The sequence below is a fragment of the Salvelinus namaycush genome, chromosome 13 (genome assembly GCF_016432855.1).
Source record: "Salvelinus namaycush isolate Seneca chromosome 13, SaNama_1.0, whole genome shotgun sequence".
Classification (NCBI taxonomy): Eukaryota; Metazoa; Chordata; class Actinopteri; order Salmoniformes; family Salmonidae; genus Salvelinus; species Salvelinus namaycush.
Genome location: NC_052319.1, coordinates 11704427 through 11848605, shown reverse-complemented (window position 1 = coordinate 11848605; position 144179 = coordinate 11704427). Strand labels below are relative to the sequence as shown.

Sequence of the window (144179 nt, the reverse complement as noted above, 5' to 3'; positions counted from 1 at the left end):
AATGATCAATTAGCCTTTTAAAATGATCAACTTGGATTAGCTAACACAACGTGCCATTGGAACACAGGAGTGATGGTTCCTGATAATGGGCCACTGTACGCCTATGTAGATATTCCATAAAATAATCTGCCGTTTCCAGCTACAATAGTCATTTACAACATTAACAATGTCTACACTGTATTTCTGATCAATGTTATTGATGATGTTATTGTAATGGACAAAAAATGTGCTTTTCTTTCAAAAACAGGGACATTTCTAAGTGACCCCACACTTTTGAATGGTAGTATATATATATATATATATATATATATATATATATATATATATATATATATATGCGTGTGTATGCAGTTATGTATGTCTGCATGCGTGCCTGTGTGTGTGTGCCTGTGTGTGTGTGTGTGTGTGTGTGTGTGTGTGTGTGTGTGTGTGTGTGTGTGTGTGTGTGTGTGTGTGTGTGTGTGTGTGTGTGTGTGTGTGTGTGTGTGCGCGCGTGTGCGTGTGCGTGTATGGCATGTGTGAATGTTCATTTTTGCGCTCTCCTGCACCCCCTCTAGTTGGGTATGGGACCACAAGGTTTAAATAAATTACGGTTATTGTAGTTTTTTACACTACATTCAGTTCTGGGATTATCCCTCAGATTTTCCTACAAACGTTTATACATGAAAGACATAGAAAGTGATACGGTCAACATGAAAAAGAAAATCTTATGTATTATTACTACATACGAGACATTACATCACATTAACAAACAGTTCTGTGAGAGAATACAGTACTGAGGGCAATGCTGATATTTCCTCATGAAGAGCAGACTATCATTGGAGTGTGTACAGTATGAGTATATTGCGCTTTTGTTTCCATGAGTGAGAGAGTAAGAGAGAGAGAAAGAGAGAAAGAGAAAGAGAGAAAGAGAGAGAGAGAGAGAGAGAGAGAGAGAGAGAGAGAGAGAGAGAGAGAGAGAGAGAGAGAGAGAGAGAGAGAGAGAGAGAAGGAGAGGGAGAATTAAAGCGCTAGATAGAAAAATGGGGGGTGGAGGGCCTCTGGAGGCCCCTGGACCAGCATTCACCCTGCTGCCAGGCACGCTACGCACACCAGAGACCTTGTTTACTCAGCAGCCCTGGAGAGGACTGGGCCTGAGATCTTATTTACTCAGAGCCTGGCCAGCCATCAGGTGCTGAGGGGATCTGGCCAGCAGCAAAAGCAAATACCACAGATCAAAACCAACCATGGAGGAAGAGAGGAGCGCACAGCCAAAGTCATGGTCAAGCGCTAATGTTTACTCTTTGGTTTGGAGGGCTTTTGGATGGACTCCATTTTGAAGAGCTCACATCAAATTGACTCAAGCCCTTCCGCTGCTAGCTAGCTACCACCGCTAGCCACTCTTTATTGTTCATCTACCTGCAGTAATGTGGACCTCTCCTGTCTTTTAAACCTGCCACTGCCACTGGTCTCCGGGATCAGACATGGTGTCGGGGGAGAGAGATGAAGACAGGAAAAAAAGGCTCAGCTAATGACTAGCTCTTATGCATCAGTACACTTACTAATGAGCTTCCAGGGAGAGGCTGAAGGAGCTGGAGCGAAGGCTGAGTTGGGATGTGAGAGGCCTGGACCATCACTTCCCCGCTGTGATCCCTGCCTTCCCACTCACAGGGAGCCCGGGCTCCCAGCCACTAATGAGTGTTAGAGGGAAAGTCCAAGCCCGCGTCCACCTGCCAGCCTTCAGAGCCCAGCCCGGTGCAAGACAGTGGGGGTCAGACGCATTCCTGAGCTCTTAATAATTTACATCATATTGATTTCCTTACTGTTAGACACTCTCACCTGGATGGGCTCGCTCTTTCACAAAGAAGCACATTCCAACCAGAGAGAGGAATTATAACGATACAATAGAATCCATGTCTCTCTGCCCAGGTTCCAAGTGAGTTAAATGTAACATTCAATTGAACCGTCTTTGATGTAGTCAGACTACTGTACTCTGTACATGTCAACTAGGGGTCATATACAGGTACACAGTTTACATATTTTTGCTCATCTAAAGCCCTTACAGCTAAATATTAAATGTACTAATAACAGTGGTTCAATTGGTATGTTTAAAACGTGTGCACGGTAAAGATGTGAGTAGTCCTTCTATGTAATGTCGAAACACAGACATCACCTATGTACTCTCTCATTTGCATGCACCGTCTTCCTATACATTCATTTTTTCACTGAAAATATTTCATTTTTTTGACAGGAAATAAAAAACAGAGAAGTTATTCAACCCTCACAAAAAAATCGATCAAAGGTAAGAAAATGCAAAAACGAAACTGAATTATGCAGTTAGCATTCTGTTTAACCTCTCATCAGAAGCAGAGATGAGAAAATTAGTATTCTCCCATTGTCAATATGCTGATATGTATATGCTCAATCCATTAAATATTAATCAACTCAGAACATAGACTTTTCCTCGTTCTGATTTATAATTCAAATGATATGAATGTTACATAGGTATGGTGGCATTTTGCCCCTCAATGGTGCCACTTCCTTCACAATATTATCATAGTCAGGCTTCTGAATAACTCTCTCCGTCTTCCTGCTAACTACATGGGGAGAGAGAGAACTTAAAAGTTGAGTCTGTCTGCCTCTTGGTTAAAAAAATACCCAGACAGTGAGCGTCACACAGGCATAATTGGTGTATTTATTTCCACTAATAATCTGTCTTTTTGGCTGTACCCTTCAGTGCCACCCTGTGGTCAGCTGAAACAGCCATTGGGGCCATAATGTGTTCAGGAGGGATGCTATGCTATGCTAACGTGTTCAGGGGAGATTCTATGATATGCTATGCTCTACTCTCCTTTCCTCTCGTCTCCTCTCCTCTCCCTGGCTCAATTACAAGAGCCCATATGGCAGGCTTTTACCCCAGCTCTGCTTGTCTGACTACAGTGTGGTAATCTGACACTGTCACGCATGGCCAGAGCACCACTGTTTCATATCACCAGTCACACAGGTATGTCTGCCTGTCCCACAGAGGTCACCATAGGAGCATCGGTCTGAAAATATCAAGTTGTTTTCCTCTGCTTGAGAACGGATAATTAACACAGGTCGGGACAAGTACAGTACTACAGTATACCTGTGATCAGTAACGTCTCAAGTTTAGTTCATACACTGAGTGTACAAAACATTAGGAACACCTTCCTAATATTGAGTTGCACTCCCTTTTGCCCTCAGAATAGCCTCAATTCGTCAGGAGCATGGACTCTACAAGGTGTCGAAAGCATTCCACAGGGATGCTGGACCATGTTGACTCCAATGTTTCCCACAGTTGTGTCAAGTTGGCTGGATGTACTTTGGGTGGTGGACCATTCTTGTTACACACAGGAAACTGTTGAGCATTAAAAAAAACAGCAGCGTTGCAGTTCTTGACACAAACCGGTGCGCCTGTCACCTACTACCATATCCCGTTCAAAGGCACTTAAATGACCCTCTGAATGGCACACATTCAGATGTAGGATCGTCATTTGAGCCAGTTTGAGCCAGGTTGCTACAACCAGAAAAGAATCCAGCAGCAACAGGAAATTTGATTTTATTTTTTATAGGGGTTGATACATTTTTCATCAGGGCAAATCAAGTCTGACATTTTAAAGTGGAAATTACAAACTTCAGAACCATTTTTAGACCTTGACTATACTATACATTTGCATTTCCTGCTGTACAGGAATAATCAGCAACAAAAGAGTGATCAAATTAAGATCCTATATCTGTACACAATCCATGTCTCAAGGCTTAAAAATCATTCTTTAACCTGTCTCCTCGCCTTCATCTACACTGATTGAAGTGGATTTAACAAGTGACATCAATAAGTGATCAATGCTTTCACCTGGATTCACCTGGTCAGTCTATGTCATGGAAAGAGAAGGTGTCCCCACTGTTTTGTACAATCAGTGTGCAATTTAGTGTTCAAGTTGGGAAGCAACCACACGTTGAATTTTGACAACTACCTGTAACTACCTTTTTGCTGGCCATTGATGCTATGAGAAAACAGTCATGTAATTTGCTTTATAAATGACCATTTCAAAACAACTCTAATAATAACATTCTCAGTGTTCAATATTTTGGATCACCATCAATTATACGTCTTCTTTGGAGGGTAATATAAACTGTTCTGCGCTTGATACACATATAATGGTCAACCCTGCCCTCTACTGGTAAGACAACTGTTATATGTCCTACTGGCACAGGTCAAAGAGCAAGTTTATAATGATATTGTGAATATAGGGGTGCAGTTCTAAAACATTGTGTACAAGGAAATAAACATATAGGATGCTGTACTACTGCATTATCCCAAACAGACATAAGTCTGAAGTTTGGTGTAAGAAAGTGAAATAGTTTTCCAGCTGTGGCTGCATCATAAATGCAGAGTAAAGCTGACCAAAACACCCTTAATAACTGATGTGGATGGAGGATGATTGAGTAGAACATGAGACACATCCCCATCAGGAAAAGTGACAATGTGATACTTACTCAAAGTGCATAACGCTTCCACTCCTTCCACTATAAGGTTTCAAAATGTCTTTGACTTTGACCTACCTCAATATTTGATGTAGTGTTGGTCAATGTTTCCGTTGCTGTTAAGCAATCTATTCAAATGTAAAAGTACATTGAAGTTCACAATAACGGCGTTATCTACTGTACGCATTATTAAGTATTTAACCATATAACAACCAATCTTTCTCTCAGAAACATAAGCCTGATAAAGTGTGTCTCGAGTGATGTGAAGCATTTGTAAGGAGTGCAAACATGAACCCATTGTTAAACAATGGGGTTTCCAGACAGCTTTTACCCCAGAGCCGAAACCTCCTTCTGCTGAAGTAATGACCTTGCATCTGCTTTCTGCTTCATTGGGTCTCAGTTTTAATTTTGGATGCACAATGTCCTTAGAACAACCTGGTAAATTGCCCAGGCATGACTGTAATTGTTTATGAGGCTGTAAATTGCTTTGCAGTGGCTGACACTAATAGCTCGTGCACATGGAAATTCATCATGCAGGCTATTTTTCTTACAACTACAATGTGTCCTATTTAAAGTGAACTAGTTCTATTTCCCGTATAACTACTTTCTACTCACACAATGGTTATATAGCCTGCCTCTTTCCATGCAATTCCTCAGAGCATTTACAGACTATCTGCCTATAAGACATTAGACCCGATGGGCTTTAGTGGTGGGGGAAAGACAGTGTAGTTACAGTGTGAAACCCAGACGGGTTGTGTTCACTTCGCAAGTCAGTGAGTAATCGATAGTGTGAAGGGCATTGCTTACGTTTCTGCAAAGTCACATTTCCCCAAATAACATTGTTTACAAGCCATGAGCGCAATGTCCCACTTTTCCAGACACCCCATGGCATTGCTCATCATGAAATCAGATGACCTACTTCTTATTCATGATTGTGATCACAGAGGATAAGAGCACCCACACAGTCCACCACTAGTTAGACATGTTGTCATTCGAATACTGCACCAAAGCACCTGCGGAAGCACATGAGCAACTACGACATGGTCTTGACAGCTTGACGAGGACCTGTGAGAAGAGATTCTGGTATTTTGCTACATACGGACAAGCCACTTTAGAACAGTTAGTTAAGGACCTAAGGCAGTGGAGAAGGTGTCCACTTGCTGATGAGTGTGATTGATTGAAGTGTTCTTTGCCGCTGACTAAATTTACCCCAGCTCAATTACTTACTTTTCCATAGCCTTATTGCTTTCTCCAATCAGCAATTAGAAGCAAGTTAGTAAAGCCATGTCTAAAGTATAAATCTGGGACCGATATGAACTTTAACCTTTCTACAACTGAACTCTGAACTAATCAATCTTATGTATCTTTTTAAGAAAAATGGTCAGCTGGTCAATTTCCTAACAACTAATATGTCGATCACAAGCATCTTTGTATTTGGATATACAAGTTAGTTATAAACTAGAACGTGTCAAAGCTTCACTACGTGAAAACATACATATTGTTATCAATCCACCACACAAGCATTTTTTTTTGTTGCTAGTGTCTAGAGTTCATTGTCACACATCAGGAGGTGTGTCTGAGGCTAGATTTGTCCTTTACAAATAGTTTACCTGATTGATTCTTACATTTTGAGAGGAGTAGTCCGTGTAATTAATTACAATTAAGTTTGAATGACTCCTTTAAGGTTAATGGACAATAGACAGGTTTCATGCCCCTTAGAGTCGATGCCCATGCCCCTACCGACATCTAATTAGAGGGGGGGTTGCATCCGGGGGGGGGGGGTTCCATGGGCTGCGTCTCTCAATCCACCACATCCGCCTACAGTATGTCGGCCTCCTGCAGTGAAGGCAGTATGTCGGCCTCCTGCAAGCTACAGCGGTGCTTGTCAGACCACGAGGCATCCCGAAAAACGTCTGTAGCCGAACGGTTTGGCCTGCAAATTAATACCGCCTACATACCACTCTATGGAAAGAGGAGGCTCTCATGAACATGATGGTGTTCTCTCCATTTGCTCTAGGATGCCCACCAGCCTCACAAGACTCGTCTGAAGGTTGCTAAAAAAAATGCATGTAAGTATATGGAAGTAGTTTACCCCCCCAAAAAAATAGGTTAAACATGGGTAAAAAAAATCCTGATCTTTCTTATATCTCTCAGATATAGGACAGACACTTTAAACACTTTAAAACAAACATCCTTTTCATTTATTTTGTTTTTCCATGTAAGAATCTGTTATTCAATGTAAGAATCTGTTATTCAATGTAAGAATCTGTTATTCAATGTAAGAAGCTGTTATTCAATGTGTTCCTATGGGCTAATAGCAGCAAAGTCAAATTAATCAAATACGTGTCTTTATTTTTATACCAAAAGGGGTCCTAAAATTAAAAATCAAATAGCTAAATGCTCCTTGCTATGACCATCTTCAAACAATTCCATATGTTGGCTTGGACTCTTAATAAGGATTAAGCTCGTTTTACAAAGGTATCAGGTGGTGAACCAGTCAGGATTCAGTGCCGGTTCAAGGAATACACTCTGAACAAGTCTTTGTGAGACTTGAGATTGCTCAAATGTCTTATAGATCTCACATCTCAAAGTGATTTCTGTTCTGTGTCAATTTAGTCTGGATTTTAAATAGTCGTTGTCGCAATGGGAATAAGGTTAATGAACCTGATCTACGGTGAATAATTCTAAATGTACATGATCATAATTTCCACAAGAGGGCGGCATAAAGCTTTTCATGAATCAATTCATTCAACAGTGATAGCCTACAGTACGTTCTCCAAAAGAGTAGTACTTGTTACGTGAAAAAATATAACATTTGAACATTTTAGCTTCCTAATCCATTCTAACCTCAGTGTTCAGAAATGCAGAAGACATTGTTATAGATGAAGGTTGTTGAACAAAGCAACCCAAATAAGTACATTAAGATTAGGCTTTATGGAGCAACTAGATATAAATAAACTGAATTGCAGTACCGTACATCATGCTGCCTCATGCTACAGAAACAGGAGATAGGCTCATGCCCTTTGGGTCATTCTGGCTCGGATACGGCTTACTTAATAACTTACTTACGTTTATCAAGTAACTAGATCTAAATAAACTAAATGAAACAAAAACAAGCATGTATTTACATAGTATAGGAACATTTAACTTGCACAAATGATGCATTTGGGCTATTCAACGGGATGAGGAGCACATTGAAGGTGCGTGAGGCAACATTCTGTTGAAGATCATTCTAATAGGTTCTCTAAGGCAATAGCCATTTTTTTTACAACATGAAGGCAGGTTTAATTACAATTTCATCACTGTGCTGGGAGTGATAGGATATGAGGTAGCTCAAATTAAAACAATAACTGAGCTTCAGATGAGCTGTTCCAAACAAATTACGTCTGGATAGGGGCTGTGTAGATTTAATAAACTGATCTTTTGCCTGGTTTTGGAATATTAGTCATTCATTAATTCCGCAGCTCATTTTCATGCAATAGAGGGCAACTAGTGAATTAGATTGCATCAAATGAGAGTTCCTCGTTATTTCTGGAAAACCTTGAATTAAGCATCTTGAATTTCCAATCTGTATGGATGACCTTTCCAAAACTGATGCCATGCTGAGGTCTGATATTTCAAGGGACAATTTACAGTAGTGGAAAACTGAACGTGAATCCAGGTTTCAAGGGGACTCTTGATTAAAGACACTTACTGTAGGAAAGCCATACTACTGTATAATATTTTTTACCCCTTGTAATGGAATGTCCTTCACTGGGATATATTTTCACATAAATTCTCAACTACTGTTATTTGGGGTATTTTATTGTAGATTATCTCACAGGTATAGCAGTCCCCCCTGTATATACAGTTGAAGTCAGAAGTTTACATACACTTAGGTTGGAGTCATTAAAACTTGTTTTTCAACCACTCCACAAATTTCTTGTGAACAAACTATAGTTTTGGCAAGTCGGTTAGGACATCTACTTTGTGCATGACACAAGTAATTTTTCCAACAATTGTTTACAGACAGATTATTTCACTTATAATTTACTGTATCACAATTCCAGTGGGTCAGGAGTTTACATACACTAAGTTGACTGTGCCTGTAAACAGCTTGGAAAATTCCAGAAAATTATGAACGTGGTACCTTCAGGCGTTTGGAAATTGCTCCCAAGGATGAACCAGACTTGTGGAGGTCTGCAATTTTTTTTCTGAGGTCTTGGCTGATTTCTTTTGATTTTCCCATGATGTCAAGCAAAGAGACACTGAGTTTGAAGGTAGGCCTTGAAATACATCCACAGGTATCTCCAATTGACTCAAATGATGTCAATTAGCCTATCAGAAGCTTCTAAAGCCATGACATAATTTTCTGGAATTTTCCAAGCTGTTTACAAACGCCTGAAGGTACCACGTTCATCTGTGCAAACAATAGTACGCAAGTATAAACACCATGGGACCACGCAGCCGTCATACCGCTCAGGAAGGAGACGCGTTCTGTCTCCTAGAGATGAACGTACTTTGGTGCGAAAACTGCAAATTAATCCCAGAAAAACAGCAAAGGACCTTGTGAAGATGCTGGAGGAAACAGGTACAAAAGTATATATATCCTCAGTAAAACAAGTCCTACATTGACATAACCTGATAGGCCGCTCAGCAAGGAAGAAGCCACTGCTCCAAAACCGCCATAAAAAAGCCAGACTACAGTTTGCAACTGCACATGGGGACAAATATCGTACTTTTTGGAGAAATGTCCTCTGGTCTGATGAAACAAAAATAGAACTGTTTGACCATAATGACCATCGTTATGTTTGGAGAAAAAAGGGGGAGGCCTGCAAGCCGAAGAACACCATCCCAACCGTGAAGCACGGGGGTGGCAACATCATGTTGTGGGGGTGCTGTGCTGCAAGAGGGACTGGTGCACTTCACGAAATAGATGGCATCATGAGATAGGAAAACTATGTGGATATATTGAAGCAACATCTCAAGACATCAGTCAGGAAGTTAAAGCTTGGTCGCAAATGGGTCTTCCAAATGGACAATGACCCCAAGCATACTTCCAAAGTTGTGGAAAAATGGCTTAAGGACAACAAAGTCAAGGTATTGGAGGGGCCATCACAAAGCCCTGACCTCAATCCTATAGAACATTTGTGGGCAGAACTGAAAAAGCGTGTGCGAGCAAGGAGGCCTACAAACCTGACTCAGTTACACCAGCTCTGTCAGGAGGAATGGGCCAAAATTCACCCAACTTATTGTGGGAAGCTTGTGGAAGGCTACCCAAAACGTTTGACCCAAGGTAAACAATTTAAAGGCAATGCTACCAAATACTAATTGAGTGTATGTAAACTTCTGACCCACTGGGAATGTGATGAAAGAAATAAAAGCTGAAATAAATCATTCTCTCTACTATTTTATGACATTTCACATTCTTAAAACAAAGTGGTGATCCTAACTGACCTAAGACGGGGAATTTTTACTAGGATTAAATGTCAGGAATTGTGAAAAATCGAGTTTAAATTTAAATGTATTTGACTAAGGTGTATGTAAACGTCCGACTTCAACTGTAAGTCGTTTCTCCTTAACATATTTTACTCAAGTGCCAGATAATGTCAGTATAACGACAGGTTTCACATAATATATTTTGGGCTGAATGTGAATGTGGAAAGATAGCCTTAGGAAAGAGACTGAAGGAAATGTGGCTGCTTATTTGAAGTGTAACATAATTTGAGAGTGTAGATTTAGGTGTGGAGAAGGGGTTTTCTGTTGGCAGTCCTCCAAAGGACCTCTGCTGTGCAGACAGACTACCCACGAAGAGAGTCCCTGGTGTGGGATGTGCCAAGCAGGCAGAGCTGAAAGAGAGGTGCTTGTCTGTGCCTGCAGAATACAATGTAATCCACTTCCATGTGGTAAAGACACAAAGAGAGAGCTCTACGATGTAAGGGGATACGCTTTCGCCAGGTTGTTGCTTTCTATTGTAAGAAACTGCATTAGCAAGCTACATTTGAATACTGCCAGTAGCTGAGTTTACAAACAGTCCACATGACTAGAAAATGGTTCACATTACAGTGGTTTTGTACTGATCCTAAGCCACCAAGATAAAATGTGAAGCTTGTCGATGGGAAGCTGGCCGATGGGTTATGAAGAGATCACAGCCTTAGAACTATGGGAAGTCAATTTACATTAAGGAAAAGCAGGCGGGATCCATTGGGGCACAGCAGTTTCCATGGAAACGTCTGATCAAGCAGACCAATGAATCTGGCAGCAATGAGGAAATCACTCCATTGAGACCTGCCAGCAGTTTGACAAGAGTAGTAATGAACTGGCTCCTTTCTAAACTACCCAAGAGGACACTAATAGTTTTGAGCTAGTCCATATCCTGTAACAGCCCTATCAAGGAATCTCCCTAAGAGAAAAAGAAAACTCTATCATCCTCAATTAATATTTCCGGCTGGTTTGATAATGGCTGTTAGTTTCTGTGAATGGCATAATGAAATAATAATCAGAAAGTGTCTGCGTATCAATATATTACATTATATTCCCCATGGATATGCAAATAATCAATCTGTTTTATGTGCTGTGTTCTAATGCTACTGCAGATACAGTAAATGCATGTCCCTTGACTGTATAGAGCAGGTGTGGGCAACATGCGTGCCAGATCCGGCCCAAGAGCCTATTCAATCTGGGGGGGAATTAATATTTTGGTTAAAAAAAACATTCCAGGCCACTCTTGAACACCTAAAACTAGATAGAAAGTACGTAGAAAATATAAAGGACCTATATGTTTTCAAATAACTTCCTGTTTTCTAGACCACAAATTGATTTTCACAAAAAATAGTTCCATAAAAAAAATCTGTGTGGCCCTCCGCTGAGTTTTTAAATCCAATGTGGCCCTTGAGACAGTTATTGCCCACCCCTGGGGCCTCAGTAATAGAGAGTGGACCATGTCATGCAAATGTACTGTAATTAGTGATGAAATTAGCTGACTCATCAGCTTCCTATATAGAGCCCCACAGTGGAGGTGTCATAATACCGATAAAACCTAGGGGTCAAACAAGGAAATGATTCCAATCGTTTTTCCACCAATCATTTTTTCCATTGGGGATTTTAAAAATACTTAAAATACGGGCTGTTTTTCGTCTAGGCTTACCCTGGCGTGACGTTTTGATAACCAAAAATCTATTTCGGACACGGTGACTTTTATCAATATATTCAGCTCTATTTACTTCAGCATATTTTCCATATGAAACACTTCCTGCTCCGCCTCTCTTTCTCTCTGATCATGTGCCCTTTTATCTTTTCTTTGTCTGCTGCGTAATGGTTTTGAGGCAATATTTTATTGTGTAAAACAAATCAATTATTTATGATGGAAAATTGGTACTTTGGAAAAGAGCTCAAGGATGATACCTTTAGCATGCCGTTGAAAATGGCAGGGCTATGTCCCTGGGTAAACGATCAACACTCAGGTGTTGTTGGAGACTTGGAAAGCCATTTCCATTGGAGAAATAAGGGCACTTACAGCTCAGCTCAGTGGGAAATTATTACAAGACCATTTGGAAATTATGAAAGGTTTTAAAGTGAATTCTCAAACTATATGGTTTTATATCTGTGCCCTGATTATTTGATAGACGCCGAATAAGCCAGTAATGCTGACTCCAATGTGATGTCCTACTTAGGTACAGTGGGGTCCGTAATTATTGGCACGCTTAATAAAGATGAGCAAGAAATACTGTATAAAATAAATAATATAAATATTCTATGTATGTATGCTCAATTTGGAAATTATATTATTTTCAACTAATACAATTGCTCAGAGAAATAAATATTGTTTAACAAGTAATATATAAAAAATGAAAAAAGATAGGGGTCAAAATTATTGCCAACCCTATTTTCAATACTCAAGCACCCTCCCCTTGCAAGGATAACGACACTGAGCCGTTTAAGTCCAGAGACTGAGACTGCCATTGCAAAATGTTGATTTTGTGGTCAATTAAGCATTTGTTTGTGGATTTTGATTAGTGCTGGGGGTTATTGTCTTGCTGGAAGATTCACTTGCAGTGTCATCCTCCTAGCAGAGGCAACCAGGTTTTTGGCTAAAATGTCCTGGCACTTGGTAAAGATCATGATGCCGTTGACCTTTCTGGACTACCCATCCCGGATCCGGGATCATCCTCATCAAAAAAGCTGACTAGCATAGCCTAGCCTAGCGCCACAGGGTTTTAACAGGTGCCCCGGGATCAGTGGAAATAAAATAGCCCAATAACACCAAAGATCCACCACCATATTTTACCATATAGGTATGAGGTACTTTTCTGCATATGGTTGTGTTTTTCAACACCAAACTCACTACTGGTGTGAGTGGCTAAAGAGCTCTATTTTCATGTTATCTGACCATACCACCAGTTCTAATCCAAGTGCCAATGCCTTTTATCAAACGCCAGGCGGTGCTATGGTCTGGCGGTGCTATGGTCAAATATTACAAAGATGAATAGTGGGCACCACCAGCCCATTAGTACTGTTACCCAGCATTACACTGAAGATAATAAGAGGAGCTGAGGACGACACGTAGATTAGAGATGAGCCTGCAGTCTCAGCTCAGACAGTGACTGTAACAGTAGACAATGCAAGCGGTTCACCGTGGGGCACTGCCCTATTTGTGGGTGAACGATCACCCTATCAGGGTGAACGATCAGTCCTTGCCTACAATGTGTCGTGCCTGCCTGTCTACTGCTGTATTCTCACAGGACTAGTGCTGAGTGATTAACCAAATTATACATTGTTTTATTATTATTTAACAACTAATTGTCCAATGTCGGTTCAATTACATTAATTCCATTTAGTTTGTTTTTCTTATGAGCTCAACCCACCGTTTCTAGAGAGAAATCATATCAATCATGAGAGACATCAAATCAATAATGAACTGAGGGACGCTGTAAGGAGTTGTAGTTTTCAATAGGCAAATATTAAACCTAGATTCGGCACAGAAAACGTGACAATTATAAAAAATGACCAGAATCCATTGCGCCTACTCTATTCCATTGCACCCGCACATAGACCTCAGGAGAGAGGAATGTACACAACACAGCAACGAGAGTGATAGAGACGACTAAAATAGTGATTGTGTCAGACAGCTGTACAGCATGGCCAGCTGTGGCAACCCAATGATCACTGGCTACCCTTTCGCTAGCCAAGGGGAGCACAGAAATAACGCTAGATGGCTGGCTGGCTGCTACAGCCTGAGCAGAGATGAGATGATGACTGTAAGACATTAAATAATCAAGTCATCAAAAAAATAATCATCTATACACAACTGAAATATTTTATTTGGGTAAAGTAATGTGAATAAATGATAGTTAATAAGTGATAAGCAGTAATGGGCAGTCATTCTGTGTTCTTAGAGCCAATGGAATATTTTGTATGTTTTACAATTGAACGTTCTCAATTTGTGGCTTTGGAATTTAAATTAAAAGGCTCTAAAAATCATTTCAAGGTCATATTTCATCATGCATTTCATGTAAACAAAAGAAGATTTTTTTTTTAAACCGACCTCCAAGTGCACTAATTGCTCAGCCCTACACGGGACTCAGCAGCACCTCCCTATAGATAGAGACACTGGAGACACATGGTTCCACACTGCAAATGAACGGAAAAATATGAGGTAAGGCGAGGTATCGAAGGAAGCTGTGGACTGAGCAGGATAATTGGGAGTTTTTCAACACAGCATGCATGGGTTGGCGCCCCCCCTTGGTTTGTGCTGTGGTGGAGATCTTTGTGGGCTATACTCGGCCTTGTCTCAGGATTGTAAGTTACTGGCTGAAGATATCCCTCTAGTGGTGCGGGGGCTGTGCTTTGGCAAAGTGGGTGGGGTTATATCCTTCCTGTTTGGCCCTGTCCGGGGGTATCATCGGATGGGGCCACAGTGTCTCCTGACCCCTCCTGTCTCAGCCTCCAGTATTTATGCTGCAGTAGTTTGTGTCGGGGGGCTAGGGCCAGTTGGTTATATCTGGAGTACTTCTCCTGTCTTATCCAGTGTCCTGTGTGAATTTAAGTATGCTCTCTCTAACTCTCTCCTTCTCTCTTTCTTTCTCTCTCTCGGAGGACCTGAGCCCTAGGACCATACGTCAGGACTACTGGGCATGATGACTCCTTGCTGTCCCCAGTCCACCTGGCCTTGCTGCTGTTCCAGTTTCAACTGTTCTGCCTGCAGTTATGGAACGCCTACCTGTCCCAGACCTGCTGTTTTCAACTCTTAATGATCGGCTATGAAAAGCCAACTGACATTTATTCCTGATTATTATTTGACCATGCTTGTCATTTATGAACATTTTGAACATCTTGGCTCTCTCTAATTCTCTCCTTCTCTCTTTCTTTCTCTCTCTCGGAGGACCTGAGCCCTAGGACCATACGTCAGGACTACTGGGCATGATGACTCCTTGCTGTCCCCAGTCCACCTGGCCTTGCTGCTGTTCCAGTTTCAACTGTTCTGCCTGCAGTTATGGAACCCCTACCTGTCCCAGACCTGCTGTTTTCAACTCTTAATGATCGGCTATGAAAAGCCAACTGACATTTATTCCTGATTATTATTTGACCATGCTTGTCATTTATGAACATTTTGAACATCTTGGCTCTCTCTAACTCTCTCTTTCTCTCTTTCTTTCTCTCTCTCGGAGGACCTGAGCCCTAGGACCATACGTCAGGACTACCGGGCATGATGACTCCTTGCTGTCCCCAGTCCACCTGGCCTTGCTGCTGTCCCAGTTTCAACTGTTCTGCCTGCGGTTATGGAACCCCTACCTGTCCCAGACCTGCTGTTTTCAACTCTTAATTATCGGCTATGAAAAGCCAACTGACATTTATTCCTGATTATTATTTGACCATGCTTGTCATTTATGAACATTTTGAACATCTTGGCCATGTTCTGTTATAATCTCCACCCGGCACAGCCAGAAGAGGACTGGCCACCCCTCATAGCCTGGTTCCTCTCTAGGTTTCTTCCTAGGTTTTGGCCTTTCTAGGGAGTTTTTCCTAGCCACCGTGCTTCTACACCTGCATTGCTTGCTGTTTGGGGTTTTAGGCTGGGTTTCTGTACAGCACTTCGAGATATTAGCTGATGTACGAAGGGCTATATAAAATAAACTTGATTGATTGATTGAACTTGATTATCATTACGCCTTAGTGACGATCAACTCAACAGAACCTCCTTTAACTCCATTAGGCTGTGACAATCAATGAGCTCATTGTTCTCTTTTTGCAACCACACAACAGCCTGTCCTTAAAACTCAGTTCACACAGTGTGCAGGCTTTCAAATAACAACTGATAAGTCTACAACTTTAAAAGGTTGCCGACAACCCTAAACCTTAACCTCTAGTATATTGCAGTGGTTCAAATCAAATCAAATCAAATATATTTATTTATATAGCCCTTCTTACATCAGCTGATATCTCAAAGTGCTGTACAGAAACGCAGCCTAAAACCCCAAACAGCAAGAAATGCAGGTGTAGAAGCACGGTGGCTCGGAAAAACTCCCTAGAAAGGCCAAAACCTAGGAAGAAACCTAGAGAGGAACCAGGCTATGAGGGGTGGCCAGTCCTCTTCTGGCTGTGCCGGGTGGAGATTATAACAGAACATGGCCAAGATGTTCAAATGTTCATAAATGACCAGCATGGTCAAATAATAATAATCACAGTAGTTGTCGAGGGTGCAGCAAGTCAGCACCTCAGGAGTAAATGTCAGTTGGCTTTTCATAGCCGATCATTAAGAGTATCTCTACCGCTCCTGCTGTCTCTAGAGAGTTGAAAACAGCAGGTCTGGGACAGGTAGCACGTCCGGTGAACAGGTCAGGGTTCCATAGCCGCAGGCAGAACAGTTGAAACTGGAGCAGCAGCACGGCCAGGTGGACTGGGGACAGCAGGAGTCATCATGCCAGGTTGTCCTGAGGCATGGTCCTAGGGCTCAGGTCCTCAAACATCTCCTCGGGGAACCCCAGCCGTTACCTGTATTTGATATATTCTAGAGCTAGCACACCCGATTCATGTAATCATCAAGGCCCAGGTGAGCATCTTCAGAGCACCAACATTGTGAAAGGTCTGGGGGTCTCCGAGGAGAGGATGGACAACCACTGGATTAGTTAAAGCCACATGAAGTGGCCAGAGGTTCAAGTCAGCTGTTTGTTCATTCAGTTGTTCCTTTTGTCTCATTCATGGCAGATGGTTTTGACTGCGTGTGGGATGTGGGGTATAAGCGCAGCACTCTATTTTATGTGGTGGATTATTCTCTAAGATGGGACAGTAATAGTTTATATGGACAATGAGTAAGCTCTCTGTTGTGCTGTGTTACCAGGGTGGCCCTAATCAATGGCATTGTGGGAGGGAGGGAGGGAGGGAGGGAGGGAGGGAGGGAGGGAGGGAGGGAGGGAGGGAGGGAGGGAGGGAGGGAGGGAGGGAGGGAGGGAGGGAGGGAGGGGCGAGAGATAGGTGAGGGGAGAGAGGCAGAGAGAGAGAGAGAGAGTGAGAGAGAGAGAGAGAGCGCGCAGGGGTGGGCACTGCAGGGGACAGAGAGATGGAGTCTCTGCCTGCCTCCATGTATGCCTGGCCTACTGTGAGACCTGGATTAGGCACTGTACTGCTGTTTTCAAATTGCTCTAAATTCCCAGAGATTAAGGGGGAAATGAATGAACAGTGACAATCTGTCATGGGGGGAATGCTTAATGTCCAAACAGCCATGCAATATCGAAAAGAATTCCTAAAAAGCAATGTGCAGTGTGCAGAGTCATGTTTCAAGATCTATTACTGCTCATTGTATACCTGGCTAAAAAGTGGTAAATATCTTTTCTACAACAAGCATGAACAGTACTGGGTATGTTAACTGTTTTATAAGGATGTTTACATTGCTTTGCTCATTTTCAAGGTTTAAAGAGCACCCTTTGGGCTAACGATCAATGTCCTTAGCTGAATAATGTTGGCAATCATAATTATATGAAGCTCTCCACTGTTAGTGGGGCTTTTAACGCCAGTCCTTAAGAGATACACCGGTACTTTTGTATACTTTTTAGCCAGTAGTTCTGAAAGTAGCGCTCACAATTGAGAACCATATCAGCAGATATGTGCGCCACGTCATTGCTCTCTCTCTATCTCTCTCCGCTGTGTATCCATGTGCATGGGGTTATCCACTGAGCTGATTTCCACTGAGCATTTTGTTTCCATTATTTTGGCAAGACAGCTGTGTGTACGGCTGCATTCACATAGGCTGTTTGTAATAGGTGAATTGCCCTATCTATCAAGTAGCATATATTCATTACCAAAATGGCCTAGCTGTAGGGCGCTGTCCATAGTGCTGATACAGCGCAGCAGAGATAAGCTACAGATTTCAAAAGCACTCAATGATCTCGGAGTCTCTGAATTTGAACTTCATGTTTAATGTGGTATAGCGCGATTACATGAGCAGAACTCAATATAATTCCAATGCAAGAACCACGCAAAATGTTTCCCCCTCACCGATTTCAACTGCCCACTTAGTCATCTTATCCTGGCGCCAGGTCTGGGTGGCTGCATCATGTTATGGGCATGCTTGTAATCGTTAAGAACTGGGAAGTTTTTCATTATGAAAAAGAAACGGAATGGCACAAAGCACAGGCAAAATCCTAGAAGATGTCCATTGCTCATGATTTTTGGCCCAAGCAAGTCTCTTATTGTTATTGGTATACTTCAGTAGTGTTTTTTTTGCAGCAATTCGACCATGAAGGCCTGATTCACTCAGTCTCCTCTGAACAGTTGATGTTGAGATGTGTCTGTTACTTGAACTCATTGAAGCATTTCTTTGGGCTGAAATCTGAGGTGCAGTTAACTCTAATCAACTTTGCAGCAGTGGTAACTCTGGGTCTTCCTTTCCTGTGGCGGTCCTCATGAGAGCTAGTTTCATCATAGTACTTGATGGTTTTTGCGACTGCACTTGAAGAAAGTTCTTGACATTTTACGTATTGACTGACCTTCATGTCTTAAAGTCATGATGGACTGTCGTTTCTCTTTACTTATTTCAGCTGTTCTTGCTATAAAATGGACTTGGTCTTTTACCAAATAGGGCTATCTTCTGTATACCACCCCTACAGTACCTTGTCACAACACAACTGATTGGCTTAAATGCATTAAGAAGGAAAGAAATTCCACAAATTAACTTTTGACAAGGCACACCTGTTGAAATGCATTCCAGGTGACTACCTCATGAAGCTGGTTGAGAGAGTGCCAAGAGTGTGCAAAGTTGTCATCAAGGCAAAGATTGGCTACTTTGAAGAATCTCAAAAATAAAATATTTTTTGTTTACTACACAATTCCATATCGTGTTATTTCATAGTTTTGATGTTTTCACTATTATTCTACAATGTAGAAAATAGTAAAAATAAAGAAAAACCCTGTAATGAGTACAGCAGGTGTCCAAACTTTTGACTGCTGCTGTATGTGAAAATATACTGTCAAACATTTAGTTCTGTATAATGCTTTTACATGAATTTGGCTACTCACTTTAGTTACATGCTTCAGGAGTACCCATATAATAATGCATATGATTCATAGACCCTTTCAAAGGTTCCATACGTTGTACAGTTATACAGGTGCAACAGGATGGGCTATTGTGCTAGAAAATGTTTCATAGCCTACTGGAATGATATTGAATAATGATATCATTCATGATATCGAATATCCCTACATTACAGTGGGCACGAGAGTTATGCATTTTATAAAAAATTAGGCCTATGATATATCTATTGACTTGTTGCCATGCTGAGCGCAAATGCAAATGCACATCCTACTGTGGCCCCCATCTGTAGCTTTTGGTTTTTTCCTTTCTATTTCTTTTCAAATAATCTAGAGCCTTATTCTGATAATATAGCTAGCTAACTGGCTAGAGAGCCATGTATCTTGTGCTTCTAATTCTGGCTCTATATACAGTGCATTTGGAAAGAATTCAGACCTCTGACTATTTCCACAGTTTATGTTACAGCCCTATTCTAAAATCAATCTACACACAACACCCCATAATAACAAAGCCACAACAGATTTTAAGACACTTTAGCTAATACATATTTTTGGAGAAAAAAAATGAAATATCACATTTACATAAGTATTCAGACCCTTTACTCGGTACTTTGTTGAAGCACCTTTGGCAGCGATTACAGCCTCAAGTCTTGTTGGGTATGACGCTACAAGCTTGGCACACCTGTATTTGGGGAGTTTCTCACATTCGTCTCTGCAGATCCTCTCAACCTCTGTCAGGTTGGATGGGGAGTGTTGCTGAACAGCTATTTTCAGGTCGCTCCAGAGATGTTCGATCGGGTTCAAGTCCAGGCTCTGGCTGGGCCACTCAAGGACATTCAGAGACTTATCCCGAAGCCACATTGTCTTGGCTGTGTGCTTAGAGTCGTTGTCCTGTTGGAAGGTGAACCTTCGCCCCCAGCCTGAGGTCCTGAGCAAAATGTGTGTAAATGGATGAGGGGGAAAAAACTATTTAATCAATTTTAGAACATGGCAGTAATGTAGCAAAATGTGGAAAAATTCAAGGGGTCTGAATACTTTCCGAATGCACTGTATATGGCTCTGGCTATAGCTAGCCTAGCTCGACTAACAAACAGCCATGTTTTTGTTGTTGTTATTGTTGTTGTTGTTTTTTAGGGGATAGATCAGCTACCAAATTAGCAGATATAATTGAAGTCTATCAAATAACACTACTTGTATAATTTCTATTCCCCTTTTTAATATATTTTTATTACGCCCCTACCCCCCAGGTGTATAAAACACATCAGTTCATAAATCCGTGTTGATAAAAACACGATCATAGCTTGTATACCTTACCCCTTTGGACGACATTTTGAAAGTAATAGCAATTGTTTACCCAATCCATGCAACGACTCTGTTAGCTAGCTGCAGTCTCGTCAGTCTTGTGCCAACTCATGCATCTAGCTAGCTGTCACTCAAATGGTGAGGGGCTGAAACTCATTGCCTGGAACTCAAATTGCTAGGGGGCAGGACCATGTGGGCCAAGCTTGCAGTACGTCACTAAAATGTGTGTAGAAATTCCCTAAATAGGGAAAATGCCACCGCACAGCTTCCAAAAAACTGTTGCTTTCAAACTAGGGATTTCATGGCTAATTGAGGTAACACAGTAATTCTGCTCAGAGATTATGCATGTATGAACTACACATTGACACATCCAGCCCAAAGGGAGGTTTTAACAATAACGACGAGGTTTCAAGGTTCCAATTCGCCAAAGTCTCGGAGAATGTCTTTAATGTCAGACTACTCCAGACTCTGCATAGGGAACAATAGATCAGAGTAACTGCTCCCTTCAATGTAATAGAGGAGGACCTGGGGATATGTGTCCAGCATCACTCAAGGGAGATCATTCATGTCATTTAACCTACTGGCACTATCTGTTTGCCAATGTTATAAGCCTCATAACTTCTACTTCTATAGTTCTGTGAGTCTCTGACATCTCTCCAGCAGTACAGATACAGTAGTACAAACAGTATATTGTATTCTACAATGCATCATATGCTTTTAATGGCTGTTAGTTAAAGGGACTGCTCACCCAAATTACAAAATTATATATTGGTTTATTTACCCTGTAAGATGTGTATGGACAAGGTAAGACAGCAATCCATGCTTTGGTTTTTGTTTACCTGGCCAGTCTCCAAATGATAACTTTTTTGTATTTTTGTCCAAACAAGCCAATGTCAATATCCCCTATATAAGCATTTTGTGGTTAGGATTCGGCACTCTCACCACCGCGGCCCGGGTTTGATTCCCAGTCAGGGAACTATTCTTTAAGGCTCCCGAGTGGTACAGCGGTCTGAAGCACTGCATCTCAGTGCAAGAGGTGTCGCTACAGTTCCTGGTTCAAATCCAGGCTGTATCACATCTGGCCGTGATTGGGATTCCCATAGTGCACAATTGCAGCCCACAATTGGCCCAACATTATCTGGGTTTGGCTGGGGTAGGCCGTCATTGCAAATAAGAACTTGTTCTTAACTGACTTGCCTACTTAAATAAAGGTTCAATTAAAATAGTATTTAAAAAAAAAATCAATATGCGTCTAACTAGGACATCAGTAACAGGCAGCCATTAGAGAGATCAAACCACTGCTGGTAAGTAGGTGCCCTCACAATGTCATGGTTCGCAATCAAAGTGAGCGCCAGCCATCATAGTTCCAGCTGTGCCAGCTAGTTCTATTTCCAGTCTTTCACACCCAGGATGCTGGCTGCTGAGAGATGAGGGACAGATTGGAGCATCTGTAATGTCCATACCCAAGGGCACTAAGGGCTCGGTGGGGGACTATTTGCCTTGTGTGGAACACTCAAATGAGGTCAGTAGATATAGCCCCTCACCCACCCGAAGCTTCTCCTCTGCCGTAAACACTCAGCATATTTTATCACATAAATCAAACACACTCATGTGACTATGATGCATTAGTCAAGTCTTGCACTCTTCCAGGCATGTATCTATTTCCACATAAGAAATTCAGCTTTAATTGTACTGTATGGATGACATGAAAAAGCATGCCAAGATTTTCCCCATAACCCATAACTTGATTTTGGGTGAATGATGACCGCCCTGGTACATATCTGCAAGGTCCCAGTGTAACTGGTATAACTGTAGAATGAGTAATGAGGGAGGCCTACTGATTCCCTTCGTGCAACTGTGATTGAATAAAAGCCCACAGATAAAGCTCTGAGGCCAGAGGAGGGCTGTGTTTCCCTGTAAGCCACACCAACAGCACTGCTAATACACAGTGGCACCACCACGCCTTGCAGAGATCACGACACACCAGCTGAGGGCTAAAATACACTCACATTCACTCTGGGTCTACAAATACACTACATGACCGAAATTATGCAGACACCTGCTCGTTTGAACATCTCATTCCAAATCATGGGCATTAATATGGAGTGGGTCCCCCCCTTTTCAATATAACAGCCTCCACTCTTTTGGGAAGGCTTTAGATGTTGGAACATTTCTGCGGGGACTTGCTTCCATTCAGCTACAAGAGCAGTGAGGTCGGACACTGATATTGGGCGATTAGGCCTGGCTCACTGTCGCCGTTCCAATTCATCCTAAAGGTGTTCGATGGGGTTGAGGTTAGGCCTCTGTGCAGGCCAGTCAAGTTCTTCCATACCGATCTCGACAAACCATTTCTGTATGGACCTCACTTTGTGCACGTGGGCATTGTCATGCTGAAACAGGAAAGGACCTTTTCCAAACTGTTGCCACAAAGTTGGAAGCACAGAAACGTCTAGAATGTCATTTTATGCTGTAGCGTTAAGATTTCCATTCACTGGAACTAAGGGGCCTAGCCCGAACAATTAAAAACAATTCATTCAAAAAAAATCTTCCTCCACCAAACTTTACATTTGGCACTTTGCATTGGGGCAGGTAGCATTCTCCTGGCATCCACCAAACCCAGATTAATCCGTTGGACAGGTGAAGCGTGATTCATCACCGCAGAGAATGCACTTCCACTGCTCCAGAGTCCAATGGTGGCAAGCTTTACACCACTCCAGCCAACACTTGGGATTGCGCATAGTGATCTTAGGCTTGTGTGCGGCTGCTTGGCCATGTGTCACGAACGTTGTTGTAAGAACCGGACCAAAATGCAGCGTTGTTTGGGTTCATCATCTTTTATTATGAGAACCGGCACAAAAACAATAACGAGCAAAGTAACGAACGTGCAGCTTTGTTGTGCTCAAAGGCAACAATACAAATACAAGATCCCACAACAAACAGGTGGGAAAAGGCTGCCTAAATATGATCCCCAATCAGAGACAACGATAGACAGCTGCCTCTGATTGGGAACCATACCAGGCCAACATAGAAATAACAAAACTAGAGTACCCACCCTAGTCACACCCCGACCTAACCCAATTTGAGAATAAAAGGCTCTCTAAGGTCAGGGCGTGACACCATGGAAACCCATTTCATGAAGCTCCCAATAAACATTTATTGTGCTGTCTTTGCTTGGAAATTGGTATTGAGTGTTGCAACCAAGGACAGATGATTTTTACGCGCTACGCGCTTCAGCACTAGGCGGTCCCGTTCTGTGAACTTGTGTGGCCTACCAATTCGCGGCTGAGCTGTTGTTGCTCCTATAAGTTTCCACTTCACAATAACAGCACTTACAGTTGACTGGGGCAGCTCTAGCAGGACAGAAATTTTTATGAACTGACTTGTTGGAAAGGAGGCATCCTATGACGGTGCCATATTGAAAGTCACTGAGTTCTTCAGTAAGGCCATTCTACTGCCAATGTTTGTCTATGGAGATTGCATGGCTACAGTTGAAGTCGAAAGTTTACATACACTTAGGTTGAAGTCATTAAAACTAGTTTTTCAACCACTCCACACATTTCTTGTTAACAAACTATAGTTTTGGCAAGTCGGTCTGGACATCTACTTTGTGCATGACACCAGTCATTTTCCCAACAATTGTTTACAGACAGATCATTTCACTTGTAATTCACCGTATCACAATTCTAGTGGGTCAGAAGTTTACATAAGTTGACTGTGCCTTTAAACAGCTTGGAAAATTCCAGAAAATTATTTCATGGCTTTAGAAGCTTCTGATAGGCTAATTGACATAATTTGAGTCAATTGGAGGTGTACCTGTGGATGTATTTCAAGGCCAACCTTGAAACTCAGTGCCCCTTTGCTTGACATCATGGGAAAATCAAAAGAAATCAGCCAAGACCTCAGAAAATAAATTGTAGACCTCCACAAGTCTGGTTCATCCTTATTAGCAATTTCCAAACGCCCGAAGGCACCACGTTCATCTGTACAAACAATAGTACGCAAGTATAAACACCATGGGACCACGCAGCCGTCAGACCGCTCAAGAAGGAGACGTTCTGTCTCCTAGAGATGAACGTACTTTGGTGCGAAAAGTGCAAATCAATCCCAGAACAACAGCAAAGGACCTTGTGAAGATGCTGGAGGAAACAGGTACAAAAGTATCTATATCCACAGTAAAACGAGTCCTATATCGACATAACCTGAAAGGCCGCTCAGCAAGGAAGAAGCCACTGCTCCAAAACCGCCATAAAAAAGCCAGACTACGGTTTGCAACTGCACATGGGGACAAATATTGTACTTTTTGGAGAAATGTCCTCTGGTCTGATGAAACAAAAATAGAACTGTTTGGCCATAATGACCATCGTTATGTTTGGAGGAAAAAGGGGGAGGCCTGCAAGCCGAAGAACACCATCAGGGACTGGTGCACTTCACAAAATAGATGGCTTCAATTATGTGGATACATTGAAGCAACATCTCAAGACATCAGTCAGTTAAAGCTTGGTCACAAATGGGTCTTCCAAGCATACTTCCAACGTTGTGGCAAAATGGCTTAAGGACAACAAAGTCAAGGTATTGGAGTGGCCATCACAAAGCCCTGACTTCAATCCTATAGAAAATATGTGGGCAGAACTGAAAAAGCGTGTGCGAGCAAGGAGGATAACAAAAATGACTCCGTTACACCAGCTCTGTCAGGCGGAATGGGCCAAAATTCACCCAACTTATTGTGGGAAGCTTGTGGAAGTCTACCCGAAACGTTTGACACAAGTTAAACAATTTAAAAGCAATGCTAACAATTTTTAATTGAGTGTATGTAAACTTCTGACCCACTGGGAATGTGATGAAAGAAATAAAAGCTGAAATAAATCATTCTCTCTACAATTATTCTTACATTTCACATTCTTAAAATAAAGTGGTGATCCTAACTGACCTAAGACAGGGCATTTTTACTAGGATCAAATGTCAGGAATTGTGAAAATTCTACTTTAAATGTATTTGGCTAAGGTGTATGTAAACTTCCGACTTCAACTGTAGGCTCTTTTCAAAGGGATTAGTTGGTTTTTAGGGGCAGTGGAAACAAGCAGAACTTCAGAAGTCTTCCCTCTTCCGCCTACTTCCCTCAGGCATCTAATATGATTGTAAATGGAGACACCTACAATATAGACACTGAGTCATGTATCACTATGTAAATTGCAGACCTCCTGCCATTAGGGGCTATTTCAGAGGCCTGTCCAGGAGCCCTGTTGAGTGTGATGGCTTTATTGTGTGTTAGGGTTGTTGTAACATCAGCGCATGTGGCCCGGAGAATGGAAACAGATGGCAGTAACATTATGTACGGAGGGTGCTGAATGATGGCTGCCTCATATTGATTTTATACACCTGTCAGAAACGGGTGTGGCTGAAATAGCGAATCCACTAATGTTAAGGTGTGTCCACATACTTTTGTATATATAGTTTATGTATTGCCAGATGCCAAAATATGGCTAAATTGAGATTAGAGTATATATTTATTGTGTTGTACATTTGCTTGCAGTTCAAAAGTGCTGATATAAATATCAGATAGATTAAAATAGCAGTGCTGGGAAAAAAAGAATGCTGGAAGACAAAATATTATGTAAGACTTTGTAATAGCTGACAGTGAAATGAGAAGAGAAGGGGACACGTGCAGCACACATGCCAAGGCTCTCTATTATACATATTGTTGTGTTTGTCAGTCATGCCTTCATTCAACCCGTTTTCTTAATGGAGCAGATAGGCGATGAGCTCCTATACTGAAATACATGGACAGATGTTGCAGGACAGTATGAAGGGCTTTTCATTCTGCCCTCATTTGCATATTTGTATGGAGATTATCTGAGCTGTGTATTAGACAGGTATGGGTTTCATATAAATTGGAATACAACACCTACTGAGTCAATTTAAATGATGTTTTGCTACACAACAAGGTAGAACTATACAAATAATTAAAAACTGTCAATAGGCTATATAATCAATGCTAAACAATATTTTATAAGGAAATCAAGAGGTCTCAATTCCGCCCATGTGTCATCGCTGAAACTTCAGCACCATGGACAAGTCCTCGTGCGCTATTACTAGGCTACAGCATACAGTAGGCTACTCACAATTTGTTACAGAACGCGTTCATGTTATCAGTTTGAAATGGTAACGCTCAAGCTGTATATTAATGACATAACAAATACGATGGATGAAGTACATATTTCATTTATCGTGTACTTTGTACTTTATTTGTACTATGAACTCAAAGCTTTTTCATGAATATTCTGTCCATGGATGCTATACTGTACGTAAATAAAAACCACGTGGCTCCAACTCAAAGATGCAACTCATTGAGCACGTATTACATGCGCACTGAAGAGGACATACTGTACAGGTTTTTGAGATTGCCTGACTGATGTATGCTTTCTCAGCACTAAGAATGAACCTTACCCGAGGTGGCAGCGCTGTTCACTAAGCCCCTAGGGGTAACGTCACTCCCCTGGCATATCAGCCCCTGTCCTCTAGTCGTCCACCACATCACCACAGAGAACGTCAAGATCGCATCCATCTTCAACTAGAAATGGTTTACAAACTACATCTGACCCAGGCAATCCTCCCCGATTCCGTGCGTATCGGCAAGGAGTCATTCAAATGCTCCGGTATGCATGCAGGCTAAAGCGTATTCTTGTGAATTTGGGAAAGGTAATTTAAAGTGGAAAGTGCGTGTGCGTCGAGTAGGCTATGATTTGTGACAAAGGACATATAAAGAAGAGGAAGCTACAACAGTAACTTCAGGTGTCATTGCGAAAGCGCCTTTATACAAGACCACGGAATAATCATGCCTGTTCGGAGAGGTCACGTTGCGCCACAAAATACATTTCTTGGAATAATAATACGAAAATTCGAGGGACAGAGTAAGTATACCATCCCAAGTGTCATCATTTTAATCTAAAGTGTTATTCTTGGCATTGTGGCAGTCGTGTATATCAGTCTGTTTGGAAATGAAGTTACGTTTTAAAAACAGTTTGAACTTGTCCAATTGAGAATGGGGTTTGTTAATTGAAAGCAGGGTTGTTAGTGACAAATCAAGTGTCAATAATGTACTTTGTTGAGCTTTACTATATCTTTATTATCTATTACTATCTATTTACTATCTATTTAGTATCATTAGTGGTGGATGATTTGAGCCTCCCCCTTACTATGTAAAGCGCTTTGGGTGTCTAGAAAATAAATATATTAGTCCAATCAATTATTATTTAAAATGTTTTATCTCCTATGCTCCTGTATGCTTCAAGTCAATCAAGAGTTGTTTCAAAAAGTCTAAAAAATGATAAAAAAATATATATCACCTTTGTAATAATAAAATCCAGTATTGGACTGTCTTCAGTTTACAAATACAGCAATGTTCAAAAACTCTCAAATTGTAATGTATTACCTCTAGACTGCTGTACATAAAGATTGGTTTGATAGCATTGTGTATTGTTTTTGTGTTCTTACAGATAGGAAATTTGTTATAGCCAATGCCCGGGTACAGAACTGTGCAATCATCTACTGTAACGACGGCTTCTGTGAGATGACCGGCTATTCCAGACCGGATGTCATGCAGAAGCCGTGCACCTGTGACTTCCTCCACGGCGAGCACACGGACACACATGCCATCAGCCAGGTGGACCAGGCTCTGATGGGCTCAGAGGAGCGCAAGGTGGAAATCACATATCACCGCAAAGATGGTGAGTCAGTCAACCAGGCCAGCAACAGACAGGAGAGGTGGTAGTATGCACTAGGTGTGACAGGCTGCCTCTGAGAAACCATAAACTACAGTCCCACCACAAGACAGCCCCCTTAATCATTTCAAATGTGTCCCAAATGGCATCCTATTCTCTATGTAGTGCACTACTTTTGTACTTTTGACCAGAGACCTGTGGATTCTAGTGCGCCATATAGGGAATAGGCTGTCATTTGGGATGCTACCTGGTTTTGGTTAGCTGAGCTCTTAAATGTGGCTTTATCCTATTAGAGACACAGTCAGTGAACACAGTAGAGATGAGGTGACACAGTCTTGACAGGGCACTTGACAACGAGAAGTAATGAGAGCCTTTCTTTCCATCAAGTGTTTGTCTCCATTGACCTGCGTAATAAATGTCGCTATTCGTGCAGATGCTACTTTTCTGATCTTCTGTACAGTGGACCACTGTGCAGTAAACTGTGGCTGTTATGTGAGTATTTCGTCTATGACAAGATAATTATAATAATCCACAAGCCAATTCAAGGGTTGGGTATTTTTTTCTTGGAAAACAACATTTATAGGAAAGAACAAAAACAATCTATCCATAACAAATTGTGGAAAAACATTTCCTATCCATGTATGATGTGAATCTTCCCTTGCATTTACTGAAATATGCTATGTCTGGAAAATATTATATGTAGCTACCATCAGTTACAATTCCTGTCTTAAAACCATAACTGATATCATCGTTCTGATTATGAGGTACGATGTCATGAGAGAGTTTCAGGGAATGTTATTATACTCTAAGCGAGGAAGCAAGCTAGACTAGGACAATGATCTCTGGCTTGATAAAAAGCATTTGCCATTGCATAATGGAGGTGTAATCAGTGGCTTGGCAGACAATACCAGAAGTCTGAACATGACAATGTATTAAGACCATGGCATATGAGAGGTATTAAAGTGACATTCAGCATCTAGCAGTATGAACCAGCAGATCATGTCAATTTCAGATGTATTTTATGTATGGCAGGTGTAAAATGGTAGTTTACTTCATCTTAGTCCTAGTTGTGACAAAGATACACGCAGCAGAGAGAGTGAATTTTGACTCTGACAAGGTTAACAGGGCTTGGTCAGCTGCCATGACACAATAGGGAGTAGTGTGTTATTTCTGACAGAGGAATGGAAAGTGCTGTCTCAGTTCCCTCTGGTCTAGCGCACAGTTTGCTTAGACTCACCTTCCTGCCTCCAAGGCTGTTCTAGACTATTTTAATGAGGATACAAATAGCTCATAGCGATTCAATGCACAGTCTTGTTTCACAGTGAAAATAAATCAATGAATGTCTGCAGTATGTGAATACCATCCCACAAAATCTCTCAACAGTGGAGAGACAGCCAAGTCCAGCCACAATATGAACAAAACAATTAATTTAGTACTCAATGTACCATCATCAGACTGGAACTGTAAACATGTCACAGACCAGTGTTGTTTCCAAAGAGTACCCTATTCCCTACACAGTGCACAAAATGTATGCACTATATTTCCAAAAGTGTGGCATTTGGGATGCACACCAGCTTCACAGGTGGGCTTTTCTGTTTTCCTCTCAATTTGTTTCCTACACAAATTGGATTTAACTGTCGGTTCAGAGTTTTTCTCACAGAGATCCTATTAAATTACTGTTCTATTTCCTAATTTTATGTTTTTTCCTGACCACATGAACTGACCTGAAAAAACTATGGGCTTTACTCATTACCACACAAATACAAGGACAAGGAGTTGCCGTAACTGTACAGTATGTCTATGAGGCATTGTTATTCCGTCATATGCTCCAGGTCCTTGACTCCTCTGGCAAAACAAAACCAAAATACATCTCATTTTTCACTCCAAAAGCAGATGTTGTTTTTCCTCTTCTAGCCCTGTTTGACTGTTCTCGTGAGGACCTTCAGTCCTCTTTGGCTTCCATTTCCTTGGGCCACTGTGTTCCACATGGGTGGAGTGCTTTTTTAGCTAAACTCTAGACATGATATGAACTGTTTTCAGTACAGGCAGCAGTACTGCCGCCCTCTGTGAAGTCGCAGTGAATTAAAATGATGTTGATGCTCAATGACACATCTACACATGTAATGCCACTAATATCATCTTTAGGCAGAGTGTTTTTTGGTCAGTATAACACCCATCCAAGTCAATGTGATGTCGCTCCCCTTTTCGGGGTATAGTATATGACGACAGGAAGTCAGGTTTAATTTTTGTTGTGCCTTGGCTCACGGCAGGTAGCCTAGCAGTTGAGTGTTGGGCCAGTAAACAAAAAATTGCTGGTTCCAATCCCCGAGCCGTCTAGGTGAAAAAATTGTCGATGTGCCCTTGAGCAAGGCACTTAACCCTAATTGCTACTGTAAGTCGCTCTGGATTTATGTTCTGCTAAATGACTCAAATGTGAATGTAATCTTCTTCTCTTATGTGGTTAACTATACTGTGTACATAATGAAACATTTGCCTTGGCGCTTTGCAGCTCCCTAAACTGACTGTAGATGTACAGATAGTTCCATTTTGAATCTTCCTGAAGCAGCAGTCATCAGCCTAGACAGATTTCTGCTAATCACGTGGAAATCAGAGCCAGATGCTCCTCTAGTAAGTTGAAAATATATTTTTTGAATCCTGGAGAAAGAAAATGACACAAAATACTCTAGGGGGCTCTTTGAAAATGTACCACTATGAAGAGCAGGGTTTTAAAGGCACTTTAGTCACTGTGTGGTTCTGTATAAACTCAATGTGTCGATCATGGTTAATAAGGAATGGGAGCAGAGTAAAAGCCATAAGACACATTCAAATGGAATCATTACACTTGCTCTCCCGCCCCCCTTCCTGTGCCTCGAGACATGACTCTTAATACTCCTCTGAGGAGTCTAGAGTGAGTCGCGGAGCTCATGAATAAACATGTCAAGGATGGCACTGCAGTGAATAGGAGTGAGCAGCGTACAGCGTAAATGCATTATAGCGCTGTGGAAGGACACAATCCACAGGCTCCTGTAGATGGGAACGCATATGCAAGCGTCATGACATCCTTGAGAGCAATGGCCCTATCGACACAAGCTCACTTCCTACAAATGAAAGCTGATGGACTGGAAAGTGGCTGTGTTTGTTGTCTCCTTGTTTGACCCCATTCTGAGCTATCAGAACCCCTGCAAACCAATAATAGTTTTTTGATTCTCAGTGGGTCATTTTGTAAAAGCCTATCCCATTTCACCTCGTGTAAATTACATTAGACACAAGAGGGGTGAGACAGTGTTGACAGCATACAAAAATAGTTGAGCATAAGGATGAATAAGCGATAGGTCCCGGCAGAGGAAATAGAGGATGTGTGTGTCTAATCAATATTAAATCATATGACTCACAACTCGGTGGTGTTAGACCTCAGGGGCTCTCTCCCTCGCTCTTACGCACCCTTACTGTCTAACGGGAAGCACTATCAAATGAATCATTGTCATGCAGAATTGTTAACATAAAACTGTAGATGGGAATAGTCGCGCTTATTAGCATCTCTTTTGGTTGTCATACTGTCATGTTCCCACTCCGGCGGATCTTGAAATGCACCGTCAAGTGATTAAGAAAGCCCAGTGACATCATCATCAGCCACACATCTCCAGCTTTTTGACCTGAAGGAAGCAGAAAAGTTAAGCTGCTTATGCGTGTGCTTAGAAATTAAGGCAGAAGGACAATGAAGACCACAGTGAGGTACACGGCCAAAACCTTCGCCACAGGGCAATTGTATCTATTATCTAGGTGTTGAATAGTAAATGATTGCGAGAGGAGATAAATCCACAATCACAATGTCTTCGCTCTCAATGAAGATTCCCTAATCAATAAGGTAAATGCCTTCCTTTGCGGGGGCTTTGCAAAAACGATCCTATTCCGAGGGGTGTAATAATACTTAGTAACTGAATGAGTGTGAACAAAGGGAAGCTGACACTGAGCAGTGTGGTGGAGTTAAATGGGTAATGGGAACAGTCCCAGCTTAGCTAGCCGTGCTGCTGAGGTATGTGTGTGGGTGCCTGATTTCAAAGGTGACTCCCCTTTGAGGAGCTGAAGGGATGTCTCCCCCCAAGGGCGGACTGGGACAATAATTCGCCACCGGCATTTTATCCACATCAGCCCACATCCTGACCCTACATACCTTACTTAGACACTGCTGTCACTGTGCTTCTTTTGGTTTCTGTCTGCCTGTCTGCTTAAGCCTTATACGTTATAAAAGCCAAGCAATTAGTTCTTGGCATATGTGTTCCCCTGAATCAACACCTAACCTAAGTGTTAATTACTATTTCAGGGCTTCAGATTAACATTTCCCCTTGGTATCCTTGCTGCCACTAACTTTTACAGTTGGTGGCACCAGCCCATGATTTGGTCAGACTCCACATCCTGAATAATCATCTTATAAAGTCATTTATAGTGATTTATTAAGAAGTGTAATACATAGAATATGGAGGCATTCATGAAATAAGTTGTTTCATCTAGCACATCCAATGAGGAATGCATGACTCAAGATATTTTGTGCAACCTAATCCAGTGATTGTCATGAATTTTGTGTTGCCAATTAGACTACAGTTGCTATATTTGACTTAATAGTTGTTTCGTTCAATAGAGATGAATTATGCAGCACAACGCCGGCCAGAGGGACGGCCCCAAAGGACCAGGAACGGGCTGGTCGCTTCTGCTAAGGCGTGGAAACCTGACGAGCCGGCTGAGGCGCGGGAGCCTCGTAAGGCTCCCATGCCTCAGCAGAAGCGACCGGCTGTACGCTTTTCGTGTTTCTTGTTTCTTGTTTTGTTCCAAGTTTTTTTATTTATTACATTTGCACTCCCTGTACTTGCTTCCCGACTCCCAGCGTACACGTTACAGATACCTACAGAAAGCTGAGGCCCTCCTCTCTTCGACAAGGACAAGGGGATGAAACTTCCAAAGCTTTGATTTTCCCGCAATTGCATTTTGAAGTGTTATATGATCAGAACAACATTTTATTGCCAGCGCATGGGGGGGAGAGAAGAGTGGATCGCTCATACAGCAGCAAGCTACATCAAAACAGGCACAGGGGCAGGGCACACACTTTTATTACAGGAATCATAAGGATAATGCACTTTACTGTTTGACCAAATCATGGTTTTGTCCGCCCCCCAAAAATAGGAAGTTTGAGTGAGGTGACAATGTAGAATAGAATGTGCTCTTTCTACGTTTAAAGTCACCCTTTTCATTGTTAGCAGAGTCAGAGCAGGTCTCTAGGCTGATGCAGCGTTTGACTTTGAATGGGAGTTTGCGTGACCTCAGCTCAGCCTATCAGAAAACCTGTAAAGCCCATCTTGGTAGGGGGACGACCATTGCCCACCCAGGCTCGTTATAGATTAGTATAACAGAGAAATTGAGCAAAAATCTTAACAGGCTCATGGGCTGCCGGACATGTCACCTTATTTTATATTAAAACAAATATTTGTGTGTGTGTCAATTTCGACCAGCCCACCCAACTAAAAAATGGTCCAGCCCATCTGGCATTTGCTAGAATTGCCAGATGCGGGGGGTACCACATTCGGCTGCTGCAGGAGACCAGGATGGCTGCGGTCAAAAGGAGGCGCATGCATTTTTCATTGATCTTTGCCTCTTTGGTTTCTCCCAGTATGTCTCAAAATGCATTGAGTGTTTTCCCCTCGTCAGAGTCAGGCGTTTAGCAGATGGAAGCCAGTCTATCAGAGTAATGATTAAAACATGAAATGAAAACAGATCAGGTTTTAATGTGAGATCAGGTAACAGTAGTGCAGCTTCCTCCAGTCTGTTGTAGTCGCATCTCCAGGCAACTACATAAAGACTTCTCTGTGAGAACAAACTAGAAATGGAACTCTAATAGAATGTTTTAAAAAAAACCATTGAATTCATTTTGTGGTAGATGTCTTCAATAAATCAACCTTGGTTTATTCTCCAAAGATATAAATCCTGTTCTAGACCGGCTTGATGTAATTATCATCTGACAAAAAAGCCGATCAACACTGAATTGGTGGAGTATTGGACAGCACATCAAGGACAAAATCCTTGCCTAGTCACCCTACATATCCACATATGAATTCCTATCTACATCTCAAGGGGGCATTGTTGAATCCAATCCAATGGTCACCAAATCATCTGTTTTAGCTTCCAATGAGCTTTTGCCAGCTGACTAGCCATTCCAGCCCACTGGATGACAAATATCAGCTATCTAGCTAGCAAAATACTTACAGTATTGGAAGACACTGATGAAAGATGAAAGTAAGCTACGATGACTAGCTTGGAGCAGTCTCACTGAGGCGAGATATGGCCACATGGCCAAGAGACTCCAAACAAAGGGTTAGCATGCCTTCCCTCTCCTCCCCTTACATATTCCCCTCTTAATTGGCTATGCGTCAGTGCAGTTGTGTATGGCCTCAGCAACACAGCCCTGTAACAACCATGTCACAGTGTATTAGCAAGATAACCATGGAGAGTGTCACGTATAGCTTACACCATCTAGAACGGTTGTTTTTATGTCTAAATGTTGTGATTCATAACATTTTTGAAGATCAGTGTTAAAAATATGTAATATGAGAATGCTTCTCCCTCATTGGACAAGCTACCATGCCAATTTAACCTTAAGAAGAGTCTGCTGAGCAAAATAACAAAACGTGTACGCCTATATCAATTTTGTTTTCATTATAACGTAGCATAAACACCCTATCTAGTGGGAGCACTAAAGATAATTCATTTAAGAGATGGACATGAAGTTCTACATATAACACTGTCCTAACCTCACTCTTCTGGATGCTTTCAGACTTCTCTTGCTCATAAAAATGCTTCTTTACAGAGATGTACTTCAAGGCTGCCTGGACTATTGTTGACCAATTCCATGAGCAACAGCACTTAAGAAGAGCACTGTATGTGAACAGTTTAGTTTTTTGTTGTTGATTGCTGTGTTCTGCACATCTAGAGGAATTGGAAGATGCATTTCTTTTGTGGAATTAGTTTTGAGAGATTGATCGGGGGTCATCTGCTGAATCGTCAGGCAACGCAAGGAAGGAATGGTAACGGGGTGGACTATAAACCCAACAAGGACAACAAGAAGAGTTAGGACATAGACAAACAAACACAAAACCAACACAGGGCAAAAGAGTAAGGATTTCTGAGGGATTTCTGGAGGACATTTCAGGCCTTGATAAGAAAACAAGCATTCAGACGAGCAAACAAACAAGCAAAAGAACACTTGAAAATGAGGTGGGAAGATCCTAAACATCGAGAGAGTATCTTAATTTATGTGTAACGTGTTGTTTCATTGAAAAACACATTTAACATCTTTATTTGTATTATTCATAAAAGTGCATTGTTTGAACAGTGCATGTATCTCTATAGGTGCATTATTTAAATAAGTGCTTTCATCAAGAGGCACAAGCACCTCATTCTAGAGCAGAGTGCATTGTTTAAAGAGGTCACAAGGGGGATGAAGATTGACTCATTCTCTAAGCATTGTTTCAGAGACCTTGCCATCACGTGTCCTGAAAATGGGTCGTGGACATTCTAATCAATAATGAGGAGAGACAAGGTCAATCACCAATCAGGATATTACTTTTGTTCAAAATGTATTAATATGGAAGGGATAGAGTAATAACGATGGCCGGTTGACCCAACATGGTGACTGTTGGATTGAGAGCCCCGACACAAAGGATACAAAGATATTTTATAGAAAAGATACACCAGAGAGTCCACATGACAAACAACAGATGTGTGGAATTGGTCACAAGGTTAGGAATCGTATAAAATAAATGAATAATTCACAGCAGACAGTATCTGCTGTAAAGACTGTTCTCATTGTGTGGAAACCACGGTCTGGGCCCCCAAAACAAGGTTCCCCTCATCATTATCCATACCCGAGTCACCTCCATCCTGGTACCTCCCAGTACACAAACACCAACTCATTCTCTGGAATGCGGGCTCCGAGAGACAACAAGACCATTATCAATCAGTTGCTAGAGTTAAATCTCAGAAGCTCCTCTCAGTTCACACAGACACAATAGAGTTCTAAGAACCCGATTCTGTTGCATAAAACAACCATTTGATGCAATAACAGTATTATAACATAATCTTGTAATTTCTCCACGAAAATGTTACAAAAAATAAATGAAAAAATAAATTTCTAAGAGAATCCCCAGAGACTCAGAGGGACTCAGAGGGAAGAAAATAGAAGACCTTCTGTTCACCAGTACACAGATGATCCTAATGCTTGGCACACAGCTCTCCAAAATACCAATAATTAACTTAAAATGTCAGAAAACAGAACAATAAACAACTCTACATTGATTCCACCCCCAAATGTAACATTAATATTTATTATAACGGCACTGTGATGTTCAAGGTTCAGAGGCCAGCCTGGATCAATTTGTCCGCTACTTTGACCAAATACAAAACCTCTTGTTGCCGAACTTAAAACCTCTTCACTGCCACTACCTACAACATGCTCCACTCCATCTGTGCCCCAGTATGTAGTCCCTAGGGTCCCTCTCCCTCCCTCGCCTGCAGCAGACACAGCCCTGAGTATGCCTCTCACACGTGACACCTGCAGTACCACAGCATCTATTAGAGGATATCAGCCTGGTGTGTCAGCATAGGGAGGAGATCAGGGAACTGCAGAACCTGCAGAAGGAGCTACATGAGCTAAGGCAGGAATTTCCGAGCCACTACCATCCACTCTACAAAGTCCCACAAAAACCTAGAACCAAGCCAACAGCTGAATCGGAACCCACCAACCAACGCAACCAACCATTGCACCAACCCAGCTGACCTCCTCCATCCCCATCTCATGGCCTGTAATTACTCCCATCACTCCTGCCATCCTCCACAGACCTGATGAGAAACCAGACATTATATTAATGATGGACTCCAATGGAAGGTTTTAATTAGAGAGCTTTGGAGCTCTTGACTGTGGCCCAGCTTGGCTCCCCCAGCCATATCATCATTCACACAGGGACCAATGACATGCGTGCCCAACAAGAGAGGGTGGCATCACCCAGGGGACTGATAGAGAGAGCCATCTTCCCCCTTGCGGAGATTGTAATATATCCCTGCTCCAGAGGAGAGATTTCCATCCTGCCATCCTCCAAAAGGTAAATGCCAGCCTCTGTCAGGAATGTGTGGTATAGCCCAACGTACACCTGGCCCACCATCCCACCCTCAGCTTAGACTGTCTTTACGACAATGCACACCTGTTCCCATCTTTCGCAAGGACGTTAAAGGATTCTGCTCTGGGTGGCCAGTCCACCTCACCCACAGGAGCCACAGACCAGCCACCAACTCCCTGAGACAAATCAGACACTCCTTTAGACCTGGATCCGGTGGTGCCATACAGAATGGAGAACAGCCAGCAATACTGTCCCCCACACCACCCTCCACCACTTCTCCTCCAGGAGACGCAGTCAAAGAGGCCACATGCAGAGTTAAGAACATCGCCAGCCACACTGCCCTCCACACTGCCCTCCACACCACCCTCTTCAATTCCCCCTACAACCTCCCTCCCATGCTACTAGACCAGGCTTGCCTCAGCACAGCTCTACCAGACCAGGCCCGCCTCAACACAGCTCTACCAGACACAGCCCATCACAGCATAGCTCTACCAGACCCGGCCCATCACAGCAGAGCTCTACCAGAACAGGCCCGCATCATCACAGCTTTACCACACCCGGCCCACCTCAGTACAGCTCTACCAGAACAGGCCCGCCTCAGAACAGCTCAACCAGTCCCGGCCTGCCTCAGCACAAATCTACCAGACCAGGCCGCCTCAGCACGGCTCAACCAGACCAGGCCCGCCTCAGCACAGCTTTACTACACCCGACCCACCTCAGTACAGCTCTACCAGACCAGGCCCACCTCAGCACAGCTCAACCAGAACAGGCCCGCCTCAGCACAGCTTTACTACACCCGACCCACCTCAGTACAGCTCTACCAGACCAGGCCCGCCTCAGCACAGCTCAACCAGAACAGACCCGCCTCAGCACAGCTTCACCACACCCGGCCCACCTCAGTACAGCTCTACCAGACCAGGCCAGCCTCAGCACAGCTCAACCAGAACACGCCCGCTTCAGCACAGCTCAACCAGACCCAGCCCATTCACATCGTCAGCCTAAATATGCTGAGAGTTTGCCATACTGCGTTCCACCCTCTTCAATTCACCCCACAACCTCCCTCCCAGGCTAGTTTTGGTTACTCTCCCTACTCCCATCCTCAGGACAAGCCTGGAACACTCCTATCCCCAATGGCAGCCCCAACCCTGCAACAGGAGCCACACCAAGGTTTCCTGTCCACACCCAGAACAGGGTATTGGCAGCCCCACCGGTCACCTGCAGCAGCTCCACTCCTTTGGATGGAGCTTCATCCAGGTGTACTGCTCTGCTCTTCCAGTTCCCGCCCCAGCTAAATACCCCCTCTGACTTTAAATATTGTAGGAGGCTTGGCCTAATGCACCTAAATGTGCGAAGTATGATAAAAAGAATGGACACAATTGACATTTGGGTACAGGACTCGTGTCCTGACATCATGGCTCTCTCAGAAACATGGTTAAATGGTTCTCTCTCTGATAAAGAAATTGAAGTAAATTATTATAATGTATTTAGATGTGACAGGTTATAAAACTAGGGAGGAGGGGCCATATACAGTACCAGTCATAGGTTAGTACATACCTACTCATTCAAGGGTTTTTCTTGATTTTTACTATTTTATACATAGTAGAATAATAGTGAAGACATCAACACTATGAAATAACACATATGGAATCATGTAGTAACCAAAAAAGTGTGAAACAAATCAAAATATATTTTCTATTCTTCAAAGTAGCCACTTTTTTGCCTTGATGACAGCTTTGCATATGCTTGGCATTCTCTCAATCAGCTTCACCTGGAATTATTTTCCAACAGTCTTGAAGGAGTTCCCACATATGCTGAGCACTTGTTGGCTGCTTTTCCTTCACTCTGCGGTCCAACTCATCCAAAACCATCTCAATGGGGTTTTGGTCGGGTGATTGTGGAGGCCAGGTCATCTGTATTTTTGACTGTTTATATACAAAATATTGACTTGTCTGTAAAAAATTGTAACATGCACTTGTATGCCGATGATGCTGTTGTGTATGCTATTGCCCCCACGGTTGACAAGGCTCTATCTGAACTACAGTCTGCCTTTATTGTATTACAGAAAAACTTTATTTGCCTGAAATGAGTATTGAACGCAGGTAAAACTAAGCATATGTTGTTCTCTAGAGCGCATAAAAATAATTCTGATGATTTAAGCTTATGTACTTTGGATGGTGTCCATATTGATCATGTCCCTGCTTACAAGTATCAGGGCATCTGGATAGATGAAAACTGTTTTTTTAAAGTATATTGATGAGTTAGTAGAGAAGCTGAGAATAGAAATGGGCTTCTTCTGTAGAAGTAGATCCTGCCTCTCGCTAAATAGTAGAAAGCAGATAAATCATTCGACGTTCCTATCAGTCCTAGACTATGGCAACATCATCTATATGAACGTAGCTGCCACTTCATTAAATCTGTTAAATGCAGTTTATCATAGTGCACCCCGCTTTGTTACGGGCGACAATTGTAGTACACATCACTGCATTCTCAATCAGAAAGTTGGTTGGCCCTCTTTGATGTCACATAGGTTGATACATTGTTATTTTTTCATTTATAAAGAAAGCTCTTTTACAAAAAGTCAGACTGTACCTAACATCATTACTAAACTTTAGACATTTGAGTTACCACACCTGGTCTCAGGGATGGCTAACTCTGGAAATTCCTTTGTTCTCTAGTTCTCTATCGTTTCGGTTTTTTGCACTTTATTTGTGGAACAATCTTCAAAATGTTCTTAAATGTAATGTTTTGGTGCCTCTCTGCCAATTTACAAAGCTGATTGAAGATCTTTTTACTAAAGATGACTTTCTGCTTGCATTTTGTATTCTGCTTGCATTTTGTATTTTCTGTCACTTATGTAATTCAGGGCTCATCTGTAAAAGAGACCTTGGTCTCAGTATGACTCCCTGATAAAATAAAGGTAAAATAAATAAATTAAATTAAAGACTAAGAGCACCACCACACAGCGGTAGACCTTTGGCAATAATGGCTCAATTAGCATATATGTTTTGAATTATTGATGGTGGAAATATAATCTAGTTAAAATGCCTATTTACTCTGTTCCATCTGACTGCTCAATCCACTGTCTCATCAGCCCAGCCAGGCCCCCTTTATAAACTTGATCTCCACTATAAAAAGCATCTAGACATTATCTCACATTTCTTTTAGACTAACATTTAGTTTTCAACAGCAGAGATAAAATGGTTATGTAATTCAGATAGTTCTAGCCTCTATCAATTTAGACGTCACTTATTATTGTCAACAAGTTGAATATAAAGAAAATTAAGACGTGATATCCCTTCTCAACTTGTCCCTTTGCTGACTATTGGGAAAATGTAAAATTATAAGACTGTCAAATCTTTCAGTTACAACATTATTTTCCTCAACCTCAAATACCTGTACATCTTCTAAATTACACAATTGCTTTGCCCGCTGACCTTATGCATTCATAGTCAGCTTGATAAAAGCTTTTTCCATGATGGATGCATTATCCTGAAAGGCCACAGCATCAAAGATCTGCATTCCTCTGTGGCCTGGTATCTGACATTCAATAGGACTACGGTAAAGAGCTGGAAATCTCAATTTGACCATCTGTGAGTGTGGGGTCTGAAGACGGGGATCATGCTGGGGTGCTGAGAGAGCCCCTTAGGCGGTGAGGGCGATGCTAGATCTCATAGTGACTCTTGAAGGGAAACTTGAACCCACCGCCACCGAATTGATAATGATAGACATCCAATCACTGGTAGAAACACTGATGTACACTATCAGCACTTTGTATTCTCCTGGACCTGCCAGTTTCAACCTACCTGTGAATGATCTACAACTCATAGAAGGCGAGGGGGTAACTCGGTCATATTCAGTAGTGCACACAATAGCAAAACGTTTCGCAATGGAAAATGAAAACCACTGTTTCTTATTAGACAAGTTCAGTTAGACCCTCCTCCTTTTTAATTTCACCTTTATTTAACCAGGTAGGCCAGTTGACAACAAGTTCTCATTTACAACTGCGACCTGCCCAAGATAAAGCAAAGCAGTGTGACACAAACAACACAGAGTTACACATGGGATAAACAAACATACAGTCAATAACACAATAGAAAAGTCTATATACAGTGTGTGCAAATGTAGTAAGATTAGGGAGGGAAGGCAATAAATAGCCCATAATGGCAAAATAATTACAATTTAGCAATTAAACACTGGAGTGATAGATGTGCAGAAGATGAATGTGCAACTAGAGATACTGGGGTGCAAAGGAGAAAAAAAAGTTATAACAACATGGGGATGAGGTATTTGGGTGGGGTATTTACAGATGGGCTATGTACAGGTGCTTTAAGCATCAGCTGCTCTGACAGCTGATGCTTAAAGTTAGTGAGGGAGATATAAGTCTCCAGCTTAAGTGATTTTTGCAATTCGTTCCAGTCATTGGCAGCAGAGAACTGGAAGGAAAGGCGGCCAAAGGAGAAGTTGGCTTTGGGGGTGACCAGTGAAATATACCTGCTGGAGCACGTGCTACGGGTGGGTGCTGCTATGGTGACCAGTGAGCTGAGATAAGGCGGGGCTTTACCTAGCAAAGACTTATAGATGACCTGGAGCCAGTAGTTTTGGCGACGAATATGAAGCGAGGGCCAGCCAACAAGAGCATACAGGTCGCAGTGGTGGGTAGTATATAGGGCTTTGGTGACAAAGTGGATGGCACTGTGATAGACTACATCCAATTTGCTGAGTAGAGTGTTGGAGGCTATTTTGTAAATGACATCGCCGAAGTCAAGGATCGGTAGAATAGTCAGTTTTACGAGGGCATGTTGTGTTTGGCAACATGAGTGAAGGAGGCTTTGTTTGCGAAATAGGAAGCTGATTCTAGATTTAGTTTTGGATTGGAGATGCTTAAAATTACTGTGAGTCTAGAAGGAGAGTTTACAGTCTAACCAGACACCTAGGTATTTGTAGTTGTCCCCATATTCTAAGTCAGAACCGTCCAGAGTAGTGATGCTAGACGGACAGGTGGGTGCAGGCAGCGATCGGTTGAAGAGCATGCATTTAGTTTTGTTTGCATTTAAGCACAGTTGGAGGCCACAGAAGGAGTGTTGTTTGGCATTGAAGCTCCTCTGGAGGTTTGTTAACACAGTGTCCAAAGATGGGACAGAAGTATACAGAATGGTGTCGTCTGTGTAAAGGTGGATCAGAGAATCACCAGCAGCAAGAGCGAAATCATTGATGTATACAGAGAAAAGAGTCGGCCTGAGAATTGAACCCTGTGGCACCCCCATAGAGACTGCCAGAGGTCCGGACAACAGGCCCTTCGATTTGACACACTGAACTCTATCAGAGAAGTAGTTGGAGAACTAGGCGAGGCAGTCATTTGAGAAACTAATGCTGTTGAGTCTGCCGATGAGAATGCAGTGATTGACAGAGTCGAAAGCCTTGGCCAGGTCGATAAATACGGCTGCACAGTATTGTCTTTTATCGATGGCGGTTATGATATCATTTAGGACTTTAAGTGTGGCTGAGGTGCACCCATGACATGCTCGGAAACCAGATTGTATAGCGGAGAAGGTACGGTGGGATTCGAAATGGTCGGTGATCTGTTTGTTAACTTGACTTTCGAAGACTTTAGAAAGGCAGGGTAGGATAGATATAGGTCTTTAACAGTTTGGGTCTAGAGTGTCACCCCCTTTGAAAAGGGGGATGACCACGGCAGCTTTCCAATCTTTAGGGATCTCAAACGATACGAAAGAGAGGTTGAACAGGCTAGTAATAAGCGTTGCAACAATTTCGGCGGATAATTTTAGAAAGAGATGGTCCACATTGTCTAGCCCAGCAGATTTGTAGGGGTCCAGATTTTGCAGATCTTTCAGAACATCAGCTATCTGGATTTGGGTGAAGGAGAAATGGGGGAGGCTTGGGGAAGTTGTTGTGGGGGGGTGCAGAGCTGTTGACCGGGGTAGGGGTAGCCAGGTGGAAAGCATGGCCAGCCATAGAAAAATTCTTATTGAAATTCTCGATTATCGTATATTTATCGGTGGTGACAGTGTTTCCTAGCCTCAGTGCAGTAGGCAGCTGGGAGGAGGGGCTCTTATTCTCCATGGACTTTACAGTGTCCCAGAACTTTTTGGATTTTGAGCTACAGGATTCAAATTTCTGTTTGAAAAACTTAGCCTTATCTTTCCTAACTGCCTGTTTATATTTGTTCCTAACTTCCCTGAAAAGTTACATATAGCGGGGGCGAATGAGGTCAATGGAATGAGGTCAATATCCTTCCAGGATACCCGGGCCAGGTCGCTTAGAAAGGCCTGCTCGCTGATGTGTTTTAGGGAGCGTTTGACAGTGATGAGTGGTGGTCGTTTGACCATGGACCCATTACGGACGCAGGCAATGAGGCAGTGATCGCTGAGATCCTGGTTGAAGACAGAGGAGGTGTATTTAGAGGGCAGGTTGGTCAGGATGATATCTATGATGGTGCCCGTGTTTACTGATTGAGGGTTGTACCTGGTGGGTTCCATGATAATTTGTGAGAGATTGAGGGCATCTAGCTTAGATTGTAGGACGGCCGCAGTGTTAAGCATATCCCAGGTTAGGTCACCTAACAGTACAAACTCTGAAGATAAATGGGGGGCAATTAATTCACATATGGTGTACAGGGCACAGCTGGGGGCTGAGCGGGGTCTTTAACAAGTGGCAACAGTGGGAGACTTATTTCTGGAAAGGTGGATTTTTAAAAGTAGAAGCTTGAACTGTTTGGGCACAGACCTGGATAGCATGGCAGAACTCTGCAGGCTGTCTCTGCAGTAGATTGCAACTCCACCCCCTTTGGCAGTTCTATCTTGGCGGAAAATGTTGTAGTTGGGAATGGAAATTTCAGAATTTTTGGTGGTCTTCCACGGCTAGGACATCAGGCTTGGCAGAGTGTGCTAAAGCAGTGAATAAAACAAACTTAGGGAGGAGGCTTCTGATGTTAACATGCATGAAACCAAGGCTTTTGTGGTTACAGAAGTCAACAGATGAGAGCGCCTAGGGAATAGGAGTGGAACTAGGGGCTACAGGGCCTGGGTTAACCTCTGCATCACCAGAGGAACAGAGGAGGAGTTGGATAAGGGTACGGCTAAAGGCTATAAAAAGAACTGGTCATCTAGTGCGTTGGGGACAGAATAAAATGAGCAGATTTCTGGGCATGGTAGAATAGATTCAAGGCATAATGTACAGACAAGGGTATGTTAGGATGTGAGTGCAGTGGAGGTAAACCTAGGTGTTTAGGAGTGTGTTTAGGAGTGACGATGAGAGAGGTTTCGTCTCCGTAGGGACAAGTTAAGCCAGGTGAGGTCTCCGCATGTGTGTGGGGTGGGACGAAAGAGCTATCTAAGGCATGTTGAGCGGGACTGAAGGCTCTACAGTGAAGTAAAACAATAAAAACTAGCCAAGACAGCAGTAGACAAGGCATATTGACATTAGAGAGAGGCCTAAAGCAATCACAGGTGTTGATCAGGAGAGCTAAGACAGCAACGGGAAAATGGTGATGAATGGGCAGAGCGGGTCAGTTAGGTACATGCAGGACCTGAGTTCCAGGCTGGGGCCGACAGGTAAACAAAATTAGGTACCGTGTTATTGAAACAGTCAAGGGGGCATCAGCTGTGTAGCCGAGGGATCATAGGGTCAGAAGAGCAGCAATAGATGAGTCAGGGTGCTGTTCGGTAGTCACTACTATGCTAGGCGAGCAGGGGGCACAGCGTTCTGAAAAGCTAGCGGGCCGGGGCTAGTAGCTGGTTCTTCGGCGACATCGTAACAGAATAGCCTGTTGAGACCACATCGGGCGATCACATCGGCAGTCCAGTCGTGATGGATCGGCGGGGCACCGTGTCGACAATAAAGGGTCCAGGCCAATTGGCAAAGGAGGTATTGTAGCCCTAGAATTAGCTGGTATATGGGCCTAGCTCAAGGCTAGCTGGTGCTTGCTTCGGGACAGAGGCGTTAGCTAACAGTAGCCACTCGTTTGCAGCTAGTTAGCTGCGATGATCTGGATTAATGATCTGGTGTAATGATCCGGAGCGGCAGGAATCCGGTGATATGGTAGAGAGAAGCAGTCCGATATGCTCTGGGTTTCAGTCCATTCTCTTCCATTTGCTGCCTTGTGAATACAACCGTGTACACACCTAATGACACAATTGTTTAGGAATATGTATAGCACTGAATAACACCTCTCAAACCGTAAGCCAAATGTTCCTGTACTTTTTAGGGAGATTTACCACCAACCCGAGAGGCACACATACATACTACTCTATATCCTGGCCACTTTCCACAATCATGCATGTAGTCTGATTTGATCTGTGTACTGGCAGAGGGAATTAACTGGAGAATTCTCTATTCAATCAACACACCAGAGTCTGTCTGCCTTCCTAATGGCTATGAAAAGGTGTGAATAGTTTCCTGACCAAAAGTAGGAAATGATTGGCCTTATTTACTTTATTTCCCCCAGTGGAATGAATTATTATACACCTGACATTCAGCAGGTGATAGGATGAGGAGGGACCCCCATAGCTCACCCTTTTAGAAGGGTGTTGTTTTCTAGTAAATCAATTCCCAAACATATTTCCGCTGACTTTGCCATTCTGGCCCCCTCTTGGGTCCGCATGGGTCTCCTCTTTCCTGCAGCATATTCTGTACTCACACATAGTAGCTCGTTTTTTTGCACAGATTTCAAATGTGACGCAATGTGCAACATTAATGTATGCCAACTAACAGATACAAGATCCGTGTACACACTGAATAATTTATTGCTGAGAAAGACGAAGATGAATAGGTGTTATTTTCGTCATGTAATTGCGGGTAATCCTAAATGCTGTTAACTAAAAGCGATGAATGTTTAATACCTGCGAATCCTCCTTTGGCATCTTCCTTTATAAGGAGAATCTTAAAGCGCTGACAATGAACAGTATCGATATCAGAGGAGGTGAGTGAGGCGTTTTATACACCGGATTTGGTTATAACCGATAGCAGATTAAATATCTGAAGGCTTTACTTATAACCAATTCAGCACAATTACAATGATTGTGATAGGTGGTTGTCTTACCTACAGTAGCTACCTTAAGCTGAATAGCCTGACCGTAAGATCCTTTGGATAAGTGTCAGCTAAATGTCTCCTTTTTTTTCATCCAATAAAAACATGAATGTAATTCACAGTTTAGGAAATAAAATGTTGTTTAAGAAGGGTTGTTCCATGGGGGCTGCTGATGCACGGAAGCATCCTAAGCCTGACATGTAAAGGCAGTCCAACACAAGATCGATATATTTAGTCAGACAGACAGCTACTGCTAATGAATGCGACTGGCAGCGTGGTGTGAGATCCAGCTCTGAGACGATTCCTGTGAACGCGTAATGTGTGTTCTTTGTGAGCCTGGCTGGTAGACAGAGGGAGACAGAGACATTTGCATAGGGAAGGGTGGGCATTTTGTATGGCTTATTATTGCACATCAGGTGTTCTTCCTAGAAGGGCAGTGGATATGTGGCTTGTTTTATGAGGGCAGCGAGACTTTGGAAGAAATGGAGTCCCACTGAGGAAAGGATTTATTTCTGTCTACTCTGAATGACATTGAATGAATCTGAACCTGCTTTTTACACTTCAATGGTAATGCTGATAGCATTATATTCTAGTGGAGGATATAGGATTGTGGTCCTAGGAGATTAGAGAGAATAAATTATGAGTTGAACATGATCTAATGAGTGGATAGATTTAGCAGCCAGATAAATCTGCATCATCAGTGACAGTGTATATCTACCTCTACCACTCCAGTATCCCTGCACATTGTAAATATGCTATTAGATCTGACCCTGTATATAGCTGACTTATTTTTTTATATATTTTTTTCTTGTTTGTTTTTGTTCTACTTTATGTTATTTTTAGTACTGCATTGATATTGATTCCTGTATTGTTGGGTTTAGAGCGTACAAGAAAGGAACTCAGTGTACTTGTTCACGTGAAATAAAAACTTGAAACAAGGCTGGATACATTTTGAAACCCTGCAAATAGGCACCAGGAAACCACCCTCAACGTCCTGGCCATCCACTTTCTAACAACAATGTGAACTTGTGAGAAAAAAAAAATATATATATAATAAGGAATGCCTCCTATTCAAATTATATAGCCGTACAAATGAATATAATAGTGTATACTTGTCTATATGGAAGGACGCTTAACATTTCAGTATGTATTTTTGTTTACGATGCCATTCTGATAAGCTTGTTTGGTATCCTTTGAAGCAAGTAATAACATTTTCCTAACATTGATGCCCTACCAAGGCCCCGGGATGCTCCGCCTAACATTGTACTGGCTCTAAATAGATTGGAGGACCCTAAGGAACCAACTCAAAATGTTCCCGTATCATCATTTTTGTTGGTGGTAATTAGGTAGCAGTGCAGCTTACGCATATGTGTTATAACTAAACACAGTAGAATTCAGTTGAGTTTTGAGGTAACTGGAAGAGCACAGTCAATCTCTCGAAAACGGCCTATGTGGCATCGATATGACTCGGAAACGTTTATTCTAGTGACATACATTTACTATAAAGTGTGCATAGGATAATAGTATTGTCCAAAATGTTACGGAATGAATGGTACCGTAACAGTTTTTCTTGGGTTGTGTACTGTTTTGGCAGAGGGAATGTACAAACGCTTGCCACGTGCGAACAGACACACAAGAGACACCCACATTAAACCTCCCCCCGAGACAACTCTCGTTTGGTTTCAGTCATGGCCGCTGCATGACTTTAAGACCAAGTCGAAAAACGAGGCCAAATCAGGGAGTTCAGCGCCCCTTTAAAAGGTCTTTATGGGGTTGTCAACCTTTTCCTCCTCTATTATTACAGCATGGCTCAGCCATAGCATGCATGTGAAACATTCAGACTTGCAGATTATTGTTGTATTGTTGTCGTGTCTCCAGCAGCGCTGAAATAATTAGCAATCTGTTAACATTCTCTTAACTGATTAAGTTCTGGTAAGGATATTTTGAGCATTGTTAGCGGTTTGCGTGACATTTCAAAGATTCAAACAATCACTGTCATGTACAAAATATTAGTAACTATCACTTTATGTAATACTGATTTGGCGCTGAGACTATTAAACTTGGATGAAATGTTGCATTCAATGTTTTGCATATACTACATTGTATTGTAGCCTAACTGATTCAGTTTCTGTAAAACACACATTTACTGGCTTGTGGTCAGTTGTTACTCTTCTCCATTCTGCCTGGAGAAAGTCAACCCCTGTGTCTGAAATGGCATCACAGGAGGTTGGTGGCACCTTAATTGGGGATGATGGGCACATGGTAATGGCTGGAGCAGAACAGGTGGAACTCTATCAACAACATCAAACATACAGTATGGTTTCCATGTGTTTGATGCCATTCTATTCGCTGCATTCTAGCCATCATTACGAGCTGTCCTCCCCTCAGCAGCCTCCACTGAATTGCACCCTATTCCCCCGGATTGAACACCTCCCTCTGCAACTGGCTCCTGAACTTCCTGACGGGCCGACCCCAGGTGGTGAGGGTAGGCAGCATCACCTCCGTCATGCTGACCCTCAACACGGGGGTCCCACAGGACTGTGTGCTTAGTCCCCTCCTGTACTCCCTGTTCAGAGTCCAAATCACTAAGGACTTAAAATGGTCCACATGCCGCACAGTCGTGAAGTCGTGAAGAAGGCGCGAAAGCTCCTCTTCCCCCTCAGGAAGTTGAAAAGGTCTGGCATGGGCCCTCAAATCCTCAAAAGGTTCTACAGCTGCACTATTGAGAACATTTTGGCTGCATCACTGCTTGGTACTGGAACAGTACCACCCTCAATCGCATGGCGTTACAGAGGGAGGTGTTTGCTTCTTCATATTTCTTATTATGTTTTTGTTCTACCCTACATTATTTTTAGTGCTACATTGATATTGCTTACTGCATTGTTGGGTTTGGAGCTTGCAAGAAAGGTGTTTCACTGTACTTGTGCACATGACATTAAAACTTTAAACTATTCCCTATATAGTGCAGTGCTTTGACCAGGGCCCTGACTCTTGTGAAGGAGGGATTATTATATGGCTCTGGTCAAAAGTAGCACACTATTTAGGGAATTAGGTGCAATTCAGTACCCAGATGAGGTCTCGATAATGGATTCTTCCTTCAATTAAGGAGGCAGCTCAGCAGCACTAGGTCTGGTATGACTCTGTTCTAAGAGTAGTCCTTGCAGTCTTATGTTTGCGTCCCAAATTACACCCTATTCCCTAGTGCACTGCTTTTTATCAGAACCCTATGAGCCCTGTGTCACGATCGTTTGTAGAATTAACGGACCAAGGCGCAGAAACTCACCAAAACAATACAGACCACAAACAAAACGTGAAGTCAAATGCAGTGCACACTGGCAACTACACACAAACAAACAAGATCCCACAAAAACCCAGTGGGAAAAGGCTGCCTAAATATGATCCCCAATCAGAGACAACGATAAACAGCTGCCTCTGATTGGGAACCATACCAGGCCAACATAGACGTATAATCACCTAGATAACCCACCCTAGTCACACCCCGACCTAACCAACATAGATAATAAAAGGCTCTCTATGGTCAGGGCGTGACACCCTGGCCAAAAGCAGTGCACTGTAAAGGGAATAAGGTTCCATTTGGGCACATTCTATGTGTACACTGTGAAGCCCTGGCCTGGCTTGTGTGCTGTAGTCTGCAGCTCCCACGTGCCTCAGACGTCTGCATTCTAGGCCAATGTTTTGCAAATGCAGGATAGTCTGAGGGCAACATGTTTCACCACTGGGCCTTTAATCGCATAAAGCACGCTACTTATCTAGTGCCATCTTGGCCAATCAGTGACCCTGTCGAATCAGCGAACTGCCTTACTATCATATAGCTAGGGAATTCATGATGAACACTTAGTCCTAAGAGGTGATAGCAACATCTTATTACATTATCAATTGCACTAACAGCATAGTTGGAATAATATGGTTGGAATAATAATAATAATAATACATTATTATTATTCCAATAATCATGGTTGTAATAATAATAATGTCGAAGTAATTGTTTCTCTCCTCGGCGGCTTTAGAAAGAATCCAACCCTCAGCACTATATTATTATTAAAAAGGTGCCTGCTCAGTGCCTGCTTCAGTAGCAGGCATATGCAAGAAAATGGATTAGAAGTTATACTGTAGTAGAGCTCAACTATGGAAGGAGAGCATAAGGTACGTCAGCTTTTAGACATGGCAGGTTTATTATTTCTCTTCCAGGGTCAGACTTCCAGTGCTACACTCACATAATCCCGGTGAAGAACGAGGAAGGCGTAGTGATGCTGTTCATCCTAAACTTTGATTACGTCCTTGAGGAAGGAAGCAGCGACTCGACAGAGAAACTGAACCACACATCCCCGGAAAGAACTGATTCCAGTGAGTATTGTACCCTATGCACTGCACTGTACTGTATACTGGTAATGTGGGTATGAAATATTACAGTTGTTTTGACTCTTCCCAATACAGAATGGATGTGCATCAAATGGCTCTCTATTCCCTACGTAGTGCATTACTCAAAAGTAGTGCACTACATAGGGAACGGGTTGCCATTTAGGACACAACCTATGTAATGATGTAGGACTGCAGCTAGATCAAGAAGCCCATCCCATAGGAAGCCCGAATTGACTTCCTTCCAGTTCCCAAAGACACACTCCTCTTCAATAGAAGGGCAATTATACAAGTGGATACCACTAATTGCTATTATTCATGCTCATCCTCATCTACATCTGCAAGAGGCTAATTAAGCAAGTTGGAACAAAGCTTCAAGTGGAACAAAGCTTAAAGTAACTGTCCAGTGTTTCATTAATGATATTACCTACAATTAATAATAATATGATTGAAACAGTTTTCCTTCCAGAAAAAAAATATTTAAATATGTTGAAAAGCTGCTTTTCTGTGTTGGAATGATGTGGGCTTACCCCAACAACAGAACAGTGTGGGCCATGTATGTGTATGCCGGTCATAAAGATATTAATGCGAGTAGACCGCTGATTGGCCAGCTCAGCCAATGAGCTAACCTGACATCATGTTCTATGAGGAAATAGCAAGCATTTTTTAAACCAAAGCAAGTAAATGCTTTGGCCACAAATACCAAGCAATCCCAGTTGAATGAAAACAAAGGGTTTAGAGCTTGGTGTCATTTTCAAACAGATTAAAGAGATGTTTTGGAACTTTGGCGAATTTGTCAGTATTTTTTAAACCTCCCATTTTGGCCTGGATGTGTCCATGTGTAGTTCATACATGCATCATCTATTAGCAGAATTACTGTTTTACCTCAATTAACCATGACATTTTCTGCAAGCTGTAAAGTGCCATTTTCCCTATTTAGGGAATACACAACACCATTTGGGTATGAGTTAACAGAATATGAACTTATAAAGTTATATTTTCTCTGGACAGTTATTTTAACGTCTGAAAGACAGATCACTAGATTGTGTTTCTTTTCACAAGGAAAAGAGGAAGGATTATCTATTAGTTTGAGTAGAAATCTCAAACTAATAGATAATGGGCTTTATCTATCGACTAGCTGCTTCCATAGGATAAATGGGCACAGATGCCTTTTTAGCGGCAGGAGAGCTTTTGCATGGCCATTTTATTTCACAATTTATTTGGCCTCCACGATTGTGGAATATTGCCGGCTCTGCTCTTATTTTTAAATAGAGATAACAGAGCAGTGGTGTTTGAACTGGGAGCCGTGTCTCTTTACCACCTCCTCCACTGCTGTGTGTCAGAGGGTGTAAATGTCAACAAGACATCTCTGCTTGCTCCTGATTGAAGGTGCCGAGCATCTCCTCTCACTGAGCAAGGCAGAGCCCTCCGCTTGGTTCCGCATGAATCCTGAACACTGCACCCAAGGCGGTGGGGGTTGTGTTTCCTCTGTGTTTGTCGTGTGTCAGGTTGCAAAATTCTGGGAACTTTCAATAAATACCCTGGTTTTCTGGAGAAAAAAAATGAGAATTTATTGAAAGTTCCTGGAATCTTGCAACCCTAGTTGTGTGTGTGTGTGTGTGTGTGTGTGTGCGTGCGTGCGTGCGTGCGTGCGTGCGTGCGTGCGTGCGTGCGTGCGTGCGTGCGTGCGTGCGTGCGTGTGTGAGCGTGTGTATGTGCGTGTGTGTGTGTGTGCGTGTGTGTGCACATGTGTGTACGTATGTGTGTTTGTTTTTAACATGACTAATCAGAGCTGATTGCTTCTTCCGTACTAGAGGTCTTCACTGAGGGGAAAAAGCGCCACAGAAGGAAGGGACAGATACGCAGGTGGTGTGACAGATCAGCAGACAGACACCACAGGCACACTTATGCTTTATCCATTTTATGGACATAAATGCATAGTCCCGCTGTTATTGGCCTCATACAAATATGCTTTCCTTGCAAATTGATTTTCGGGACCATGGGGAGCTAATTATGATCCCATACATACTGTACGATCTCCAGGTATCATAGCAACTAGCACAATAGTACGTGCAAGTGAGAGCATAATCCCTCCTTCACAAAGTCTGCACACAGAACCCACTTCTCAGGATTTTTTCCAAGATGTCACCAAGACCTGAGCAAATAGAACAGCTACACATTACCAGGAAAAGAGATGCATTGCACCGTATGAAAATGTATCTTTCCGCTATGCTATTTGTGGGAAAATTACAGTGGTATAGATTCACATAAAATACTATCAATTATTTTAATTTAGGATTCTATTGTCAACTAGATTCACTGGGTGCAACCAAAGAGCTTTCCTCTCATTATGTCTTCCTCTTTGAACCATTTAATTGTAATTTCATACTGAGTTATTGCGACGGATTAATAGCTGCTGTATGAAATGGAAAATGTATGTGTTTAGAGTAAATGACCCGTAGAAGGCTTAATGGTATAAAGCAGAGAGGCAGCCACATGCACTCTCTTCTTTCCCAAAGGAAATAAATACTGTAGAGTAATGGGGCTGAATCTAAAAGCACATTCAAAATTCAATTCCCTTTCTTATTGCTTCTCAAATATTCTGCTCTTTTGACGTTTCCACAAAACACACAGGAACTGTGTTTTCCCCAAAAAAGCTGGGAACATTGTATTTTGACATTAGCACAAGTAATACACTTAAACAGGCACATAAATCCAATAATTCCTACCATTCATAAATCAACAGCTTCTATCTGCAAGTGACCATTCATACCAAGCAGTCCCAGTTGAATGAAAACGAAACATGTGCCGGAGCACGTGAAGCAGGAGGCCATGCCTGGTGATGCTGGATTTAGATCTTGTGGAAATTTTCACGCAGATTAAAGAGACGTTTTGGAAGTTTGGCGAATTTTACGTCTTTTTTTAACTTCCCGCTTTGGGCTGCACGTGTCTCGGCGTAGTTAATGCATGCAAAATCTATTAGCAGAATTACTGTCTTTCCTCAATTAACCATGAAATCCGGAGTTTGAAAGCAACTGTTTTCTGGAAGCTGTGTGGCGCCATTTTCCCTATTCAAGGAATCTACACACATTTTGTTGACACACTGCAAGCTTGGCCCACTTGGGCCAGCCCCCTAGCAATACTGTATTTAGAAACATGAAATACATGGCTCTGACTATTGCTAGCTAGCGTATAAAAATAGATGAATCAAAAAGAAAATACTTCACATAGTAGCTACAGTATGTACCTAATGCAAATATTAAACTGATAAAGCTACAGGATTAGCGGTACCAGTACTTTCTATTACTTACAATTTACTTATGAAATCAAAAAATCATAAGTCTATTAGCAGTTAGCTTCCAATATTGAAAATCAACTTATACAATGTGTTGCTCGTCCTTAGACTAGCCGAGGGAGAGGACGTGTGGTCCACAGATGAGTCGAGCAGCAAGGGCTGGAGTAGAAGCTCCGAGTTTAGGGTCACCGTATGAGAAAAAAGCGAGCGCAGATGATGATACAGCAGGATGTGCATTTGCAGCCAGCATGGCAAAATGTCAATGGAAATATCATAGGCCTCATTTACTATGAAATGCATAACTTCTCAACATAACTCCTACTCACTGTAATGCAGGGATATTCGATATCATGAATAATATCGTTATTCAATATCATTCCAGTAGGCTATGAAACGTTTTCTAGCACAATAGCCCATCCTGTTACACCTGTATAAAAGTACAACGTATGGAACCTTTGAAAGGGTCTCTATGAATCACATGTCTTATATGAAGTACACCACATTCATACACAAGCATTATACAGAACTAAACGTCTGACAGTATATATTGTCACATATGTGAGAAACACAGGAATTGTATAAGAATCATATGTGTTGTGTGCTTCCTTATAGGAATTAGGCCATCATCATATAAGATTGGTCTTTAAAAATGTGTGTAAATCATTTTCATTTTGGAACATTACAAGGTGAGAGTTTACTGCAGCCGTAGCTTTATAAAAGTCTAGGTGTCTTATGAAAGCCCATGTTGACATACAGTACAGTGCATTCGGAAAGTTTTGAAACCCCTTGACTTTACACCACGGCTGAAGTGGTGTAAAGCTTCGCCTCAGCCTGAGATCCTGAACGCTCTGGAGCAGGTTTTCAGGATCTCTCTGTACTTTGCTCAGTTCATCTTTCCCTCGATCCTGACTAGTCTCCCAGTCCCTGCAGCTGAAAAACATCCCCACAGCATGATGCTGCCACCACCATGCTTCACCGTAGCGATGGTGCCAGGTTTCCTCCAGACCTGACGCTTGGCATTCAGGCCAAAGAGTTCAATCTCGGTTTCATCAGACCTGGGAGAATATTGTTTCTCATGGTCTGAGAGTCCTTTAGGTGCCTTTTGGCAAACTCCAAGTGGGCTTTCGTGTGCCTTTTACTGAGGAGTGGCATCCGTCTGGCAACTCTACCATAAAGGCCTGATTTGTGGAGTGCTGCAGAAATGGTTGTCCTTCTGGAAGGTACTCCCATCTCCACAGAGGAACTTTGGAGCTCTGTCAGAATGACCATCAGGTTCTTGGTCACCTCCCTGACCAAGGCCCTTCTCCCCCGATTGCTCAGTTTGGCTGGGCGGCCAGCTCTAGGAAGAGTCTGGTGGTTCCAAACTTCTTCCATTTAAGAATGATTGAGGCCACTGTGTTCTTTGGAACCTACAATGCTGCAATGTTTTGGTACCCTTCCCTAGATCTGTGCCTCGACACAATCCTGTCTCTGCACTCTACAGACAAAATTCTAAAAAGCTGCTTTGTCAAATATGGGGTATTGTGTGTAGATGTATTTATTTTTATTTATTCAATTTTAGAATAAGGCTGTAACGAAACAAAATGTAGAAAAAGTCAAGAGGTCTGAATACTTTCCGAATGCACTGTGTATGTGAATGCATTTGTTATAGGTAAAGTCCACTGATTGTTTTATGAAAAAATGTACTTTGTCTCTTTGAATAGTATTTACATTTATACATCTTTACATAATGTGCTTCTAGCTCGATGATTGTCACTCCAATATGGTAAGGGGATTGCCAGGCCCCAGGAAGCCCAAAGGAAGGTCAAGGTGTGGTGGATGCGGGATTCATGACTGCTGATGTCCATCTCCTGTGGATAGAGAGCATATACAAAATGTCTTTAGCATACACAAAAGTGTTACATCTATTTCATTTGACCTTTATTATTTGACCTTTATTTAACTAGGCAAATCAGTTAAGTACACATTCTTATTCACAATGACGGCCTACCAAAAGGCAAAAGGCCTCCTGCAATATAACTATAGGACCAAACACACATCACAACAAGAGAGACAACACTACATAAAGAGAGACCAAAGACAACAACATAACAAGGCAGCAACACATGACAACACAGCATTGTAGCAACACAACATAACAACAACATGGATGCAACACATGGTAGCAGCACAAAACATGGTACAAACATTATTGGGCACAGACAACAGCACAAAGGGTAAGAAGGTAGAGACAACAATACATCACGCAAAGCAGCCACAACTGTCAGTAAGAGTGTCCATGATTGAGTCCTTGAATGAAGAGATTGGGATAAAACTGTCCAGTTTGAGTGTTTGTTGCAGCTCGTTCCAGTCGCTAGCTGCAGCGAACTGAAAAGAGGAGCGACCCAGGGATGTGTGTGCTTTGTGGACCTTTAACAGAATGTGACTGTCAGAACGGGTGTTGTATGTGGAGAATGAGGGCTGCAGTAGATATCTCAGGTAGGGGGGAGTGAGGCCTAAGAGGGTTTTATAAATAAGCATCAACCAGTGGGTCTTGCAATGGGTATACAGAGATGACCAGTTTACACAGGAGTATAGAGTGCAGTGACGTGTCCTATAAGGAGCATTGGTGGCAAATCTGATGGCCGAATGGTAAAGAACATCTAGCCGCTCAAGAGCACCCTTACCTGCCGATCTATAAATTATGTCTCCGTAATCATGATGATCATCTGAATCAGGGTTAGTTTGGCAGCTGGGGTGAAAGAGGAGCGATTACGATAGAGGAATGTCAAACACAAATATATATATATATTTTTTTATTTCACCTTTATTTAACCAGGTAGGCCAGTTGACAACAAGTTCTCATTTACAACTGCGACCTGGCCAAGATAAAGCAAAGCAGTGCGACACAAACAACACAGAGTTACACATGGGATATACAAACATACAGTCAATAACACAATAGAAAAATCTATATACAGTGTGTGCAAATGTAGTAAGATTAGGGAGGTAAGGCAATAAATAGGCCATAATGGTGAAATAATTACAATTTAGCAATTAAACACTGGAGTGATAGATGTGCAGAAGATGAATGTGCAAGTAGAGATACTGAGGTGCAAAGGAGCAAAAAAATAAATAACAATATGGGGATGAGGTAGTTGGGTGGACTATTTACCGATGTGCTGTGTACAGGTGCAATGATCAGTAAGCTGCTCTGACAGCTGATGCTTAAAGTTAGTGAGGGAGATATAAGTGTCCAGCTTCAGTGATTTTTGCAATTCGTTCCAGTCATTGGCAGCAGAGAACTGGAAGGAAAGGCGGCAAAAGTTGGCTTTGGGGATGACCAGTGAAATATACCTGCTGGAGTGAGTGCTACGGGTGGGTGCTGCTATGATGACCAGTGAGCTGAGATAAGGCGGGGCTTTACCTAGCAAAGACTTATAGATGACCTGGAGCCAGATAAATGCAGAGCCTTTCAAAACTTTATCAAAAATAAGAGTGGGAATTTGCACATAAGGCTGTGCACCTGGTTTACCATCATGTAAACAACTAGATATTCAGGATCAATATTCTGTATCTATTCTCAAACCTAGTACTTTGCTCATTTGAACCCTACAGAAGATTTGGCTATGATTGTGTTCGTGGATTTGACATTTCTGTGATATGATCAATCAATTTAAAACCACTAGCAATCTCAGCATCATCTTCAATTTCTCCTCAGAGTTGTCATCAGCCCATACAATGCTGAAGACATAGATGAATCAAGTAAACTCTATGCTGCTGCCGCTTCTATAGAATCACTGATGAACCATCACATAACCTCAATTAGAGACAGCTGTTGTTTAAAACTGACTGAGCATCAGCTGACAAAAGGCTACACTGTATTGTAATGTGTACAAGCGCAAATTGTCGGTGTGGAACAACAGGCAGGTAGATGGCCATCTGGGGAGATGGTTCCAGCCATTTACGAACAACATGTTTGGCCCAACAGGTACACTCAATGATGGGTTGGACCTATTGTTTGTAAACCGCTGGAACCATCGTCCTTGTCACCTACCTACTTGTTATTCCACAGGTCAGAAACCAGAGAGACATCTTCCTTACAGACCGTAAGAGTGATGATGCCAATCTATTACATGACATACATTACATGGCCAAAAGTATGTGGTCATCCCTTCAAATTAGTGTATTCGGCTATTTCAGCCACACCCGTTGCTGACAGGTATATAAAATCAAGCACACAGCCATGTAATCTCCATAGACAAACATTGGCAGTAGAATGGCCCATACTGAAGAGCTCAGTGACTTTCAACATTGCATCGTCATAGGATGCCACCTTTCCAACAAGTCAGTTCATCAAATTTCTGTCTTGCTTGAGCTGCCCAGGTCAACTGTAAGTGCTGTTATTCTGAAATGGAAACATCTAGGAGCAACAACGGCCGCGAAGTGGTAGGCCACACAAGCTCACAGAACAGGACCGCCAAGTGCTGAAGGGCGTATCATGTAAAAATGTGTCCTCGGTTGCAATACTCACCACTGAGTTTCAAACTGCCTCTCACAATAACTTTTTGTCGGGAGCTTCATGAAATGGGTTTCCATGGCCAAGCAGCCACACACAAGCCTAAAATCACCAATGCCAAGCGTCGACTGGAGTGGTGTAAAGCTCGCCGCCATTGGACTCTGGAGCAGTGGAAACGCATTCTCTGGAGTGATGAATCACGCTTCACCATCTGGCAGTCCGACGGACAAATCTGGGTATGGTGGATGCCAGGAGAACGCTACCTGCCCCAATGCACAGTGCCAAATGTACCGTTTGGTGGAGGAGGAATAATGGTCTGGGTCTGTTTTTCATGGTTCGGGCTAGGCCCCTTATTTCCAGTGAAGATGATTCTGTACTTCCAACTTTGTGGCAACTGTTTGGAGAAGGCCCCTTCCTGTTTCAGCATGACAACGCTCCCGTGCACAAAGTGCGGTCCATACAGAAATGGTTTGTCGAGATCGGTGTGGAAGCAGCAATGAGTCCATTTGATCTCATCATAATGATCTGTATGATCCATGATATTAAAGCAATTCTCTGGTATATTTCTATGCTTTCTAGCCAGAAGTTCAGAAAGTTGCACTCACAAGCCAAAAGTGGTACCTGTAAATTGCGTACTATATCACATGTCGTTTTTCCCTCTCTCACTCTGCAGTGGGTGCATTGTGCTAGCTGTCACTCATATAGCGAGGGGCTGAAGCTCATTGGCTGAAATCGAATTGCTCGGTGGATGGCCCACGTGGGGGAAAATATAGTGACAGCTTCCAGCAAAGAAGTTGCTTCTAAACTAGTTATTTTGTGGCTAATTGAGGTAAGACAGTAATTCTGCTCATAGATACTTAGTAGTCACCAAAGTTCCAGAGCATGTCTTTAACCAGTACTATACATCTTACAGGGGCATAGCTGGGCTAGGCTACTACCAAAAAAGCTATATGTAAGGGTATGGATGCAAAATTACAGTAACTTTCCCAAAAGTTAGCACTGATTACATGATCAATGGTGGTTATGATTAGCCTGGTGGAACCAACCTGATCTCACATGTCATAAAATGTGAAGTGAAATAAAATGGTGAACACAGCGATCAGGCTGGTTTCACCAGGCTATGTTATGCCTTGGATAAATCAAATCAAATTTGATTGGTCACATTCACGTGTTTTGCAGATGTTATTGCGGGTGTAGCGAAATGCTTGTAAATGGTTTTACATTATACACATCTAAGAATAATATCAGTTTACATCAATTATGTTTCACAATTGGGTTATCAAATGCATCAAAGTAATGAAGAGGGTTACTTTCGGTATTTGTACAAATGATGAGCCTGTGAAATCTGTTGCAGAGGGAGACTGGCAACAACGGAGGAGGTGTCACAAGGGTGTCGCATAACACTTTTATTCTGAGGTCTTGCCTGACAAGCTGTGAAAATAGCAAGTGAACGGTGAATGAAATGATTTTAAGGTCACTAAACCATTGCAATGACATTGCTGGACATGTTATGATACCCACCTTTGCTCCTTCTGGTAGGTCCCGGCATCCGTTTATGGGAACCAGGGGATCAGTCTGGCACCCAGCTGTGCACTTTGTCTAACAGAACAACGGGGTCAACGATTGTCATCATCCTTCAATTATTAACATGGCTTGAGAAATAACGTAATATCCTTTGGAAGCTAATTCTATTCTTTACAGATGTAGACTGACTGGATCCAGATTGGATTAGCTTCAGGCAGTTGCTATGGCCCTGGGTTGGTTTGATGTTTGTTGCTGCTAGTTAGTACACTGTTTTAGTCAGATATGAGTTAGCTAGTACCACAATAGCTGCATCCAATATTTATTTGTGACCTAGACATGGTTTACACCTTGGAGGCCAATGTGACTGTTTCGTTTAAATGACACTAACTTAGAGTGCCATGGAAATACGATGGCATTGCTAAAGTAGGCAAGTAATTAGTAGGAAACAAATTTGCCATATTATGACGTCGTCAAATTTCCTTTAGAGAGATGGCAATGTTGCCATTACTGTTACAGGCAAAGTTTGTCAAAAATAGCCGGCAATGCTAATGTTAGCTAGCTAAAATATTAGTGGTCCCCTCAATCTTAGTTAGCTGGCTAAAGTTATACTGCATCTAAATTCAATCTGGTGACATCAAAATCATGACAAATGGTTTTCTTACTAATTATCTCCACAGAGGAACTCCGGAGCTATGTCAGAGTGACCATCGGGTTCTTGGTGACCTCCCTAACCAAGTCCCTTCTCCCCCTGATTGCTCAGTTTGGCTGGGCGGCCAGCTCTAGGAACAGTCTGGTGGTTCCAAACTTCTTCCATTTAAGAATGATGGAGGCCACTGTGTTCTTGGGGACCTTCAATGCTATACCCTTCCCCAGATCTGTGCCTCGACACAATCCTGTCTCAGAGCTCTACAGACAATTCCTTCGACTTCATCGCTTGGTTTTTGCTCTGACATACAGTGTCAACTGTGGGACCTTATATTGACAGGTGTGTGCCTTTCCAAATCATGTCCAATCAATTGAATTTACCACAGCTGGATTCCAATTAAGTTATAGGAACTTTCAAGGATGATCAATGGAAACAGGATGCAGCTGAGCTCAATTTCGAGTCTCATAGCATAGGGGCTGAAAACCGATGAACAAAATCTACTCACCAGTTATTGTGGCCACTTTTTCAGGATCCAATCCTTCTTTTTTCTCTGCATCTTCTACCCTTTTAGCTTTTCCACCTAGAATTTTATTTATAGGTGGCAAATCCAAAGAACACCATCCCAACCGTGAAGCACGGAGGTGGCAGCATCATGTTGTGGGGGTGCTTTGCTGCAGGAGGGACTGGTGCACTTCACAAAATATATGGCTTCATGAGAAAGGAAAATTATATGGATATATTGAAGCAACATCTTCAGACATCAGTCAGAAAGTTAATGCTTGGTTGCAAATGGGTCTTCCAAATGGACAATGACCCCAAGCATACTTCCAAAGTTGTGGCAAATGGCTTAAGGACAACAAAGTCAAGGTATTGGAGTGGCCATCACAAAGCCCTGACCTCAATCCCATAGAAAATTTGTGGGCTGAACTGAAAAAGTGTGTGAGAGCAAGTAGGCCTACAAACCTGACTCAGTTACACCAGCTCTGTCAGGAGGAATGGGCCAAAATTCACCCAACTTATTGTGGGAAGCTTGTGGAAGGCTACCCGAAACGTTTGACACTGTCACGATCGTCTTCGTGAGAGAGAGAGGACCAAGGCGCAGCGCGTGAAAAATACATCTTCTTTAATGAAGGAAAAAACAACCACTTACAAAATGAACAAAACAAACGTGAAGCTAAACAGAACTAAGTGCACACATGCAACATAGAACATAGACATAGACAACACCCCACAAAAGCCTACTGCCTATGGCTACCTTAAATATGGCTCCCAATCAGAGACAATGAATGACAGCTGTCTCTGATTGAGAACCAATCCAGGCAGCCATAGACATAACTAGACAACATTACTCTACTCTGCCCCATACACATACAACACCCCTAGACACTACAAAACACATACATTCCCCATGTCACACCCTGACCTAACTAAAAAACATAAAGAAAACAAAGAATACTAAGGCCAGGGTGTGACAGACACAAGTTAAACAATTTAAAGGCAATGCTACCAAATACTAATTGAGTGTATGTAAACTTCTGACCCACTGGGAATGTGATGAAAGAAATTAAAGCTGAAATAAATCATTCTTTCTACTATTAATATGACATTTCACGTTCTTAAAATAAAGTGGTGATCCTAACTGACCTAAGACAGGGCATTTTTACTAGGATCAAATGTCAGGAATTGTGAAAAACCGAGTTTAAATGTATTTGGCTAAGGTGTATGTAAACTTCCGACTTCAACTGTAGGCTCTTTTCAAAGGGATTAGTTGGTTTTTAGGGGCAGTCGAAACAAGCAGAACTTCAGAAGTCTTCCCTCTTCCGCCTACTTCCCTCAGGCATCTAATATGATTGTAAACGGAGACACCTACAATATAGACACTGAGTCATGTATCACTATGTAAATTGCAGACCTCCTGCCATTAGGGGCTATTTCAGAGGCCTGTCCAGGAGCCCTGTTGAGTGTGATGGCTTTATTGTGTGTTAGGGTTGTTGTAACATCAGCTCATGTGGCCCGGAGAATGGAAACAGATGGCAGTAACATTATGTAAGGAGGGTGCTGAATGATGGCTGCCTCATATTTATGAGTGAGCCTGGGGCTCACTTTCAACCCTTCTTCTATTGCTAATGATCCCAAACTACAGTTCCCTCCCAAGGTGGCGTCTATAATGTGCCTGTGTGTCCTCTCTGAAGATCTTACTGGACAGTGGGCACACATGAGATGGGATACTGGACAGGACACACCATCTCTCTCAGTTAAATTAAGGAAGGAGAATCCTTTTCCGTTAAGTGTTTCGACTTGAACGTGGTATGATGGATAATGATACCCTGCGGTGTACAAAGTTGATCAAAGTTGAATTAATGAATCATCAAAGAAGACAGAACACTACATATATGATAGGCATAACTGCAGTATGCACACTATGCACCGAGGGGTAATGAGCCAACCAAGGTGATTCAGTTACGTACCACTGAATGCCATTGGATTAAAAGGTTGATTCTCCTGCTTACCTTCCCCTGTTTGATCATGCACACATATAAGGTCATCTGATTATAGAATTCCACACAGTCAGAGAAATGAAAGTGCACCTTCCAACTCAAAGAACGGTAATGAGTTTTGCATGAATTGAAAATGTGACTGAATTGACTGAAGAGTTGTTGCCATTGCTTGTGATTTAGATCCTTGACATTTTGTTTTCAAGTCAAAAATCATACTTATGTCACTTCTTCAGTTGATTGTTTACTGCAGGAATAAACACGTCCAACATTTTCTGTTGTTTAGGAAAGGGACGATTCTTCCGATTCCGCCAGGCTGCCTTGAGTCTGGTCTCCAACAAACAGTCTCTTCCACAAGAGGACCCAGATGCCGTCATGGTGGACTCACCCTCCTCCTCGGTGGCTCTAACCAATTTCCAGTCGCCTCCGACCAAGGAAAACTGCAGCCCCACCAATGCCAAAGACACACGGGCCCTCATCAGCTCCAGCCACCACTCCTCCCAGGCCAGTTTGCATGGACCGGGACCCCTGAGCCACTCCTCTCCCAAGCAGTACCCCTGGGAAAGGCTGTACCAGACGGAGGCGCACCAGTCCACCACCTGCCTGGCACACACCATCTCCAGAGGCAGCATCAGCGGGAGCAGCATGAGGCGAGCATCCTCCGTCCACGACATAGAAGGCTTCAGCAACTCCAAGAGCATGTTCAGGGACCGACACGCAAGTGAAGGTAAAGTAGGATAATGAAATGTCTAATGAAAGCCTTGTGGTACCTAGATTTAGAATGGGGACAGAGCTATTGTCATCTTTGTGAATTGAGAGTGCTCCTTGCTCAATAATTGTGTATGATAGTATGCTATTACAGATTTATGTCAGCATTATCTGCATCCACAGTACTATGTATTTCTCTCTTCCTCTCACCTATATAATGCTGCTTTTAGACAATGGTCGCTATATCAGAGGTAACGATGTGTTCTCTGACCATGCTTGATGTGCACTGGACTGTTTGAAGCATGTATCCTAATCAAGGCAATTGCCCTCAATTATGATTATTTCGCCCCGAAATTCTACTCTCAATGGAAGTGCTGCACTTGAGAATGTGTTGTGACTTAGACATTTAGGTGTGGTGACGTTTTTGTCATGTCAGCTTATTTTAAATGTCTTTTGATGATTGATCAACACCCCCTGAATGGAAGCCTGCTGCCTCAACTGATTGCTAATATTGCCATCCCCACCCAACACCTGCATGAAAGACAGCCATGTTGTTTATTGGGGGGGGGGGGGGGGGGGGTCAGCTCTGTCCGCTTCCCATGAATACTACTGCATGCTCTTCACTAGAGCTGTGCTATACTGTATTACCACCTCTCTCTCCATAGTCAATTCCTTTGGGTTTTCTTCACGTTCCAGGTCCGTTCAATCATTTCAAGTCCAGTTTGCTGGGCTCCACCTCGGAGTCCAACATCAACAAGTACAGCACCATCAACAAGATCCCGCTGATTGCGCTCAACTTCGCAGAGCGGAATAACGAAAATAAGGCACAATCTCCTCCATCGTCAGAAAACACTATCATAGCACCCAAGGTCAAGGACAGAACGCACAACGTCACTGAAAAAGTCACACAGGTGAGACAGTTGACGCCATTTGTATGGAAAGCCACATTTGACTGTTGTAACATTTGTTGGTATGATCACATTAAAATATATTTTAAATTTTTTCGTACAACTTTCCTGTTACATCATGCAGAAAATAAGACATGTACCTAATGAATGCCTGACACATATGATAATTTTTTTGCGCTAATGGCTGCTTGGGCATCCTCAATGAATTGAGGTTTGTGCTCTGTGGAAAAACAAGTCCAGCAGTGTAGTGTGTAGCAGAAACTCTTCTGCTTGTGCCTAGGACAACTAACCGCTGTACAGTGACTGTCGTCTCATTAATGTCAGTGTCAAACCTCAGCACAGTCTGTAGGATAGAAAACCAAGCTTTCCCGTAAACTCAGACCTTCTTTGACAGGTGAAAACAAAGCACTCCTGACAATGACAATCTATAGAAGGGACAAGCCATTCTCACTCATAAATACAGCCATCATCCTACTGAACTCTCTATTTCTGTGTTGCTGTACCTTGAGTTGGCCATTCAATGGGTTTTTCACATCAGTAGCTGTCAGGGTGCAATGAAGAATCCATAATTCTTCTTGTGGATGTGCTGAGACAACATAAAACAAACCCTCTGGCCTCATAATTTATCCTGCACTATTTATCAGCAGATAGGTCTTTCCTAGATAGCCTGTCAGAGCTCATTAAGATCCAGAGGAGAGGAAAGCCACGTACTCACTGGCTGTTAGATTACAAGATTGCTTGAATAACCATAATAAGCCATAGAGTCCAACCATGGAGAAAAGCTTACAGAGATGTTAACCAAGCTGTTGAACGTTGGACACTGTCTGTTGTATCTATCCCATCATTATGAATCGAGCACTACAAATGTCTAAAAAAGAGCATAAAGTAGTCTTATCAAAAGATGTACCGCTAGGACACGTTACCGGATTATCCTCCTTCAATACTATCATATCAAATTAATCAAAATCAATAGATGAATTTACTACTACTTACTGCCAGAATGTGAGACGGTAAGGCAGTGATGCTGTGGAACACATCTACATTGGAAGTCACGTGATTCACATCCCAAGACAGGGGCAATTGTCATGTCTGTCAATTGAGAGGAGAGGACTGTGCAGCATTTACTCTCAGGTTAGTTGAGTCAAGTGAGTTAAAAGCAGACTCTTGTAAAACTGTCAGATAGATTCATATTTTGCCATTCCGACAAAAGTTTGACACTCATATCTACAGAGTAAAACTTGATTTCTATCAGAAACCTAGTTAATTAGTGCTCTTAGTGGTTGCTGTCCCCTCTTCTCGCTCTGCTACTACAGGTACTGTCACTTGGCGCTGATGTCCTTCCAGAATACAAGCTCCAGACTCCACGCATGGACAGATTCACCATCCTCCACTACAGTCCCTTCAAAGCTATGTGGGACTGGCTCATCCTGCTGCTGGTCATCTATACAGCCATCCTTACCCCCTACTCTGCTGCTTTCCTACTCAATGACCGCGAGGAGCAAATGAGGCGCGAGTGTGGATACTCCTGCAATCCCCTGAACGTGGTGGATTTCATGGTGGACATCATGTTCATCGTTGACATTGTTATCAACTTCCGGACCACCTACGTGAACCTGAACGAGGAAGTGGTCAGCCAACCAGGGAAAATCGCCATTCAATACTTCAAAGGCTGGTTCCTTATAGACATGGTGGCTGCGATCCCCTTTGACCTGCTTATCTTCGGTTCAGGATCAGATGAAGTAAGTCATCCCTAATGCATGTCTTTCCCTGTGTTTTTCTCTCTGGGTGGTTTATTGCATATCACTTTAGCAGTGCTCCCATTCTTTTCCCATTTACTAAGCTCAGTTTTACGGGCCACTACTTAAAGCCTGTATTTCTCTGTCTCATCTCTGAAAGGATTACTGTATTAAATTGCATGTTGCCTTTTTTTTCTTCTGAATGGCCGTCATTCAAAATCCATTTACGTGGATTAATGGCATACAAATGGCAATCAATGATGCATTTAAATGAAGGGAGAGTCAGCAGCGCTGTGTGCACAGCTTACATGCAGATGTGAAAGGCCCATTGGGAGGCAGGCTGGCTTGTTTATTTATGAGGGAATATCCCTTCAGGGTCTGGAGCCACTTCAGCGCTTTATCATGCTTTGTTGGCACACCAGAACATGAGAGACAGCTTGTGCTTATAAAGCATAATCACCGATTCTACTGCTGCTGAGTCAGACTGAGTATTGACAACAAACCAAAATAAAAACCAGTGTAATAAACCAAAACCGTTCAATGTTAAATTTACCCCCATTGTCTTCTATCTATGCCACCAAGGTTTGCCACCAAGGTTTGTCTCTAATTTTTTACCTTCAAATTAAAAAAATTATGTATGTTTTGGATTAAATTAAAACAGGATCTTTAGTACTGTAGAGCTACAGCTTATTTAAGGGTAATTGTTGACCATTTATATTAGTTTACTTTATTGACCAACCGCAACCAGGTGTAGGGGGCTATTTTGTCACAACCTGCAAGTGTTAATGGATTCACATATTTGCCCTTTCAAAGCACGGTTTTTGTCTAAGACAATAATGATCAGGGAGGTTTGTAACCAAGCCAGCAGGCACCTGCGCTGTGTTTAAGTTCTCCGCCATGCTTCAGTTGCTTATACCCTGCTGGCACAACACACTATACATAACATAGTATTGTTTTTATTCCACTGTAGGTATTCCAGTAATATTTTTTGTAGACTTGAGACTATGCAATGTACAGTCGTGGCCAAAAGTTTTGAGAATGACACAAATATTAATTTCCACAAAGTTTGCTGCTTCAGTGTCTTTAGATATTTTTGTCAGATGTTACTATGGAATAGTGAAGTATAATTACAAGCATTTCACAAGTGTCAAAGGCTTTTATTGACAATTACATGAAGTTGATGCAAAGAGTCAATATTTTCAGTGTTGACCCTTCTTTTTTCAAGACCTCTGCAATCCGCCCTGGCATGCTGTCAATTAACTTCTGGGCCACATCCTGACCGATGGCAGCCCATTCTTGCATAATCAATGCTGGGAGTTTGTCAGAATTTGTGGGTTTTTGTTTGTCCACCCGCCTCTTGAGGATTGACCACAAGTTCTCAATGGGATTAAGGTCTGGGGTGTTTCCTGGCAATGGACCCAAAATATCGATGTTTTGTTCCCCGAGACACATAGTTATCACTTTTGCCTTATGGCAAGGTGCTCCATCATGCTAGAAAAGGCATTGTTCGTCACCAAACTGTTCCTGGATGTGTTGGTAGCATTCTTTATTCATGGCTGTGTTCTTAGGCAAAATTGTGAGTGAGCACACTCCCTTGGCTGAGAAGCAACCCCACACATGAATGGTCTCAGGATGCAGAGACTAAAACAGGAAGCTCCCGCGCTCAGGTCTGTTCAACGCTGGTCCGACCAATCTGATTCCACGCTTCAAGATTGCTTCGATCACGTGGATTGGGATATGTTCCGCATTGCGTCAAACAACAACATTGACGAATACACTGATTCGGTGAGCGAGTTTATTAGCAAGTGCATCAGCGATGTCGTACCCACAGCAACTATTAAAACATTCCCAAACCAGAAACCGTGGATTGATGGCAGCATTCGCGCGAAACTGAAAGTGCGAACCACCGCTTTTAACCAGGGCAAGGTGACCGGAAACATGACCGAATACAAACAGTGTAGCTATTCCCTCCACAAGGCAATCAAACAAGCTAAGCGTCAGTATAGAAACAAAGTAGAGTCGCAATTCAACGGCTCAGACACAAGAGGTATGTGGCAGGGTCTACAGTCAATCACGGATTACAAAAAGAAAACCAGCCCCGTCACGGACCTGGATGTCTTGCTCCCAGACAGACTAAACAACTTCTTTGCTCGCTTTGAGGACAATATCGCTTTGACACTGACTCACTGCAGCCGACGTGAGTAAAACATTTAAACGTGTTAACCCTCACAAGGCTGCAGGCCCAGACGGCATCCCCAGCCGCGTCCTCAAAATATGCGCAGACCAGCTGGCTGGTGTGTTTACGGACATATTCAATCAATCCTTATCCCAGTCTGCTGTTCCCACATGCTGCAAGAGGGCCACCATTGTTCCTGTTCCCAAGAAAGCTAAGGTAACTGAGCTAAACGACTACCGCCCCGTAGCACTCACTTCCGTCATCATGAAGTGCGTTGAGAGACTAGTCAAGGACCATATCACCTCCACCCTACCTGACACCCTAGACCCACTCCAATTTGCTTACCGTCCCAGACAACGCAATCGCAACCACAATGCACACTGCCCTAACCCATCTGGACAAGAGGAATACCTATGTGAGAATGCTGTTCATCGACTACAGCTCAGCATTTAACACCATAGTACCCTCCAAACTCGTCATCAAGCTCGAGACCCTGGGTCTCGACCCCGCCCTGTGCAACTGGATACTGGACTTCCTGACGGGCCACCCCCAGGTGGTGAGGGTAGGTAACAACATCTCCACCCCGCTTATCCTCAACACTGGGCCCCCACAAGGGTGCGTTCTGAGCCCTCTCCTGTACTCCCTGTTCACCCACGACTGCGTTGCCATGCACGGCTCCAACTCAATCATCAAGTTTGCAGACGACACTAAAGTGGTAGGCTTGATTACCAACAACGACGAGACGGCCTACAGGGAGGAGGTGAGGGTCCTCGGAGTGTGGTGTCAGGAAAATAACCTCAGACTCAACGTCAACAAAACAAAGGAGATAATCGTAGACTTCAGGAAACAGCAGAGGGAGCCCCCCCCTATCCACATCGACGGGACAGTAGTCGGGACACATTGCTAACCATGTGTATGTGACAAATAAAATTTGATTTGATTTGATGCTTTACTGTTGGCATGACACAGGACTGATGGTAGCGCTCACCTTGACTTCTCCGGACAAGCTTTTTTCCGGATGCCCCAAACAATCGGAAAGGGGATTCATCAGAGAAAATTACTTTACCCCAGTCCTCAGCAGTCCAATCCCTGTACCTTTTGCAGAATATCAGTCTGTCCCTGATGTTTTTCCTAGAGAGAAGTGGCTTCTTTGCTGCCCTTCTTGATACCAGGCCATCCTCCAAAAGTCTTCGCCTCACTGTGCGTGCAGATGCACTCACACCTGCCTGCTGCCATTCCTGAGCAAGCTCTGTACTGGTGGTGCCCCGATCCCGCAGCTGAATCAACTTTAGGAGACGGTCCTGGCGCTTGCTGGACTTTCTTGGGCACCCTGAAGCCTTCTTCACAACATTTGAATCGCTCTCCTTGGAGTTCTTGATGATCTGATAAATGGTTGATTTAGGTGCAATCTTACTGGCAGCAATATCCTTGCCCGTGAAGCCCTTTTCGTGCAAAGCCATGATGACGGCACGTGTTTCCTTGCAGGTAACCATGGTTGACAGAGGAAGAACAATGATTCCAAGCACCACCCTCCTTTTGAAGCTTCCAGTCTGTTATTCAAACTCAATCAGCATGACAGAGTGATCTCCAACCTTGTCCTCGTCAACACTCACACCTGTGTTAACGAGAGAATCACTGACATGATGTCACCTGGTCCTTTTGTGGCAGGCTGAAATGCAGTGGAAATGTTTTGGGTGATTCAGTTAATTTGCATGGCAAAGAGGGACTTTGCAATTATTTGCAATTCATCTGATCACTCTTCATAACATTCTGGAGTATATGCAAATTGGCATCACACAAACTGAGGCAGCAGACTTTGTGAAAATTAATATTTGAGTCATTCTCAAAACTTTTGGACAAGACTGTATTTTTACATGTATTATTGTGTAGGGAAATGTGGTAGTATGCTCTGCAAAAAAAAAAAAAAAAAACACTGACCGTTGTTTCCTTTTAACTAAATTAGTAATTCATTTTTTATTAATATTACGTACATATATTTGTACTTGTACTTAGTAACAAGCTTTTGCTCAATGGGAATAGCTTGAAAGAAAGTTGTGTGTTTCTGCCTGTCTTGTATCCCCTGAATAGTTCTTTGAGGAGGCTATTTTCTATTGGTAAAGGACCTGTAATGCTATTATAAGCCCTAGCTATGCGGAGCTAGATCAAACAGCTAAATGGGGCCAGGCAGGGATATGTACATGAGCACAGTGCTAGAAAGACATGCTGTACATGTACTATATGTTCCTCAGCCGAGAACTGCTACAGAAAGCATCAAAGAATGTCCAGACTTAACAGCTGCTCATTCAATGTTTCAATTTGATCTGTTTCACATAATTGCAGCATCAACAATGACATTTCTACCCATTCAACAAACATACATTCCCACAGCCACACACCAAAGTCTCATCTACACATACAGTGGGGTCCATAATTATTGGCACACTTGATAAAGATTAGGAAAGAATACTATAAAATCCAAATCAAATACTGAGCTATGTTGTATTCTAAAATATATATATTGTTTAAAACCTCTTATGGCTGTAAGCCCGAGGTCGGTACACCTATGACAACATCCCCCACCCCCCCCACACTGATTAGCATCGCTAGCATAGCGTCACAATTAAATAGTAGCATCTAAATATCATTAAATCACAAGTCCAAGACACCAAATGAAAGATACAGATCTTGTGAATAAAGCCACCATTTCAGATTTTTAAAATGTTTTACAGGGAAGACAAAATATGTAAATCTATTAGCTAACCACGTTAGCAAAAGACACCATTTTTCTTTGTCCACCATTTTTTCACTCCACCAGTAGCTATCACCAATTCGGCCAAATAAAGATATTGATAGCCACTAACCAAGAAAAAACCTCATCAGATGACAGTCTGATAACATATTTATTGTATAGGATAGGTTTTGTTAGAAAAATGTGCATATTTCAGGTATAAATCATAGTTTACAATTGCACCCACCATCACAACTCGACTAGAATAAATACACAGAGCAACGTGTATTACCTAATTACTAATCATAAAACATTTCTTAAAAATACACAGCTCACAGCAATGGAAAGACACAGATCTTGTGAATTCAGACAATATTTCAGATGTTCTAAGTGTTTTACAGCGAAAACACAATAAATCGTTATATTAGCATATCACATGTGCAAACGTTACCAGAGCATTGATTCTAGCCAAAGAGAGCGATAACGTAATCATCGCCAAAATATATTAATTTTTTCACTAACCTTCTCAGAATTCTTCCGATGACACTCCTGTAACATCATATTACAACATACATATAGAGTTTGTTCGAAAATGTGCATATTTAGCCACAAAAAACCGTGGTTATACAATGACAAAACTAGCAAAACTAGCCTGAAAATGTCGGGCGCCATATTTGACAGTGATCTTGTCTCATGATTAACTATTCATAAACTTGACTAAAAAAATATAAGTTGGACAGCTATCGAAAGACAAATTAGTTCTTAATGCAATCGCTGAATTACATTTCTAAAATTATCCTTACTGTGCAATACAGGGTTCGCCAAGCGAAGCTATACCAAAGAAAATGGTGGAATATGCGTTTAAAATTTTTCGACAGAACAACGATTTATCATCTTAAATATTTCTTACTATGAGGTGATCTTCCATCAGAATCTTGGGCAATGTATCCTTTCTTGGGTCTAATCTTCTTTTGGTCGAAAGATGTCCTCTTGTCCGTCGAAATGCCCACTAACGTTCGACCGGTACTGGAAACGTGCCCAAAGCTTCAAAGTGCATCACTAAGAATTGCCTCAAAATCTCACTAAACGGATATAAATTGCTATAAAACGGTTTAAATTAACTACCTTATGATGTCTTTAACACCTATAACGAGTAAAAACATGACCGGCGAAATATTACTGGCTAAACCCAAGCTTGGAAAGAGAGCAGGTCCAACGTCCATCGTGCGTCAGGCGCAGCAGGAAAAGAACGGTACATCCGGTCTTTGGCGTTTTATACAGGCCCTGATTGCGCAATCGACTCCATTCAAATTGTCACCTCTTACTGACATCTAGAGGAAGGCGTGGGCAGTGTTTGTATCCTCATAGGATTTACAGGGACATTAAAACTGACCTGGGACCAGAGGCCAACATTTCTGAAATCTCACTCCATATCAGGAAAAGTGCTGTAGAATGAGTTCTGTTCCACTCAGAGACATAATTCAAACGGCTATAGAAACTAGAGAGTGTTTTCTATCCAATAATAACAATAATATGCATATTGTACGAGCAAGAATTGAGTACGAGGCCGTTTGAAATGGGCACCTTAAACAGAGCTACTCAATACTGCCCCTGCAGCCATAAAAAGTTAACTTTTACCGCCTCTCAACCCCGGATCCGGGATCACCCCCCACCCCCCCCACACTGATTAGCATCGCTAGCATAGCGTCACAATTAAATAGTAGCATCTAAATATCATTAAATCACAAGTCCAAGACACCAAATGAAAGATACAGATCTTGTGAATAAAGCCACCATTTCAGATTTTTAAAATGTTTTACAGGGAAGACAAAATATGTAAATCTATTAGCTAACCACGTTAGCAAAAGACACCACTTTCCTAACTCCATCAGTTTCTTACTCCATCAGGTGCTATCACCAATTCGGCCAAATAAAGATATTGATAGCCACTAACCAAGAAAAAACCTCATCAGATGACAGTCTGATAACATATTTATTGTATAGGATAGGTTTTGTTAGAAAAATGTGCATATTTCAGGTATAAATCATAGTTTACAATTGCACCCACCATCACAACTCGACTAGAATAAATACACAGAGCAACGTGTATTACCTAATTACTAATCATAAAACATTTCTTAAAAATACACAACTCACAGCAATGGAAAGACACAGATCTTGTGAATTCAGACAATTTTTCAGATGTTCTAAGTGTTTTACAGCGAAAACACAATAAATCGTTATATTAGCATACCACATATGCAAACGTTACCCGACCATTGATTCAAGCCAAAGAGAGCGATATCGTTATCATCGCCAAAATATATTAATTTTTTCACTAACCTTCTCAGAATTCTTCCGATGACACTCCTGTAACATCATATTACAACATACATATAGAGTTTGTTCGAAAATGTGCATATTTAGCCACAAACAACCGTGGTTATACAATGACAATACTAGCAAAACTAGCCTGAAAATGTCGGACGCCATCTTTCACAGTGATCTTGTCTCATGGATAACTATTCATAAACTTGACTAAAAAAATATAAGTTGGACAGCTATCGAAAGACAAATTAGTTCTTAATGCAATCGCTGAATTACATTTCTAAAATTATCCTTACTGTGCAATACAGGGTTCGCCAAGCGAAGCTATACCAAACAAAATGGCGGAATATGCGTTTAAAATTTTTCGACAGAACAACGATTTACCATCTTAAATATTTCTTACTATGAGGTGATCTTCCATCAGAATCTTGGGCAATGTATCCTTTCTTGGGTCTAATCTTCTTTTGGTCGAAAGATGTCCTCTGTCCGTCGAAATGCCCACTAACGTTCGACCGGGACCCCGAAACGTGCCCAAAGCTTCAAAGAGCATCACATAGAAATGCCTCAAAATCGCACTAAACGGATATAAATTGCTATAAAACGGTTTAAATTAACTACCTTATGATGTTTTTAACACCTATAACGAGTAAAAACATGACCGGCGCTATATTACTGGCTAAACCAAGGCTTGGAAAAAGCCCAGTCCGACGTCCTTCTTGCGTTGAGCGCAGGGTCCAAAAGAACGCTACTTCCGGTATTTGGTGATTTATAGAGGCACTGATTGCGCAATCGACTCCATTCAAATTGTCACCACTTACTGACATCTAGAGGAAGGCGTGGGCAGTGTTTGTATCCTCATAGGATTTACAGGGACTTTAAAACTGATCTGGAACCAGAGGCCAAGATTTCTGAAATCTCACACACTGGGAGGAAAAGTGCTGTAGAATGAGTTCTGTTTCACTCAGAGACATAATTCAAACGGCTATAGAAACTAGAGAGTGTTTTCTATCCAATAATAACAATAATATGCATATTGTACGAGCAAGAATTGAGTACTAGGCAGTTTAATCTGTAGAGCAAATTATGCTAATGCGAAACAGCACCCCCTATAGTGGCAAGAAGTTCAAGTACTGTAGGCATGAGGTACTTTTCTGCATATGCTTTTGTTTTTCAACACCAAACCCACCACTGGTGTGCTTGGCCAAAGAGCTCTATTTGCATGTCATCTGACCATCGCACCGGGTCCAATCAAAGTGCCAATGCCGCTTATCAAGCTCCAGGCATTGCTACTGTATGGTCAGATAACATGAAAATACAGCTCTTTTGGTGTTGAAAAACAAGCATATGCAGAAAAGTACCTCATACCTATGGTAAAAAATGATGGTCGATTTTTGATGTGATAAGGCTATTTTGCGTCGACTGGTCCTGGGGCCGTTGTTAAAAGACAATTTAGCTTTTTTACAACCAAATCTAATTTTTTATATATAAATGGCATATTCTAGAAAGGTCCAGACACCTTTTTTCTCAATTTCACTTGTGTCTGAGAAACTTACCCCAACAAGCGTTTCACTTCCTCATCTTTGTTGCGCAGCATGTACTGTACATGTACATGTACTCTTCCATTTAAAAAAAAATATTTTGGGCCTTCCTGTGACATCGGGTGCTGTAGGTGTCATAGAGGGCAGGTAGTTTGCCACACCACACCACCCTCTGGAGAGCCTTGCGGTTGAGGGTGGTGCAGTTGCCGTACCAGGCTGTGATACAGCCCGACAGGATGCTCTCGATTGTGCATCTGTAAAAGTGTGCCAGGGTTTTGGGTGACAAGGCAAATTTCTTCAGCCTCCTGAGGTTGAAGAGGCGCTGTTGCGCCTTCTTCACCACACTGTCTGTGTGTGTGAACCATTTCAGTTTGTCTGTGATGTGTACGCCCAACTTTCCACCTTCTACACTGCTGTCCCTTCGATGTGGATAGGGAGGTGCTCCTTCTGCTGTTTCCTGAAGTCCACGATCATCTCCTTTGTTTTGTTAATGCTGAGTGAGAGGTTGTTTTCCTGACATCACACTCCGAGTGCCCTCACCTGCTCCTTGTAGGCTGTCTCATCATTGTTGGTGATCAGGCCCACTACTGTTGTGTCGTCTGCAAACTTGATGATTGAGTTGGAGGCGTGCATGGCCACGCAGTCATGGGTGAGGGCTGAGTACACACCATCATTACGTTTGCCGATGACACAACAGTGGTAGGCCTGATCACCTACAACGATAAGACAGCCTATAGGGAGGAGGTCAGAGACCTGGCCGTGTGGTGCCAGGACAACAACCTCTCCCTCAATTGTGGACTACAGGAAAAGGAGGAGCGAGCAAGCCCCCATTCTCATCGACGGGGCTGTAGTGGAGCAGGTTGAGAGCTTCAAGCTCCTTGGTGTCCACATCACCAACAAACTAACATGGTCCAAGCACACCAAGACAGTCGTGAAGAGGGCAAAACAAAACCTATTCACCCTCAGGAGACTGAAAAGATTTGGCATGGGTCCTCAGATTCTTAAAATGTTCACAGCTGCACCATCGAGATCATCCTGACTGGTTGCATCACTGCCTGATATGGCAACAGCTTGGCCTCCGACTGCAAGGCACTACAGAGGGTAGTGCGTACGGCCCAGTACATCGCTGGGGCCAAGCTTCCTGCCATGCAGGACCTCTATACCAGGCGGTGTCAGAAGAAGGCCCATACAATTGTCAAAGACTCCAGCCACCCTAGTCAGAAACTGATCTCTCTGCTACCGCATAGCAAGCGGTCCAAGAGGCTTCTAAACAGCTTCTACCCCCAAGCCATAAGACTCCTGAATGTCTAATCAAATGGCTACCCAGACTATTTGCATTGCCCCCCCCCCCCCCGCACCCCTTTTTACGCTGCTGCTACTCTCTGTTATTATCTATGCAAAGTCACTTTAATAACTCTACCTACATGTACTTATTACCTCAATTACCTCAACTTACCAGTGCCCCCGCACATTGACTCTGCACCGGTACCCCATGTATATTGCCATGCTATTGTTATTTTACTGCTGCTCTTTAATTATTTGTTACTTTTACTTCTTATTCTTATTTTTTTGCTTTGTTGGTTAAGGGCTTGTAGTAAGCATTTCACTGTACGGTCTACACCTGTTTTATTCGGCGCATGTGACAAATACAATTTGATTTGTTTTGATTTCAGTAATGTTATGCAGGTCTTTAGATGGTATACACATGAAATTGTGTCATTCCAAACTTTATCTGCAACGTTATATACCATTTTGTTGTGACTTGAGCGATACCTCTCTGTTCATTCTAGTTGCAGGCTACATAGAGAATGGAACAGCTGGATAGGGGAAACAACTTGAGTAGCACAATGAGGACTAGGAAGGGAATTGCTGGTAGGGGTAAACAAGTGAAATCTCAAAAACAATCTCAAAAAACATTCAATTTACATAAAACATTTAGATTTGGTTGTAAAAACACAAACTTATCCTTTAGGTCAGGACTGCCCAACCTTCTTCCTGGAGATCTACTGCTTTTGGTCAACGACATCATGAACTTTACCAAGTACAAGAACATTTTTGCCCAAAATTTCGTTGCCTCTGCCAGGAGGCTGACACTTGCCTGCAAGTGGATCTTCCAGCAAGACAATAACCCCAAGCGCTAATCAAAATCCAAAAATAAATTGTTAATTGACCACAAAGTCAACCATTTGAAATAGTTATCTCAGTGTCCGGACTTTAACACCATTGAAAACCTGTGGTTTGAATTGAAGAGTGTACTCCATAAGTGCAAACAAAGGACATCAAGGATTTGGAAAGATTATGTATGGAGGAAATAAAAAATAATAATTGTAGCATAAAATATCAACTCAGCAAAAAAATAAACGGCCCTTTTTCAGGACCCTGTCTTCAGAGATAATTTGTAAAAATCCAAATAACTTTACAGATCTTCATTGTTAAGGGTTTAAACACAGTTTCCCATTTAATGAGCATGCACCTGTGGAACGGTCGTTAAGACACAAACAGCTTACAGACGGTAGGCAATTGAGGTCACAGTTATGAAAACTTAGGACACTAAAGAGGCCTTTCTACTGACTCTGAAAAACACCAAAAGAAAGATGCCCAGGGTCCCTGCTCATCTGCGTGAACGTGCCTTAGGCATGCTGGAAAGAGGCATGAGGACTGCAGATGTGGCCAGGGAAATAAATTACAATGTCCGTACTGTGAGACGCCTAAGACAGCGCTACAGGGAGACAGGAAGGACAGCGGATCGTCTTCTCAGTGGCAGACCACGTGTAGCAACACCTGCACAGGATCGGTACATCCGAACATCACACCTGCGGGACAGGTACAGGATGGTACCAACAACTGCCCGAGTTACACCAGGAATGCACAATCCCTCCAGCAGTGCTCAGACTGTCCGCAATAGGCTGTGAGAGGCTGGACTGAGGGCTTGTAGGCCTGTTGTAAGGCAGGTCCTCACCAGACATCACCGGCAACAATGTCGCCTATGGGCACAAACCTACCATCGCTGGCAAAAAGTGCTCTTCACTGACGAGTCGCGGTTTTGTCTTACCAGGGGTGATGGTCGGATTCGCGTTTATCGTCGAAGGAATGAGCGTTACACCGAGGCCTGTACTCTGGAGCGGAATCGATTTGGAGGTGGAGGGGTCCGTCATGGTCTGGGGAGGTGTGTCACAGCATCATCGGACTGAGCTTGTTGTCATTGCAGGCAATCTCAACGCTGTGTTTTTTACAGGGAAGACATCCTCCTCCCTCATGTGGTACCCTTCCTGCAGGCTCATCTTGACTTGACCCTCCAGCATGACAATGCCACCAGCCATACTGCTCGTTCTGCGCGTGATTTCCTGCAAGACAGGAATGTCAGTGTTCTGCCAAGGCCAGCGAAGAGCCCGGATCTCAATCCCATTGACTACGTCTGGGAACTGTTGGATCGGAGAGTGAGGGCTAGGGCCATTCCCCCCAGAAACGTCCGGGAACTTGCAGGTATCTTGATGGAAGAGTGGGGTAACATCTCACAGCAAGAACTGGCAAATCTGCTGCAGTCCATGAGGAGGAGATGCACTGCAGTACTTAATGCAGCCGGTGGCCACACCAGATACTGACTGTTACTTTTGATTTTGACCCCCCCTTTGTTCAGGGACACATTATTCAATTTCTGTTAGTCACATGTCTGTGGAACTTGTTCAGTTTACGTCTCAGTTGTTGAATCTTGTTGTGTTCATACAAATATTTACACATGTCAAGTTTGCTGAAAATAAACACAGTTGACAGTGAGAGGACGTTTAGCTCAGTATTTGTATTATTTATTTTATACAGTCTTTTTTTTAGCAACATTACATCTTATTAAGATCTGTTCATATACACCCCCAGGAAGATTATTACACTTTTTAAAACATTTTCTGACAAGTGAGCACTAAGATATGGTCATTTTCACATTTTCATAAATTCTTAGAATGTTTGGGAATTACGTATATCAAAGCATTTGTGAATATTCTAATACAATATAGAGTGGGAATGAGGCCGTGCGTTTGGACAATCAATAGACATTGCAGTAAATAAAACGTAATAAAAACGTCTGTCTCGTCCAGGACTGGAGTCTACGCAGACCGGTGCGCCATAGCCAATCAGAGCTACAGTAGGCCTTTATGCAAACAAGCCATTTGCCACACTGGCCTGCCATCATATACTTTAAACTGGACTATGTGTTTACAGGCAGTTGCAACAGCGTGACTTTAGATCATTAGAACGCATTAGCCAAAAGCCACAAAATACACCTGAATGGATTTCTGAAAATATGTACAGTAAATACCGTGGGAGTCCTCTTACATCTGAGAACTTTACAGTCCTTTTTATCAAACAACCATTAATATGTAGGCTATCTCTCTCTCAGTAATGCACATCAACAACTAATGCAAGAGCAAGATGAGATAAAATCTAATGAAGGAACATTAGAATAACCCTCACAAACATGTTCAACTGGTTGGCAGTCAAAATTGCACTGATACATAATGGGTAATGGTATCCTACTTGCCCTTCTGGCAGCTGTAGCCTACTCGTCCTTTTGCTTGTCCCAAGCAAGCACCCAAGCTAACTGGCTAAAGTTGGCTAGCTTGCTAGTTAGCTACTTCCAGACACAAACGAGAGAACACCTCACTCTGACCATTTTAATCACCCTAGCAAAGGTGGTTAGGCTGTTTACATGTTATCTAGAGCGTTCATGACTAACAATTACATTTTTTTGCCTACGTTTACTAATACCAGTCATATTCAGCGGATATTGCTCATTTTTAAATTAATCAATTTTTCTGCACTCTGGCACATTCAGGCGAGAGTACTCTGAAGTCGGAGTAGATAACCAGTGAATTTACTGTATATAACTGTATAACAGTCGTTCAAATTCTTTCTAGCTAACCAAATGACACCTGCATCTCTAGCTGTGTACAGCCACCAAAAAACGATATCAGGGGAAAACATCAGTCAATCACCTGCTCCTCCAATAACATGACATCCTCCTAGCAGATAGCTAGTTATCTACTGTAGCTAACGTTAGGCTCTGTGTCTTTAGCTTGCTACATAAATAGATACGCTAACCTATTTGCCACGTTATGACTGACTTGTGATCATTGCCCTTGTTAGTTTGATTGTATTGACATTCCCAGAGTTAGTTACATTCGTCCATTTTTGTCCTAAAAATGTAATTATGTAAACTGAAACAGTGGATCCCGAATGGAGGCAGCAAACAATGTACCAGGCCAGCTGTGATTTACAACCTAATAACAATATTTTTTGGACTACCAAGAAATGTATTGGTGAATTATATTAATAATGCATTAAACTGCATCCATCTATTCTGCCAACAATGCCTTAGTGTACGTGTCACGTCTGCTCCAGCTCCCCCCCTCCGGCGTACGATGTTGCCAGAGTACTAACCACCGGCCCTGGGATTCATCATTACGCACACCTGGCACTCATCATTACGCACAGCTGTTAATCATTATGATTCACACCTGGACTCCATTACCTTCATCCTTTCCTCCCATTTATATGTCACTTTATTTGTCACACTCTATGTTCACTCACCAGTTGGTATTGCTCCTGTGTATTGGCGGTCTGCCTTATGTTAGTGGCGTGTTCTTGGTTTTATTAAAGCGTTGCACCTGCTTCCGACTCACCGCCCCATCATTACAGAATACCAACTCAAAATTTGGAATGGAAGCAGCAGGACAACCGGACATCTCCCAGACGATCGATGAACAAGGTTACCTTCATCAACACCATGATCAGCTGGCTCAACTGGGGACGGCCATGGAAGATGTTCTCCGCAGTCTACAATGTCTCAACAGCAGAGGATATTCTAGAGCCAGTCTACCCAACGAGTCAGCACACCAACCCATCGAGCATCTCAGGTCAGCGATGCCCGTCAATCCCTCCCTGGAGAAATATGACGGGACACCATCCAAATGCCGTGGCTTCCTCCTTCAGTGCTCCCTCTATTTCGCACATCAGATAGGAGCCCCCACCACCGAGAGATCTAAGGTTGCCACGGTTATTTCTCTGCGGACTAGGCGGGCATTGGAATGGGCTACGGCCAGCTGGGTGAGAGGATTAGTTTGAGTCTTATGAGGGGTTCATGGCTCTGTTTAAATGTATTTTTGATCATCCCTCGGAGGGCAGAGGGGGGTCAGCGTCTGCTTCAGCTCCAGCAGGATGCACTTACTTTCCGGACAGTAGCAGCTTCCAGTGTCAGGGGCTGTCTACCCTTTGTCAGGGGCTGAGACCCAGGCCATGGAGGACTACAATTAAGAGGCGCTCCAACAGTGGAAGACGGCATTCAGCACAATGTCTGGTCACTACGAGTACTTGGTTATGCCCTTTGGTTTAGCCAATGCTCCGTCAGTGTTCCAGGCATTTGTCAACGAGGCGTTCAGGGACACGGTCGGACGTCAGGTGACTGTTTACATCGATGACATCCTGATCTTCTCGACCAACCTGGAAGATCACATCACTCACGTTCTAGCAGTCCTGGAACGCCTCTTGGCTAACCCCCCGTTCGTCAAGGCAGAGAAGTGCCAATTCCACCAGAGGGCTGTCTCCTGCTTGGGCTACCAAATCAGCCCGCAGGGAGTGAGGATGTAGGGCAAGAAGATAGATGCGGTAAGGTCATGGCCAGTCCCAACCACCAAGGGGTTACAATGGTTTTTGGGGTTTGCCAACTTTTACCGCCGATTCATCAGGAACTTCAGTGCCGTCACCGCCCCTCTCACCTCCCTCCTCAAGGTTGGATTGGCCTCCAGCAGCTGACCTGGCCTTTTGTCTCCTCAAGGGGCGTTTCACCTCCGCCCCCTTACTGAAACACAGATCCCATGATACCTTTTGTGTTTGAGGTAGACGCATCGGAGTTGGGTGTGAGGGCAGATTTGTCACAAAGACAGGGGGACCCATTACAATTGTTTCCTTGTGCTTTCTTCTCCAAGAAACTGTTCCCCGCAGAGAAGAATTACGACGTCAGCCATCGGGAGCTCTTGGTGGTGAAGTTGGCACTAGAGGAGTGGAGACACTGGCTGGAGGGCGCCAAGGAACCATTCGTCATCCTCACCGACCATCGGAACCTTACATACGGACAGAGAGGAGAATTGAATCCGCACCAAGCCAGGTGGGCCCTCTTCTTCACCAGGTTCGACTTCACGGTGACCTATTTCCCAGGTTCTAAGAACCTCATGGCCGAAGCCCTGTCCCGTATCTACAATTCGGAGAGGGTCCTGTCCAGAAGGCAACCATAATCCCATCCTCCCGAGTCGTGGGTCCAGTGGTTTGGGATGTAGATGTGTACATTCTCCAGGCTCTAGAGAGGGAGCCCGCACCCAGAAATTGTCCTCCCATGCGCATCTACGTTCCCACAGGGATAAGGGATCGGCTGCTGACCTGGGCACACAGCTGTTGTCGCTGGATATCCAGGTATTTCTCGCACCATCCATTCCCTCACTGAGAAATACTGGTGGCCCACCTTGGTGCAGGATGTTATGTCAACTCCTGTTCCGTGTGTGCTCAAACCAAGTCCCCCCGGAATGCTCCAGCAGGGAAGCTCCTGCCGCTTCCCGTGCCTCAGTGACCTTGGCTTCCCGTCCATTGTCAGCAGGAACAGGCAGACCGTCACCGCAGTGAGACCCCTGTGTTCAATCCTGGGGATTGCGTCTGGCTCTCTACCAGGAACCCCCCACTCTGCCTGCCCTGCAAGAAACTGAGCCCCCAGTTTGTGGGGCCGTTCAAGGTTCTCCGGAAGGGGCACACAGGATACAATTACCCAGTCACTACCGTATCTCACCCTCTTAAAATGTCTCCCTTCTCAGGCCGGTGGTTCCTGGTCCCCTAGCTGATGCTGTCGCCCACACCTCCTGGACATCGAGGGGGGCCCGGCATACGCTGTCAGATCCCTACTGGACTCCTGACGTCGTGGGGGTCGGCTCCAGTATCTGGTGGACTGGGCGAGGTATGGCCCAGAGGAGCGGTGTTGGGTTCCGGTGGAGGACATTCTGGACCCCAACATCATCCATGATTTCCACCTTTGCCAACCGGACCAACCCGCTCCTCGGGGTCGTCCCCCTGGTCGACGTCGTCCTGCGGCTGGAGCCGCACGTCAGAGGGGAGGGGGTACTGTCACGTCTGCTCCTCCCCTCTGGCGTACGACGTCGCCAGAGTACTAACCCCCGGTCCTGGGATTCATCATTACGCGCACCTGTTACTCATTATGATTCACACCTGGACTCCATTACCTTCATAATTTCCTCTCCTTTATGTTACTCTCCCATGTTCACTCACCAATTGGTATTGTTCTTGTGTATCGGTGTTCTGCCTTATGTTAGTGTCGTGTTCTTGGTTTTATTAAAATGTTTCACCTGCACCTGCTTCTGACTCACCACCCTATCATTACAATACGTCATGGAATGTTGAGTCAAATAGAACCAATTTTTAAAACCTCTTAAAGTCGGTTTTGTAGGAAGAAAAATGGGAATTTGATGTTTTTGACTGATATGATTGTCTTTTAAATATCTGCAATGTAGTTAAAATGCTGTCATTTCCACTTTAAGGGTGCCAATAATTATGGACCCCACTGCACATTAGAACCACTGGCAGTGTTATCAATTACGGACCCTCTAAAAATAATGAATGGCAGCCAGGGTCATATTAATTGTCAGGTAAATAAATGATCTCCCTAAAGAGGACGATTGTGTAAGTGTAGCCATTGCTGATGAGAGAGCAAGCAGCAACCTCCCTAGGTATCGTTCATTGTGTTACCTTCCTCCCACCCAGACTTCAATAAAGCAGGATTTATCTGCCGGCTGCTTGTATCACAGCTCCGTGTTAATTTGTCCTTGACCGGAGAGTCATTACATTGAAAGTCGCCAAGATTAAGAGTCTTTGAATTATACTGTTGAGAGGAGTGCAGAGAAAGCTCATTACTGTTAAAATAGTGAATTTGACTCTTTTTCCAGCCTTTTTTAAAGCAGAGGTGTAAGCTAACTTTGGTAATACATCTGTCGGACTGAAGTATATTTTAATGCAGCTGTGTGATATTAATATACTGTAAATTAGTGCACACTTTGCATATAAATAAAATACAGTAAATACATTGAGTATACCAAACACTAGGAACACCTTTATAATATTGAGTGGCACCCCACCTCTACAAGGTGTCGAAAGCGTTCCACAGGGATACTGGCCCATGTTGACTCCAATACTTCCCACAGTTGTATCAAGTTGGTTGGATGTCATTGGGTGGTGGACCATTCTTGATACACATGGGAAACGGTTGAGCATAAAAACCCAGCAGCATTGCAGTTCTTGACACAAACCGTTGCGCCTGGCACCTACTACCATACCTCGTTCAAAGGCACATATTTTGTCTTCCCCATCCCATGTGTCAATTGTCTCAAGGCTTAAAAATCCTTCTTTAACCTGTCTCCTCCCCTTCATCTACACTGATTGAAGTGGATTTAACAAGTGACATCAATAAGGGACCATAGCTTTCACCTGGATTCACCTGGTCAGTCTATGTCATGGAAAGAGAAGGTGTTCGTAATGTTTTTTACACTCAGTATTTATTTGGTAAAAGGTGGAACATATTTCACAATGTCTGATCATGTCTCTAGGAGTGCTTGTTAAATATGCACCGTATGTTTTGTCTCTTTAGACCACCACTCTGATTGGCCTGTTAAAGACAGCCCGACTGCTGCGATTGGTGCGTGTGGCCAGGAAACTGGATCGTTACTCTGAGTATGGAGCTGCTGTGCTAATGCTACTCATGTGCATCTTTGCACTTATTGCTCACTGGCTAGCCTGCATATGGTACGCCATTGGCAATGTGGAGAAGCCTTACCTGGAGCACAAGATTGGTTGGCTCGACAATCTGGGGGTCTCCATTGGCAAGAGGTATAACTACAGTGACCCTAGTTCTGGGCCCTCCATCAAGGACAAATATGTCACAGCACTTTACTTCACGTTCAGCAGTCTAACCAGCGTGGGCTTTGGGAATGTCTCCCCAAATACCAACTCAGAAAAGATCTTCTCCATCTGTGTCATGCTGATCGGCTGTGAGTCTGAACTATTCATTGTGTAACTTTTGTCCTTAAATTGACGAGATTGATTGTACAAATCAATGCATATTATGAAAACACTAAATCATTGTGACTTACCCCTGCCTTTATATATGTCTGTGTTGTTCAGCCCTCATGTATGCCAGCATCTTCGGTAACGTCTCAGCCATCATCCAGCGGCTGTACTCTGGCACGGCCAGGTACCACACCCAGATGCTGCGGGTTCGAGAGTTCATCCGCTTCCACCAGATCCCCAACCCGCTAAAGCAGAGACTGGAGGAGTACTTCCAGCACTCCTGGACCTACACCAACGGCATCGACATGAACACGGTAAACAACAGAACCTCAAATCAGCACACCAACATAGTTCAATCCTCTTTCTTGCCAATGTGATCCTCATGCAAAATGCTTAAAAAAAACGTTTTATTTTGTATTTCTGCTTTTCGATTGGAATAACATCTACGCTGGTAAGAACAGGAGGTACATATTATGTGAAAGTATGAACTGTAACCATTTCCATTTTCGCTTAATTGCTTGACATTTTTGTTTGGCTTTCAAAACATATTATAATATTTGGCTCTCAAAACATCTCGTTAATAGCCCATCATGTGTAGACAAATCAGCAACACCATAGTCATCGTCATTGTCATCATCACCACTTTTCTTTTCAGTTTTTGAGTGAAGTGTTTTAGTTTCCATACCATCTCCTGTGTTCTGTGTGCCAACACCGCGCTTCCACATGCATGCCGGATTCTAATTACAAGAGTGCTTTGCGCTGAGGCTAAGGGCCTATGTCACAGGTTGGCTTGCATGTGGCTGCATGAGCTTGCTAAAAGGATATAGTAGTGTTTTCTTCTTTTGAAATCAAATACAATTTTATTCGTCACATGCTTCGTAAACAACAGCTGTAGACGAAGAGTGAAATGCTTACTTATGGTCCTTTCCCAACAAAGCAGAGTAAGAAAATAGAGAAATAATATAAAAGTAAAACACATAATAATAAATACACAATGACTAACGTTATCTTGGCGATATACATGGGGTACCAGTACCGAGTCGATGTGCAGGGGTACGAGGTAATTGAGGTAGATATGTACATATACTGTAATAAAGTGACAGTAGCAGCAGCGTTATGTGATGAGTCAAAAATGTTTGTGCAAAAAGGGTCAATGCAGATAGTCCGGGTAAATATTTGGTTAATTATTTAACTAACTACACTGCATGACCAAAAGTCATGGTGCTCGTCGAACATCTCGTTCCAAAATCGAATCAAATCAAATTCTATTTGTCATATGTGCCGAGTACAACAGGTGTAGTAGACCTTACAGTCAAATGCTTACTTACAACCCTTAACCAACAATGTAGTTTAAAAAAAAGAATTATAGAAATATAAGAGGCAACAATAAAATAACAGTAGCAAGGCTATATGAAGGGGGTTCCGGTACAGAGTACAGAGTCAATGTGTTAATATGGAGTTGGTCCCCCCTTTGCTGCTATAACAGTCTCCACTCTTCTGGGAAGGCTTTCCACTAGATGTTGGAACATTGCTGCAGGGATTAGGGATCCCTACAGGCTGTCTCATTGTTTTGGGTGATCAAGCCTACCACTGTTGTGTCATCGGCAAACTTGATGATGGTGTAGGAGTCGTGCCCGGCCACCAAGCACGTACCCTTGAGGGGCCCTGTGTTGAGGCTCAGCGTGGCAGATGTGTTGTTGCCCACTCTCACCACCTGGGGGGGATCCTGTCAGGAAGTCCAGGATCCAGTTGCAGAGGGGCGTTCAGTCCTAGGGTCCTTAGCTTAGGGATGAGCTTGGAGGGAACTATGGTGTTGAACGCTGAGATGTACAGGTATTTAATGAACACCGTTCTCACATAGGTGTTCCTCTTGTCCAGGTGGGAAAGGGCAGTGTGGAGGGAAATAGAGGGTCGTGACATGACTATCATTAATGTAATGACTGCTATTAATCAAATAATTACCTACTACGTTTAATTATTACTATATTAAATTAAATTAATGAAATTAACTCATTAGGAATTTGGGGCACCACGGGAACAGTTGTTTACCGAATTACTATCTCCTGACTTAAACTCTAAAGATGATATAAATATCTCTTACATCAATAAGAGTCAATTATTAATTATTACCTCATCAGTCTCATTCTTGGTATCTGCACGAACCCTAACCTAAGTATTGAATCAGCGATACATAAATTGGCTTAATTATTTATTTACTAACTAAATCATCACACAGAATACGTAAACACACACAGCATAGGTTATTGATTGCATACATAATACAATGAAAACAGGTCCCTAGTGGACTAGCAAAAGCATGACCGTTTTGTTACGCAATGGAAAGAGAGGGGTATGTACATATATGTATATGTACATATATGTACATACATTTGGAAACAACACTCACCATAACCAGAATATTTAGCACCCTAACAACCGCTCATTCGGATTAGAAATGCAATATATGTTTACGAGTGGATTATATTTCCCTGTCGAAACCACTCGATCCGTCTATGGGAAGTGGTTCGATGTAAGTCTCTGGTTGTCCACAAGAGGTCACAATGTCCTTCTTAGTTGTAGGCTTTTTCTGTCTTGGAGTGTTCATTAGAATAGATACCTCAGGTGGTGAGAGGGATCTGTTCTTCCCTCTCATCTTTGGTCAAATGTCCTAGACTACTTTACATACACAGATGCAGACTGTGAATGTTTGGTCTAGTCTTTAACTTCTTCACTCGTTAAGAGTTTCAGAGGGTCTTACCATTTTCAGCCGTGTAGCCACCGCTTCACGCTGTATGGTCTTGTAGTTTTAAACCATTTCAACGTGTGGGCCACTACCTCACGTTCTCTGGTCTAATATAAATTTCATTAGTGAGTCCTTTTAAGCACTCTGGTCTTGGAGGGTGTTCCGTCATGTTGACACGAACTCTGAGCTCAATTGTGCCCAGTCAGTAGCCATGCCCAAGTTTGCATGAAACACAATTCTCATTTAGAAGGCTAAAATCACATTGCTATCTTTCACAACAGTATTCTCATATTTTTTTTATCATATCATTTTTACAACATTTAGATGTAAACCTGATATATACAGTGTGAAAGCTCTTAAAGTTATAACGTCTTTCTAATCCTTTTTATGACATCACAAAATAGACATTAATTTTCCATATTCCATCTCTCATTATTCCCAACATTCGGATGTTGAAATATATTGTCCCAGTGTCCTTTGTTTTATGTTGTAGTTTTGGGCGGCAAACTCTTTTTAAGACACAAAGACATTCCAATCACCCAAACTAGAAACCAAAAGGAGTCGGTCTGCTGCATTACAATTTACGATCGACGTGAGGTGTCATAAAACCCCCACATCAATCCCTCCCCCCTCTCTGAGGGAGAGAGAGATCTGTAGAGCTGATCCAGCTGTAGCCGGATCTTTGGATCCTCACAGGAGAGTCATGACAAGAGATTGTGTCATCTGTGGATCTGTTGGGGCGGTATGCAAATTGGAGTGGGTCCAGGGTGTCTGGTATAATGGTGTTGATGTGAAACATGACCAGCCTTTCAAAGCATTTCATGGCTACAGATGTGAGTTCTACGGAGCGATAGTCATTTAGACATGTTACCTTGGCGTTCTTGGGAACAGGGACTATGGGGGTCTGCTTGAAACATGTAGGTATTACAGACTGGATCAGTGAGAGGTTGAAAATGTCTGTGAAGACACTTGGCAGCAGGTCAGCGCATGCTCCAAGTACCAATCCTGGTAATCTGTTTAAAATGTCTTACTTACATTGGCTATGGAGAGTGTGATCATCCAGAATAGCTGGTTCTCTCATACATGGTTCAGTGCTGCTTCCCTCAAAGCGAGCATAGTAAGCATAGGCATTTAGCTCGTCTAGTAGGCTTGCGTCACTGGGCAGCTCACGGCTGGGTTTCCCTTTGTACTCTGTGATAGTTTGCAAGCCTTGCCACATCCAATGCGCATCAGAGCCGGTGTAGTAGGATTCAATCTTAGTCCTGTATTGATGCTTTGCCTGTTTGATGGTTTGTCGGAGGGCGTAGCATGATTTCTTATAAGAGTCTGGATTAGTGTCCCGCTCCTTGAAAGCGGCAGCTCTAGCCTTTAGCTAAGTGCGGACGTTGCCTGTAATCCATGGCTTCTGGTTGTGATATGTACGTACAGTCACTTTGGGGACGACTTCGCCGAAGCACTTATTAATTACGCCGGTGACTGATCTTGTAAACTCCTCAATGCCATCGGATGAATCCTGGAACATATTCCAGTCTGTGCTAGTGAAACAGTCTGGTAGCTTAGCATCCGCTTCATCGGACCACTTCCGTATTGAGCGCGTCACTGGTACTTCCTGTTTATAAAAACGTACAGTATCTTTCATTGTGAAAAAAGGTCTGAACAACCTGTGTGAGTGTATACAGTAGTTACATTTGCATCACTTTACATCACTGAAACACTTAATTATCATAGTAATTTACATGTGGGCCAACAGAGGAATAGTTTAACCTAGGTTCATTCCCACTTATTGTAAAGGTAAGTATATCCTTTTATTGTTTTTGTCACTACAGGTAGCCTACTTTAAATTCCAGGAGATGAAAACACTTTTGAGATACCGTAACCATTTGAGAAGGGTGATCATAACTATGAAAACAAATATATAAAACCCAATTGGCTGACTCAAGAGGTGATCCACGTTGGCTGCATCCTATAATTGTTAAATTTCTCCACACATACTGTAGGTGTTAAAAGGATTCCCTGAGTGTCTTCAGGCAGATATCTGCCTCCACCTCAACCAGGATCTGTTGGAGAGCTGCAAGGCCTTCCATGGAGCTACCAAGGGCTGCCTGAGAGCCCTGGCCATGCGCTTCCAGACCACCCACGCCCCCCCAGGGGACACCCTGGTCCACTCTGGAGACGTCCTCACCGCACTTTACTTCCTGTCTCGGGGCTCCATAGAGATCTTGAAGGATGACATTGTGGTGGCCATTCTGGGTAAATGCAGTTGAACTATAAATAGAAATTGGTGTTTTTTTTCCTGGTCAGATCATATTTGTTTTATTTTTAAATTTAACTAGGCAAGTCAGTTAAGAAAAATAATCTTATTTACAATGACAGCCTATCAGGGAACAGTGGGTTAACAGCCTTGTTCAGGGGCAGAACAACATATTTTTACCTTGTCAGTTCAGGGATTCGATCCAGCAACCTTTCGGTTACTGGCCCTATGCTCTAACCACTAGGCTACCTGCCACCATATGGTCAGGAAAAATTCCTGGCACAAATTATATACTAGTCGTTAATGGAAAATTCCACCCAAAAACAATATTTTTGTATTTGTTTAATTAGTTTCATTGTCCGTTGTTGATATAGTGCCAAAATGTTTTGCATGTGAGCAATCAAGTTTTCAACTTTCAAAATACAGAAATACAGACGGTAAGATACATTTAGCATCACAGCGGGTATATTGCATTTAGCATCACATGATGCAAAACGCAGCATCATATGATACAAAATGCATCATACCGGCTGTATTTCTGTATTTTGAACATTTTTGAAACATAATTGCTCACATGCAAAACATTTTGGGACTATATCAACAACGGACAATGAAAAAAACTCCAAAAGATAGTTTTTGGGTGGAGTTTTCCTTTTAAGGCTAAGAGTTTTTCATGACCATGTGATCTGAGCAGTAAAAACTCCAGGCTCTATAAATGCTGATTGGAAAACATGCTAACGCTTAGTGGTAGCTTTTTGAGGCATGACAAGACACATTGCTACTTACTGTACTGTCAGGGCAGTATTGAAAGAACCCAACCAAGTGGAGAACTGTGGTTGGTGAGGCAGTCTTATAACAATGGTTTCAGGAGCACTTACTCTGGCATGAGCATTAATATTAAAATTCCTTTCATCTGTGTTTATACAATTAAAGCTGTCATTTTTTTTGCATGTTTGCTGGACGGGTTGATTTGAATTATTGATTCGAATGATTCCGTCCTAGACCATGTAGGGTTTTCGTGCTCGTATGATATTTGCAGATATGTTGCGCTAGATGTCAGCTCAGGCAGGGATACATAGTGCCACCTCCCAAAGGAAAGATGGGTGGTTTTTCAACCACTGATAGACTGCAGCAGACCTCTTGTTCAAATCCAACAACTGACTGGAACAGTCTAGGCTACCCGGAATCTTAACATTCTCCTCGTAAGCTTAGACACCTGAATGCATTTTATACCAGTTGTCTTACCTGGTTATGATTTTACTTCTCACATTTAGACAAGAACCGTGACTAGAGAAGTTAGATAGGCGTCCATTCCTAAGGTCCTGTCTGTTAAGGCATTAGGACTGTTCATCATACATGATGGAGGCTCTGACATTTCTATTAAGTGGCTCTGTGTGAGACTGTTTGGCAACTTCGAAGAGCACAGTGTAATGCTAGTTTAATAGCTACAAAAGTGAAGGAACACAAAACATAGGCATATAGGTAGGCTTAAAGGGGTAGTTCACACAAATTACAAAATTACATAATGGTTTTCCTGAGTGGCCAGAAAAATCTTAACATGCTCTCAGCAGAGCGTTTTAAGATTTGCAGCTATTAAAAGAGCAGCGACAGCCATTTCTCTGTGCTCTTTGAAGTTGCAAAACAGTCTCACACGGAACCACTTAATGGACATGTCAGAGCCGCCATCCTGTCTGATGAACAGTCCTAATGCCTTAACAGACAGGACCTTAGGAATAGAAGCTTACCTAACTTCAGAAAGAAAAGGCTGCATAGAAATATATTTAACCAATCCCCCTTGCATGAACACATAACCTAACAGGTGGAGGCTGGGTTGGTGATGGGAGCAAGAAGCCAGGGCAGAGTAGCGGTAGCAGCATGCAGCAGCAGGTTGAGAGAGCAGACCCGTAAAGCTTAAATACCCACCCAATAAGGTAGGAGTGATTAATACTAGCCTCTAATTGGTACCATCTCAGCTGATGGGTCAGCTGAGGCGGGGCACTCGGGTTTCCTTTCTGAACTGGCTCTGCTTAATTTCAGAAAGAAAACTCCACATTGAAATATGTTTAACCATTTATTCAGCAATGACTAACGCAAGATTTCGCGATATAGACTCTCCTTCAGGGTAACTCAATGCCGGAGCAAAGCATGCATTATAAAATATAGCCTACGGGCAGTGAGTGCGGTAAACTATACCAATCCCCCAAAACTGCAGAACTTTACGCCAGACGCTTATGTGTAGCTATGGCAGAAGCACCGTTGAAATAATATCATCGAATGACCCCCTAAAGCAATCCTATCATGCAAATTAATCTTAAGTAGAATGTTAATCATATGTGCATACTGAGCGACGTATAACTCCAATGTATCTCTTGTGACGTATTGCCGCGTACCCTCGCTTGAGGCAAGATAAGTGTCATCTTGGCACATGTGACCATCTGCCTACCTGCCACGCAGCAGTTTGAACCCAGCCGCCCTAAAGAAGCACCGCCAGGTGCCAACACTGAACTATATGAGTAGCCTAATCTATGGCTTACATGAAATATCTACTACAATACATCCTAAGTAATAAGCACCCAGCCAACCACCTGTGCTAATATCCACTGAACTTTATTAGGATAACCACCAAAGCAATGCTATTGACTGTGGGCCGAACACCGACATAGCAAACTATATAAGACATGGAAATCGCAGATGAACTTTTGGCATCCAAAATCTCCTTGGCGTTTTAATCTAATGTAGCGTTCATAGGAATCACAGGATCACGCCCCATGATCTTCAGTGTGGACACAGGGACAGAGAGAAGTCTCTGCATATCAGGAGATAGCCCGCAGCGTTTGCAGGGGAGATGTAAACCAGTATCTCGTCGTGATGTAAACCAGTATCTCGTCATTGGTTTGCCAGCATCGGTGATGAATAATTGATCGCCCAGCGTGGCTAGTGGTCGCTACTGCAGGTAGCGTAACATGGAATAAAGGACAGAAAGCAGTGTTAGTTTGAGTAGTGATAAATGGCATGCCTTTACCCTTCCTATTCGTTTGGGAAGGTGAGTGTCCATAATTAAATCGGAAAATCGTGAGTTCATGCAATGATTAAAGAAACATTAGTGCAAAGTGTATTCCCCAACCGTAAAACAATCCTGTAGAAAGCCATAAGACGACCTCATATCATTGTATGAACCTTAAACACCCTTCCATTAACGTAAATCCATTGAGGCTGATAGGTAACCTTTCGCATTGCCTGAAGATTGCTCTTTTGAAGCCCATGAGGCGGAAAGAGCTGTCATCTTGGTGTATGAGGATATTCTTCTTATGCACGGGCTGACAATCATGATCATATAGCAATACTGCAACAACTCAGGTAGGTTTCACAATCTCAGAATACATCAATTTTAACATCGTAGTAGCAGAGGATCAGAGTGAAGCCAGGATCAATTGAGAAACAGTAGCAGCGCCGATTCAGAATTGGGCGCCAATAGCTCAGAGCGAGCACTCAGCTCTGACGAAGGAACCAGAGCCATGATGAGTTCCTGTATCTTGTCACTGGTTACCAGCATCAATGTTGAACAGAGGTTTTCCAGGTGCTGCCCGTGCTCAGCATGCAGGCAGCACAACATGAAAGAGAGGACAAAGTAGTCTTAGTTCTGGTGATGACGACAATGTTCCAAATGTGACAGTCCATAATGCCAACAGAACTTTCGAAATCAATTAAAGGGAAGGAACACTTTGTGTATTCAAACCTCTGGGAAAGTGTAATGTAAACCCAACACTGTTGCCTTAACGTGAACTCAAACTTGTGCTACTGAGAGAGAGGAGAGATACTGTACTCTGATATACGTTTGTTGCTTTTCCTAAGGCCATGAAGAGTAGGCCGACAGATGGATTCTTGAGCAGACGGCACGCTGAAGGGTCCTGACACCCAAATTGAACTGAATCCCTGCTATTGGAGCATGATAAGGCTAATTTGCCGTACTGAAATTGTAATAGAAAAGGCATACGTGTTTATATAACAGAAGACATTGTACAGAGAGAAGACCATACAGTAGACTGCTGCAGAGAGCCACAGCTCAGCCATGACATAACATCACATGGCATAAAACATACAGTACAATTAACACACACCCAAAACCGCAACTAATATTAGCTAAGTATCCACTTTGTCTAAATAGCCTAATGTCCTACTGAAATTGCTCAGCAGTAGCTTATGCATCTGCAGCATGCACAGTCTGCACAGTGAGAGTGACCTGATAATGAAAACCTAGACCTAAAAATAGTCTACTTGAACTAAAGGCTAATGTCTAACGGTATATGCTGGTAAGCCATGAGAGAAGAATAAATGATGACCTGACAACGAAAGAAATAGACCCAATATAGTTAATTCGGAAAGTATTCAGACCCCTTCACTTTTTCCAAATTTTGTTACGTTACAGCCTTATTCTAAAATGTATTAAATCGTTTTTTCCCCTCATCAATCTTCACACAATAGCCCATAATGACAAAGCAAAAATAGTTTTTAAAATAAAAATAAAAAATAAATCACATTTACATAAGAATTTAGACCCTTTACTCTGTACTTTGTTAAAGCACCTTTGGCAGTGATTACAATCTCAAGTCTTCTTGGGTATGATGCTACAAGCTTGGCACAGCTGTATTTGGGGGGGTCTCCCATTCTTCTCTGCAGATCCACTCAAGCTCTGTCAGGTTGGATGGGGAGCGTTGCTGCACAGCTATTTTCAGGTCTCTCCAGAGATGTTAGATCGGGTTCAAGTATGGGCTCTGACTGGGCCACTCAAGGACATTCAGAGACTTGACCTGAAGGCACTCGTGCATTATTTTTACTGTGTGCTTAGGGTCGTTGTCCTGTTGGAAGGTGAACCGCCCCATTCTGAGGTCCTGAGCACTCTGGAGCAGGTTTTCATCAAGGATCTCTCTGTACTTTGTTCCGTTCATCTTTGCCTCGATCCTGACTAGTCTCCAAGTCCCTGCCGCTGAAAAGCATCCCCACAGTGTGATGCTGCCACCACCATGCTTCACCGTATTGGCCAGGTGAGGAGCGGTTCTTGGTTTCCTCCATATGTGACGCTTGGCATTCAGGCCAAAGAGTTCAATCTTGGTTTCATCAGACCAAAGAATCTTGTTTCACATGGTATGCCTTTGGCAAACTCCAAACGGGCTGTTATTTGCCTTTTACTGAGGAGTGGCTTCCGTCTGGTCACTCTACCATAAAGGACTGATTGGTGGAGTGCTGCAGAGATGGTTGTCCTTCTGGAAGGTTCTCCCATCTCCACAAAGGAACTCTGGAGCTTTATCTTGGGTGACCATCGGGTTCTTGGTGACCTCCCTAACCAAGTCCCTTCTCCCCCAATATCTCAGTTTGGCCAGGCGGCCAGCTCTCGGAAGAGTCTTGGTGGTTCCAAACTTCTTCCATTTAAGAATGATGGAGGCCATTGTGTTCTTGGGGACCTTCAATGCTGTACCCTTCCCCCAAACTTTGCCTCGTCACAATCCTGTCTCAGATCTCTACAGACAATTCTTTCGACCTAATGGCTTGGTTTTTGCTCTGACATGAACTGTCAACTGATAGAAAGGTGTTTGCCTTTCCAAATAATGTCCAATCAATTGAATTTATCACAGGTGGACTCCAATCAAGTTGTAGAAACATCTCAAGGATGATCAATGGAAACAGGATACACTTGAGCTCAATTTCGAGTCTCATAGCAAAGGGTCTGCATACTAATGTAAATAAGGTATTCGTGTTTTTTATTTGTAATACATTTTCCCCAAAAATGTAACGGTTTTCGCTTCGTAATTATGGAGTATTGTGTGTAGATTGGTGAGGAACATATTTTATTTAATACATTTTAGAATAAGGCTGTAACGTAACAAAAGGAGTCAAAGGGTCTGAATACTTTCCGAATGCACTGTAGATTACTAGATATGCCTGCATATCAGAGTGTCTGAATAAGCTCTAAAAGAGCTTCCCATAAGGGACCATGAATGCTTGATCGCCAACACTGATCGCCATATGGGTGTTTAGCAAGCCCACCACATGCTAGGTAATGCTAGTATTAACAGCCCATCCAACATGCTGAAACTATAGCAAGCTTTGATTCGTCACCGCACAGCTATACACGTCAGCTTACATACTAAGGACCAGGGGGATCATTTCAAATCTGAGGAAGAAAGGTTAGGTTTAGGCAGAAGTGTCCTTTTAAAATGAGCTTGTACTCCTGTGAATATTTACTAGTGATGAAAATACCCAGTAAGTTTAGCTGACGACGGACTAACGCCATTCGAGTAGCACAAGATATCACAATAACTGACTGATAAACAGTTCATGTTTATGTGAACAGTCCACACATTTGGACCAGCACAATTCGGTATATATGAGTCACGCTCAGTGAGCGGCATCCGGGTATAAGATGGCTGTACAAGCGTTACGTACAAGCATGCATGATAACGCACATGAACTTGCTTACTACTGTTAGGGTTTGTTCCTTACGTCCTTGTAAATCATTGGTTCATTGGTGAAATTAGCATTATGACAATATCTTTAATTAAATCATTCAAAAACCTTTATTAATGCAATTGCAGACAGAAGTTGACAATCAGGAACATAGCACGCATGTTTCCGAGTAAGTTCTGCATCAAACAAAAGGTCTCAAGTTGTTTTATTACACCAAAGTCCCGCATTAGTGATGTCACTGACTATGTCATTACCTTTTTACTCCTGAGACCAAAACCCTGCATCTATAGCTATACAAACATAGAGTTTCAGTGTTATCTAAAAGCTAGGCAATAAATGTCCACTCCCCAAAGTTGATTTATTGTGGAATGTCTAACTAGTCTCTTATCTCCTACACTCCCCTGCAGAGTTCTGTCTCAGTCGCACATTTCTAAGAGGGGTCTTCTTTATAAGAGAGTGAGAGAGAGAAAAAGAGCAAACAACTGTGGAACAATTCTAAAACTATATAATGAATATATATACAGTGGGGAGAACAAGTATTTGATACACTGCCGATTATGCAGGTTTTCCTACTTACAAAGCATGTAGAGGTCTGTAATTTTAAAAATCCAGAAAATCACATTGTATGATTTTTGAGTAATTCATTTGCATTTTATTGCATGACATAAGTATTTGATACATCAGAAAAGCAGAACTTAATATTTGGTACAGAAACCTTTGTTTGCAATTACAGAGATCATACGTTTCCTGTAGTTCTTGACCAGGTTTGCACACACTGCAGCAGGGATTTTGGCCCACTCCTCCATACAGACCTTCTCCAGATCCTTCAGGTTTCGGGGCTGTCGCTGGGCAATACGGACTTTCAGCTCCCTCCAAAGATTTTCTATTGGGTTCAGGTCTGGAGACTGGCTAGGCCACTCCAGGATCTTGAGCTGCTTCTTACGGAGCCTCTCCTTAGTTGCCCTTGCTGTGTGTTTCGGGTCATGCTGGAAGACCCAGCCATGACCCATCTTCAATGCTCTTCCCGAGGGAAGGAAGTTGTTGGCCAAGATCTCGCGATACATGGCCCCATCCATCCTCCCCTCAATACGGCGCAGTCGTCCTGTCCCCTTTGCAGAAAAGCATCCCCAAAGAATGATGTTTCCACCTCCATGCTTCACAGTTGAGGTGGTGTTCTTGGGGTTGTACTCATCCTTCTTCTTCCTCCAAACACGGCGAGTGGAGTTTAGACCAAAAAGCTCTATTTTTGTCTCATCAGACCACATGACCTTCTCCCATTCTTCCTCTGGATCATCCAGATGGTCATTGGCAAACTTCAGACGGGCCTGGAGATGCGCTGGCTTGAGCAGGGGGACCTTGCGTGCGCTGCAGGATTTTAATCCATGACGGCGTAGTGTGTTACTAATGGTTTGAATCACTAACCTTTGATGATCTTCATCAGATGACACTCATAGGACTTCATGTTACACAAAACATGCATGTTTTGTTTGACAAAGTTCATATTTATATCAAAAGATCTGAGTTTACATTGGCGCGTTACATTCACTAGTTCCAAAAACATCAAGTGATTTTGCATAGCCACATCGTTTCAACAGAAATACTCATCATAAATGTAGATGATAATACAAGTTATACACATGGAATTATAGATATACCTCTCCTTAATGCAACCGCTGTGTCAGATTTCAAAAAAACTTTACGGAAAAAGCAAACCATGCAATAATCTGAGACGGCGTTCAGAACAATAGCCAAATTTGCCGCCATGTTGGAGTCAACAGAAACCAGAAAATACATGATAAATGTTTCCTTACCTTTGATGAACTTCATCAGAATGCAGTCCTAGGAATCCCAGGTCCACAATAAATGCTTGATTTGTTCGATAATGTCCGTTATTTATGTCCAATTAGCTACTTTGGTTAGCGCGTTTGGTAAACAATTCCAAAGTCACAAAGCGCGTCCACTATAATGTGACGAAATGTCCAAAAGTTCCGTAACAGTCAGTAGAAACATGTCAAACGATGTATTGAATCAATCTTAAGAATGTTGTTAACATACATCTTGAATAACGTTCCAACCGGAGAATTACATTGACTTCAGTTGAGAGATGGAACGAAGCTGCCTCTCACGTGAACGCGCGTGTTCAATGCGTGGTCACCTCATGGCAGTGATTACTCATTCCAGTCTCCTTCGGCCCCCCTTCACATTAGAGTCATCAGACAAAGTTCTATTGACTGTTGTCATCTAGTGGAAGCCGTAGGAAGTGAAAACTCATCCATATCTCGCTGTAATTTCATTGGGAGCTTGGTTGAAAATCTAGCAGCCTCAGAAAAAATCCAAACAGGAAGTGGAACTTCTCAGGTTTTTGCCTGCCTTATGAGTTCTGTTATACTCACAGACATAATTCAAACAGTTTTAGAAACTTCAGAGTGTTTTCTATCCAATACTAATAATAATATGCATATATTAGCAACTATGACTGAGGAGCAGGCCGTTTACTCTGGGCACCTCTGTGCACCTTTCATCCAAGCTACTCAATACTGCCCCTGCAGCCATAAGAAGTTAATAAAACATAAGCATAATCAATTATTCTAATACACCAAACATTTTGGTACAACCCTTTTCATGACACCTAGGTGAACCCGACACCACTATCCTAAAATGATGTGCCATCGTACTGCAATGCTTCAGCAGATGCTGTGGAAGGAATGGCTAGTGTTGCCTTCTAGGTTACCACAACCTCACTGTGTGCTCTTGCAACAATAGCCCGCATGCCATAACACTATGTACAGATAACACAGAACATACAGCCCGAATAACACAACATCCACCTAGGTGATGTATACAGAGCCTAACCAGCATATGCTCCCACGATGCAATATTGGCAGCCATGCCAGACTGTGTGTGGAAAATGAAGCAAAGAATTCCAGCTAACACCTGAATGTGCAAGCATTCACCACAGCATTACGAGTTGCAGCCTAAACACATAATATAACTAGTATGTAAGACATGAAAGTAACAAAATGCACAGAAAATGAATAGAAACAACTACTAATACATGATGCCTAGAATGAAGTGATCGCTAAAATAGCATACAATACAATAACATATGATAGAATAAGACCAGTCACTAGAGTAATACTACTAGAATGCAATACAATACATAAGACATGCTATTAAAAAGCTTCAATCTACTGCTGCAAATAAGAATCAAATATAACTACGTTGACTGAAATTATACCGTAAATGTAGGCTAATAGTGTGACTCGTGCAACAAATATGCTCTCAAGAACGCAGATACTCAGATTGCTAAGAGCAGAAACCAGCAGGAGTGTAGCTATACAAGTGCAATAATCCAGAATATTCTGCAAATTAATAAAAATTGAATGCGTTCTATCTTAAACTGTGTGGGGGACTAGGGTTCCATAGTCATAATGACTTGTACAACATTTAAGGTGTGACTGCCGGCGCAAGTCACTACTAATGTGACTGGGATGACCCGTAAATATAGCCATCAGTGATAGTATGCATCATTCCAGTGTTCTCATGAGCTGCGCGATGTGCAGTTAAACAAAAATCGATATTGATGCTGCACTAAACGATAAATGTATGCATATAGACTGAAATACTATCGAATCACCATGATAGATGACTCCGACAGACATGGCAGCTCATCTTCTAGCTCCTAATCAACTTTTCTGTATTTAGTTTTTTTGTCTGTTATTTCTTACATTATTAGCCCAGAATGTTTTTTTTGTGTTATTAAATACAGCCGGAAATAACTGTTGGATATCAGAGCGACAGTAACTCACCAGCATTACGACCAGAAATACGACTTTTCCGAATTGGATCCTTTGTTCGTACCCCCAAGGGCAATTGAACTTATCTCCGAGGCTTCTCCAAGACGCCGCCGGTGGAGTAGAGGTATTTGGAGTGGACTTCTAGGCCGACTCAGGAGGTGTGCACACCATCCACCTCTTCCGAGTATACTACTGGCTAATGTTCAGTCCCTGGACAATAAAGTAGATGGGCTCATGGCAAGGATCTCCTTCAGGAGAGAAATCAGGGACTGTAACATACTCTGTTTCACGGAATCATGGCTCTCTCCGGATATACTGTCCCTGTCCATACAACCAGCTGGGTTCTCAGTACGTTGTGCAGACAGGAATAAAGAACTCTCCGGGAAGAAGAAAGGTGGTGGTGTATGTTTCATGATCAACTACTCATGGTGTGATTGTGATAACGTACAGGAACTAAAGTCCTTTTGTTCAACCAACCTAGAATACCTTAAAATCAAATGCCGTCCGTATTACCTCCCAAGAGAATTCTCTTCGGTTATAGTCAGAGCCGTGCATATTCCCCCTCAAGCCGATACCACGATTCTGCAAACTGGACACCACATATCCTGTGGCCGCATTTATTGTACCTGGGGATTTTAACAAAACACATTTCATGAAAATGCTACCAAAGTTCTATCAACACATTGCCTGGAGTACTCGCGCTTTAAAAACTCTCAAATATTGTTACTCTCCCTTCCAGGATGGCTACAAGGCCCTCCCCCGCCCTCCCTTTGGCAAATCAGATCACAACTACATTCTGCTCCCCCCTTCATATAGGCAGAAACTCAAACAGGAAGTACCCATGCTAAGGTCTATTCAACGCTGGTCTGACCAATCGAAATCCATGCTTCAACATGTTCAGGGTTGCCTATGAGAATAACATTGACGTATACACTGACACGGTGACTGAGTTCATCAGGAAGTGTATCGGGGATGTGGTTCCCACTGTGACTACACAATCTACCCAAACCAAAAACCATGGATAGATGGCAGCATTTGCGCAAAACTGAACGTTTTTAACCACATTTAACCACGGCTAGGTGACTGGGAATATGGTCAAATACAAAAAGTGTAGTTATTCCCTCTGTAAGACAATCAAACAGGCAAAACTTTAGTACAGAGACAAAGTGGAGTCACAATTCAATGGCTCAGACACGAGACGTATGTGGCAGGGTTTACATACAATTGTGGATTACAAAGGGGAAACCAGCCACATCGCGGACTCCGACGTCTTGCTCCCGGACAAGCTAAACACCTTCTTCGCCCACTTTGAGGATAACACAGTGCCACCGATGCAACCCGCTACCAAGGACTGTGGGCTCTCCTTCTCCGTGACCGACGTGAGTAAGACATTTAAGCGTGTTAACCCTCGCAAGGCTGTTAACCCCGCTCTGTGCAACTGGGTCCTGGACTTCCTGACGGGCCGCCACCAGGTGGTGAAGGTAGGAAACAACACCTCCACTACGCTGATCCTCAACACAGGGGCCCCACAAGGGTGCGTGCTCAGCTCCCTCCCTGTTCACCCATAAATGCATGGCCACGCAAGCCTCCAACTCATCAAGTTTACAGACGACACAACAGTCGTGGGCCTGATTACCAACAATGACGAGACAGCCTACAGGGAGGAGGTAAGGGCTCTGGCGGAGTGGTGCCAGGAAAATAACCTCTCCCTCAATGTCAACAAAATGAAGGAGCTGATTGTGGACTTCAGGACAGCACACCCCCATCCGCATCGATGGGACAGCAGTGGAAAAGGTGAAAAGCTTCAAGTTCCTCGGCATACACATCATTGACAATCTGAAATGGTCCACCCACACAGACAACAGCGCCTCTTCAACCTCAGGAAGCTGAATAAATTCGGTTTAGCCCCTAAGACCCTCACAAAGTTTTATAGATGCACAATTGAGAGTATCCTGTCAGGCTGTATCACCGCCTGGTACGGCAACTGCACCGCCCGCAACCGCAGGGCTCTCCAGAGGGTGCTGCTGTCTGCCCAACGCATCACTGGGGGCAAACTACCTGCCCTCCAGGACACCTACAGTACCCGATGTCTCAGGAAGGCCAAAGATCATCAAGGACAATAACCACCCGAGCCACGGCCTGTTCACCCCGTCATCATCCAGAAGGTGAAGTCAGTATCGGTGCATTAAAGCTGGGGCCGAGAGACTGAAAAACAGCTATCTCAAGGCCATCAGACTGTTAAATAGCCAGCACTAGCCGACTACCACCCGGTTACTCAACCCTGCACCAAAGAGGCTGCTACCCTATGTACATAGACATGGAATCACTGGTCATTTTAATAATGGAACACTAGTCACTTTAAAAATGTTTACATACTGTTTCTTTCCATTCTTTTACTTTTAGATTTCTGTGTATTGTTGTGAATTGTTAGTACTACTGCATTGTTGGAACTAGGAACACAAGCATTTCGCTACACCTGCAATAACATCTGCTAAATATGTGTGTGTGACCAATACAATTAATCTCCTGATCATGATTAAAAAACATTGCTACTAACTCCTGTATATTTGGACGCATTGCCTGTATGCTAGCCTAGCATAGGCTACTTCCTTCTTGTATGACAGGGGATGATTCCCCATGATGGGGTGTGTGTTCACGGAGCGCGTCGAATCTGCCTGAAAGCAGGTATTGGGAACAAACGAGTAGTTATATGATAGGCTACTCCCGAGGCTAATTCTACTTAGCTAGCTAGTTTGTAGCCGCTACTGACTGACAATAGAGCAGCAACATGGTTGATTCTCGCAATCAGTGACATCCTCACAGCAGCCAAACATTGCAACATGACCATGTTGAACGACGCGGACGAGGTTCAAACACAGCTAATGAGCATTCGCAAGAAAATATTATATCAGAACACAGCACCATAGCATGAAACATCTAGTTACACAGCAGTGTTGATGCAAAGCAAGAAGCCATCACATAGTAGCAGTAGCTGCAAACGGCAGCAGAACCGTAAAGATGAAATACCCACCCAATAAGATAGACGTGATTGATACTAGCCTCTAGTTGGTACCGGGGCATTCGGGTTTCCTTTAAGAACTGGCACCACTTAATTTCTTTAGTCACTGTTCTTGTCTAAATGTGAGAAGGAAACCCAGCTAGCAATGAGGAATCGGCCCAGAAGCGCCCTCTTCCGGGGTGGCGGTACTGATTGAATCAGCCTGGAATCGGGTGTCGGACTCGGCCCGGAATCAAAATGAATGACTGTCCAGAATCGCCCCAAGTACATCGGGCCGTTTCCGTCTACCGGAATTCAGCCTACTTTGCTGGCATCTTACCAGAATACCCCCAGAAGCGGCCCGATGCACATTTAGTCATTTTAAATATTACTATTACACATTTTATGCATACAAATTATACCCATCCACCCCGAAAAAATGTTTTTTCGGAGAAAACACCATGCACCGTTTCAGCGTGCATGCGCCCGGCCCGCCACAGGAGTCGCTACAGCGTGATGGGACAAGGACATCCCAGCCGGCCAAACCCTCCCCTAACTCAGACGACGCTAGGCCAATTGTGCTTCGCTGCCGGCATGGGTATCGAACTAGCATTTGTAGTAACGCAGTTTGTACGTCTTAGACCGCTGCACCACTCGGGAGGCTCCATGCACAAAGTTTTTAATGCTTATCAATTGCCTTGCACAAAGTTTCAAAATACTAAAATACTACTTAAACAGGACTCTTAAAGAATTTAATTTAAAAAAAATATCACAAAAACAATGAGAAAATATGGACAAATAAATAAATAATGAAATGTTATATAAAGCAGCCCGTGTAATCCTCTGCCAGAGAGTAGAGAGTAGCCCCAATCGGCCCGAGCCCCATTTGGGCCAGATAACACACCGGAATCGGCCACATGACGTCGGCCGAGTCTGACTCTCAGCCCAAGTGCCCCGACTCTCACCCGGAATCGGCCCAGATCCACTGTGCTAGCTGGGAAATCCTAACCAGATAAGACTAGTAGTAACTAGTATAAAATACATTCAGGTGTTGAATATGCGAATCTCATACTGTAGATCAGCGTATTTGATAACAAAACATACAGTATTAATGTATCACAGAGAAATCCATTTGTATGTATAGGCTTAATGGATGCTTTTGAGAACCAATAACATGTGAATTGTTTGTAGTGGGCTAGTGTTCTATTGAAAGCAAGTGTTCTATTGTAATCGTGATACAAAGTTTTGGTGTGAGAGCTGAGTGTGGGCCTCTACTCCGAGCCACTCTGCTGTGCTGCTGTCGTGTGTTAGGGAATTATCTGGTCCCTGCTGAGGTGGAACATTGAGGCTGGAGGCCACTCCTCATAGGTCACTTAAAGCCACACAGCAGTCCAACCTATTGCATCTCATTCACACAAAATGCTGCACATGGGTTGACATTTACTAAGACCTGGCACCAGTGAAAGGCCGCCTTAAGACCGATGACGAGTGGCTTAAGATGCCCTTTAAACTATACACTTCGTATACACGCCACCCGCTGAGAGCTGACAAACTGGTCTCTCACGTTTGTAAAGAGCATAATATAATTCATTATACAACAGTAATTCCAAATATAACAAATGCATTCCATCTCATTATCACAACAATCGATTCCTTTTTGTAGTTGAACAAGCAAAGTATGTTGATCACTAACTCAAACGTTGGTCATCACATCAAATTTGTTTCTATCGGATATACTATATACTGTATTTCTTTGTTTAAATTATGGATCAAGACCACTGATGTACAGACCTGAGTTGACAACGCATATAGAGACAGACAGAAAATAGGCACTCTACTTTTCATATCCTCAAAGGCAAACCCAGACAGGCTTTCCTTCTCCACACCAGTCAAGTGCATTAGTCTACACTCCACAGGAGGTTGGTGGCACCTTAAGTGGAATGGTATCAAACACATGGTTTTCATGTGTTTGATGCCATTCCATATGCTCCATTCAAGCCATTATTATGAGCTGTCCTTTCCTCAACAGTCTCCTGTGTTACACACAGACAGACAGAGCCGTTCTCCTAATCTTCTGAGAATATGAACTCAGCAAAAAAGAAGCATCCTCTCACTGTCAACTGCGTTTATTTTCAGCAAACTTCACATGTGGAAATATTTGTATGAACATAACAAGATTCAACAACTGAGACATGAACTGAACAAGTTCCACAGACATGTGACTAACAGAATTTGAATAATGTGTCCCTGAACAAAGGGGGGGTCAAAATCAAAGTAACAGTCAGTATCTGGTGTGGCCACCAGCTGCACTAAGTACTGCAGTGCATCTCCTCCTCATGACTGCACCAGATTTGCCAGGTTTTGCTGTGAGATGTTACCCCACTCTTCCACCAAGGCACGTGCAAGTTCCCGGACATTTCTGGGATTTCTGGGATTTCCTGCAAGACAGGAATGTCAGTGTTCTGCCATGGCCAGCGAAGAGCCCGGAGACATGTGACTAACAGAATTTGAATAATGTGTCCCTGAACAAAGGGGGGGTCAAAATCAAAGTAACAGTCAGTATCTGGTGTGGCCACCAGCTGCACTAAGCACTGCAGTGCATCTCCTCCTCATGACTGCACCAGATTTGCCAGGTTTTGCTGTAAGATGTTACCCCACTCTTCCACCAAGGCACGTGCAAGTTCCCGGACATTTCTGGGATTTCCTGCAAGACAGGAATGTCAGTGTTCTGCCATGGCCAGCGAAGAGCCCGGATCTCAATCCCATTGACTACGTCTGGGAACTGTTGGATCGGAGGGTGAGGGTGAGGGCTAGGGCCACCCCCCCCCCACCTCACCCTCCGATCCAACAGTTCCCAGACGTAGTCAATGGGATTGAGATCCGGGCTCTTCGCTGGCCATGGCAGAACACTGACATTCCTGTCTTGCAGGAAATCACTCACAGAACGAGCAGTATGGCTGGTGGCATTGTCATGCCGGAGGGTCATGTCAGGATGAGCCTGCAGGAAGGGTACCACATGAGGGAGGAGGATGCCTTTCCTGTAACCTGTCCCGCAGGTGTGATGTTCGGATGTACCGATCCTGTGCAGGTGTTGTTACACGTGGTCTGCCACTGCGTTGAGATAGCCTGCAATGACAACATGCTCAGTTCCATGATGCTGTGACACACCACCCTAGACCATGACGGACCCTTCACCTCCAAATCGATCCCGCTCCAGAGTATAGGCCTTGGTGTAACGCTCATTCCTTCGACGATAAACGCGAATCCGACCATCACCCCTGGAGAGACAAAACTGCGACTCGTCAGTGAAGAGCACTTTTTGCCAGTCCTGTCTGGTCCAGCAATGGTGGGTTTGTGCCCATTGGCGACATTGTTGCCGGTGATGTCTGGTGAGGACCTGCCTTACAACAGGCCTACAAGCCCTCAGTCCAGCCTCTCTCAGCCTATTGCGGACAGTCTGAGCACTGATGGAGGGATTGTGCATTCCTGGTGTAACTCGGGCAGTTGTTTTTGTCATCCTGTACCTGTCCCGCAGGTGTGATGTTCGGATGTACCGATCCTGTGCAGGTGTTGTTACACGTGGTCTGCCACTACAAGGACGATCAGCTGTCTGTCCTGTCTCCCTGTAGTGCTGTCTTAGGTGTCTCACAGTACGGACATTGCAATTTATTGCCCTGGCCACATCTGTAGTCCTCATGCCTCCTTGCAGCATGCCTAAGTCACGTTCACGCAGATGAGCAGGGACCCTGGGAATCTTTCTTTTGGTGTTTTTCAGAGTCAGTAGAAAGGCCTCTTTAGTGTCCTAAGTTTTCATAACTGTGACCTTAATTGCCTACCATCTGTAAGCTGTTAGTGTCTTAATGACCGTTCCACAGGTGCATGTTCATTAATTGTTTGGGAAACAGTGTTTAACCCAATCTACTCTCTCGCTCTCTACTCACCAGGGAAGAATGACATCTTTGGAGAAATGATCCATCTGTACGCCAAGCCTGGGAAGTCCAATGCGGACGTCAGAGCCCTGAGTTACTGTGACCTGCACACGATCCAGAGGGAAGATCTCTTGGAGGTGCTTGACATGTACCCTGAGTTCGCTGATTTTTTCCTGAAAAATATGGAGCTGACATTCGACCTCAGAGACGAGAATGGCAAGGTACATTTACATCAGATGGTCCTAACACAAGCCTATTGGGTTCTCTGTCAAAACTGTATGGTATGTAAACATAGGTAGTGTCCCAAATGGTACAATATTCTCTTTGTAGTGAACTTCTTTTAGTGAGGAAGGCTCATAGGGCTCTGATCAAAAGTAGTGCACTATAGAGTATATGGAACAGGGTGCCATTTGGGATGCATCCTATGCTGTAGCATATTCTAACATTGAAATAGTCCTGACAATAACAGAAAAAAATAAGTATTGCTATATTGTGTAAGATAAAATATTTCATACAACGGGTGGGTCTAATCCTGAATGCTGATTGGTTAAAACCACATTCCAGCCGGTGTCTATTTATTCCACAAGTTACCACCGGCTAAATCTATGACGTTAAAATGCCTATTTACTCTGTTCCATCTGACTCCGCAATCCACTGTCTCATCAACTCAGCCAGGCACTTTATAAACTTGATCTCAACTATAAAAACCATCTAGACATTATCTCACATTTTCTTTAGACTAACATTTACTTTTCAACAGCTGAGATTTGTATAAACCTTGCTGTCTGTCTGTCCGGCATTTGCAACATTGTTTCAATATTCAATCGATCTCCAGCTGTCCCAGAGTAATGAATGTATCGGGAGTCTGGACGAGACAGACAGGCAGGCAACGTTTCTCAGCCAGTCGTTATCATGAATCATCATTTTTATGACCTTAACTTTTTCCACATTTTGTTACATTACAGCCTTATTCTAAAATGTATTAAATAGTTTTTTCCCCCTCATCAATCATCACACAATACCCCATAATTAATAGTTTTAAAGAAATGTTGGCAAATTTCGAAAAAACAGATATTACATTTACATAAGTATTCAGACCCTTTACTCAGTACTTTTTTGAAGCACCTTAAGTAGCGATTACAGTTTAGAGTTTTCTTGGGTATGACGCTACAATCTTGGCACACCTGTATTTGGGAAGTTCCTCCCATTCATCTCTGCAGATCCTATCAAGCTCTGTCAGATTGGATGGGGAGCGTCGCTGCACAGCTATTTTTAGGCCTCTCCTGAGATGTTCAATTGCTCTGACTGAGCCACTCAAGGACATTCTGACTGAGCCTCTCAAGGACATGCGTTGTCTTGGCTGTGTGCTTAGGGTTGTTGTCCTGTTATAAGGTGAACCATTGCCCCAGTCTGAGGTCCTGAGCACTCTGGAGAAGGTTTTCATCAAGGATCTCTCTGTACTTTGCTCCGTTCATCTTTCCCTAGATCCTGACTAGTCTCCCCGTCCCTGCCGCTGAAAAACATCCCCACAGCTTGATGCTGCCACAACCATGCTTCACCATAGGGATGGTGCCAGGTTTCTTCCAGACGTGACACTTGGCATTCAGGCCAAAGAGTTCAATGTTGGTTTCATCAGACCAGAAAATCTTGTTTCTCATGGTCTGAGAGTCTTTAAGTGCCTTTTGGCAAACTCCAAACAGGCTGTCTTGTGCCATTTACTGAGGAGTGGCTTCCATCTGGCCACTCTACCATAAAGGCCTGATTAGTGGAGTGCTGCAGAGATTGTTGTCCTTTTGGATGGTTCTCCTATCTCCACAGAGAAACTCTGGACCTCTGTCAGAGTGACCATCGGGTTCTTGGTCACCTCCCTGACCAAGGCCCTTCTCCCCCAATTGATCAGTTTGGCCGGGTGGCCAGCTCTAGGAAGAGTCTTGATGTTTCAAAACTTATTCCATTTAAGAATGATGGAGGCCACTGTGTTCTTGGGGACCTTCAATGCTTCAGAAATGTTTTGGTACCCTTCCCCAGATCTGTGCTTTGACACAATCTTGTCTAGGAGCTCTACAGACAATTCCTTCGACCTCATGGCTTGGTTTTTGCTCTGACATGCTCTGTCAACTATGGGACCTTATATAGACAGGTGTGTGCATTTCCAAATGATGTCCAATCAATTGAACTACATGTGCACTCCAACCAAGTTGTAGAAACATCTCAAGGATGATCAATGGAAACAGGATGCACCTGAGCTCAATTTTGAGTCTCATAGAAAGGGTCTGAATACTTTTGTAAATAGGTATTTCTGTTTTTTTAATCTTTAATACATTTGCTAAAATTTCTAACAACCTGCCTTTGTTTTGTCATTATGGGGTATTGTGTGTAGATTGATGAGGAAAATTGTTTATTTAATCCATTTTGGAATAAGGCTGTTAAGTTACAAAATGTGGAAAAAGTCCAGGGGTCTGAATACTTTCCGAATGCACTGTATACAAAGACATTTTCATTTTAAAAAGGTAAAATGAAACAAAGTGCAGCTAGTTTGCAGTCTTTCCAGCTTCAGTTTGAAGTGATTGTGTTAACTTTTTAAAAAACTGTTTTTTGTTGTTGTTGACTAGCTCCTCTGAACAACAGTGTCCTGATGCCGTCTATCTTTTTCCCAACGCAGTTAATCCAAAACCACGCCCTGTTATTCAGAGGGTCATTCTGCAACGCTTTGAGCGCTCTCCAAGTCTCCAAGTCCAGAAGTGAATATCACGTAGCGCGAAATTTCAGTCACTGATTAATAACATTCACCCTTGTATTTCAAGATTGAAAAATATAATAACAATTTCGTGGAACGGGTTCCCTTAACGCTCAAAGACAACTTCAATGTCTGTAGCATAGCGTATTCGACTGAATGATAAGCTAATAAATATTCGAGAAATTATTAATAATAAGTATATGCTTTTACCTGATAATAGACTTCTAATGATAATATAACAACTTCAACTACTGAGCTAGTAACATTAAGTAGCCTAGGTTAACTTAGCTGGCCTACAATTGAGGGAATTCAGCAGAGTTCTCTGAGACATTTTTACAACTCATTGAAACTCTGAAAATATATACTTGGTTAGAGCCAGTTTACACGGTTCTGTGAAGGGAGTAGTACACAGCGTTGTACGAGATCTTCAGTTTCTTGGCAATTTCTCGCATGGAATAGCCTTCATTTCTCAGAATAAGAATAGACTGACGAGTTTCAGAAGAAAGTTCTTTGTTTCTGGCCATTTTGAGCCTGTAATCGAACCTACAAATGCTGATGCTGCGGATGCTCAACTAGTCTAAAGAAGGCCAGTTTTATTGCTTCTTTAATCAGAACAACAGTTTTCAGCTATGCTAACATAATTACAAAAAGGTTTTCTAATGATCAATTAGCCTTTTAAAATGATAAACTTGGATTAGCTAACACAACGTGGAACACAGGAGTGATGGTTCCTGATAATGGGCCTCTGTACGCCTATTTAGATATTCCATAAAAAATCTGCCGTTTCCAGCTACAATAGTTATATGCAACATTAACAATGTCTACACTGTATTTCTGATCAATTTGATGTTATTTTAATGGACCAAAAACAAGGACATTTCTAAGTGACCCCAAACTTTTGAACAGTAGTGTATGTAAATCATTATTTGAATATGTTGGTAACCCGTTGTATAAATGTGATAACGCCCCCGAAGCCGGTGTTTGGAGGATATATTGGCACAGTTTGCCGGGCCAAACACCGGCTTCAAGGGCATTATCACTTCAATATAATTGGTAAATCAGTAATACCATTTCAAAAACCACTCCCTGTATTTCGAAAGTATTCGAAAATGTCATTGCATGACGATAACATAATGTTCTTTATCTCAATTTCAAATAATTTCTGGGTAACAATTAACTAGCTCACAGTGTTTGTTTTCAATATAAATGGTCAAAAAGAAACAAAATAGCTTCTTAGCAAAGATATATATATATTTTGGCTAGGACTGTTTGTGAATGGTCTGAAAAGGATATGTTATTGGCAGAGAGGTTTGGAACTCTTTCTTATTGGTCTATTAACTAATTTACCACCTGGTGATGTCTCTAGGCAGGCATGTTAAAACTCCATCCCACCAAAACAGGTTGAGATTTCAGACAGTCTTTTCAACAGCACTTGGCATTATCATCATTTTCACAATTTCACAGTATTATTCAAACCTCATAGTGTGGAAATATACACTCACTGACCAGTTTATTAGGTACACCACCCCGTTCACATAAATGGATCGCTCCTACAGACAGTCAATCAGGTGGCCTTGGCTTGCGATATAAAGCAGGCAGACAGGCCTCGAGGCATTCAGTTACTGTTCAATTGAAAATTAGAATGGACCAAACTAATGACCTAAGCGACTTTGAGCGTGGTATGATCGCCGGTGCCAGGCGGGCTAACCTGGGTTTCTCACACACGGCAGTGTCTAGGGTTTACAGATAGGGGTGCGATAAACAAAAAACATCCAGTTAGTGGCAGTCCTGTGGGGGCGAAAAACAGCTTGTTGATGAGGGATGTCAAAGGAGAATGACAAGAATCGTGCAAGCGAACAGGTGGGTCACAAACAGGCAAATAACGGCGCAGTACAACGGTGGTGTGCAGAACAGTATCTCAGAACGCACAACTCGTTGATCCTTGTCACAGATGGGCTATTGCACCAGACGACCACACCGGGTTCCACTACTATCAGCTAAAACAAGAAGAAGCAGCTCCAGTGGGCACGTGATCAAACAAACACTGGACAATTGAGGAGTGGAAAACATCGCTTGGAACATGATAGCGAGTTCTGTTTGCTTGAGTGGCCTGCACAGACCTCAACCCAATAGAGCATCTTTGGGATGAGATGGAACAGGCTGTTCGCAGCATGATGTACCTCCATCCAATCTGCAGCAACTGCATGATGCCATCGCGTCAGCATGCACCAACATCCGTGTGGAATGTTTCCTTCACCTTGTAGACTTCCTTGAAGAATTCAGGCTGTTCTGGTGGCAAAGGTGGGTCCGGCCTTGTACTAAATGGGTGTACCTAATAAAATAGCCAGTGAGTATATATAAAACACAGGACAATCAAGTTTCTGACAGCACTGGGCCTTTAACTATATTCATTATATAATATTACATTACATTTGCGAGATGGGCCTATTTCTTATTTAGAGCACTACCTTGACCATAGCCCTTGCCCCTGGTCAAAAGTTGTGCATAATATAATATATTACATTTGCAAGACGGGCCTAGTGTGCATCTCAAATGGCACCCTATTCCCTATTTAGAGCACTACTTTCACCAGAGTTCTGGGCCCTGGTCAAAAGAAGTGCACTATAAAGGGAATAGGGTGCCATTTAGAATGACGTTTCAGTGATTGTACGTGTTGATGTTTCCATCTACACAGGCTGCGTATTCTCACGCTAGTGATTCCGATCCAGAAGATGTTAAGAGCACAAAGAGCACAAGAAGAATCTCCTTCACACCACATCCAACTAAAGGTGGGTTCCATATTCATTCTCCGCACGAGCGCTTCCTTTTGTGCATGCATTTGTTTTATTGTTATTTTTCACTGAGCACCTTTCTAAGTCCCAGAAGAGTTCAGTGCATTCTTTCTGTGGCACTAGAGCACGGCTGTGTTCCACTGACTCGTGTTGATTACAATTCCACAGGAGGAAGCAACAAGGAAACGGAAAACAACTCGGAGAGGGAGTCCTACTCAGGACTAAAGAGAGCTTCAGTTGACCTGAAACACTCAGGGAAGGAGGAGCAGAGGTTCCTGGGGCCGGCCATCCAGGAGTGTCCCTCGGTGGAAGACCCTGCACTGAGGCTTGACTCCGGTAACACCAGAGACACCCAGGCAAGAGACAGCATGGAGAGAACTCCCTCTTATGACAATAACATTGGTAAGTAGAAATACAATCATAACCCTTACTGTGCTCACACATTAAACAACATTTGTTTCATTATCCATTGTTGATATAGTCCCAACATATTTAGCTTGTCAGCAATCAAGTTTTCAAGATATAACTTTCTAAATACAGATATACAGCCAGTATGATACGTTTTGCATACATAGTGTATACCAAAATTCAAAAGGCACTAGCTCTGAGCTATCATTTTTGCAGGTGCGTTGTAACTGTTGAATAAAATGATAAAAAAGAAGAAACCCGTACACTGCTCTTGACAGTATCACTGCTCTTTAATAAGCTTTATGTATTGGCCTCAAGGCCTTCGTCAGAGCTTTTGTGAGTTTTTTAAATTAGCACCCTTATGTAGACATAGCCCCACCCACATCCGTTCCACGCATCGAATGGGGTTGGAGTCGAGGGAAAACAAATAAGTACTACCAAATATAACAATATGGATTTCATAAATATTCAAATAAAGTGTGTACATAAAACGTATTAAACACGTCTGTAAAACCACAATGAGGACATTGACCTACCAAGCATAAGGGTGCTAATTTAAAAAACTCACAAAAGCTCTGACTACGGCCGTGAGGCCGATACGTAAAGCTTATTAAAGAGCAGTGATACTATCAAGAGCCGTGTGTGGGTTTCTTCTTTTTCTTTTTTTTGCATGTATAGTGTATGCAAAAGTATGTGGACACTCCTTCATATTATCTGATTCAGCTAATTCAGTCACACCCGTTATTGACAGGTGTATAAAATCGAGCAAACATCCATGCAATCTCCATAGACACACATTGGCAGTAGAATGGCCTTACTGAAGAGCTCTGTGACTTTCATTGTGGCGCCGTCATAGAACGCCACCTTTCCAACTAGTCAGTTCGTCAAATGTTTACCCCTCTAGAGCTGCCCCGGTCAACTTTAAGTCCTGTTATTGTGAAGTGGAAACATCTAGGAGCAACAACGGCTCATATGCAAAGTGGTAGGCCACACAGCTCACAGAACAGGACCGCTACGGTCCTCGGTTGCAACACTCTCTCCCGAGTTCCAAACTGCCTGTGGAAGCTTAAGATCAACATGTGCAATGATGATGTCGCCATAATCTAGAACCAATAGGGATATCGACTGAATAATCTGATTTCTACTATTTAGCTAGAGGCAGGACCTACATTTGAAGTCGGAAGTTTACATACACCTTAGCCAAATACATTTAAACTCAGTTTTTCACAATTCCTGACATTTAATCCAAGTAAAAATTCCCTTTCTTAGGTCAGTTAGGATCACCACTTTGTTTTGTGAATGTGAAATGTCAGAATAATAGTAGAGAGAATTATTTATTTCAGCTTATATTTCTTTCATCACATTCCCAGTGGGTCAGAAGTTTACATACACTCAATTAGTATTTGGTAGCATTGCCTTTCAATTGTTTAACTTGGGTCAAATGTTTCGGGTAGCCTTCCACAAGCTTCCCACAATAAGTTGGGTGAATTTTGGCACATTCCTCCTGACAAAGCTGGTGTAGCTGAGTCGGGTGTGTAGGCCTCCTTGCTCGCACACAGTTTTTCAGTTCTGCCCACAAATTGTCTATAGGATTGAGGTCAGGGCTTTGTGATGGCCACTCCAATACCTTGACTTTGTTGTCCTTAAGCCATTTTGCCACAACTTTGGAAGTATGCTTAGGGTCAAGCTTTAACTTCCAAGCTTTAAATTCCTGACTGATGTCTTGAGATGTTGCTTCAATATATCCGCATGATTTTCCTTCCTCATGATGCCATCCATTTTGTGAAGTGCTCCAGTTCCGCCTGTAGCAAATCACCCCCACAACATGATGCTGCCACCCCCGTGCTTCACGGTTGGGGTGGTGTTCTTCGGCTTGCAAGCCTCCCCCTTTTGCCTCCAAACATAACAATGGTCATTATGGCCAAACAGTTCTATTTTTGTTTCATCAGACCAGAGGACATGTCTCCAAAAAGTGCGATCTTTGTCCCCATGTGCAGTTGCAAACCGTAGTCTGGCTTTTTTTATGGCGGTTTTGGAGCAGTGGCTTCTTCCTTGCTGAGCGGCCTTTCAGGTTATGTGGATATAGATACTTTTGTACCTGTTTCCTCCAGCATCTTCACAAGGTCCTTTGCTGTTGTTCTGGGATTGATTTGCACTTTTCGCACCAAAGTACGTTTATCTCTAGGAGATAGAATACATCTCCTTCCTGAGCAGTATGACGGCTGCGTGGTCCTATGGTGTTTATACAGATGAACGTGGTACCTTCAGCCATTTGGAAATTGCTCCCAAAGATGAACCAGACTTGTGGAGGTCTACAATTCTTTTTCTGAGGTCTTGGCTGATTTATTTTGATTTTCCCATGATGTCAAGCAAAGAAGCACTGAGTTTGAAGGTAGGCCTTGAAATACATCCACAGGTACACCTCCAATTGTAAATTAGCCTATCAGAAGCTTCTAAAGCCATGACATAATTTTCTGGAATTTTCCAAGCTGTTTTAAGGCACAGTCAATTTATGTAAACTTTTGGCCCACTAGAATTGTGATACAGTGAATTATAAGTGAAATAATCTGTCTTTAAACAATTGTTTGGAAAAAATGATTGTGTCATGCACAAAGTAGATGTCCTAACCGACTTGCCAAAACTATAATTTGTTAACAAGAAATTTGTGGAGTGGTTGAAAATATAGTTTTAATGACTCCAGCCTAAGTGTATGTAAACCTCAGACTTCAACTGTATGCTTTAATCATATTTATTTTAGAGCGCATAATATTTTTTTTACCTCCATTCAATACCAATTTCAGGTCAAGAAAGTTTTTCTGTACTACAATGAAGGCAGACTGTCGTTCAGATAGAGCCTTGTCAACCGTTAGGCAATAGCATACACAACAGCATATTCAGCATACAGTACAAGTTACATTTTTTTACAGACAAGTCGATATTGTTAATGTAAACAGTAAGAAGTGCAGAAACCAGAAATCTACCCCTGCAGGACACCTTTCATAATACCCAGGAAACCTGATTTAACACCATCAGAAGTGTTAGGTTCTTATTTTTCAGAGTAAATAACTCACGGACTCTAGAGAAGCTTTAACCAAGTTTAATTCTGCCCAAAGGTTCTGTACAGCTGTAATTCAGACAACCCAACATTTCTCCCATCACAGATATATATATATCCCACTTAAGACACTCCTCCTTCTCTCCAATCCTTACATCTTATGGTTCTACAGGAAAAGAGTAACAGGATACTAAACCCTTATTACTCCTTTCGTGGGATCTGACCTCACCTCCTGACCTCAACCCCTCCTTCACCTAATCCACAGATGTCCATCTGTCTCCCCTATATCAACACGTTTGTCACGCCCTGACCTTAGTTATCTATGTTTTCTTTGTTATTTTGGTTAGGTCAGGGTGTGACGAGGGTGGGTATGCTTGTTTTTGTAGATCTAGGGTTTTTTGTAAGTCTAGGTAATTGTAGGTCTATGGTGGCCTGAATCGGTTCCCAATCAGAGGCAGCTGTTTATCGTTGTCTCTGATTGGGGATCCTATTTAGGTTGCCATTTTCCCTTTTGGTTTTGTGGGTTCTTGTCTATGTGTAGTTGCCTGTTAGCACTCTTTGTATAGCTTCGCGGTTCGTTTGTTGTTTTGTTAGTTTTGTTCAGTGTATAGAGAATGTACGCATACCACGCTGCGCCTTGGTCTCCTCCCTACGACGGCCGTGACAACGTTACTCTCCTCCCGTCCACCGAACACATTCCAAATCCATCTGTCTTTCTACAGGGAACCATTCTTCTTGTCTATCATTTATTTAATAGCTCAATGTTCAAAACGTCGAATCCAACAGTCCCTCCTCTTGAACAATGGCATCCTAATGTTCAATTTATATAAAATTGAAATTACTAATAAATGGATAAACAATGACAATAAAACATGAATTTTAAAAAAACTAACAAATTATTATAAAACATGAATTAAACAAACTAACAAATGGACAAACAATGAACAAACATTCACTGCGAGGTTTACAAATTCAGAGACTTATGGCCTCTGTACTATGATCACACAATTCTATTTCCATCTGTCATCACACTACAAAATGCCATTCCAGTTGAATCTGCGGTCTCGTTCTATGTCAGATGGACCGCTTGAGTTTCTCCACTTCCCCCTTCTGGTTCCTAAGAGAGTAATAGCACAAGACTTGGAAAGCAATGAAAAAACATAAAACATAACAGTATTAACAATGTGATAAGCTATGCATAATTATATATGCATGAAAACCAAAGTCTGAAACCCTGACAATTCCCACTCTCTCTTCACCTGATTCTATGCCTCCCGGATACTTTCCTGCAGGCTTCCACAAAAATGAAAGCTCTAAAAAGCTTCCTCATGCTTTCCCCCAGTCTTCCCCTTTAGGCCCCAGGTTCCGAGACGTGTTCCCAAGTCATGTCATTTTCACTTTGTTCCCCATCTCCTCCCTTTCACCTGATAGGCACGTCACATGATAATGCAAGTGTGTATCCCTAATCAACATTACATCCTCTCGATGTAACTCAGCACTGTATATGCTTTCACATCAATGCCTTCAACATTTTGTTCAGAGTACAATTACCCCTCTATCCTCTATCATATGATGCATTAACCAATAAAGCAGCTAACCCAACCCAACTATGATGTTTAAAGTAGCTCTCAGACCCAACCCATCTGTATGTCTTACAGTGGAATCTAGTCTCTCTCTCTCTCTCACTCCGCTTCCTCTGTCATGGGGTCTTCACTCACCCAATATGCAGCTGTACCTTACTTCACATGAGAACTATGCACCCCCCAAGGAGAGAAATGACGATCTTTACCACTGCAGGTACTGTACGGAGTGTGTGTCCCAAACCAACGCTGTCCCAACACCCCCGCCTGGTGTCTCTTGATGTACACTCAATCTCCAGAATTCAGCCCGTGCCCTTGGTTATATCTCTGCTTTCACCTGAGGATTTACACACTGCAACACATGGGTCTTTTCCTGACAACATCATTTGTGACATTTGAATAACCGCATCCCCTGTCCTCCCATCGGTCCCCCAGTTACCAGTAACCAATCCATATGACATGAGTCAACAAACTGATATCCCATTAATGCTACTAAAATAACCACTGCTACTACCAACATGGCCCTTGACTAAAGTCTCACAATACCCCTCATTTGCGCAGTAGTCCAATTCCATGCTATCAATATAGCATCGTTCGCTACTAATACTGCTCCTTCAGTTACTGTCCCTACAGCAACTGCCGTGAGAATACCTCCTGCATGTAATCTGTCACATGTTCGGAGGCTGTTAGAAATTGGAGAAAGATTTATGACTTGGGAATAATATCCAACCTAACAAAACTCTGAGTCACAGGTGTCCTGAAGGTTTACCATAGTGTCTGAAATGCCACCAATATCTCTTCTACTCTCACCATGATCTAGGTATGTGTAATGTTCAACTAAATCCCCATTTTGTGTACAGTTAGCTGCTCTCCCTCTTCTATGATCTATCTCCTGTAACAATATACAGTCTCTGAGAATGATACTCCTCTATCATTACATATAACCCATAACACACTATACTCCTAATGCATTTTCTACAGTTATAAACATACTAACACATTCTCAAATCACTTAGTCACTATACATCATTCCCTCCTCTGGAACAATGAACACCCTCATGTTCCACAAAACCTAAAAACATATTGACTTGAAAAGAAAAGAGAAACAAAGTACATGTTTAATAACTTAGCACCACTCATTGATGCGATGTACCATAAAAATTCTGAATACAGGGTAAAACAAAAGAGAACAAAAACTTTCATGGTTGTCCCACACTTTCATCCAGTGATTCCCCTAACAAACCACCTCCTCTCAGGATGATACTTAGAGATAAGGTTCTAGAGACTCTCTCGGCCAAATAAATGTTAGCAGTGCCCCCACCCCTCATCGCTTTTTAGCAATTCTCGCTTTATCCCAATCACAACTAAAACATTTTATAAATTATCCAAATATAACTCTTCTCATTAGAGCCCCCCTTTGTTCCTGTTTTCCTGTCCTGAGTGGGCTGGTAATGAAAGATCAGTATCTCAATGCATTCTTAGTCTAAATAGTTAGCAGGGCGTATACCACCACCCCCCTTTCCTTCACCCGGCACTTATCATTCTAGCGTGTCTTCTTCAGATATCTTTTACAGTTCATTTTCCCAACGGCACCTGTAACTTTTGCCCGTCACATTTCATGGCCCTTGATAATGTCCCGATTTGAATATCCGAGTAGATACTTCCGTTTCTCCCACGTACACGAGTCTCTCACCTGAGCTTGTTCTCTCTCCACGCTCACTCCACACGCGCTCTCAGCACCCCGGCCCTGGTTTATGGCTCGGACTCAGATAGGAGTGGTAAAAGTCACTGTCTCTCATCGCACGCCTTTGTCGCTCTTTCTTCAGCCGGGTAGGGAGGGTTTTGAGGTTTACACACACTGTCTATGGTCAAATTATTCCTACCATGCATTAAGACACGATCTGACGTCACCTTCCATGATAACCTCAAAAAAGCACAGATCATAACAACAGTTAAGTTCATTACAATCTGTTTCAGGAAACCAGACAAACATTGACTATATGACGAATTATGACATTAACCTTTTCTTAATAACATCTCTAAAACAAATGTCAAACAGCATAACATACTGTTACTGCTAAAACCATTTTCTAAATTAGTCCATACTCCCTTATTCTACTGGCGACCTCTAGGAAGAGTTACCAGATTATGAAGTTAGCACCCTAACCCCTCGCAGAATTCCCACTCCAGGATCCCAATCTGGTGATATTTGTATCAAAACAAAAACACAACATGAAATCAGCAATACATATGTCACAATCCATTTGAAGTAACTGTCATCCCTTATTAACATATATTTTCCTTTCTATATGCAAACTGAACACAGTACCACTGTATAAGTACCCCAAAGACCAGGACCTCAGGGAACTGGTAATTTTCCCCTTTCAAACACGTGATTTAAAAAAAAACATGTTAAATCAAAAATAAACAAATTCGAATAACTAATCAATTTAGAATTACAGCTCTTTATAACTCCCTACAAATATAATAATAATCTCCTAAAGTAATGGTACAATTTGGATAGAGAATGGTGTTTCTCAGGAATTTTATAATGAAATCCTCCTGTTCTGTTCATTTCTAATGAGGTTGATCTTTCCCCATTAGGAATTTTTAGTATACAGGGCTTTCGACACCATTAAAATGTTTCCTCTCCCTTTCTTTCCCTGAAACCATGTAAATACCTCTTCAAAACATTTCCATCCTCCTGCAGACCCAATTTAACTGAATTGAAAAGATCGCATCCAGTAAATCCCACAACACGACGACAGTGTCTCTCCACCGAGTCTAACGATTCACTGGTCTCCTTTTCCCCATGATTCTCCATAACCACCACACCACATCAAAAAATTAAAAGTTTGTTTTAGGTTTGGTAACCCCTATACTAATTCCTCGTGACCCGAGTTAATTTTAGGTTAGATAACCCCTATACTAATTCCTCGTGACCCCTCCACCCTTTCGTCCATTCTAGAATCCTATTCCAGAATAAGACGACATCAAACGTAAATTTATGTCAAAATAAAGCCACATAAAATGTATCATGATTTAAAAAATAAACCCCCAGGCCTTCTGAGTTTGTGAGGAGTGTTTGACCATATAATTTAAATGTGTTACCTTTAGAATCCATTCCCCTGGTATTTCACCTAGAATCTTCAACCCAAAATACGTGTCAAATTCCCTGTGGCAAATTTAGTCAATTTCTCATCATCCGCAATATTTACATGTGGTTCTCTAATTCTTTCTCTCACCAAGGCCGCCCGCCGCCTTAGCCATTTCGTCTGCTTTACGATTACCTATGGCAATTCTATCTGTACGACTATTATGAGGTTCACATTTTACCACTGTTAATTTACTGGTTAACTGACATGCTGCTAATAATGCCTCTACCTCCAGACCATTTTTTTATTGGTGTTCCTGTTGCTGTTAACATGCCCCGTAGTGACCACAATGTACCGAAATCATGAACTACTCCAAATGCATACCACACACAGCGTACCCCGTTACTCTCTTCCCTTCTGTGCTCATGTAACTAGAGCCATCTATATACAATATTTTTCCCGATTCCAATGCCATCTTTTGCAAATCAGACCTAGGTTTTGGAGTACTCTGATTGTGGTGACATGTATGCGATTCACCCTCCCCATGCAATGGCATTAACGACGCAGGATTTAAAGCACCAATCTTATGAAATTGAAAATGTTCCCCATCTAACGTTAACTTCCAGTTTGTCCATCTTGCACTAGTAACATGTTGTGCTTTTGTGCTGTCCACTATGGTTGCTACTGCGTGTGTAACATACAAATCTACTTTTTGACCCATTGTAATGGAAGCCGTGTTATGCAACAACATTTCTGTCGCCTGCACTGGCCTAAGGTACGATGGCATTCCTCTTGGCCCTCTTAATTTTTGCGTAACCATCGCGCTACAATGTTTTTCCTGTTCATGAACAACATTTTTCTAAAGATAATTTTCGTCCACACTGTAAGTGTCTCAGCAATTTCAGAGAATGACAAATTAAAATGTCTAACTAAATTGAAAACTCCTAAAGTTTTCCTGAGCGTGCGAGGAGTATTTGGCCGTGCCAAAGAACGCATTGTTTCTACCCGATCCCGGGTAATGTGTATCTTGCTCTTAGAAATCGAAACCCCTAAATATGTTACCTCTTGCTTTGCTAGTTGTGCTTTGTCATATGATGCTTTATGACCCTGTTCCGCCAAATTGTCTACCAATGTGGTGCGGTCTCGCATATGAGTTTCTTCGTCTTTTGACACTAATAACAAATCATCCACGTATTGTACTAACACAGAGCCTACAATTGATACCCTTTTAATGATTGTTTCAATGCAAAATGATACCAAGTGGGACTTTTTGTAAATCCCATCGGTACTCTACTAAAAGTTAGGTAAAACGTGATCTCATACGTCCTCCATCACATAGAAACTGTAATCTCTATGAACCACTTGTCGATCGAACAGAGACTATACGCCGCTAGGTGAAAGTTCCATTCTTGCTAATCTCAAAACGATTAGTTTGAAAAAGATGCAAACTCTTGTATAGCGGCATTTCCTTCTCGTGCAGTAGGTGCCAGTATTGCTTTACACTCATTCTTGCAATGCCCGACAGTCCCACATCTATAACAGGAAGCTATCCCCTTACGCTTTGATGTCTTTTCGCTAAATTCCTTAGTCTTAACTTGGCCATTGAAACTATAGGTGGTGATTTTCTCTATGGCCCTATTAACCCCTCGCACATCTGCAAGGTGAGCGGAGTTAAATTCCACTCTCAAAACATCGTCTTGAATTAAATCTACCACCCGCCCAATTACCATTTTGATCACAGGGTTCAAACCGGGTTTATCGTGATGAATTTTTGTTGATATAATGCTGACATCAAAACGCTGGTATATTGGGCTTTTGATTCTGTTTTTTTGTTTTTATGCCAAGTCATAATTGCCTCCCTGAATTCTTTATTAAATTTGAATTCTCCGTCAGCAGGAAAATGTTGTCCAATTTTATCTAATTTGTTTTAAAAAATTCCATATTCCAGCCGAATTGGTAGAATGCTTGTGCGCTTCTTTCAGCGCCTCCATGGCGTTATTAAACTCTGCTAGCTCTATATTACAGGGAGAAACTGGTCTTTTTGTCACCATATCAATAGCTATTATTCCCTAAACACTCCAGACAGTGTTCAGGATATTTTAGATTTCTTCACTCCCGTCTATAATACACACCTTTTATTAACTATTTTCTAAGATAGTACTACACACTTCCCCGGATAATAATTAATTGATCCCGGCACCTAATACCTTGTATTAGAACCGATACCATAGCGTATGGGAATTTATTACTGGAGAATACAGATTACTTCATGGCTTTGTGCCGTATATCCTCCAATATCCCTATTATTGATAACACACATCACCAAAATGATTCACACTTGTCTTCCTATTAATCTGCCATGATTCACCACCCCAACAGGGCACACAACTAACCTCCCATTCACACAAACACACTTTTATGGCTACTACAACTAGGCTCTCACCCCATTATAGGTATGCAGAGAACCAACCCCGCCGGGATTTACCCCCTAGGACTCACCCTTCGCAGGTTCCAGCCTGCGCGGGCTTACCTTCCGGGACTCACCCTATATTTATAGTAGTCACAGGTATTAACCCACTGGGATTTACTATTGACTTTATAGTACTAGCAGGAACCAACCCACTAGGGATTTACCCCCTAGGACTTCCCCTCCAGGTACCAGCCTGTATGAATTTACTTTCCGGGCTTTACCATTTACAATAAAGCTACGACCGGTCGTTACACAATGGGCTTATATAATTAAACTCAGGCTCTCCAGGTCTGTATCCCATAATTAGTTCAGCCAACGATTCTCATCTCCTCAAGATGTCAAAATGAGTGGAAACAAATATAGGAACTAGCCTACCTTGTCTGTTGCCAGCTCTGCGCCACTGATCTGGACTCTTTGGTTTGACTACAAATCGTGGTGAACCCTGTTCGCAGCGCCATCTGTTAGGTTCTTATTTTTCAGAGTAAATAACTCACGGACTCTAGAGAAGCTTTAACCAAGTTTAATTCTGCCCAAAGGTTCTGTACAGCTGTAATTCAGACAACCCAACATTTCTCCCATCACAGATATATATATCCCACTTAAGACACTCCTCCTTCTCTCCAATCCTTACATCTTATGGTTCTACAGGAAAAGAGTAACAGGATACTAAACCCTTATTTCTCCCTTCAGGGGATCTGACCTCACCTCCTGACCTCAACCCCTCCTTCACCTAATCCACAGATGTCCATCTGTCTCCCCTATATCAACACGTTGCTCTCCTCCCGTCCACCCAACACATTCCAAATCCATCTGTCTTTCTACAGGGAACCATTCTTCTTCTCTATCATTTATTTAATATCTCAATGTTCAAAACGTCGAATCCAACAGTAGATACATATTGAGTTCTATCTGTCAAGTACTTTTTAAACCAGTTACATACAGCCTGGTCTAGGCCAATTGAGGAAAGCCTCTCAATTAGCAGTGTGTAATCAACAGTATCAAAAGCCTTTGACAGGTCAATGAAGAGGGCAGCAAAATGTTGCCTTTAATCCAAAGAGTTATCATTTATAACTAGAGATGCAGCAGAGATAGTGCTATGACCTGGTCTAACACGCGAATGATGTACATTTAGAATAAGATCTTAGCTGAGAATTAATCAAGGATTCTAATATTTTAGCTAGGCAGGAAAGTTTAGAAATACCATAGGGAGACAATTATTTAGGTCACAAGGGTCACCACCTTTGTGAAGGCGGAGTACATGGGCCACCTTCCAAATCTTGGGGCTAGTACCAGATATAATCCTCAGGTAAAACATATGGGTTAATGATTCAGCAATCAGGGGGGCAGAGATCTGCAGCAGAAATGGATCAAGCATATCAGCCCCAGTCGATTTGTTTTTACATCAATCTTAAACAAGGCGTCTAGCACATCACAGGTAGTAAATGGTTGAAATGAAAACAAAGATTCACTGGAAGTTGACGGGTTTAACGTTGAGTCAGCTCGATGCTGGCAGAGGGAAGAGCAGTCAAATAAACACTCAGATATAGCACCAATAGCATCCGCCATGGCAGCATGGGGGCAGTAAATCCCAGCAACAAATACATGTGTATTCTGGTTTATGGACACATCTACAACCAGGAGCTCAAATTTCTTGGGAAGAGAAATATTTAAAGATTGGGACGCCATGAAATTCAATTCTACATATATGGCCACTCCTCCCCCTTTTTGTAATCTTTCACATCTAAATAGATTATAATAATTTCCTTCAATTTCTTTTATCAGAGACAACCATTGAATATTTAATGTATAGCCTAATGTTTCGAGAGAAAGAAAGGGACAACAGAAAGAGGAGTGTGTATTTCAGTCTGGGCGTTCCAAAGGCTCCTGCTACATCAGACAAACGTGATTAAAGTTCATTATCAGCCTGTCATTTGTTTCGAATCACAAAAGAGCTGCTCTTACCCACACCAGCATTAATCAATGTACACCACACGCATTAGCACTGTGTCTAGCAGAGATAACACCTGAGTTAGCCTGACTACGACCCACTACTTCATTATTTGTTTATTTATTTGTATCCCATTAGCTTTTGCAGAAGCAGCAGCTACTCTTCCTGGGGTCCACAAAAAAAACAATACAGGACAAGTAACAAAACACTGATACACTGATAGACAAGGGCAGTCACGCAAATGTTTAATTACAACTATATACAAACAATGCAACAACAAAAATAATACAAACAACACAACAACAAAATAGTTGTGTGTTAAATGGATAACAATAGTTTTTCCACCTCTCCCACCTCTCCCACACTAACTTGACACTAACTTGACTAAATTCAAACAGCAATCCTTATCTTTCATTATTAGATCTTTTATACAAAAATATGATGGTTCACTGTTGAATGTTGTCATTTCACTTCTGGATTAGTTAATCATTAATTAATCATTGAAATGATTGGCAATATCAAATGCTTGTCACACCCTGGCCTCTGTTATATTGATTTTCTTTATTAGTTTAGTTAGGTCAGGGTGTGACATGGGGGATGTTTGTGTGTTTTGTCTAGTTTAGGGTGTGTGTATTGTTTAGGGGGTTTTGTAGTAGGTATGGGGTAGTGTTCAGTGTAGGTGTTTAGGAAAGTCTATGGTTCCCTGATTTGGTTCTCAATCAGAGACAGCTGTTTATTGTTGTCTCTGATTGGGAGCCATATTTAAGGCAGCCATAGGCTTTAGGTGTTTGTGGGTAATTGTCTATGTTGTACGTTTGTAGCTTGTGTTTGCACTTACGTCTATAGCTTCACGATCGTTTGTTGTTTTGTTTTGTAAAAGTGTTCGTTTTCGTGTTTCGTCATCTTTAATAAAAGAAGATGTCTTCATATCCCGCTGCGCCTTGGTCCGCTTATTATGACGATCGTGACAATGCTTTTATCATGAATGACCCATCAACTTCAATGGACAATGGAGATTATTTGGTTTTCTGCCTATGATATCATTTAAGATACTCCAAAATATTTTTCCCGTTGTGTTTTATGTCATTTATCTTGGTTTGGTAATATTGTTTCTTCATCCTTTTGTTAAGTTTAGTCACAAAAGTTCTCAATTTACAGTATGTCAACCAAACAGCTGAGCAGCCTGACTTGTTTGCCACCTTTTGCATAAAATCGAGCTCTCTGTTAACATCACACACACTATCAAGCATTGCACACATATTATCCAAATACTGACTGTTAGCACTTGGTGGCCTATAGCAGCACCCCAAAAGAAGAGGATTTAAATGAGGCAGGTGAACTTGCAACCACAACACTTCAACAACATTCGACATGAGATCCTCTCCAAGCTTTACAGGAACATGGCTCTGAACCTATACAGCAACACCTCTCCCATAGGCATTCCTGTCTTTTCTGTAGATGTTATATCCTCGTATTGCTGTATCATCAAAGGAATGATCTAAGTGAGTTTCAGAGATGGCCAGTATATGAATGTCATCCGATGTTAGCAAGTTATTTATTTCATGAACCTTAATTCTAAGGCTACATATATGAATATGAGCTATTCTTAGCCCTTTCCTGGGTAGCTTATCGGAAATAGAAATAATATATTTAAAAAGTTCAATAAAAATGAAAACATTGTTTGGCTAATAGAGTCAGTCAATCAGGCACTTGTGAGTGTGTGCTGTTGAGCTGAAGCTAGTGACCCGGAAGCTTGGGAGGGAACATGGTGAATGAGCTTGTCGCAGCGGATGTAAGCAATGTCCCAACACTCTCTGGTAGCTTTCAGAGTTGGGATAAGTTATTTCCGCCTCTGGCGCAAATCTTCAGAGAAGTCCTCGTTGAGGAAGATGTTGGTTCCTCTCAAGTTCTTTGGCTCTCTCCAAAAATGCCATCTTGTCCTTGAACCTTAGGAACTTGACCTACGTCCCACTATGACATAGAAAACTATGTTGTCTCCTGAAACACTAGCTAGGCAAATCAATTACAAACACAAGGAACAACACACAGCAGCTTTACACCAAAAGATTAATAGTGTTCTATTGTAGTGGTTGGTTGGTTTAGTGATTACCAGGCTCCTATGCTCTGACCCACATGTGAACTTGTAAAGAATGTGTGTTTCCCTCCCTTGCCAGATGTGTGCAATGACAAATGGGACTGCGAGAAGCCCCAAAACTACCTGGATGAGTCAGCACAATTGCAGGACCTGAGGGGCGGGGATGACGACACCAGTGAAATCACATACGGAGAGGTGGAGCAGCGCTTAGATCAGCTCCAAGAGCACTTAAACAGGTAGGCCTGTACTGCACTTAAACAGGTAGGCCTGTACTGCACTTAAACAGGTAGGCCTGTACTGCACTCCTTTGGCCATCTCTGACCTTTACAATGCAATGTCTAACATTCATGGAAATCTAGCTGCAATCCAGGTACAAAGGCCAGTAAACAGATGTGATTTCATAAAGCTCTTGTTTTTCTATTCTGTTTCATGGAGACAATGGAAATTCAGAATTAACATAAAAAAGTCAATTGTTGTTACTGTTGCATTTTGTGAATCCGTCTGGCCCTGCGGCACCTCATGACTGAAATCTATGAATCCCAAATAGACAAGTCACCCAGATTGTGTCTGAAAGTTGTTATTATACCATACGAAAAATAACAGCACACACTCTCCAACGAATACAAATTCAAACAACATCACAACAAAACTTGTTCCGTGTGCAGTGTTACATTTGAATCCCCATTATTTCCTGAAGCAGAGAGGAGAGATAACAACACCTGCACCAGCAGGCTGCCGAGAGCAGACAGACAAACAGGTTGAGAGGAGAGATAACAACACCTGCACCAGCAGGCTGCCGAGAGCAGACAGACAAACAGGTTGAGAGGAGAGATAACAACACCTGCACCAGCAGGCTGCCGAGAGCAGACAGTCAAACAGGTTGAGAGGAGAGATAACAACACCTGCACCAGCAGGCTGCCGAGAGCAGACAGTCAAACAGGTTGAGAGGAGAGATAAAAACACCTGCACCAGCAGGCTGCCGAGAGCAGACAGTCAAACAGGGTGAGAGGAGAGATAACAACACCTGCACCAGCAGGCTGCCGAGAGCAGACAGACAAACAGGTTGAGAGGAGAGATAACAACACCTGCACCAGCAGGCTGCCGAGAGCAGACAGACAAACAGGTTGAGAGGAGAGATAACAACACCTGCACCAGCAGGCTGCCGAGAGCAGACAGACAAACAGGTTGAGAGGAGAGATAACAACACCTGCACCAGCAGGCTGCCGAGAGCAGACAGACAAACAGGGTGAGAGGAGAGATAACAACACCTGCACCAGCAGGCTGCCGAGAGCAGACAGACAAACAGGGTGAGAGGAGAGATAACAACACCTGCACCAGCAGGCTGCCGAGAGCAGACAGACAAACAGGTTGAGAGGAGAGATAACAACACCTGCACCAGCAGGCTGCCGAGAGCAGACAGTCAAACAGGTTGAGAGGAGAGATAACAACACCTGCACCAGCAGGCTGCCGAGAGCAGACAGGCAAACAGCAGGTGGTAGTTTTAGCAGGAATAATCACAAAGAATAGGAGACCTCAAATTAAATGTTATTTGTCACATCAAATCGAATCAAATTTAATTGAATTTGTCACATGCGCCAAATACAACCTTACCGTGAAATGTTTACTTACAAGCCCTTAACCAACAATGGAGTTTTAAGAAAAATAAGAGTTTTGAAAAATATTTACAAAATAAGCTAAAGTAAAAAATAAAAGAGAACCAATAAAATAACAATAACGAGGATATATACAGAGGGTACTGGTACCGAGTCAATGTGCGGGGGTACAGGTTAGTCGAGGTAATTGAGGTAATATGTACATGTACTGTAGGTAGGAGTAAAGTTACTATGCATAGATAACAGATAATAAACAGTGAGTAGCAGTAGCATAAAAGAAGAGAGGGGGGAGGTGGGGTCAATGCAAATTGCCCGGGTAGCCATTTGATTACCTGTTCAGAATTCTTATTGCTTGGGTGTAGGAGCTGTTAAGAAGCCTTTTGGACCTAGACTTGGCGCTCCGGTACCGCTTGCCATGCGGTAGCAGAGAGAACAGTCTATGACTAGGGTGGCTGGAGTCTTGGACAATTTTTAGGGCCTTCCTCTAACACCCCAGTGATGTACTGGGCCGTACGCACTACCCTCTGTAGCGCCTTACGGTCTGACGCCGAGCAGTTGCCATACCAGGCGATGATGCAACCAGTGAGGATGCTCTCGATGGTGCAGCTGTATAACTTTTTGATGACCTGAGGACACATGCCAAATCTTTTCAGTCTCCTGAGGGGGAATAGGCGTTGTCGTGCCCTCTTCACGACTGTCTTGGTGTGTTAAGACCATAAAAGTTTGTTTGTGATGTGGACACCAAAGAACTTGACGCTCTCAACCTGCTCTACTACAGCCCTGTCGATGAGAATGAGGGCATGCTCGGCCCTCCTTTTCCTTCAGTCCCTGATCATCACCTTTGTCTTGATCACGTTGAGAGAGAGGTTGTTGTCCTGGCACCACACTTCCAGGTCTCTGACCTCCTCCCATGATTCGTAAACAACAGGTGTAGACTAACAATGAAATGCTTACTAACGGCCCTTCACAACACTGAAGAGAGAGAAAATAATATAGAAATAATAGATAAATAAAACACGTAATAATAAATACACAATGAGTATTGATAACTTTGCTTTTTACATGGTGTACCAGTACCGAGTCGATGTGCAGGGTTACAAGGTAATTGAGGTAGATACAGTATGTACAGTAGATATAACTAGAAACAAAGTGACAGATAATAAACAGTAGCAGCAGTGTATGTGATGAGTCAAAAAAGTTAGTACAAAAAGGTTGAATGCAGATAATCCAGGTAGCTATTAGGGCTCCCGAGTGGCGCAGCGGTCTACGGCACTGCATCTCAGTGCTAGAGGCGTCACTACAGACCCTGTTTCGATTCCAGGCTGTATTTCAACAGGCTGTGATTGGGAGTCCCATAGGGCGGCGCACAGCGTCGTCCGCGTTACGGTTTGGCCGGGGTAGGCCGTCATTGTAAATAAGAATTTGTTCGCAAGTGACTTGCCTAGTTAAATAAAGGTGAAATAAATAAAATGAAATAAAAATGAACTATTTAACTATTTGGCAGTTTTATGGCTTGGAGGTAGAAGCTGTTCAGGGTCCTGTTGGTTCCAGACGTGGTGCATTGGTACCGCTTGCCGTGCGGTAGCAGAGCGAACAGTCTCTGACTTGGGATACTGGATCATTTTTTAGGGCCTTCCTCTGACACCACCTGGTATAGAGGTCCTGGATGGCAGGGAGCTTGGCCCCAGTGATGTACTGGGCCGTACGCACTACCGTCTGTAGCGGCTTGCGGTCGGATTCCAAGCAGTTGCAATACCAAGCGGTGATCCAGCCAGTCAAGATGCTCAATGGTGCAGCTGTAGATCTTTTTGAGGATCTGAGTGCCCATGCCGAATCTTTTCAGCCTCCTGAGGGGGATAAGGAATTGTCGTGCCCTCTTCACGACTGTTTTGGTGTGTGTGGAACATGACACCTCCTTAGTGTTGTGGACACCGAGCAACGACCCGCTCCACTACAGCCCCATCTATGTGAATGGGGCGTGCTCGGCCTTCTGTTTTATGTAGTCCCCGATCAGCTCTTATGTCTTGTTGATGTTGAGGTTGTTGTCCTGGCATCACACTGCCAGGTCTCTGACCTCCTTCCAAAAGGCTGTCTCATATTGGTGATCAGGCCTACCACAGTTGTGTCGTCGGCAAACCTATGATGGTGTTGGAGTCGTGCATGGCCATGCAGTTGTTGGTGAACTGGGAGTACAGCAGTGGACTAAACTCACACCCCTGAGGGGCCCCATGTTGACGGTCAGCATAGTAAATGTGATGTTGCCTACCCTCACCACCTGGGGGCAGCCCGTCAGGAAGTACAGGATCCAGTTGCAGAGGGAGCTGTTCAGTCCTAGGGTCTTTAGCTTAGTGATGAGCTTGGACGGAACTATGGTGTTGAACACTGAGCTGGATTCAATGAACAGCATTGTCAGATAGGTGTTCCGCTTGTCCAGGTGGGAAAGAGCCGTTTGAAGTGCAATAGAGATTGCGTCAACTGTGGATCTGTTGGGGCGGTGCGCGAATTGGAGTGGGTCCAGGGTATTTGGGATGATGGTGTTGATGTGAGCCATGACCAGCCTTTAAAAGCATTTCATGGCTACAGATGTGAGTGCTACGGTGCGATAGTAATGTAGACAGGTTACCTTGGCATTCTTGAGCACAGGGTCTATAGTGTTGTGCTTGAAACATGTAGGTATTACATAATGGGTCAAGGAGAGGTTGAAAATGTCCGTGAAGACACTTGGCAGCTGATCAGCAGGCTTGTGAATGTTAACCTGTTTAAAGGTCTTACTCACATCGGCTACGCAGAGGAGAGCGTGATCCCACAGTCGTCCGGAACAGCTAGTGCTCTCATTCATGGTTCAGTGTTTCTTGCCTCGAAGCGAGCATAGAAGGCATTTAGTTCATCTGGTAGGCTTGTGCCACTGGGCAGCTCGCGGCGGCTGAGTTTCACTTTGTAATCCGTGATAGTTTGCAAGCCCTGACACATCCAACGAGCATCAGAGCCGGAGTAGCAGGATTCGATCTTAGTCCTGTATTGACGCTTTGCCTGTTTGCGGATTCGTCGGAGGGCGTAGCAGGATTTCTTATAAGCGTCCAGATTAGTGTCCCACTCCTTGAAAGCTGCAGCTCTAGCCTTTAGCTCAGTGCGGGTGTCTCCTGTAATCCATGGCTTCTGATTGGGATATATACAGTATTCAAGGTCACTGTGGGGACAACATCGCCGATGCACTTATTCATGAAGGTGAGGATTGATGTGGTAAACTTATCAATACCATCGGATGAATCCCGGAACATTTTCTGTGCTCGCGAAACACTCCTGTAGCTTAGCATCCGCTTCATCGGACCACTTCTTTATTGAAGGTGTCACTGGTACTTCCTGTTTGTGTTTTGCAAGAATCAGGAGGATAGAGTTATGGTCAGATTTTCCAAATAAAGGGGGAGGGGGAGCTTTGTATGTGTTTGTGTGTGTGTCCTACTGAAGGTCTCCTCTTGAATCCGTGCGGTCCTATTTCCAAAGGAGACATTTTCCAGTGCACTCTCTGACCCTGGGTTTTACCCAACTATTAGTAGCTACCGTTTATGTGGTTTTCGCAGAATGTCTCTGCCATTTAGGCATTATTTCCGTGCTAGGCTAATGACCATCGGTCAGAGAAGTGGAGAGCAGTGCTAAAATAACGGACAACATGCCATTGTCTCCTCAAGTTCCACTAAACTCAACAAGGTTGGTTGTCTTTTATTTGAACGGCAGAAAATCCATCCTGTTTCTTTTGTATTTCCTGTATGTGTCAAGAGTCACGAACTGCTGAACAAATGATGAAGGCATTAGAGGCATTATACTAAGCATGTGCATAATGACACCATTTCTGATTGGCAGATGGCAGCTAAGGAATTAAATTGATTAATCAGCATCACCACAGATAATGCTCTGTGTTTAGCAGCAGGAGGATATCCATCCATTATTATTACAGGCAATGTGTGAGTGTGAGGTAGCTAGAAATCCCCTCCACAGACACTGTTACCCCACCCTTACTGAATATTCATTATGACTCCTACGAGAGAGAGAGAGAGATCATAAAACATGTTCCCAAGCCTTTTGATTTCATTGACAACCATGATGATACTGTAATGTAAACATAGATCACAAGCTCCCCCTAGTGCTAGAATTTGACATATTCAACGACTGTACAATAAAAACAAAACAGCGATAGCCTAGACGACTGTACAATAAAAACAAAACAGTGATAGCCTAGAGACAGTATAGTTGTTGATTTGTGTTAAGCTTATCTTTCCTTAGCCTCCAGTCCTTTATCCCTATAACCAATAGTAGAAGTTCATTTTCTGCCTTCCATCTGTGTTTGCAGGTTGGAGTCCCAGATGACATCAGATATTCAGACCATCCTGCAGCTCCTGCAGAGGCAGTCTACACTGGGACCTCCTGCCTATAGCACTGTGACTGCCAGTCCAGACTATCAAAGGCCTGCTGTTAGGGTTCAGCCAATCGCTGCTTTGACCAGCAGCCATTGCTTCAGCCATTCATCACCACAAGTACGTACTGAACTGTTGATTTCCACAGAACAAACAGACAATGGCAATCAAGGACCAAGACTTTTTAAAAATGGGATTGATATCATATTTGAAAAATTATGACTTACTCCAAGAGTTCTGCGATACTTTCTAATGGTGGAAACACACTTATGTTGAAATGTGTGTGTTTGCTCTTATTTATTTTACATTATCAGAGTCCTGAACTTAACTTGGAGAGGAGCCATCAGGAATTCAAAGACTCTGTGTCAGGCTTGGCTTATATGGATGATTCACCCAGAGAGGACAGCCTTACAGTACTACTTGTGCAAAGACACACATACAACAAACCCAACACAGGGCATCAGCATTCCAAATCTAGGCCAGTCTCAGACCCAGGGCCTCCAAGGTCATAGAGCTACACTACCAGTCAAAAGTTTTAGAACACCTACCCATTCAAGGGTTTTTCTTTATTTTTACTATTTTCTACATTGTAGAATAGTAATGAAGACATCAACACTATGAAATAACACATATGGAATCATGTAGTAACCAAAAAAAGTGTTAAACAAATCAAAATATAGTTTATAATTAAGATTCTTCAAATAGCCACCCTTTGCATTGATGACATATTTGCCCGCTCTTGGCATTCTCTCAACAGCTTCATGAGGTAGTCACCTGGAATGCATTTCAATTAACGGGTGTGCCTTAAAAGTTAATTGTGGAATTTCTTTCCCTCTTAATGCATTTGAGCCAATCAGTTGTGGTGTGACAAGGTAGGGGGGGTATACAGAAGATAGCCTATTTTGTAAAAGACCAAGTCCATATTATGGCAAGAACAGCTGAAATAAGCAAAGAGAAATTACAGTCCATCATTACTTTAAGACGTGAAGGTCAGTCAGTACGGAACATTTCAAGAACTTTGAAAGATTCTTTAAGTGCAGTCCCAAAAACCATCAAGCGCTATGATGAAACTGGCTCTCGTGAGGACCGTCACAGGATGGAAGACCCAGAGTCACCTCTGCTACAGAGGATAAGTTCATTAGAGTTACCAGCCTCAGAAATTGCAGCCCAAATAAATGCTTCACAGAGTTCAAGAAACAGACACATGTCAACATCAACTGTTCAGAGGAGACTGTGTGAATCAGGCCTTCATTGTCGAATTGCTGCAAAGAAACCAACACTAAAGGACACCAATAAGAAGAAGAGACTTGCTTGTGTCAAGAAACACAAGCAATGGACATTAGACCGGTGGAAATTTGTCCTTTGGTCTGGTGTCCAAATTTGAGATGTTTGGTTCCAACCAGTGTCTTTGTGAGACGCGGTGTGGGAGAACGGATGATCTCTCCATATGTATTTCCCACCTTAAAGCATGGAGGAGGAGGTGTTATGGTGTGGGGGTGCTTTGCTAGTGACACTGTGATTTATTTAGAATTCAAGGCACACTTAACCAGCATGGCTACCACAGAATTCTGCAGTGATATGCCATCTGGTTTGGACTTAATGGGACTATCATTTGTTTTTCAACAGGACAATGACCCAACACACCTCCAGGCTGTGTAAGGACTATTTGACCAAGAAGGAGAGTGATGGAGTGCTGCATCCGATGACCCGGCCTCCACAATCCCCTGACCCCCAACCAAATTGAGATGGTTTGGGATGAGTTGGACTGCAGATTGAAGGAAAAGCAGCCAACAAGTGCTCAGCATATGTGGGAACTCCTTCAAGACTGTTGGAAAAGCATTCCAGGTGAAGCTGGTTGAGAGAATGCCAAGAGTGTGCAAAGCTATCATCAAGGCAAATGGGGGCTGTTTAAAGAATCTCAAATATAAGCTATATTTTGATTTATTTAACCGTTTTTTGGTTACTACATGATTCTATATGTGTTATTTCATAGTTTTGATGTGTTCACTATTATTCTACAATGTAGAAAATAGTAAAAATCAAGAAAAACCCTTGAATGAGTTTGTGTTCCAAAACATTTGACCGGTAGTGTAGATCTCTCCTTTCTGTTTGCCTGTCTTCTCTCTCTGAAGTGTGACTCAGGGTATCATTGACTATTTATTGCATTTCAATATGTGAAGTATCTTGTAGTTTTCCTCCTGAAATGATGTGCATCATTAATGATGTACATGGACACCCTTGATGTTACACTGCCAGCAACACAGACACCATACGTGCTTGTTTAGGTAGATAGGCTAATGTGCATGACTGGGAGTGTTATTGTTGCATGGTAGCTTTGAGTCATACTTCTGACAAGCAAGTGTGATGTTGGAATGTTCACAAGGCAGTACATTGGTTTTCACCTTAGTATGTTAAACAATTTTGCACTGCTTATTTGAACCAAAAGTAGCATACAATATATTCTATGATAATGGCATTGTCTGTATACTTCTGACTTTTTTGTTTGAGATTCCAGTTTTACTAAATTATTATGCATACACAGTATTACAGTGCCTTGCATAAGTATTCACATTTTATTCTGTTACAACCTGGAACTAAAATTGTTTTAATTAGGAGTGGGAAAAAAACATTTACAAAGAAAAAATGGAAAAGTCTTGATTGCATAAGTATTCACCCCCTTTGCTGTGACACCTCTAAATAAACTCTGGTGTTATAAAAAAAATATCCCAAACTTTGAACAACCCCTGGAGGCCGTCTACCAAAACTCAGTGACCGGGTAAGGAGGGAATTAGTCAGAGAAGCAACCAAGAGGCCACTGGTAACTCTGAAGGAGCTGGAGAGAGACACAGCTGAGATGGGAGAAACCATCCATGTGACAACTATCACCCGGATGCTTCACAAAGCTGGGCTTTATGGAAGAGTGGCGAGAAGAAAGCCATTGCTGGAAAAAAAACATATCAAATCCCATTTGGTAGACACAGCAAACATGTTGAGAAGGGTTCTTAAACTTTTGGCCTTAGAGCAAAACGCTATGTGTGGCACAAAGCCAGCACTTCTCATTACGTTGAAGCATAGTGGTGGCAGCATCATGTTATGGGGATGCTTTTCATCGGCAGGGACTGGGAAACTGGTCAGGAATGAGGGCAAGTTGGATGGAGCCAAATTAATGTAGATTCTAGAGGAAAACCTGTTTCAGTCTGCTAGAGACCTGGGACTGGGGCAGAGGTTCACCTTCCAGCAGGACAATGACCCTAAACATACAGCCAAAGCTACACTGGGGTGGTTTTAAAAAATTACCTGAATGTCTTAGAATGGCCCAGTCAAAGCCCAGACCTCAATCCGATTAAGAATCTATGGCAATACTTTAAAATTGCTGTTCAACCACAGTCCCCATCCAACTTGACAGAGCTTGAGCAATTTTGCCAAGAAGAATGGGCAAAAATTGCAAGATCCAGATGTGCAAAGCTGGTAAAGACTTAGCCAAAAAGACTACAGCTGTAATTGCTGCCAATGGTGATTTTCCCAAGTATTGACTCAGGGGGGTGAATACTTATGCAACCAACAAATGTTTTTTTAAATTTTTAATTATTAACTTTTATGTCACAACAACAAATATTTTGCACCTTCAAAGTGTTATGTTGTGTACATCATATGGTAAAAATCCCAATTTTATTTGAGATTGTAACACAACAAAATGTGGAAAAGTACAAGGGAATGTGGAAAAGTACAAGGGGGTGAATACTTACAGTGGCTTGTGAAAGTATTCACCCCCTTGGAGTTTTTCCTATTTTGTTGCCTTACAACCTGGAGATAAAATGTATTTTGGGGGGGATTTGTATCATTTGACTTACACAACATGCCTACCACTTTTGAAGATGCAAAATGTTTTTTATTGTGAAACAAACGAGAAATAACACAAAAAAAACGGAAAACTTGAGAGTGCATAACTATTCACCCCCCAAAGTCAATACTTTGCAGAGCCACCTTTTGCAGCAATTACAGCTGCAAAAGCAATTATTGGATTTAATGGTGCTCCGTGGGATGTTCAAAGTTTCTGATATTTTTTTATAGCCCAACCCTGATCTGTAATACTCTACAACTTTGTCCCTGACCTGTTTGGAGAGCTCCTTGGTCTTCATGCAGCTGCTTGCTTAGTGGTGCCCCTTGCTTACTGGTGTTGCAGACACTGGGGCCTTTCAGAACAGGTGTAGATATACTGAGATCATGTGACAGATCATGTGACACTTAGATTGCACACAGGTGGACTTTATTTAACTAATTATTTGACTTCTGAAGGTAATTGTTTGCACCAGATCTTATTTAGGGGCTTCACAGCAAAGGGGGTGAATACATATGCACGCACCACTTTTCCGTTTTTTATTTTGTAGAATTTCTTTGAAACAAGTAATTTTTTTCATTTCACTTCACCAATTTGGCCTATTTTGTGTATGTCCATTACATGAAATCCAAATAAAAAGCCATCTAAATTGCAGGTTGTAATGCAACAAAATAGGAAAAACATCAAGGGGGATGAATACTTTTGCAAGCCACTGTATGCAAGGCATAATGTTATGTAACACATGGAGAGACAAATGTTAGCTTATCAATAGGCCCATGAGATATAGATGGGGTATTGTGCCTATAACTAAATCCAAATATCGAATCAGTATGTTTATGTAGCCTACATACTGCACATTCTCATCAGCAAAATCACATTGTTTTCCAGTGCATTCTGTTATCATAGACATTGATTAAACATATTATATCTGCACATTAATATAACATCTTATAGGAAAGACATGTAAAAAATATTTTTCTTATTTTTATTTGTTAAGAAATATAGTGTATTATTAAAGGATGGGGTGCAATTGAAATGTTCGTGATAGGTAGCATATGTTTTTCCTGAAGCTATGGGAGCAATAAAATGAAAACAACCATTTAGGCTACTTTTGAAGAACTTTCAAATGACTGACCTTTTTCTACAAAGATTTGTCCACCACATCTTTTCGTGGGGACATGTTTTTTGCACTAAAGGCTGCTTGAATACTCAGCAGTGCAATTATTTTGTCTCATGCATGTATTTAGAATCCAGTACGTTATCAATGTTGTACTACAGTATTTAAACATATGGCATTACAAATGCCCTTGCTTTCTCTTCAATTTAAAGTCATGAAGACAAGACAGTATAACGTGCATGTCCAAAGGACTGAAACGTTAAAGAAGTGAAAGGATTTTGGTTCCATGATTACTGTATTATAATGATAGAATGAGTGTCACAGAAGTCCATTCCCAAGTAAAGACACATACCAGAGTAACAGGCAGTAAATATATGGTCACAATATTCCAACTAATTAATTTGTTTATTTTGACATTGATTCTGTCAGCTGTTACCTAAATGAACATTCCCTTAAATGAGTAGCCTAGTTATTGTATTGTATTGTATGGCAAGTAAATACATGGTAAAGGCCTTAGTAAGCTTTTGCGTAAATTGGCCGGATTCACACACACACTAGAGGAATAGGGAAACATGAATTTATTGGTCTAGTTTTCACTTATGTTTTTGATGCATTCTCACTTTTACACTCCCCTAAACACGATTGGAATGTTTCTGCTCTAAAAGGGATTACAGATTTAAAAAATGTATGGAATACAATTGATTTAGTTAATTACCTTGTCTATTTTATGGAATAAAAAGTATATTGAATACAATGTCAAGTGTACAAAGTCTTTTATATATATGTATTTAATGGATGGTAATCATCAATACACATCAACTGTCCTATGCAGCTAATGAACAGGAATTCAAAACATACTGTAATGTGTTTTTCTAGGAACTCACATGTACAGTGAGGCAAAAAAGTATTTAGTCAGCCACCAATTGTGCAAGTTCTCCCACTTAAAAAGATGAGAGAGGCCTGTAATTTTCATCATGGGTACACTTCAACTATGACAGACAAAATGAGAAAACAAATCCAGAAAATCACATTGTAGGATTTTTTATGAATTTATTTGCAAATTATGGTGGAAAATAAGTATTTGGTCACCTACAAACAAGCAAGATTTCTGGCTCTCACAGACCTGTAACTTATTCTTTAAGAGGCTCCTCTGTCCTCCACTCGTTACCTGTATTAATGGCACCTGTTTGAACTTGTTATCAGTATAAAAGACACCTGTCCACAACCTCAAACAGTCACACTCCAAACTCCACTATGGCCAAGACCAAAGAGCTGTCAAAGGACACCAGAAACAAAATTGTAGACCTGCACCAGGCTGGGAAGACTGAATCTGCAATAGTTAAGCAGCTTGGTTTGAAGAAATCAACTGTGGGAGCAATTATTAGGAAGTGTTCTTTTCCCTTTGCTAATAATCACACAGGTGTTCCTCAATAGTTCAATTTATTGGAAGTTTAGTCAACAGCTAGTTCTCCACCACAATGCTAGAGTAGTTAACGCTACATCCTTATGTTGGGCCCCGCTTTTAGCTAGGTCTTTTGTGCCTGCTACGTTAGGTTAGCTAAGGGTAAACAACAGACTGCTGCAACCTGATTGGCACTTTGATAAGGTGATTAATTATACTGTTTTAATTATATTTAATTATGTGGATATGTTGTCTTGCATTCCTACTGTCAAAAGGACCAAAAGAGGTAACAACCGGTAGAGTATGTTATTTATTCAACATGCTGGCTTGTAGAGGTTGTGAGAGGAAACTTTCCTGATCCAAACACTCATTTTTGCCCGACGTTGAATTGCGTTGAATTCTATGTCGGGCAAAAATGAGTGTTTCCAGGCAATAAGACCCAGGCTGCAGAAACTCATTTAAGTCGAATTTGGGCTCCCGAGTGGCGCTGTGGTCTAAGGCACAGTGCAAGAGGCACCACTACAGTCCCTGGTTCAAGTCCAGGCTGTATCAGAACTGGCCGTGATTGGGAGTCCCATAGGACGGCGCTCAATTGGCACAGCATCGTCCGGGTTTGGCCAGGGTAAGCCATGATTGTAAATAAGAATTTGTTCTTAACTGACTTGCCTAGGTAAATAAAGGCTACATTTCAAAAATTGTGCTGGATCACCTGAACTTCTTAGACAATGACCAAAAAGACTTTATCCAATGTAAGGCGAAAACAAAGAGAGCAATTGAAAGGCAGTCGATCTACTTATTGATACAATCATCAGGATCTAGCAACATCCAGACGGTTGGTGCAGGGAGTTTGAGGATGCACTGTCAGCTGGGGGTTGTAAACATTCAGCCATCTACATGGAGGAAGTCCATCTCTGGGGGCAGAGAATTAAAATTCCGTCAGACTTATAGAACCTTTTTGAGGATGAAGACTACTGTTTTGCGGAAGATATTCTATTCCCAGAGGACCATGAAATTGTATGTAATTGTATGTGTGTAGACTGTATTAGTGCCATATGGGACATTGTCCATAGCCTAAAGCCTCCTTGTCGATAGCCTCCTATAAAATCAGATTACTAATGATCAATAGACCTAGATGTAAACTGTAGATATATTTATGTAATACATCTGTGGACCAGATGAGGGCAGACTAATGCCACTAACTGCACTGCAGCTATTGATAGGGTATGGGTTTATTATGTGAGTACATTTTAAGTCATGCATTAGCCTATATTTTAACAATTCAATTTCTGTTCTAGATATATTAGCTGATTATCAAAACAGAATAAATATAAGTGGGGCTCAGGAACTTCTCAGGAGTTCTCCATCTTCTTGAATGTGTTACAGGACACTGAACACCCTGACCTGGTTAAAGAACTGATAGGGAAGACACCTGATGATTACTTGATAGATAAGGATTCATAGATTGCCCTATAATTGCCCATATATTGCCCTTCATGCTAGCCAAAATCATGCTCCTTTGAACTTGAACAGATCTTGTGAGGAATAGTAGCCCATAGATTCCGACCCTACCATTACACTTGTTTACATTGAGTTGCACTGGGGTCAGAACACAATCATGGTTAAATTTAGACACCATGGAGCCGGCGCAAGATATGGGTCAGAAAATGTACCTCAATGCAGGGATGGGATATGCAACTGTACTCCAAATGTTACCTTTAATCACACTGATACATCGAGAAGTTTTCCAGGAAAACTTTTCGTCCTAGCTAGCAGTAGCCACTGCAGCCTTTTTGGAATAGCTGTGTTAGCCAATCAACTTCTTTATTGTTCAATGCGATGTGCCATACCATAATGGCTGCTGTGGCTACTGCTAGCTACGCAGCATGAGGATGAAAAGGTCCGTTTTCTAGGAAAACTAGCAGTATTTCAAACTTCTCAATGTATCAGTGTGGCTAAATTTAGAATTTGGAGAACAGTGGCATATCCATTCCCTGCATTGACATTTTCCAACCCATATCTCGCGCAGGCTCCACAGTGACCATGATTGCATTCCGACCCCAGCGTAGGTCAGTGTTAACAAGCGTAATGGTAGGGTTGTAATCTGCTAGCTATAAGGAATAGCAGTTTTGAATAAGTTGTAAATGTTGATTAGCCTATGTCTTTTTCTCATCATTATATACGTTATATTATAAACCGGGTAGTTTGGATGCTGATTTGCTAAAACAGCATTTAGCCATGTTTATGTGAGACCATATACCATGACTATGATGTTTAGCCTTTTCACCTTGGTAAAATTGCGCCTTTTCACCTCGATATAATGGCTACATCAACAAAGTCAACATGCCGATGTAGAAAATAAGCGGTTAGATGAACTTGAGAGAAACCGAAATGAAAAGAACATTGTGAAACAAACAAAGTGGGTACTTACCTACTTCACTGACTGGTGTGCAGAAAAAGGGATATGTTAGTCTAGGAATACAACAAAAACGGAGCTGAACTGTTCAGTGAGAAACATGAATGGTGAAGAATAAGTGGTGTAAAGTACTTAAGTAAAAATACTTTCAAGTACTACTTAAGTCGTTTTTTGGGGGTATCTGTACTTTACTATTCATATTTTTGACAACTTTTACTTTCACTTCACTACATTCCTAAAGAAAAGTATGTACATTTTACTCCATACATTTTCCCTGACATCCAAAAGTACTCGTTACATTTTGAATGCTTAGCAGGACAAAAAAAGTGGTCCAAATCACACACTTATCAAGAGACATTCACTTTTACTTGAGTAATTTTCTATTAATGTATCTTTACTTTTACTCAAGTATGACAATTGGGTACTTTTTCCACCACTGCGAAGAATATGGAATTAGCAGCTACGCTAGACTCGACATATCAACGACCGACCTACATATCAACAACCCCCCTCTCAGTTTGGCATGGAGTATACAGAAGGACACCGAATTCACAACGAGCTAAATCTGTCGGTGTAATTAAAAAGTTGAGGAAACAAGGGCACAACAAAGCTGCCCACCAGTGAATGGATACTGTACATATGGTATGTAACTGTTAGCTAGCTAGCAAAATCATTCTAATGTACCCTGACAATATAACTGGAAGCTATGTAGGCCTAACTATTAGCTAACGTTATTTTGTCTTAAATGTTTTAGGTACATAAAAGAGACAATGGGAGTGAACACCCTTGCAACAATGCTGCCAATGATCTGCAAAATAGCTGGCCTGTCGCAGATTTACACAAACTACTGCCTCCGAACCACCATGATCCAGAAACGGTCGGATGCTTGACTAGTGGCACGATAAATATTGTCTGTCAGAGGACACAGATTGGAAACCTCCCTTCAAAGTTACTGGAGGCCAAATCTGGAAGTGACTAAGGTGGAGCACTAACTTAAACTCACCCCATTCCGTACAAATGTGCGCAACCGCAACATTCAAACAAGGCTACAAAGAAAACTAATGGGACTGTAGCGACTGTGTTGACTTCAAAATCTGGTGTGTGAACAACGTTTCTATTCAAGCGTTGATCGACATGGTAATGGCTCTATAGTATTGGAGAAAAGTTTAAAAAACGGACCCTCCGTTACATCTAGACGTGTCATGTCGTAACGTACAGCACGCATAAAGCAACTATTTCTGTCTTACAATCTCTCTCCACCAGGTGTAGCACTTCTCTCATCCTTTAAAAACAAGAAATGGACAGTGACGGGGGTAAGGGGGACACCTAGTCATTTTTTGCGTCTTCATTGCATGCGATCATCATTCTCAAAGCTGCTGTTTACTTCTAAGATCACTTTAGCACAGCCCTAAAAACCCGATTCAAATTCGACACAAATGACACATTATGTAATATGTAATGACACATTATATAAACTCTTTATGGTTTTTTATTTACATTTTAGAGGCGATAAGGTTAGATAGATTGAGTGAAAAAAAGCTATTTTCCCACACAATATCTCTCCTTCTCACCATCACGCATTAGTTTCACTTCCCCACCCGCCATTTTCATAAAGACCCGACGGGGCTCATTGCCTGCTTGAATTATACAGAAACGGGCAGCGTTTAGGTCATGTAATTTATTCTGTTGGAAAGGGGAGAAATTGTGCTTTACAATGGTATTGACATTACAGTTGATCTGGAAGTATTACGT

The 144179-nt window shown here is 42.5% G+C and overlaps 1 protein-coding gene and 1 long non-coding RNA gene across 3 annotated transcripts; both read left to right on the top strand.

Annotated features, from left to right (window-relative positions):
- Positions 1–1205: 1205 nt before the first annotated feature.
- On the top strand, positions 1206–14605 carry LOC120057858. 2 transcript variants are annotated; one of them, XR_005477969.1, is made up of 3 exons: positions 1206–1915; positions 2231–2281; positions 14560–14605. It is a non-coding gene; the product is annotated as an uncharacterized LOC120057858 (long non-coding RNA). The 2 variants fall into 2 exon arrangements; XR_005477968.1 differs by lacking the exon at positions 14560–14605 and adding an exon at positions 6503–6551.
- Positions 14606–27121: 12516 nt separating this feature from the next.
- On the top strand, positions 27122–134169 carry LOC120057764 (potassium voltage-gated channel subfamily H member 7-like). Its single transcript, XM_039006236.1, has 16 exons — positions 27122–27197; positions 27783–28013; positions 50421–50576; positions 63333–63773; positions 63985–64005; positions 64451–64665; positions 65976–66401; positions 84857–85256; positions 85390–85589; positions 90016–90268; positions 107471–107676; positions 112888–112981; positions 113153–113386; positions 127715–127871; positions 133594–133777; positions 133972–134169. The coding sequence occupies exons 1-16, from the start codon at positions 27122–27124 to the stop codon at positions 134167–134169; spliced, it is 3492 nt and encodes a 1163-aa protein (XP_038862164.1).
- Positions 134170–144179: the final 10010 nt, after the last annotated feature.

Coding starts and splice junctions, on each gene's coding strand:
- LOC120057764 (XM_039006236.1), top strand. CDS start 27,122: ATGCCTGTTCGGAGAGGTCACGTTGCGCCACAAAATACATTTCTTGGA. Junction 27,198..27,782: donor ACGAAAATTCGAGGGACAGA/GTAAGTATACCA, acceptor GTGTTCTTACAG/ATAGGAAATTTGTTATAGCC. Junction 85,257..85,389: donor CTGTGTCATGCTGATCGGCT/GTGAGTCTGAAC, acceptor TGTGTTGTTCAG/CCCTCATGTATGCCAGCATC.